Genomic DNA, 144179 nt, shown 5'->3' on the forward strand with positions numbered 1-144179 from the left:
TACGCTTTTTCCACTGTACATGTGTTTGCACAACAGTGGAAAAACCATGGAATGATAACATCTACTGGCAAACCTATAAATCATGCACAGCTTATTTTAGATCTCTTAGAATCCATTCAATTGCCTCGAAGGGTAGCTATTTGCAAATGTACAGCTCATACTAAACAACAGGACATAATTTCAAAAGGTAATGCGAGAGCTGATGCAGCTGCAAAACAGGCAGCTACAGAGGTATTCCTTCTAGATAAGGAATTATAACTCTCTGAAACCTTGAATTTGAACATGTTAAAAACAATGCAGACACTCACTACGCAAGCAGAAAAACAGCGATGGATAAGACAAGGAGCAATCCTCGAGAAGGGACTGTACATCTCTAAGGAGGGAAAACCAATACTACCCTCTAACTTGTTCCGCTATGTGGCATTGTTGAGCCATGGGCAGTGCCATGTCTCAACAGGTGGAATGGTACAGCTGGTGAACCGGGTGTTCACAACATACGGAATTACAAACTGTTCTAAAAAATGTTGTTTAATGTGTCAAATCTGTAACAAACACCATGCACAGGGGGCGATAAAGCCTAAACAAGGGAGTTTTCCCACACCACCATATCCGTTTCACACTATCTGTATGGATTTCATAGAACTAAACAAATGTGAAAACAAGAAGTACTGCCTTGTCAGTATAGATATGTTCTCCAGGTGGGTGGAAGCTTTTCCAACCAAAAATTCAGATGCAGCTACAGTAACAAAGGTATTTGTTAAGGAAATTATTCCTAGGTTTGGCATTTTGGAGAGAATATATAGTGACAACGGTACGCACTTTGTAAATCAAACCATACAGCAGCTGAGTAAGTTTTTTGGTATTTCTCTTAAAAATCATTGTGCATATCATCCGCAGTCTGCAGGGCTGGTTGAAAAGCATAATGGCATACTGAATAGCAAACTAAGGAAATTGATAGCTGAAACAGGAAAAACCTGGCTGTACTGTTTACCTTTGGCATTGTTGAGCATGAGAACTGTCCATACAGCAAAAGGACTGACTCCTTTTGAAAAGCGGTATGGAAGGGCTTATTACACACCCCAGTGGAAACCCCTCATGTCATCAGACCAGGAAGCTGATTTTACACTAGCTGAATATATGAAAAAGTTTTTGAGTTCTAAACATCTGTTGCAGTTTAATTCTGTTTCAGGTCAGAAGCAAGCTGAAACCTAAGAAGTGACAGTGACGCCAGGAGACTGGGTGTGGATTAAAATTGTGAAGAGAAAAAACTGGGCATCACCAAAGTGGGAAGGTCCCTACCAGGTACTTCTGTCAACACCAACTGCAGTTAAGATCGCAGAGCGGGCTTCATGGATCCATCTGACACACTGCAAACTAGTAAAAGACTTTGAGTTGGGTGAAGATCTAACCTCTCCACCGGGATCCTAAGCACAAAGTCTGGCTACAAAGGGGGGGGGTCAGATCAATACGAACTGGCTCGTCTCAATCCCAGTGAAGCAACCATCGGTGCTGAAGGTCCTCTTAGGGAAGAGAGTAAGATCGACGGAACCCAAAATAAAGACTGATTTCCATCCTTTGGGAAGAATGGAGAAGATAAGGGCAATATGGAGCAACCATTCCCGCTGAAATATTGCACAATCATCCTATTGGCCATCATGGTAACAGTAATCTTTTTGTTATGGCCGTTTCTCTTCTGTGCTACACAAGTAGAACTAAGTAAGCATGCAGAGTGGCACCCAAACTTCAATACTTACCAGGCAATCAAATATGTGTATGCTGAAACCTTCAGTGTTTCGAATTGCTGGATCTGCACAGCTTTACCAACAGCATATGGGGGATTACTGCTAACTTCAGTTCCCCTAGGGGCTAATAAGACCTGGGAAAACCTAATTCATGACACATTGAATGTTACATCAGAAGATAAAGTAGCATTACAATTGTCTATTCGTCAAAAGGGAACTGTGTGTTTTCATAAGAATGATACAGTCAGGGTAGGATGGAGCCATTGCAATGTAACAGTTCCTTATAGATGCTACACTAAACCTGATAACACTGGATCTTATTGCAATACAAACTATGATTTGTTTTTTGAATTGATGCATAAAACAATTGAAGTAAAACGTGATTCTGTTCTCTACAAACAACTGTCTATAATTGACAGAAAAATGTTTCACGCAGGACAAGTGTATGTTTATAGAAAAGCTACCACTAAAGTAGAAGATTGTTACTTTATATGCGGAAGAAAAGCATATAAATGGCTACCTGAAAACTGGTCCGGTAGCTGTTTTTTGGGGTACCTGGTTCCAGCCATACAATACATGGCAGTTTTACCTCAAGGAAAAATTTGGAATGTCTGAGAAATTAAGAAACCTGCTAATCCAGTGGGACAAATCAATGCACCTTGGAAATACCATCATGACTTAGGCCCTGGAAATAACAAAGGACTATCGCACATGGATCTGGGTGATGACATCATATCGTGGGCAGGCATATTACCAGCATATGGAACAACGAAATCGATTTGGGAGCTGAGAAAACTATCTAAACTTCTTGAAATAATGAATAATGCAACCTTTTCTGCCCTAGAATTGGTAACCGATGAACTAACTGCCATGAGAACAGTGGTACTTCAAAATCGCATGGCTCTTGACTTCACCCTATCGGCGAAAGGAGGTACGTGTGCTTTAATCCAGGAGGAGTGCTGTTCTTACATTCCTGACAACAAACACGAGATAGACAACCATCTTGAAGTAATTCAGCAGGTGTCGGCCATGACCAAACCAGGACCAAACCCATTGACGGACTTTTTCCAAAAATGGTTCAGGGGTTGGGGCAGCATCTTGATGAATATTCTGAGTGCCATCTGTGTAGGAATAGCCTTACTGATGGTGTGTGGATGCTGCTGCATCCCCTGTATAAAAGGACTAGTTAAGAAAATAGTAGACGTTTCAGTTTCAGAAACTTTATACCAAGATGCTGAATTCGAGGAATTACTTAAAACTGAAAAAAACAATGCTTTCACAGGCTTAAACTGAATGACTCTCTAACTGCAAATCCTAAGTAGGAAATGGTTATGAGAAGAAAAACTGTTTATGCTTGTTTTGAAGGAAGAATAAAATATTAAAAGGGGGGAAATGTTAAGAAAATGTATAACTGCAATGTGCAAGCTTAGATGCAATTAAGGTTAAAAAAGAAATTAATACGTTTATTCTGCTTGTTCTGTGTGAAATATGTGCAGCTGCAGAAAACCTTGATGAGAGAACATTTGGCGCTTAAAAGTCTACCATGGTCAGCAGAATGTGTATTGAGGCCAGGGTTGTATCCTGAACCTGGGCAAATGTATCATATCAAGAACTGAACAGCTGAAGAAATGTATGAAACAAAGGAGGGCTGAAATTAGCCCAAGGCCAGGTTGTTTTTTCTCAAACATGTTTTGCAAGACAGCAATGTTCTGACCATGTCAGCAGTCAATCTAACAATGTCTTCTTTTCTGACTATGTCAGCAGTAAATCTAACAATGTCTTCTCTTCTGACCATGCCAGCAGTTAAACTCACAATATTTTCTTGTGTACATGCAAAGAACTGTATAAGAATAGCACGCTGAACCATGGAAAACCAGACAAACCTTGTATCTACATGCTTTGTCTCCTTGCTGCAAGTAATAAAGGGTGCCTTACTTGAATCTTGCGTGCATTGATCTTTGTGTTTTCTTTAACAATTTGGCTATGGTGAAGCAAATATGGAATGATATCTCCTCACTTCATTACAAATTTGAAAAAAAAAATTGCCTGATATAGCCTTTTCTATGGGTTATACCACACACGGTGTTATCTTCCTTTTCTTGATTTAGTGACACACTCTTTAGAGCTTCCAAGACTCCTGACCCCTCCTTTCTCTGATATTTCAGCACCTTCCTCAGAATGCCATCTGCTCCCAAACTTCATTTGCTATAGTTTTGTGCAGATTTGAAGATGGATCTTTGATCAAGTAATTTTTCCTGTACACATCTTTGCTGTGCTTGTACAGTGTACGTAGCTTTCAGATATCTACTCTCCACAAGCCAAACTACATATCATTAAAAGAACAGCTGTTCTGATTCACTACAGCTGTTTGAAAAAAATCTTGAACTTCTGTTATTATACTGACATCATTAGCCTTTCAACCCCATGACTTCTGTTTCTCTCCTTAATAAGTAAATAATAATATGCTTACCACCTTACATTCAAACCCTTTAACCTTAAGGTATTTTCTGGAAAATATTACTCTCCATACCATATCTAGTTTTGTACTGTATGCTATAAATTCAGGACTTTTATTAATTCTGAGGGCTGGATTCAGAAAGAACTCAGATGTGAGTGTTAACTCCTGCGGTCATTAGCTTTTCAGCCCATGACTTTACTTTCTCTCTTTAATAAGTAAATACTGTGCTTACCACTTTACTTTCATAGCCTTTAAACTCCAAGGAGTGTGTGTTTTTGAGTGAGATTATAACTGGTGAAAGTGTGTGTGTGTGTGTGTGTGTGTGTGTGTGTGTGTGTGTGTGTGTGTGTGTGTGTGTGTGTGTGTGTGTGTGTGTGTACATCTGTCTGTCTGTGTGTCTGTGTATGTGTGTTTTGGGAGGATGCTTCCATACCTCTCAACTCCCATAAACTAACAAGCTAAATTTGTAATCCATTATCCTGTCCCATATATATATCTTGCTATACCATCCATGAATATGCACTCAAGTCTGAGGATAAAGACCTTCTTGGCTAGAGCAATTCTGGAGAATTTTATACTCCATGCTATAACTTGTCTAAATTCAGCACTCTTAGTAATTCTGAAGGCTGGATTCAGGAAAAAAATAACAGATGTGAGTGTTAACTGCTGTGGCAAAATGGACCAGTTAAAGTGATCACAAAAAAACATTGTTTCAGAGACACCTTAGATTAAATGAGGAAGTTCATGCATCACATTGGTAATCATCACAGGAAGTCCATGCATTGCATTGGTAACCATCACAGGAAGTCCATGCATCACATTGGTTATCATCATAGGAAGTCCATGCATTGCATTGGTGATTATCACAGGAAGCCCATGCATTGCATTGGCTCAGGCAGTCTTTCCTTCTCTTTCTTACACAAATGCATGCATTCAAACACTCACACACAGGAAATTGCACACAGACACATTTCAACTATCCCTGATTTTAGAGTATGTCCAAAGTTTTGTCTCTAAAATTTGTTGTCCCTCAAAGATTCATCAGTGTATACTAGGCTAATGCCAATCAGGGACTTAATAAGTCTGGCCACACAATCCAACCCAGCCCAATTGTGTCTCTTTGCAATATCGGTATCCATTTGGAGAGATGTGTTTGTTAGGAAGCTGCTAAAGGTTTTGTTGAGGGACAGCAAATTAGTCAGGGTATATTTACTGTTTGCCTCTATAAGATACACAAGAGTCAGACCAGGAGTATGTTTCCAATTACACTTCCAGTGGTCAAGATTACATTTGTATAGATCATCACAAGTCAGTCATTAATGACAGGCATTAGTTTTTCATACTTCTTATTGCTGGGGGACAGCTTTTTACTGCAAAATCTATTGCTTGATTGGTTTTCTAAGGTACACAGTGTCTAGTATCCCCCTGGTATTGTACCCTTTGACTGTTAGTCTATGGAAAGTTGAGAGGTATGGGAGCATCCTGTCTAAACCCCCACACTCACTGTACATCAGTCACACACACCCATTGCATTATCACACTCATGAACAATTTACCCACACACACACACACACACACACGCACACACACACACACACACGCACACACACATGCACACACACACACACACACACACACGCACACACACACACACACACACACACACACACACACACACACACACACACACACACACACGCACACACACACACACACCTATTCCACCTATCCCCTAACTATCTCCCCACATCCATTTGAGACAACTCATACCCCTAAAGGCATACAAACATACTGCTAAACACATAGAAACATACTCACACACAACAAACCCACTACCTCTCTCCTAAACTCTCCAGCACCTTTCCTCTAATCTGGTCTCTCCCATTGCAGACAATGGGTGAACACAGCCTTATGGCCATGTTAACTCATTCTGTTCAGAAAGTTTACACTGTAATTTCCAATGGGCGGAGCCAAAGCCTTTTGATAGAATCAAATTATGTCCTCACATTTAAAACAAATGTTCATATTTCTGAAACTGTAGTGGTTATGAAATAAGTTCAAATGGCAAACTATTCAGCATAAACTATTTTTATAATGGTAGTATTATTTAAGGTTCTATGTCTTAAACTGAATTTATAAGTCACAGTAAACACAGTAACTGTTATGTTTGTAATATTTTGTAAAAACTTACAATATCTCAGCAACCACTGAAATTACACACACTGTCATCTGCATTTTATTCAACCAGCTGGAAGCTTTCATATGAGGCTAAGGAGTTCTGTCTGTGTTACCTGGTTGTTGAGATATGTAGAAAAATGTGAAAATTATGTCCATATAAATTAATATCTTAAACACAACAGTTAATATATTTTTACCTACACTAGACATAGGTCAAAAATTATGCAGTTAATTTTGCCACTGCATACGCTTTAAGATGAAATCATGTAAAACCTTGTAAATAGCATGGTTTTGGGAATTATTGATGCAAATATGAACAAACAATATTTGAAATCTAATGGCATCAGTAGGAGTTAACTGCAGATGCACCTGGAGGTGTCACCCAGATGTAATGAGTTAATTAATGCAGCTGACTATGTTAATTTCCACAGCTGAGCATCTCTGTAAATTGCTTGGTTACATAAATCCCTTATTATATGGCATTTCTGGGGAGAACACATAACTAATTATCATGTACCTCTCACTCAAAGTGCCTCATTAACATTAAGGTAAGCTTTGGAGACAGCCCACTGCAGTGAGTGCACATTGCATAGTGTCACTGTGGTAGGGCTGTCTATTAAAACCCAGAATGCCATCACCTTCCTGTCAACAAAGAACATTGTCTGTGATACAGTGTACTCCTTGCCACAAGATCCCTGTCTCTACTTCCAGTAACATGACCCATACCCATCTTGTCATACCAGCCATGTGTCATTATGTCATTTCTCAGTTGTGCAAATAAGGATGATTGTGAACCACAGCACCCCCCCCCCCGTGTGGTATATGTGGAGATGTCTGAGATGTCTTTCCCACAGTGTAATTTGATCATGCTATTGTCAGTATAACCTTTCAGCAACACTGCATGCATCATGTTTGTTTTTTGTGACACTGCACTGCGACTCTGTTGCCATCATGGGCCCATAGCAATGGAATAGTGCTGGTGACTTTGGCTGTGCTGCTGTGTATTGTGCCCTTTTTCATTTGAGGAGTGTGATGAAGCTGCTGCTCACTGTCCCTTAGTCTGATGGTCATTGATGAATGATGTTGAAGTTCTGGCTGAGGCAGGGGCAGTGTAGTGAGTCTGGAGCTCCCCTAACAGATTTTTGCTTTGCATGCTTCTTGGTGACTGTGTTATAAAGCATTCAGAATGTTATGAATATTTTGCAAATGGTGTCCTGGTCATACTGCAGAGTTCTCAAGGATGTACTGACATAGCAGAATGATGTTTTCAGCTGGCTGAATATATAATAATGTTTCTCTTTTGTGCATGGATGGCATTATATCATCATTCAGTGATGCTGTATGAGTTTCTTATGGTCAACATGATCCGGAGTTCCAAAGGATATTCTGCGTCACCTATAACACAGAACATAGGAGCATATGCCTGTCTCTGTCCATAAAGCAAAAAAGCAATAAATAAATGACTAAATAATAAATATGTATGTTGTGTATGTATACTGTATATATAGGTCTACTTTGAAACATCTAAAACCCATAACATCTAATTTCATAACATTGAGACCAGAACTTCTAAAACCGAAAACATTTAAAACCCATAACATCGAATTTCATAACATCTAACACTACAAATCACAAGAAAATAACATCCCCTCCACATGTAACGACACCAAACTACCAAAGACACTTTTTACTTCTACCCCTGCACCCCCCACACCCCCAGTAAATTAAATATACCATCTCCAAGATCGCACTACAGTGGGTAAAAGTTAATTTCCTACACCCACTGTATCAAGCCCCCCTGCAGAAACATAGTAAAAAGTGTATTTGCTAGTTTGGTGTCATTATATGTGGAGGGGATGTTATTTTTCATGTGATTTGGACTGTTAGATGTTATGAAATTTAATGTTATGGGTTTTAGATGTTCTGGTCTCAATGTTATGAAATTAGATGTTATGGGATTGGATGTTTTGAAAGGGACCCATATATATAAATATATATATATATATATATATATAAATATATATATATATATATATATATATATATATATATATATATATATATATATATATATATATATATATATATATATACATATAGATATATATATATATACATATATATATATATATATATATATATATATATATATATATATAGTTACCTATCAAAACATTGAATGATTATAACATCTAAACTCAAAACATCAAGACCATAACATCTAAACCTGAACACATCTAAAACTCATAATATCAAATCTCAAAACACTGAAAACTGCAAAGCAACTATGAATATAAACCCTGCACTGTTTACTATATTTCTGCCCCCCTGCACCTCCCATGTGGGGGGCTCTGCCCCCCACATCCCCCTTACTTAAACATACCAACTCCAAGGTCACACTACAGTGGTGTTAGGAAATTAACCTTTTTCCTCACTGTAGTGAGATCTTGGAGTTGGTATATATAATTTACGAGGGGGGGGCTTGCCCCCCTGCAGAAACACAGTAAACAGTGTGCAGGGTTTATATTTATAGTTGCTTTGTAGTTTTCAATGTTTTGATATTCAATGTTATGACTTTTAAATGTGTTGTGGTTTAGATGTTATGGTCCTGATGTTTTGAGTTTAGTTTTATACACACACACACACACACACACACACACATATATATATATATATATATATATATATATATATATATATATATATATATATATATATATATATATATATATTATCTAGTCTTGGGCTCATTGAGAACTGGCAACTAGCCTAAATGCACTTATGTGGATAGTGATGTAGAATGGAAATCCCTTTGGTCCAGATTATATAGAAATCAGGAAAGTATCTTATATAATGGGGGGAATTGAGGTGGCCCTGTATAACAAGTAGTTTCTGAGTTAAAAACAGAGAACAAAGTAGGCAGAGGGAATGTCAGAAAGGGGAAATACTGACTATGGATGCTGACTGTTGGATTAAAGACAACAGAGGTGGATTGACCTACCTTGGAAGAGGTAGGCAGTTGAGCTGGACGTTATACTGGGCATATAATTTAAACAAATGCCAGTGATCAGCATGCACTCTTATGGACATCTATGGCTACTATAACAGGGTACACATAGAACCTAATTTTTTTCATGGTAGGATTTTCAGCATGAAGTAAAGAAATAGGATCTTGGGTCCTAGCTTGAAAGAATGGGCTCCCGGCAGAGGCAGTTGTACAGGTAAATGAGATACATAAAGGTATGCCTAAACCTCTCCTAAATCCAAATGCAAAGAAGATAATAGAGAATGCAGAAAATGAGGTGGAAGTGTAGGGAAGGAAAATAAGATCTAGATCAAAATCAGAATCTAGGTCAAGAAAGTTATACTTAGTTTAGATTGAGATTGTTTGTGAATAGTGTTGATAAAAAAGCAAAAAGCCTAAAATCAGTGTATGTAAAAGCAGAAATGATGGTTAAGAAAGAACAGAAAGGATGGTTCACAGGATCTTTATGATCATCTGTATGGTAGGAATTTAAAATGTTTCTACTGGGATTGTTACAAATTTGGAACCAGGAGAGTTCACAGCTATTCTTCAACTATTTTACCAAATGCAGGTTTAGTCATGTAATGGCTACCTCTCTGATGAGGACAAGAAGGTGTTTTCCTTTTCTATGAATGTGGTGACAATGCTAAAGGGTTGCATTGATCCATGTTTTATGAATGACAATATGAAGGCAGACAAACCATGCTGACAGATTTACCTTGATATGCACATGAGGAAGGGGTAAATTTAGCTAACAATAAATGGAGGCCTGCAAGGGACGTAGTATCAGTGGATTAGGTGCAATGTACTATAAACATGTAAATTAGCAAGGAATTTCTTGACAGAATACCTCTAATTACAAAACCTAACCACTATCACACTCTTCCAAATTTATATATTTCCTTCACAAATTCTTTCAGCTACAGTTTTTTTACCTACATAGCTCTCACCAACATCTCTTCAGCTGATATCCATAGAACTGTACATTTGTTGCTACTTAATGTACTGTTTGCACAACTGTCATATATACATTAAATATGTTATTTTTCCTTTATAATATGAAGCACTGTCTACACATTTTACATTCTGGTTCTGTTTGTACATCTTCCCTAGTATATTGCAATTTCTTTACCTGTGTTGAGACTGAAAAAGGTCACCTGTGATCAATGTACTATCCCATTTAGCAAATTCCAATAAGTAAATAAAATTATATAGTTTTACAGAGAACAGAAGGTAAGTAAAACAAATAACTAAGCATGCTTTGACTAGAAAATCTCTCTTATCAAAAACACATCAAGATTTTGTGCCATTCAGCATGCTGGCCAGTGTAGCATGTCACTTCCCACTTTCCCAACGAGATAGGGAACAAATGTAAACAATATATTGCATTGCGGACGGAGGAATGAAGATGACCCCCTGATAAGCCCATCTTCATGTGTGGCTGGCCCTATACATAACTGTCATTTCTCTGCCTACCACTTCACTTCATCTATATCTTATTTCTTACTTCTCCCGAATATTACATGAGTTTCTAAATGCAGTGCTGCAACATGCAAGGTATTGATATCCCAGTCGAATAAGACGCAGGACTGGATTCATGAATGCCTACACTTAGTGCTGCTATCGTGTGCACATTGAGCATACATTAGTGCACTATTTCATATTCATTAAACAGCTCTCCAATTAGGATAGAACCTCACAACAAAGGTAAACAACAGAATATACTAATGAAAAATAAGTAGTGGAATTACCTGCTAATTAACAAATTCAACATAGCAAAGCTATTCATGAAAGTATAAAGCAATTGTGTATACTCAGTGCCCTCTTTTGCCTTGAAATCTTAAAGTATTGGGGATAAAGCCACAATTAAACTTAGAAAAAAAAATTAGGGGTTGATGCTGCCATCCTTAACCTGTATGTGCAGCAGGATATAATTCAAGGTCCTGCTACTGTAGACCCCATTTGACTTATTATGGACTGCATGACACAGAAATTGTAAAACGATACCCGGTAGACAGGGAAGCACTACAGGAAATATGCAACCTCTCCTGCCATCACCTGATTCCCAGGGGAAATTGTGAATAGCTTATCCCATTGGAAACAAAGGTTTGTCTAGAATTGTGGCATTACTAGCTATGGGTACTTTCCAGAGATGCACAGGGGATATATTAGGAGTGTTTAAGGCCTCAAAGTCTAGAATATTACATACGTTTCTAAATACCATACTACAACATGTAAGAGATCATATCTGTTTCCCACTCACCCCACAGGAGACAGCAAGAACCATGCAGGAATTTTATGTGATGGCATACATCCTGAGGTTTTGAAAGCCATAATTGCATACACATAGAAATAAAACTCCACCTGGTGAACAAGGAATGAGATACATTAACAAGAAAGGATAGCCCTCTATAAACTGTCAGGTTGTCTGAAATGCCCAAGGGATCATCTACAATGTCTGTGCAGGTAACCCAGTTTTCTTGACTCATACATACAGCACACCTGTGAGCTGTACACAAGGCTTGCTAGGGGTAACTCTCCACAAGGGCATCTAGTGGGAATGCAGTTTACGTACCAGAACTTTCGTTCATGACACCCATAAGAAACCCACATAACCGCAATGAGCACGGATACAATGATGCATACGCTCAAACAAGGAATATCATAGAACATGTATTTGGCTTACTCAGATCAAGGTTCCATTGTCTAGACACATCAAGAGATGCCCTGCAGTATTACCCAGCCACCTCTGCCCAAATATTCACAGTCTGTGCCATACTGCATAATATAATTCTCAGGAATCAGGTTCAACATGGACAGCAGGGGGCAGGGCCATAGTTTCCAGGACCACAGACAGGGCCTGTACCTCCAGCAGATACTGATGAGGAGTCTGAGGGAAAACCACCATCTGCAGATGGTGCTGACAGATGTTGGTATGCATAATATGCTATAGCTTTGGCTAAGAGGTAAAGGATAGCACACACACTGACTAAGTGAAAACCTAAGATCCTAAGCACACAAAAATAATAAATCTGATGCCTAAAAAAAGTCCACCACCTTTACTTAACCATGTGATGGTTGTGTTCTGTTAGCATCAGAGAAAATTCCCAAACACACATTTTAGAGCTGCAGTATTAACAAAGAAAGGATAGATCCTGTAGGGAAAAAAAGGTATAACTGATTACTGTCCATACCTCTCAACCTCTTGGCACAAGAATTCTGTGGACAACGCCAAAAATAATGGGGGGAGAAAGGCCAAAAATAGGGGCAGATTTTAAATATTGTTCTTATAAACTTAGAAAGTTGTTAGACTAACAGGATTTATATTATTATATATTCTTAAAGGATATAAAGTAAGTCTGAAACTCAAATATTTGTCATTATTTAATGACCCAAATCCTCAGTGATTTGACAGAAAACCACAAATTTTATGAGGTACGGACCAAAAACATGAGGTAAAAATCTGGACATTCTGTAAAAGTCTCGACAGTTGAGAGATATGTCACTGTCATCTTCAAATACCTGTATGTCCCTAGCATGTCTGAGGTGTACAGTAATGCCAGTAAAAGCATATGGTTGATGTCTGCAATATACAGCTATGGATTTTGTCCAGTACTGTGCATCCAGCATTTTAGTTGACCACAGTATATAAGCCAGTGAGCAGGCCAATGGTAGCGTCATTTGTACAAGTATAACTGTAAGCAATAATTAAATATCTACTGTGACTGCATTATTAAAAATACTAACAGAAATACAATGAGGGTCAACAATTATATAACTAATCATTCTCAAATGAGTAGGAATGATAAATAAAAACATTTGTTCTGGAATACATTTACATTAAAGCAAGCTTCTGAATAAACAAGTATTAGCTATTGGCTCTGTGCATCAGACATATATGTAACCCTAAGTCACAAAGAAATGTGCACTTTAACAATGAGAGCTCCAAATGTCATTCATCCATACATATCTTGAGAAATACTAAGTGATTTACAGGAAAAGTATTAATGGTTTAGTTTTGTATAAGAAGCTTGTGTTATGGACTTTTGTAAATAATAATACAATTTTTATGTTTTTAAATGCTTGATTTTTTTTGTTTGCTATCTTTAAAAATCTAATAAAAAGTTAAAAAGAAAATAAAGAAATGTGCAAAGGGAAGGGCACATTCTTCATCACTTGCATGGGGTTGGGCGTGGGTAAAGTAAGGCAAGTCTGGCACCAAAGAAGTGAGTGTGTGGGAGTATCAAAAATTATATTTGTTAAGTATACAGCTGACAAAGTCAGTAGCAAGATATGTATATCACTCAACAGTAGTGTTTAGATAACTTGAATATGCATGCGTGTGTGTGTGTTTGTGTGTGTGTGTGTGTGTGTGTGTGTGTGTGTGTGTGTGTGTGTGTGTGTGTGTGTGTGTGTATGAGGTGGTATGGGCAAGGTTTTCAATGTGTGTGCATCTGCTTGAATACGCTAAAGCACTGTGCTAGCACTATATCCAGGTATCTCAGAGAGGTGTGAGCCATGCATGGTAGAGTAGCCAGTTCAGCTTTGTCACTCCTGACCATGGGAACTACCCCTGCCAGGAAATTCATTACTAGTTCCATGGCCCTGGCTGTTAGATGGAGTGCTACCTGAATGTCAGCGATGTATGTTGAATGAGTTCTCATCATGACTGTGTCCAGGACCATGCCCATATGGCTTAACATGTCTGAGTGTGGACACAGCAAATACTAACAGACCAGTGGAAGTAGTGTCTCTACAGGAGTGGGATCTTGCATAGCCATGTCAGCTAACACCAGACAATCTAATGTCTCCTCAGCCATGTGGATGCTGAGCCTTACCCAGCAGAGGTTCCATTACAGAAACTGCTTAATTCAGTGTATCATTCTTTCTGTCCAAGGAATTAGCCACATGGTTTGGGCAGTCCTGTACATCAGAATAAACAATGTTTAGTACTTGCACCATCTCTTCAGAGGCCTTGACGGAACATGCCTGAGCATCAACGATGGTTCTACACATACACTGTGTGGCACATACTGATACACAACTATCAGGAGGAATGTATACAGCAGGAATTTTCCAAGCACCTCTACCAATCCCCTATGTGGCACTTTGACCTCAAGATGGCAAAGATGAGAATCAATTAGCTCTGCAAATGGATTAACCACACTACCCTGATCAACTCTGTAATACTCAACCTGTTTTCTGTTTGCGGTCTCTGTTATGAGTATGCAGAGGCATACTATGTCCAAAATATGTTGGAGGCACAACCTGAGTGTCAGATGGATCCTCTGCACTCCTCAGACTGTGCTGCTTCATTGCCACCATCATCATTATCAGAGGCTACTGATACTTTGACATCAGGCAGTAGGAGTTCCACAGTGCCACTGTCAGGAACACCTATAATAACAAGTAATCAATAGAATAAAGAGAAAGAAACAGAATACTAACTGATCAAACTTGTGTTATTTAAAATGCATTTTAAGCAATAATAGATGCTAATACAGACATGACTTTCATGTATATATAAATCAACTTAATGAATAGTAATAACAATGAATAATGTGTGCTTCAAATGTTTAGGTTGTTATGCAAATTCAGAACCCAATGTGTCTACATATAAAAAGAGAAGAAACAAGGGTGGTAAGCACCACAATGCTAATAACGTAAGAAACAGAAAATAATCTCCTTTTCATCTTCAGAATAAGAAGCATCTCATACAAAACCTACTGCGCACTTTAATCCTTCCATCTTTCTCTCTCTTTCTCTTAGTGTCACTCCTTCCCCACCTTTCTTGTTGTCTCTCTCTCTCTCTCTCTCTCTCTATATATATATATATATATATATATATATATAAAATACATAATATATATATATATATATATATATATATATATATATGGGAACACTACTAAATCTCGAACGTTTGAAATCTCGAATTTCAAATGCTCGAGACCATGTAGCCGAAATCGCATATTACCGAAAGACCAGAAGCGCGAAATTCAAAATCCTGATGGTAAGGGATTTTGAGTTAGCGCTTCTGGTGTTGCAGTTCAGGTAAGTATGTGTGTGTAAGTGTGTTTGTGAGGGGCTTTAGTGTGTGCGTGTGTGTGTGTGTGTGTGTGTGTGTGTGTGTGTGTGTGTGTGTGTGTGTGTGTGTGTGTGTGTGTGTGTGTGTGTGTGTGTGTGTGTGTGTGTGTGTGAGGGGCTATAATGTGTGGGTGTGAGTTTGCCTTGTGTGTATGTCTTTGCGATCTTGGAGTTGGAATATTAAAGTCGGGGGTGTGGGGGGCATAGCCCCCCACATGGGTGGGGTGCAGGGGGGCTTATCTTTAGTGTAGGCTGGTTTGTTTGGTTATGGGGGGAGGCTGTGTATATGTTTGTGTGTGTGCTGTATGTATGTAGTATTTTCGCGATTTTGAATTTCGCGCTTTTAAAATGTCGGTAATGTGTGGTTTAGGGATTTTAGTCTCGGTATTGTGGGCTTCGGGAGTGTGTAGTTTCGGTATTACGTAGTGATTCCAAATACATAGATATGTATATATATATATATATGTATGAGTGTACCTATATATATATATATGTATGTATAAAAATGCAAATTATTTAATTATATTGCATACCTGGAAGTTCTGTAATAGACACACTTTTATTGTCTTCCATGTCAGCACCAATATCAACAATTATTTGTTAACTCTCTGCTGAGCTGTCTGCATCTCTGACAGTAGATAGGAGCACCACTGTTTCAATCAGTAGTGGTTCAGCAGGGCTTCCCACCCCTACAGCCATATGTTCTTGGCAATGCATCCACCCTATGTTTTGCTTGCATTGTCATGTCACTGGCCCTATGTCTGATTTTCTGGTAGGTATGGCTATAGCTTCCAACAGAATTTACATTACTGAACATGTGCTCCCAGGTACATCATTGGGAGAACTTGTCACCTCCGCCTCTGTCTAAGAGGAATGAGCCTTTTCAATGGAGTGCCTGGATGATAACTTCATTTTCTGCATCATTGTATGGTGGCTTATGGAGTGCAGATATCCTGGGCACCCTAGCCCTGTATGGGAATAAACATAAAAGAACAATAAATAAATAAATAAATAAATTAATAAAATTCAGTCACAACTGATCATTAAAAGTTGTAACTGAATTTTATTAATTAATTAATTGATACACTGTCACAATCTACTTTTTCTTCTTCTAAGTATATACCTGAGTCTGTGGCAAACAGTGATAATAATCTCAAGTGTGTGTTATTAATACCCTGGTTTGATTGTTCAAATCCAGACAAGGTCCTGTTTATGTAAATATAGTGATGTTAGAGGAGCATATATTTATCTTGCAAGATAACAAAGTTGAGGGAGCATCACAAATGTACATTGCAATTACTTGTTTTATAATGTTTCCTTTTATTTTTTCTTTTCATTTTTTTGTGCGCCATTTGGAATTGTGCACTCTTGACTGGCAGTTGTCTCTAGCAGCAAGCAAGAGTTCACTTCCTAAAGGAAAAAATGAAAAAAATAATTTAGAATGCCATCAGTATTGCAATTGAGACCAGCACTGGTGCGCTTTCATCAGCACTCTGGACAGGACTAAGTGAAGAAATTTCACCTGTCAGCTAACTATCTCTGTGAAACAAGGCATAAGTGAAGTGAGATTAAATAAAGAGGCTACATAATGCAGGCTTCAAATTAAGTTTACAGATATTTTTATGCCTGGATTCAGAATAAATATCGACACCCAATGCTGAATATGAAATGAACTAAAGTCTGTGATGAACACTAAAAATGTTATCTGTGGTCTATGTGAATTAATGTAACAAATGTGTTGCTGTTGTAAACTCATCTGTTATCATTATTAATGTGTTCTATGGAGGTCATAACATATAAAATATTGTAAAGTGTGATAATGCAAAAGCAGTAACATGAGCAATGTGGACACGTCATATATACTGGAGAACTTATCCATATCTCACAATTATTCATCATGGTAGTAATACATTTTATTGTAAACATTTATGTCATAGATAATTATATATATTGCATTAAGAGTAACTCCTGTCATTCTCTATGTGTTCCCTTTCTGAACAGTTGCCATTACATGAAATGCTGATGATGTGTAACCCAAATGCTAATTGTGATGTCTTAAGCAGATGCGAAAAGGATGAATGTGTCATGTTAATGGCATAAGTACTGTGTTCCTTGCTTGATATATCCTTTAATTGTGTTCATTTGCAATACAAGTTATTTATCTGTTTGTTTATTTATTTATTTATGTATTTATTTATTTATTATTGTTTTCCTTTTTCATTTGCTTGCTGCTTAGCAGTGAGCAAACATGGTTCACTGCCAAAGGAAAGAAATGAAAAATTTAATTTGGGCTGACAAACCAGTGCATAGCTCTCGGCACTCTGGATAGTACTGAGTGAATAAAATGGAACTGTCATCTAACCAGTGGTGGCTGGTGACTTCAAATCAAAGGGAGGCTGCAGGAGACAGCTGAATGGGTGGGGTCAAGGGGAAGGGGTGTGGTCAACTAGAAAGGGGAGGAGCTATGCTCAAAACCACAAAAACTAAATTTAATTAAATACGCTGCCCTGGGTGGCAAACCGTCATTATGAGAGTCCAATCAAGACAAAAATAAGTGTAGAAGAATAAAAATATTTCAATGCATTGGCTGCATGACAGCTTACTTAATATCTAGATGGAAACAAAAGGTTGTGAGGCATGAAAAATAAATTACTTTTAAATACATTACTGGAATGCCAGTCAAAATCAAGTATAAGAAAAACCAGAAGCACTCAACTCAAACCACTTCTCCTTGCACTGCAGTTCTAATTATAATTTATATTCAGCTTTATTAAAGTACCAAGTAACATGCTGAAAGTAGAAATTTCTGTGATGCCCCCACTTGTAAAAATGTTTCTTATCCAAAAAAGACCTGCTGCCTGACAACTATCTACTTGTTTCATGGGGAAAACATGAAAGTAAAAAATGAAAAGCAAACAAGAAACAAGCTCAAGATACATTGCTTAAAGGATTACTGTACAGGTTATGGACCACACATGATAGGCATTCTGTTTAGTTTACGGGTAAAGTCTGTAGAGATGACTGGAAGTCTCCAACAAGTGTAATGAGCTTTTTAAAATAATGGAATCCTGTCCTTTAATACCCAAGGCTTATACATTATCTAGTCAAGTATTCTCTGCATGGCAACAACAGAAAGGCTTTCAATGTTGACAATTCTTTAACAGTATGCTTATTAAAGCTTACTTGCATCTTATGATCTCAGACAAGCTTACCTTATGGTCATTAAAGCATTGTTACTTAAACACAGAGCAACAGGCACTTTGAGAAATAAGCATAAATCAACAGTACAAAAATATGACAGAAAGCAGACCGTTCTGCAAAATCAAGGACAGATGAACAGCCACTGTAGTACTTGTGTCTACCTTGGATGGGGGGGCACACTGCACATTTACACTGCATAACTACTCCTTGCCTTGCTTGGACACATCCAGAGTCACTACATGGTGGAGTGGGGTGCAACAGGTATGTCACAATTTGAAATGTTTCTGGCTGACTGTGATGGCCCTGACACATTTGTCATACCTCTCACCCTCAGAGCAAGAAATCTGGACAAAGCCATACACAAAAGTGGGACAAAGGCCCAAAAATACGGACAATTTTTAAATATTGCTCTAATAAACTTAGAAAGATAATAGAATAGGTCTTGCATTAGTATGACTTTTCTGAAGGGTATAAAATCTGAAACTCAAATGTCTGTCATTATTTTCTAACTTCAGTCTTTAGTGATTTGTCACTAATTTGCCAAAAAAACACAATTTTATGAAAAATGGACCAAATGTAATGCAAAAATATAAAATAGCCACACAATACAGCTGGGAACCTGTCAAAGAAGGGACACTTTAATATTAGTACTGCTAACTTGAGCAGCTGACAAAATAAAATAATCTACATGCATTTCAAGTAATCTATAACTTTGATTATTACAGTTATTTCTTAATTGTAAACCCTCCATGTTTTCTTCCAAAATTGTTATTTTGCGGAGGGTTTATTAGGGGGAAGAGCAACATTTTGAGCCAAAATCGGGGACAGTTGAGAGGTTGGCTATGCCTAATTCTATAAAGCAATTTATTTGCATGTACCTCTCAACCTGTTAATGCAGTAAATCTGAACAAGGCCAAATATATTGGGGGAACATATAAACAGTACTAAAAATTGCTCTTGTATAAATTGAGACAGTTGATAAAATAACAGTTCTTACATTAGCATGCATTTTTCTGAAGGCTATGAAGTCTGAAACTCAGTGTATTATTATTTAGTGACTTAATTTCTAAATGATTTGCCAGAAAACTACAAATTTTATGAATAACAAACCAAAAATAAGAAGCAAAAATCTATTCATTCTTTGAAAATCTGGACAGTTGGGGGGTATAGTTCAGCTGGGCCTGTCTGAGTTTGCTGCCCTTCCCCCCTGACAAAATCATGGTTGAATGGAGCCTCTGCAGCCATTCCAATGAACCATTATTTGGCTATTTCACTCCATTTACCATAAACACTAATGTCCATACTGCTTTACTTCTATGATGAGTTGGACTTCATTTGAAAGTTTTATTTTGTATTTTACAGCACAAACACTAAGTCATCTACTAAACAAAGCAATGCAGTCTCACAATGAAAACTTAGCATTAAAACTTCTCTGCCCTTGAAACGCACATTCATTGAAACAGCAATGAAACCCACATTCAAAGAAAATACATTTTGCCAGTGGCAGATAAAGATTAATTTTGGGCTGTTTTCAAATCATAGGCCCCTTGCATATGAAACATACATGTGCTCTTTGATACACCTTCCTCATTGTACTAAATTATATTCCTTGTACAATATATTACAGTTATTAGAGGGTGTTTTAAATTTGTTTTGAACATTTTTCCAGTAAGCAATGAAACAAAACGCATGCACCCATAATGGCAAAACTGCCCAGTTCAGAACATTTATCATAAAAGTCTACTCAGACTTCCACAGTCCACCATTATTAGTAAATATGCACAATTATACAGTCCACCCTTATCAGTAAATATGCATAATTCTACAGTCCACCATTATCAGTAAATATGCACAATTTTACAGTCCACCATTATCAGTAAATATGCACAATTCTACAGTCCATTATCAGTAAATATGCACTATCTCTGAAGAAGTAAAAGTCATCTAAATAATTCCACATTAAAGAAATCTGTAACTAATGAAGAGGTTCCTGCTAGCAAACACCTTTATATTTCATGGTTTCATCGAAAAATAAAGTGTCTGTTGCCCCTCAGGAATAAATTGCCTATATTACATTAAAAAAATGATAAGCTAGTAATATTGCCAGAGGAAATGGATGGCAAACTGATAACGGACTTATAGTTAGTATCTTTACCAAGGAGAACATTCTCAGTACGGCAGCATCCACCCCTTGTGGGAGTAGAACCCACAGCCTTCTGCATCAAAAGCAAGTACACAACCTATTGTGCTATTAACAAGGAAAACCGACTTCACTTAAGCAACACTAAACTTCTGTTCCCCTGCAGCTCTCAGCTCCTTGTAAAATCTACTCAATACTCAACTTCGCAGCACAAGAAAACTGGAAAAAGCCAAAATGTATTGGGGGGGGGGTCAAAAGCCCAAAAACCAGGGACACAAACATTGCTTGTATAATCTTGGAAAGTTGCTAGAACCATACATTTTACTGCCAAGGTCCCTGTGCAAAACAGTCAGAGCAACATACCACTACGCCAAATCAGCTGCTTTGTAAAAGAGGAAGACTGAAACTTAAATGGCTATCATTTAGTGAATTCAGTTCTCACCATAGCTGTCAACCTCTTAGTACAAAACATCTGGACAAACCCAGTAATGAGGGAATACAGCCCTCAAACTTATTCAGTGAATTCAGTTCTTGCCATAGCTGTCAACCTTAGCACAAAAAACCTGGATGAAGCCAATAATGGGGGAATACAGTCCCAAAAATAGGAACAAATTTCAAATATTCATCTTAGAAAATTGCTAGAATAAAAGGTTGTGTTACGGTTGTGTTACTATGTATTTTCTGAAGAACATGAAGTCTGAAATTCAAATGCCTGTCAATTTTACTGCTGACAGAACAAAAACAATTTTCAGCAGAGACCCAGGGAGAAATACTGCAGACACGTCTTTGTAAAATGACAGGGCACCAGAGCAAATCCACACAAACACAGGGAGGAGATACAAACTCCACAAAGAAGGAACCCCAGCCAAGAATCAAACAAGAAAACCTATAGCTGTGTGGCAACAATACTACCACTGCACCATCAAATATGTAAGGAATTAAACATTCAGAAACCTGAAGTCTGAAATTCAAATGCCTGTCAATTGTATTTAACATTTGTTAATCAGGACAGTCTGACTTGGAACAAAAAAACATTTTCAGCAGAGGCCCAGGAAGAAATAATGAAGACATGTCTTTGTAACATGGGAGGACACAAAAGCAAACCCACACAAACCCAGGGAGAAGATACAGACCCCACAAAGAAGGCATCCCAGCCAAGAAGCAAACCTGAGAACCTGCAGCTGTAAGGCAACAGTTCTACCACTGCACCATCAAATATCATGCATTGCAACATTTACAAACCACAGATATTATGAGGAACAGATCAGATCAAATATGAGGCAAAAATCTGCAATTTTTTTTTTTTACAATTGGTGGTGAGTAGGGAATTCAAGTCTTTAACACCTGCATACAAGGTACAGGGTTCAAGCCTGAGGTATTCCCTACCACACACACACACACACACACACACACACACACACACACACACACACACACACACACACACACACACACACACACACAACTGTAGTAGCAAACCACAAAAACTAAATATACTGCACTGAGTGCCAAACCGTCATTATGAGAGTCCAATCAAGACAAAATGAAGTGTAGAAGAATAAAAATATTTCAGTGCATTGGCTGCATGACAGCTTAATATCTAGATGGAAACAAAAAAGGTTGTGAGGCATGAAAAAATAAATTACTTTTTTTAAAATACATTAATGGAATGCCAGTCTAAAATCAAGTATAAGAAAAACAAGCAGCACTCAACTCAAACCACTTCTTGCACTGCAGTTCTAATTATAATTTATATTCAGCTTTATTAAAGTAACAAGTAACATGCTGAAAGTAGAAATCTCTGATGCCCCCACTTGTAAAAATGTTCCTTATCCAAAAAAAGACCTGCTGCCTGACATCTACTTGTTTCATGGGGAAAACATGATCAAAGTAAAAAATGAAAAGCAAACAAGAAATAAGCTCAAGATACATTGCTTAAAAGGACTACTGTACAGGTTATGGACCACGCAATTGGCATTCGGTTTACGGGTAAAGCCTGCAGAGATGACTGGAAGTCTCCAAGTGTAATGAGACTCTTAAAATAATGTAATTCTGTCCTTTATTACAAATACTGGCATATGCATTTCAATACCCAAGGCTTATACATTATCTTGTTAAGTATTCTCTACATGGCAACAGAAAGGCTTTCAATGTTGGCAGTTCTTTAACAGTATGCTTATTAAAGCTTACTTGTATCTTGCAATCTCAGCCAAGCTTACCTGATGGTCATTAAAGTATTGCTACTTAAACACAGAGCAACAAGCACTTTGAGTAATAAGCATAAATCAACAGTACAAAAAATATGACAGAAACCAGACCATTCTGTAAAAATCAAGGACAGATGAAAAGCCACTCTAGTACTTGTGCCTACCTTGGATGGGTGGGATTCTCTGCACATTTACACTGCATAAATACTCCTTGCCTTGCTTCGACACATCCAGAGTCACTACATGGTGGAGTGGGGTGCAACAAGTATGTCACAGTTTGAAATGTCTCTGGCTGACTTGTGATGACCCTGACACACTTGTCATACCTCTCAACCTCAGAGCAAGAAATCCGGACAAAGCCATACAAAGAAATGGGACAAAGGCCCAAAAATAAGGACATTTTTTAAAATATTGCTCTTATAAACTTAGAAAGCTAATAGAGGTCTTGCATTAGTATGAATTTTCTGAATGGTATGAAATCTGAAACTCAAATGTCTGTCATTATTTTCTAACTTCAGTCTTTGATTATTTGTCACTAATTTGCCAAAAAAAACAATTTTATGAAAAATGGACCAAAAATGTGATGTAAAAATATAAAATAGCAACACAATACAGCTGGGAACCTGTCAAAGAAGGGACACTTTAATATTAGCACTGCTAACTTGAGCAGCTGACAAAATAAAATAATCTACATGCATTTCTGAAATAAAAGTAATCTGATTATTACAGTTATTTCTTAATTATAAACCCTCCATGTTTTCCTCCAAAATTGCTATTTTGCGGAGGGATCATTAGGGGAAGAGCAACATTTTGAGCCAAAATCAGGGACAGTTCAGAGGTTTGGCTATGCCTAATTCTATAAAGCAATTTATTTGCATGTACCTCTCAACCTGTTAATGCAATAAATCTGGACAAGGCCAAATATATTGGGGGAACATATAAACAGTACTAAAATTGCTCTTGTATAAACTGGGACATAAATCTGGACAAGGCCAAATATATTGGGGGAACATATAAACAGTACTAAAAATTGCTCTTGTATAAACTGGGACAGTTGATGGAACAGGTCTTACTTTAGCATGCATTTTTCTGAAGGTTATGAAGTCTGAAACTAGTGTGTCATTATTTAGTGACTTAATTCCTAAATTATTTGCCAGAAAACCACAAACTTTATGAGGAACAAACCAAAAATAAGAAGCAAAAAATCTATTCATTCTTTGAAAATCTGGACAGTTGGGAGGTATAGTTCAGCTGGGGCTGTCTAAGTTTGCCGCCCTTCCCCCTCACAAAACCATGGTCGAATGGAGCCTCCCCCTACAGCCATTCCAATGATCCATTACTTTACTATTTCACTCCATTTACCATAAACACTAATGTGCGTACTGATTTACTTCTATGATGATTTGAACTTCATTTGAAAGTTTTATTTTGCATTTTACAGCACAAACTCTAAGACATCTGCTAAACAAACTTGGCATTAAAACTTCTCTGCCCTTGAAACTCACATTCATTGAAACAACATTAAAACCCACATTCAAAGAAAATACATTTTACCCGTGGCAGATAAAAATAAATTCTGGGCTGTTTTCAAATCATAGGCCCCTTGCATATGAAACATACATGTGCTCTTTGATACATTGCTTTGAACATTTTTCCAGTAAACAATGAAACAAAACTGCCCAATTCAGAACATTTCCATCATAAAAGTCTTCTCAAACTTCTACAGTCCACTATTATCAGTAAATATGCACAATTCTACAGTCCACCATTATCAGTAAATATGCACAATCTCTGAAGTAGTAAAAAAGTCATCTAAATAATTCCACGTTAAATAAATCTGTAATGAAGAGGTTGCTGCTAGCAATCACCTTTATATTTCATGGTTTCATCGAAAAATAAAGTGTCTGATGCCCCTGAGGAATAAATTGCCTAAATTACATTAAAAATAAGCTAGTAATATTGCAATAGGAAATGGATGGCAAACTGATAACTGGCTCATAGTTAGTATCTTAACTTTCAGTACGGCAGCATTCACCCCTAAAGGCAGTAGAACCAACAACCTTCTGCATCAAAAGCAAGTACACAACCTGTTGCGTTATTAGCAATGTGAGCTGACTTAGCATAATCAGCACTAAACTTCTCTTCACCTGCAGCTCTCAGCTCCTTGTAAAATCTACTCAATACTCAACTGCATCTCAAATTTGCAGCACAAGAAGTCTGGAAAAAGCCAAATTTATTGGGGTGGGTCAAAAGGGCAAAAACCAGGGACACATTAAACATTGTTTGTATAATCTTGGAAAGCTGCTAGAATAAAATGCTGTGTTACCACCATACATTTTACTGCCAAGGTCCCTGTGCAAAAGAGTCAGAACAACATACCACTATGCCAAATCACCTGCTTTGTGAAAGAAAAATGCTGTGTTACCACCGTACATTTTACTGCCAAGGTCCCTGTGCAAAACAGTCAAGAGCAACATACCACTACGCCAAATCAGCTGCTTTGTGAAAGAGAGGAAGACTGAAAATTAAATGGCTATCATTTAATGAATTCAGTTCTCACAACAGCTGTCAACCTCTTAGCACAAAACACCTGGACAAACCCAGTAATGAGGGAATACAGCCCTCAAACATATTCAGTGAATTCAGTTCTTGCCATAGCTGTCAACCTTAGCACAAAAAACCTGGACAAAGTCACTAACAGGGTATTACAGTCCCAAAAATAAGGACAAATTTCAAATAGCCATCTTATAAACTTAAAAAATTGCTATAATAAAAGGTTGTGTTACTATATATTTATTGCTAGAATAAAAAGTTGTTTTGCTATGTATTTTCTGAAGAATATGAAATCTGAAATTCAAATGCCTGTCAATTTTACTTCTGACGGAACAAAAACAATTTTCAGCAGAGGCCCAGGGAGAAATACTGTAGACACATGTCTTTGTAAAATGGCAGGACACCAGAGCAAATCCACACAAACACAGGGATAAGATGCAGACTCCACACAGAAGGCACCACAGCCAAGAATCAAACCAGAAAACCTATAGCTGTGAGGCAACAATACTGCCACTGCACCATCAAATATGTAAGGAAGTAAACACTCAGAAACCTGAAGTCTGAAATTCAAATGCCTGTCAATTTTATTTAACATTTGTTAATCAGGACAGTCTGACTTGGAACAAAAAAACAATTCTCAGCAGAGGCCCAGGAAGAAATAATGCAGACATGTCTTTGTAACATGGGAGGACACAAAAGCAAACCCACACAAACACAGGGAGAAGATACAGACCCCCCCCCCACAAAGAAGGCACCCCAGCCAAGAATCAAACCCAAAAACCTGCAGCTGTGAGGCAACAATGCTACCACTGCACCATCAAATACCAAGCATCACAATATTTACAAACCACAGATATTATGAGGAATAGATCAGATCAAATATGAGGCAAAAATCTGCATTTTTTTTACAAATGGTGGTGGGTAGGGAGTTCAGGTCTTTAACACCTGCATACAAGGTACAGGGTTCAAGCCTGTGGTATTCCCTACCACACCACCATGAGTCTAACCACTAGTATATTGCACCTGGGGCATTTACACACACACACACACACACACACACACACACACCTTGTACATCCACTTACCTGGTCCTGTAGTAAGTCCAAATCCCTGTCTGCAAAACCACCATGAATCCTAAATGCATCTTCCCCTGATGAGACTGCAGCTGAAAACCCACGCAAATCCGACCCTGCCCATTGCGAGATCTTCCCCTGCAGCAAACTCCAATCCAGACCTCAGATCCTTCCCCCGACTGACTGCTGATGTTGCAGTCCGACCCCGATGCATTTTCCCAGGCAGTCTAAAACTGCATAGACTTGTGGGAGTGCTCCTGTCCATGTTTCTCAATCAGGACTGCTGCTAAGACAATCTGCGCATGCTCCATGCTGTCTCAGCAGCAGTCCGGACTAGTGCACATGCGTGAAATTTTAAACTATTTTTTTCTATTTATTTCTTTTTATTTTTTTTTGTTTGAAGTTGAGGGGGGCTGCAGTCTGGCAGTCCAATAGCATGGGCCGCCCCTGCATCTAACTTTCTCTGGGGAACAAAGTGTAAGTGCAGTGAATTTTGAGAAAGAAGACAGGTGATGCAAGGTTCAAATCCAGTTTACAAATAACGTTACAAAAGGGAGTTTAAATGCAAACATCTTGTTATATGAATGTGCTTTGTTGGAAAATCAACTATTCTTATTATTGTTAAGAGCATGTCAGCTGTTGTCTGTCCACTTTCCCATTATTTGGCATTACCTATAATCCTGATAATGTGTGACAAAAATTAAAATTCTGTTGTGACAAGGAGATGTGAAAAGGATAGGTGTGTCAGTGTAATGTTTTTCTTGCAAAAAAAACTTCAAACGGGCACCTTTCCCACAACAAAAAACACTCCCCATATATAGCTCTCCACTTTGCCTGTTGTCTTGATACACTTGATTTGGAGCAATTGGCTATACAACATTATTCTGCTGTTGTCACCCATCTCTAGTGTTGTGACTTTAAAGTCATGTGTAAATTCTACATTTATGTTGTGAAGAAGGGATAGCAATAATGGTCTCCCGCCACAGTCCTGCAAATTCTTGTATTCATTCCCCTTGTCCTACTCTCTGCTTGCCCCCCCATTTTCATCACTTTCCTATCAACTCCTTTCTCATATGTTTAATTTGGTCAAAAGGTAGAATTGCGCACAACACACATAGCCAGAATAAGCCCATCAAAAAGTTTTTACTTTTTGTCCTCGGCATTTGCATGGAGATTGGCATCACACAATAGTGCTGAGTGATGGTGAAGCACATTTCACATCATATGCCAAAAATAGTGAGTTCAAATGTGCTTAAATCCTCTGTGTTTTAGGAATACAGAGTAGAGGCAGAATAAAGACATTACTTTGAAACAGTTACTCTAATAGTTCTTAGGCTGATGGATGTAATGTGGTGTGCTGAGGCAAATCTCATATATGTACACTGATGCTTTTGTGTAGTGTCAAGGGTTGGATTACAGCTGTATGTCAAATTATTATTTCATATCTTTTTATATACCTAACATATGTTTAACTCCAAATGTCTGTTTTTATCTCCATTTACAACATTCCATGAACATAACATTCAAATAGCGAAGCAAGAAAGCATTTGCAGAAAGATTCCATCCCAAACAGGGAGACTTAGTAAACCATCCCTAACATGCTTATGTCTTAATCTTGTTTCTACTGTCCAACCCCTTCTTGCTCTATATAGCAAATACTTTATTGTGCAGAGCATGATAGAACAATGATTAGGAAAACCTATGAGTAACACAACATAAAGATAGTCCTAAATGTCCCATAATAAAAAAAAAACACTTGGTGTTTTTCTCTCCATCTCTCTTTTTCTCTCTTTATCCCTTCTGCTTTAGTGAATTATTACTGTCCTTTCAAGTGAGCGATTTAAACTGTGAGAATTAAGAGTTCCTTTGTGTTGTACTGAAATAATGCTCAGATCTATAGACTGATTTTGGCTTACTTTCAATTATTCTAGTCCAGAAATATGTCCAACTGTTATTGATTGTTTTTATTAGGCTACTTCAGGCATAGCTATTGCCTACCTTTGTTTAGACCCGCCATTATCCTATTTCTGTCATAATACACTTGCTCTCTACCTCTATCCTTCCCTCTTTATGTGTCTTCCCCCTTCTGTGTCATGTAACTTAGGGGAAATAGGAGTGCACAGCTTATGGCAAAATCTTGTGAGTTTTTGCCTTTGTCCCCATTTGTGCTGCTGTACTTAGCCTCACTGCACTATGTACAGTTAGGCTAATCTTCCATTGAGCACAATGAAGAGTTGAATGTGCACCGTGTAGGATGTTCTTCTAGCAAATATTGTTATGAAGGATAATGCCTAAAAATTCATGGCTTCATGACAAATGTGTAAATCATGACACATAACACCTTAAGATAGCTCATCTCTGTCATCCATCAGATCATTTATTATATTGCTAGCTGTAATGCACACATTATAAAAAAATTACTGTGATGAAGGCTGATGCCTATATTCCCACTTACTTCATTGTTTTGTGATCGTCCATACAAACTAATAAAATTAAGGTTGTGAACTAACATTTCCTGGGTGGTGTGTTGACATAATTCACATGCCTATAAAATGTTTTTGGCATAGTGTCAAGGGTTCTAGTTCAGAAATATGTGAATGTCAGATTTCATGTTTTATTTTTATTACTATTATATGTGCAAGTGTTGCCTATACATCTAATGAACTCACCATTATCCTGCTTATGTCTTAATCATATTTTTACTTTTTGACTCTGCTTGCTCCCTATTGCAAACACTTGACTGTACGGGTCTATATTACCTTATCAAATGAGGAAATGAGCGAACACTCTTTCATCGATCTGATAAGGTCAAAACCCCTAAAAAGCGAAGACATGGAACAGCGATCTTTTTCCAGGAAAAAAAAATCACTGCTCCGCAAAAAAAAAGAAAAAAAACCCACAAAATTAAGAGGAGGGCTTCTTCCACCCCTCCCCCCAATGTGGGGGGCGGTGCACCCCACACACTCCTAGTTAAATATACCAACTCCGAGATTACACCATAGCAAATGAAATGGCAAAGTCCTGAAGACGGGCCACCATTTTTTTCCCCTGGGGAAAAAAAATCTATGGTCCTTGTTTTCGCTCTTTAGGGGTTTTGACCTTGTCGGATGGATGAAACAGCATTTGCTCTTTTCAGCATTCGACAAGGTGATAAAGACGCAACTGTACATAGCATGACAGCTTACTTATCAGGAAAATCTAACACTAACACACCACAAAGATGTTAAAAAATGGCCCTGAAAAATATAACATTCTTTGTTTTTCTCTCTTCCTGTCGCCATGCCTGTACCTGTTCCCACTTCTGTATCATCACTTTTTACTGTTGCATAATTATTATGTTACTGGATGTAACCTACACAGATATATGGATTTTACAATTGTCATGAATGCAATGAAGACTAATACATGCATTCCCCTTTGTTTCAGCCTGTTGTCAGATTTGAAATTGTAAGTTCTTCTGAAGCATGGTTAGATATTATGCAGGTCTATAGATCTGTTATGGAATGCTGTCAAGGTTTGAATCTAGATGTGTACCAAAGTGTTACTGAATGCGTTGTATGACTTTTTTGTGTGTAGATGTTGGCTACACATTTTATTAACACATTATCCTGCTGCTGTATTAATTGGCTCGTTCCCTATTGGGAACACTATCTTGCACAAATCATGACCAAATAATTATGATGACAAACTGATGATTAACACAACTCAAAGATGTGCAGAAATGGACCGTAAGTGAATCTCTTTCTGTCTCTAACCCTGTTTCACAATTTCTTTTCCCCATGTAGTATCCTCAGCTTTTGTGAAAAGCTTGGCATCACTCACTAATGGTAAGTGATGGTAAATGTCATTTCACATCTTATGGCAAAAGCTGAAGATTTTAATTTCAACCACACTAGCACAGTTCACTTCAAGCAAGTGTGCTTAGCCGCATTGCACTATAGAAATAAGGACTGATATTACTGTTGTGAGACAGTTAGTGTAACATATGTTTTAGGCTGATAGATGTCATAAACACCTTATGGAATGTTACACCTGTCCTTACTATGATGATAACTGAGGCCATCACTTTCCCTTTCTTCAGGTTGTTGTCAGTGTCCCTTCATATGTGTGAGTTAAACTTTAGAATTCTTGTGCTCCTATATATTGAGCTGAGATAATTCTCCTGGCTGTACACTTTTATTTTATCCTGTCTAGGGTTCAAATCCAGATGTATGGCATACATTTGTTTAATGTTTTCACATAATACTATGCGTGTAAGAGTGTGCTGCATATGTTATCAGCTAACAGCATTCTCCTTATTTCCTTACTTTTCCACTCTTGTACACTGTTTTTATCCATATTGGAAATGCCTTATTGTACACAGCAATACATCTGAAGTGTACAAGAGTTTTAAAGGATGTACACATTTTTGCATGTTAATGTTTATTGTTGCCATCCCTTCCCTTGAGAATATCTTGAGAACTATTGTCAATTAGTGGAGCTAAAAAAAGACACAGAATTGATATTGTGCGTTTCTATAGGTCAGAACATGTAGGATATCACAACACAACACAAATATGTACAGAAAATTAAACCATAAACTAAACTCTTAGTATTTCTGTATGTGCACCCTGTCAAAAATGCCCCCCTCTTCCAACTCCCTCCGTGCCATCAAATAAACCTTCCTGATTCAATACTGCTTGCAATAACATGCCTGTTCCTTCATGAGTTTCATAACACACCAGTAACCTAAATATAAGGAGTGAAGGATTGCAACTCTCATGACAAAATGCATAAGTCATGAAACATGACCATAACACATATCCGTTCTGTATTCCATCAGATGTAGACATGGTTGCATGTACATACGGCTTATTTGCATGAAGGTCAGTATGGAACACCATAGACTACTGTTGATTTCCATTCTAAAGACTCAGTATATGATACATGCACTAATACTTTGCCATCAGCCAGGCAATTGAGCTGGCCAGTGATGCATTTCAATGAAAGTTAAAAAAAATTGCAGCAAGAATTATGTAACATATACAACTTCCTTTATGTTAATGGAATTTTGAAACCAAGGTATTTGGATTTCACTGTGATGTTGACTCAAATAATTCAGTCTATTAATGCACATCTGCACTCCAACAATGAAACTTGCAGCTTTGTTACAATGGTGTGTAACCTTTTCACTCATAATCCATTAGTGTTATTCAACAGTCCACTGTCATATTTTGTATCTGTTTATATTGTCAATGCAAGCTATCCAGGCATAAGCCACTGCAACTAACAGTGATGCAATAAGTGGTTACTATTTACATAAAATCACCCTGGGATGAACTGTCGTGAATGCTTACTTGACAATCCACTGTGTTACAACTGTGATTGTCATCAAACCACCATACTGAGAAACAGGTGCATATCACTCACAGTAATGTAATATGAATGACAGTATATACATATTATCAGAACAGTATGTAACTAGATGCAACAAACACAGTGCTGTAATGTCAGCCTGCCCAGTCCCATGCATTTTCCACAAAACCTTTGATGTTCATAGATGATCTGATCTGTAATACGCTGATGTATTGATACAAATGTGCATTTTTACATTTTAAAGTCAGATTTCTACTGTGGCTATTGCAGTTCATACAGTGTCCTCTGGATTGTGTCATTAGTTAGGTAGGTGGTTTGACTCTGACAATGGTGAACTTGTGTGTGTGTGTGTGTGTGTGTGTGTGTGTGTGTGTGTGTGTGTGTGTGTGTGTGTGCGTGCGTGCGTGTGTGTGTGTGTTGTTCTAATGTCTGATAAATACAGTTTCAACAACAGATATGCTGTGTCCACTTCCACTCAGAACAAATCAACTTTGGAGACAGCTGCCTTTGCACATTATCCCACTTTTAATGCCAACATCTTCTCTGCAACACAATCATGAACTCATCTTATCAAAAGTACATGCTCTCCACTTATAAGTCAGACATAATAACATGCATGTAAGAGTGTGCTGCATATGTTGTCAACCAACAGTATCTGTAGTGTAGGTGTGCAGTACCTTTAAGAAGCATTTCAAGGTCAGTACGTGCATATATATAGCAAGCACGTGTTAGCTTCAGTAGCATTTTGAGAGTACAGCAAGAGAGTGAGCATGTATGAGTGTAATAGCTAGTCTGTTTATAAGTTTATCGAAGTTAAAGTTATTAAGCCTCAATCCTGATGTGTTTGTACATAATAAAGCTGCTTGAACAGAACCCACAGATGTTCTTCTATTTTATCCTGACTAGACGAACGACATGGTATCAGAACCGGGATTCCAGAGATTGCTTTTCAGAGCTACGAGGTGCAGAGATAGCAGTGAAGGTAAACTAAGACAAATGAGCACAAAAGGGCCAGAAACAAACCAAAGGTAATGAAAACTTGCACAAACATTTTTTTTTAATGAAAAAGATAAAATGGAGCATTACAAGGGCACAAACCACATTATTAAACAAGCTAGAGGCACAAAAAGTTCATAATTAAACAAGATGTTTAAAATTAAGATATTTGATAACATGATTATCAGAAAACAACATAATGGGTTTGGAATTATCTTAGAATTGCAAAACAGGCATGTTTAGAGTAAAACAAGCACAAGAAAAGTATAATGGGCATGGAAAAAGATTAAACGAGCAAAACCAATATAATAAGGGCAAAAAAGGGCATATTAAGCATAAATAAAACAAGGTGACTGCATGTTTTTTGGCAAAGTACTGTGTTTTGGCATAACTACTATTTTGTATTGTATTCAGGACATAACTAGAGTTAGTCGAAAGTATCTCAAAGTGTGTAAAAGTGCTTACAGTGTGTGCTTATTATTGTACATTTATTCTGGAGAGTTTGTTTGTATGCAAAGTGCAACTATTTCATGAAGTACAGTCATGATACAGCCATTTTGAAAAGTTTCTTGTGCTGGGTGTGTTGATTCGCATAGTGCCACCATTACAGAGTGTTTCTTGCACTTTAAAGATTTATTTAGCAAAGTACTGCCATTTTGGGAAAGTTTCAATGTGGTGTGTACTGTTTATTCCCGAAGTGCAATTACTTCAAAATGTTTTTTACTCTGAGTTTCTTCTGTTCAGTGTATTTGCACAGTGTAGTTATTTTGAAATGCTTCTTACACTGATAATAGGTGATTTCTTACAGTACAGTGATTTCAAGAGTATTAAAGTGCCCAAGAGACTTATTTCACAAAGTTCAATTATGCAGAGGCTTGTTCTGCTATTGGGCATAGTTACAAGAACTGGCATAAATTTCTGGCATATGTATATGTGTGTGGTTTACCATTAAAAATGTTGCCGTGCAATTGCATGGCTATGAAGTATTCGAACAACAGATGTTCGAATACTTCATATGTGGGCAGGTTACATGAGCAAACATCATAATTGCGAATGAACTGTGCATTCGCAATTATAACGTTCGCTCATGTAAAGGGATCATAGTATAGTGTGGTTAGGGAAATACATCCCTTTCCTCACTGTAGTGCAATCTCGTAATTTGAATATTAAGTTAGGGGGGGTGCATAAATGGAATGTTAGGTGTAGGGATTAGGGAGTTACAGTAAGGGTGGCATTGTTGTTAATGCCGTAAAATGTCGTTGTCGACATTTTCGGCATTAACAGCTGCTTTTCAACAATAGGCCATTCGGTTAGTTGCGATTTTGTTGCAACAGTTCGCTGTTCCGTACCATTTTTTTTTTGTAACTTTCGACATATTGATAGTAAACCAATGTGTGTGTGTTTATGCATACTTGCAAAAGCCTTTTCTGGTATGTGTTAATATGGCAGACAGATTTTGAAAACCAAAACCACTGGTATTTGATCAGAATATTGTAGAGAATTGGAGAATACTTGAGCAAGAGTACGATATTTTTATACAAGCAGCTTATTCTGATAAAGATGCATGCACCACGGCATTTATTTTGTTAAACCTAGCTGGGACAGAGGCAATCATTTGTGTATGCACCAGAAGTATATGAGGGAGAAGGTGGAAACCGTTATGTTGTTCTACAGATTGAATCAAGGGAAGACCCCGCGTGTTTAAAATGCAAGTTCAGGGAAATGTGTAATCCCCAGACACATTTTACATTACAGAGGCATTTGTTTTACACAAGAGATCAAAAGCTAGGGGAATCGTTTGCAGTTTATATAACTGACCTGAGAAACAGAGCTAAACATGTCGGTTTGGTGACTTAAAAGATGAGCTGATAAAGAGCAGGCTTGTATGTGATATTAATTGTGCTGCAGTAAGAAATATCTTGCTTTGCTCATAGGTTCATATATTCATAGGCTGATACTAGGCTATCAGCCCTAGGGCCTATACAAGCCTAGCCATAACAATTCCCTGGCTACTTCCCACACTATTTACTTCCCTGGACCCCTGTCTAGCAGGGCGACTGACGTGATCCCCAGGGTGAAATTTCTTTCTCCCATCCAATTGTCGAGGTTCCTTTTGAAGAGGGCCAAAGAGGCACTTTGCTTGACATGTATGGGCAATCTATTCCAGAGTCTGAGGAGTCTCTGGGTCAGGAACCTAACCCTCCAGCATGTTTTGTTTATTGTGATGACAAGCTTTAGATCCCTGGAGCATGTGGCTCTGACGGATTGGGATTTCTTTAAGTGTAGCATGTCCAACAGCTCTGGGTTTGACATGGCCTTGTATGTTAAGCAGAGATCACCTCTGAGTAGATGATATGTGACAGAGTATAGCTGGAGTTTTTTAAGGTGGTCAGCATAGGGCATCTGCTTTAGGCCTGTGATTCTTTTAGTGAGGTATTTCTGTGGCCTTTCCAGTTGTTGCAGATGTCTTGAGAGGTACATACCAAACAGGGCATTGTATTCTATAATGGGTCTAATGAGAGATGAGTACAGTGGGACAATGACCTCCTTTTATCTGGATGAAAAGCCCTTAGTGATGAAGTGTGCCACATAGAAGGATTTCCTGACTGTTGTGGAGATGTGGTTATCGAAGGTGAGACCACTGTCCACCTGTGTCCCTAAGTCTCTTATCACACTTTCGGTGTTTAGTGTACTGACACCTATATGGTAATTCATGGGTACATGTTTTTTTCCCAAAGGGGATAACTATACATTTCTTGGCATTGAGCTTGAGCCCATTGCTCTGGCATCAAGCATCTGTTTCTGTAAGGCCCTTTTGTAGAGTATCCACATCATTTGGGGATTCAGTAATGGCTCCCAGTTTGCTGTCATCTGTGAACTTTGTTAGCCAGAGTCCCTTAGTGTTGGCCTGTACTTCAGAGAAGTAGATGCCAAATATGAGTGGTCCCAAGACTGAACCCTGAGGTACTCCACTTGTCACTTGTCTGGAGCTGGATTTGGAGTTGGCTACTTTTACAGTGTGGGTTCTATCAGTAAGCCAGTTGGCAGTGATTTAATGCTGAGCAAAGCTACTAAGGTTTGTCAAATACATGAAGTTATAGAAAGCCACACAAGTATGCTTGCAAGTGATAAGAGCATGGTTACAACAGACTCCAGAGCAAATGGAGACAGCATGCAACACATGGCTAGCAGAAACAGGCCTAAGCACATGGGTGTAGCAATTCCTGCAAGTTTTCCTGGGAATCCCCATAGTTTTCCAGCAGGTTCTAGGAAAAGGACATGCTCAGTGCAGTACAAGCGTGAGTCAGCAAAACCCAAATCCAGCTTTATTGGTAACTGTCGCAGTTGTGGTGCCAATCAAAATTAAATTAATTAAAAGAGAAAAAAGCTTAGCATTTGGTCAGCAATGCCACAGGTGTAAAAAATGGAACCATTTTCAAAAGTTTTTTAAATCAAGTAAACCTCACACAGTTCCTCACACAGTTGTAAAGAAGAGTCCCTTAAAAAAGCAAGCTGATCATATAGAGAGCTGCAATTCTTTTTTCTATGTAGATGGTGTATCAGTAATTGGTGAAAAGGTTGATGCGCTAAATTTGTTGGCAGAGAACAAAGTGTTTTGTACTGTCCAGATTAATGCTAAAACCACCAAGCTTAAAGTCGACAATGGCTCAAAGTGTAATGTTATGTCAGCAGACACATTTGCTAAAGTGAGATCTAATTAACAACTCAATGTGCCTAGTTCTGCAAAACTTGTTGCTTATGAAGGTGAAGAAATTCAGACCAAAGGCTCAGTGGTGCTTTCTTGTTATTTGGCTAGGAACTGTTACAGCTTGTTATTCTATGTAGTCCAAAGACCTGTGCAAGCATTATTGGGTCTCAGAGACAGTTTGAAAATGAATTTACTTTCTTTTACCAAAGAAGTTCATCATATAAGCACATATCCTAGTTCCAATTTTACTGAAGCCATTTGCTCTGAGTATGCTGATGTTTTCAATGACAATTTGGGCAAACTTCCAGTTGTGTATTCTATGAAGTTAAACCAAGAGGTCAGTCCAATGGTCAGACCAGCAAGAAAAGTTCTGATAGCTATGCAGAATAGAGTTAAGGCTCAGTTGGATAAAATGGTGCAGCAAGATGTAATCTGTCCAGTTTCAGAACCAACTGAATGGGTATCGTCCTTGGTAGCAGCCTACAAAAAAGGTTCAGATGAAATTAGAATATGTATTGACCCAAGAGATTTGAACAAAGCATTAAAGAGGCTGCATCATTTAATGCATACAGTCAAGGAAGTTGCAGCCCTAATACCAAATGTCACTGTTTTTTCTGTGTTAGATGCAAAAAGTTAATTTTGGCAAGTGACGCTTGATTACAAATCCTCATTACTAACTACTTTCAGTACCCCGTTTGGAAGATATAGATTCCTCAAGATGCCATTTGGAATAAATTCTGCAAGTGAAGTCTTTCAGCGTGCAATGGAGAAAATTTTTTCAGGTTATCCTTTTGCCATAATAGTAGATGATTTATAGGTTGAAGGCAATGGTGAAGCAGAATATGACAGAAACCTTAAGAAAGTTCTAGACAGAGCATGTGAAGTGAACTTAAAGCTCGATCCTCTGAAGTGCAAATTCAGACAACTAGAGGTTACATATGTAGGTCATTTATTCACTAGCACTGGCTTACGACCAGACCCATCCAAGCAAGCAGCCATTCTGGAGATGCCAGCACCAGATATGTTCAGGCTCTACAACGTTTTCTTGGTATGGTCAACTATTTAGGCAAGTTTATACCAGACTTCAGTTAGTTCATAGGTTCATAGGTTCATAGGTTCATACTAGGCTATCTGCCCTAGGGCATTTATAAGCCTAGCCAGAATGTGTTTGGTTTTCGCCACCCATTTTAAATTAATTTTGCTATGCCCTTTTTTGAGGTTAGTATACTGTGCCTCTGTCTAACAGTGACACAGAAGTGATACCCGGGGTAAACCTATGATCTCCCATCCACTCATCAAGATTCCTCTTGAAGAGAGTCAATGAGGGACTCTGCCTAACCTGGACTGGGATTTTATTCCAGAGTGAAGGGAGCCTCAGGGTTATGAATTTGTCCCGCCGGCATGTCCTATTTATTACAGTGCTGAAGTTCAAGTCTCTCGAGCGCATAGCTCGATGAGATTTGGATTTTCTGAGGTGCAGCATGTCCATTAATTCCGGGTTGGACATGGCTTTATACGTCAGGCACAGATTGCCTCTGAGCAGACGATATGCCACTGAGTAGAGCTGGAGTTTCTTTAACCGGGCAGCATATGGCATCTGTTTGAGCACTTTGATCCTCTTGGTGAGGTACTATTGGGGTCATTCCAGTTGCTGCAGGTGTCTGGTAAGGTACATCCCAAAAGGAGCATTGTACTCAATTATGGGACTGATGAGGGATGAGTAAAGAGGCACGATGACCTCCCCTGATCTAGATGTGAATCCCTTCATGATTAGGTGGGCTATATAAAATGTTTTTCTAACCACTTTGGCCACTTGGTTGTCAAATGAGAGATTGCTATCAACTTGGGTCCCCAGGTACCTAATTACTTCTTCTGTACTTAATGGATTACCACCTATGTGGTAATTTGTGGGCACCTTGTTTTTGCCAAAGGGGATGACTATACACTTTTTGGCGTTTAGCTTGAGGCCATGGCCCTGGCACCAGTTGTCTGTTTCTATGAGGCCCTTTTGGAGGATGCTTGTGTCAGCTGGAGAGTCGATTATGGCATCCAGTTTGCAGTCATCTGTGAACTTTGTCAGCCACAGTCCTTCCGTGTTGGCCTGTACCTCAGAGAAATATATACCGAACAAGAGAGGTCCCAGGACTGAGCCTTGTGGAATGCCACTTGTAACTGGTTTGGAGTCTGACATCGCTCCAGCAATTCTAACCATGTGGGTTCTGTCCTTGAGCTAGTTTGCAACCCATCTAGTGACATATGGGTTTATATTTAATTTGGAGAGCTTATCTATAATGCCCGAGTGGGGTATTGTATCGAAGGCTTTTGTGAGGTCCAGGTAGGCTGTGTGGACCACCTTCACCTCGTTAATGGCCTTGGTGACTGTTTCAAAGAAATCGACCAGGTTTAAGAGGCAGGATCTACCCTTAACAAAGCCGAACATGGTAGGATCCAGTGTCTGTAGGTCCCCAATATCTTTATTTATGAGGTCCATGATGATCCTTTCCATAGCTGTGCAGACCAAGCTAGTCAGGCTTATGGGGCGATAGTTTCCAAGATCCATTGAGGCACCACCTTTGTGGAGAGGGACCACTGTTGCTGTACACCACTCTTTGGGTACATATCCTGTAGTAAGGCTGAGATTAAACAGTAGTTTTATGTTTGGGTTTAGCTCTTCTTGGAGTTCATGTAGGACGCAGCCCGGAACACCGTCTGGTCCCATTGATGCTGTGTTTTTTGCTTTGGAGAGGGTTGCTCTTACCTGAGCATCTGAGATGTCAGCGGGGCAGCACTCTGCTGGGATAGATATTTGCCCTTTTGGTGGGGGGGAGTTTGCTGAACCTGTCAGCTAGGATGTTGGCAATGTCTGTGGGTTCAGTGTATTTTTTGTCATTTTGGACTAATTCTGAGCATATCTGGGAATTCCCACCCAGGTTCCTAACATAACTAAAGAAAGCCTTGTGATTATCCTTAGTGTCCTGTGCAATTTTTCTCTCTAAGCTGGCCTTAGACGATTTTATGAGTGCCCGTAGTTTTTTGCTAATACTGATCAGAGATGCCTTCCCTTTTTGGGATTTTGCTCTATCATGTAGTAGCTTCCTCCTTCTTTTGTATAGTTTGTTTATGGCTGGGGTCCACCAGACAGGACGTCTGCCTTTGGAGGATTGGGTCTTGGTTTTATTTGGGATTGCATGATCCATGCATTCCTGAAGGTGTTCATAGAATGCATTTATAAAGGATTCTGCAGTCTGGGCCGTATTTTCCACAGGACCGGGGGCTTTGAAGCACTCCACCTTGGTTTTGAGGAGTGCGAAATTTGTTTTAGAGAAGTTTTTCACTGTGGTTTTATGGGCAGGGGATGGGGTCGGGATGTGAATATCCAGTGAGATTAGTTTATGGTCTGATCTTACCAGTGAGGGATACACTTCTGGTCTGGAGCATAGAGTCCCCATGTTGGTGATGATCAGGTCCAGTATGTTTTCCCCTCTTGTGGGAGTGGTAACAAGTTGTGCCATAGCATTTGAGTTTATAAATTCTAGGAACTTGTGGGCTAGGGTGTTGGAGCTAGAGTAATGCTCCCAGTCTATGTTTGCGTAGTTGAAGTCGCCCAATATAATGGTGTTTGGAGAGACCTTCATATTTTCCAGTGTTCTCAGGAAGGCCGAGTGGGGTTCCTGGGTTTGGAAGGATGGTCTGTAGCAGGCTATAAACTGGGAAGGCAGTTTTACCCACTTAGTTGCACATGGATAGTCTCTGATGCTTTGTGCTGTGCCACCAACCTGGAGGTGTGGGTATCTTTGACGAATATTGATACTCCCTCTCCATTTGTGGTTCGGTCCAAGTTTTGGGGCCGAAAAGCATGGTATGAGGTATAACCTGGTAGTGCTGGGATGCTCTCGGGAGCCTTGAGCCAGGTTTCTGTTACTGCACAGATATCGATGTTCTCCATGCTAAGGAGAGTTTCAAGTGCGTGCATCTTAAGGTTTAGACTTCTGGCATTGAGTAGCATTACTCTTAGTTTCTTATCCCTTGTGATACCTATGGAGGTGGGTTTGTCTTTTGAGCCTTGCCTAAAAAAGGCACTATGGGGGTAGCAAGAGCCTTTGCCAATATCCGAAAGCCCTGCGGTGACAGGTGCAAGCTGTCCCTAGCGAAGCATCGTGGCTTGTCGAGCATGTCATCCCAGGCTGACAAGCATTGGATCCCCTTTGAATGACACCAATACTTAAGCCAATTGTTGAAATTGATCATCTTGTCTTCATATTGTGGCATCATTCTTGGTGAGGGTAAGATGCTACTCAAGGTCAGGGTCATACCGGCTTGGGCTACATGCTTAGAGAGCTCCTCTATGTCTCTTTTCATGTAGTCCAGGGAGGTACGTCTCAGGTCATTCACACCAGCATGGACAATGACTGAGTCATATTTGTACTTGCCTTGGAGTGACCTGAGTGCTTGTGTTATGTGGCGGATCCTAGCACCCGACAGGCAGCTCACTGTGATCTTCTCCTTGTTCAGCCTGGTGAGCGGAACGTCAGTGTGCCTTGCGATAGAGTCACCTATTACAAGTGTATCAGGTGTGTTGTTTAGCCTTAAGGGCTGTGACTGTTCGGCACACTGGCTTTGTGAGCTATGTGTTGCACGTATTTTGTTTTGGGGTAGTGGTTGCTTGGTTGTCTGCTTTGGAGGTCTCTGCTGCTTAGGCAGATTTTTATTTAGAGCCTCCGAGTATGTTTTTGTGTGTTTATGTGTTTGGTTTGCTGTCGTGGTAGGTCTATGTGAGACTGGAATTGTAGTGAGTGTGGTTTCCTTCTCCTCCTGACTGTTATGCCAGTACTGAGTTGAGAGAGCTTAGCCTCCAGTTTGGTTATATGGTTGCATCTCTCACATGTGTTGGAATTTGTTGGGAGGAGGAGAGGGTTGTCTGTGTACATGAGGCAGTTGTAACATTGCCTCAAGATTCCCAGATTCACTAGCTGGACCAGAGAGGAGATTGACAACTGACCTTTGGACATGCTAGAATAGTATTGGGAATTCCTTTATAATTGAAAAATGGGCCAATGGGGAACAAGGTACTCAAGGGGAGTTTGTGAGGGTGTAGTGCTTTTAATTTTTTAGTGCTGACTTAGTGAGCAAGTGCCAGGTAACTTAAATGCAATGTGTTACAGGTAACTTAAATGCAAAAATGACAAACAGTAACTTTCTTTCAAGTGAAACAAGGAAATAAGTACAGTAAGCAATGCAGATATCACTAGGGATCCACAGAAGCGCGGAAAAGCCATGTTTTAGGTGGAATTAGCATTTCAGGGAAATAACAAGCAAACAAACAACAAGCATACAAACAAAGCTAGATTCAGCAGGCCTGGATCTAGTCTATGCTACAGCAAACAAGGTGTACCAATTTCAGTAAGAAGCAGTTCAAATATGCAGGCACTATAAGCTTTTAACCAGAAATTCCCAGCTCAGAAGGGCAGAGTCCAGCCTCTCCTCCCACAAGAGTGCAGACCACGAACCCTCTTAATGTAAAATAACTGGCCTGAAGCCCAAGTGCTTAAACCAGAATTAATACATTTTTAGAATAGCAGACACTGAGCCCTCACTCAGCAGTTCCCAACTTAGAAGGATGTAAGCTACCTGTTCTGTACTACAGTGCAGACCACAAAACTTCTTAATGTAAAACAACTGGTCTGAAGCCCAAGTGCTTAAACTAAAAGGCTTAGAATGAGTTTCACCAACCAGTAATAAATACAACTGAGTACTTTTAAGATGATACAAAAGCAAAATAAAGTAGGAAGAAACACAAATACAGTAAAAGCAGATACATTTTTTTAAGTGGAAAGAGAGAAAGGAAAGAGAGAAAGGAGTAGCAGAAACTAAGCTGATTGGCCTTCTCAAATGTTCTCCCTCTACTGGGTAGAATGAGGTAATGACACTAGACTGGGAGGAGGGTCCCAGATCAAATTTACACTAGGGGCGGGCAACTGCAAAGCCACCAACTATAAAAACACTATACCAACAGGGAGGGAGGGTGGTAAACAAACTGCAGAAATGTTTCTCACAGCTGAAAAGCAGCAGTGAGCCTTTAAATGAAAATTTTAAACAGCTAAAGGAGCCTCTAGAAAAAAGAGTTTAACTGCAACAAGTTATCAGAAACAAACAACCCAACAGATGCTTAATAAAAGTGGGCAATTTCCAGTTAATACCTCACACACAGTGAAACTAGCTAGAAAAATACACAGTACACAAAGTGCTATAAATAACAAAGAAATAAAGAACAAAATAAACAAAAAACAGGATACTTAATGTTATATATTATAGCTCCAAGTTTCCTCAGTGTCTTTCCTTCGATCAGCTCAGTGTGAAATAGTTGACAGCACCCTTGAGAGAGCTGACATGAAAACATGTTACATGGTCTTGACTGGAGCAGCACCAGAGAGTATTTGAAAACCTTAAGCAGAAAATTGCCACCCTACCTACATTAAGATACTATGATGTAAATAAACTGGTAACTCTTTCCTGTGGTGCTTCCAAAATTTGGTCTTGGCACAGTTAAGGCAGACCAGTAGCCTATGCATTCAGAACAATTACTCTAACTGAGATGCAATATGCTCAAATTGAGAAAGAACTTTTGGCAATAATATTTGCATGTTCAAAGTTTCATAATTTGAGCTATTCAGACTGAAGCTGATCTTTAACCTGTAGTTACTATTCTAAAGAAGCCTATGCATTCAGTTCCAGCAAGATTAGAAAGACTGATGCTCAAATTGCAAAAGTACAACTTCAAAATGGACTATACAAAAGACAAACTTCTTTATCTGGCTGATACCTTATCCAGATTGTCCAGAAACACAGTGTAACTGCTTCATGCAGAAAATTTTGACTTTGAAGTCATGAAAGTGTGTAATTTTTCTACCACAAGACTTGATGAGCTGAGAGATCATACAAAGACTGATCCAATTTTGCAAAAGCTCAACCACTACATTAATGAAGGATGGCCATCAAAGCAATCAAGTGTACCGCCTGAAGTGTAAACTTATTTTCCTTACAGAGATAAGATGTTGATGGAAGATGGTATTGTTTTCAAAGGTCCTAAAATTGTTCCTACAACATACATTTGCAACATGGTCACCCAGGTTCCCAATCTACCAAAAGAAGGGTGAGACAACTAGTATTTTGGTCTTCTCTAGTAAAATACATTTATAGAGTACTTTCTTCTTTTTCAGTATGCAATACTACTAAACCACATTTCCAAAAAAAAAAAAAACACTTCAGCTAAGTCAAGTTCCTGAACTACCTTGGTCAACAGTAGCCAGTGATATATTTGAGTGGAACAGTCAGCATTACTTAGTGTTGTAGACTCTTATTCAAACTGGTTTGAGATTGATTTGTTACCGAATCTAACATTTACTGCTGTTATCATCAAATTGAAACGTCATTTCTCAGTCCAGGGTAGGCCACACAAATTTGTTTCTGAAAATGGTACTCAATTTACTAATCAATTACTTTAGAAATTTGTAAAAGAATAGGAGTTTGTATATTTTACTAATAGTCCAGAATATCATCAGTCAAATGGACTAGCTGAATGTGCAGTACAGAGTGCAAAGAGATTACTTGAAAGGTCAAAGCATGATAATACTGATGTCTTTTTGAATCTACTCAATCTCAGAAACATACCCCATGATGATATACTTGGCTCAGAGACTTCTATACAGGCAAACCAGAACAACACTGCCTATTAGTTCCAGTTTATTGACGCCTAAAGCTAAGAACAACAGGACAATTAGAGCCCAATTATTCAGAAAACATTATTTCCAAAAAGTCCAGTTATGATAAATTCATCAGATTTGTTCATCTATTGAAAGAAGTAGAAACAGTGAAGCTACAAACAGTGAAAGGTTTTGATTGGATTGGTCAAGTAACAGGCATAGGTGCCAAGCCGAGATCCTACTTCGTAGAATCTGAGGGTGTGGAGTACAGGAGAAATCACAAACATCTCTTTTCTGCACTAGAATTGATATTGCAGCATTGTTCCTGTGATGCAGACTCTAAATCTCAGAGCAATTCAGGCAATGTTCTTGTTGCAGAACATGTCTTAACTTCTATTTCCATTCCTGATGATATTCCTGATGACCTTAAGGTTGAACATTCAGCAGAGATGGTTCCAGTTGCTAGACCTAATTCTAAATTCTGTCACACAATTTGGTCATATTTCCAGGCCTAGTGTGAAATACACAGCAATCTGGACATAATTGTTTATATGAATTTGTTCTGTAAAATTGCATGACAAAGAATTATTTGTATTGATTGCACGTCAATTAATGTCGTCAATATTGCATGACTGATTTCTCAAAGAAGGAGGATGTAAAATAGTGTATGTGCGCAGTACCTTTAAGAAGCATTTCAAGGTCAGCACGTGCATACAAATAGCAAACACATGTTAGCTTCAGTGGCATTTTGAGAGTGCAGCCAGAGAGTGAGCATGTATGAGTGTAATAGCTAGTCTGTTTATAAGTTTATCTAAGTTAAAGTTATTAAGCCTCAATCCTGATATGTTTGTACATAATAAAGCTGCCTGAAAAGAACCCACAAAGACTCGTCTATTTTATCCTGACTAGATGAGCGATAGTATCCTTCTTATATCCTCATATTTCTACACTCCTACATTGTTTTCATCCATATTGGAAACACTTAATTGTACACAGCAATGCATCTGCAGTGTACAAGAGTTTCAAAGGATGTACACATTCCTGCATGCAATTCATTCCGTGCACTCTAGATTGTGTAACAAGTGAGTTAGGTGGTTCAAGTCTGACAAGGATGAATGTGTGAGCGTGGTTCTAGTATCATATAAGTCCTATTGTATTCTGTGTACACTCTCCCCATTTAACTTCCCCTGCATCTTAATTATTTCAAACAACTTGCCTTTACTTTGTATATGCAGTCCACTCATACTCACATTCTAGGCTTGCCTTTTGTTTACATTGTGTGCTCGAGCTTCCCTGCATCTTTTCATGTCCACTATTACTTCTGCTGACAATAAAAAGGTATGATAAATGTGTAGGTTTGATGAGCAACATGCATATTCAATGAGCGCTGCTGCTCTTTATGCTAACAAGGTTACATTGTACAGTCTTAGTGCAGTGTTCTCAGTTGTTAATGAATCTCAGGGACAGTGTCCTGAACTATGCATTTAACACTTTCCAAAAAAATTACATCCAGGTATCCTAAAACATTCTCTTTTTGAGTGTCTTCTTTTTTTCTCTCTTCTCACTCATACCTTTGAAATTTTTTTTCTTTGTGTCTTGATTTCCTTTCCCATTGTTATGCTTTTTTTTTAAATATTCCCTCCAGCTCATTCTTTTCAGACTGTCATGTTAATATCTGCAGTATATTTCACTTTTATATTTGTCTTGCTTCAACAGTCTAATAGCTACCTAAGCATCTTAAAATTCAAACTGTTGTTTTATACTGACTCATAGCTATAAACAGTACAATCACACTACAGATATCACTATGACATTACACAGGAGAAGAAAATGTTACCAACGGATAGTAAGCACTATATCAAATTGTACCATAATAAATGCAAGCCGAGAAGACAAGAATAACTACACAGCCTTATGAAATGCTGCATTATATATTAACATCACCTAATTTTAGAATAGCACTTGCCACACTGAATTGTTTTTACTGTACTGGATCTTTAATAAATGTAACAGCCATTTTTCTATTGTACTTATTGACCTATGTAACACCTAGAAAATTTTGCCATGAGAAATGCAGATATATAGAGAATCTGGTAATTACCTGACCTCACTGAAAATGTCATTACCAGCCTATGTATCACAAGTCATTATTTGGAGTCTCTGTTGATACTCATATTTTTTATCCATATTTTTTGTTGTCTAACATGTTTAAAGTTACTTAATTGCAGCCAAATAGGCTGTTGTATGTCCTCACAGACAAGTTTAATTAGCAATCAATGGAGTCTGCAAAGTCTTTTAGTAAAGATAATCCATCAGCACATCTCTGACAATTTATAATTTAAGAAATAGTAAAACAATAGTATCATGCAGGGTTGGAGTATGCTGTATCGCCTGAACATGATTAATTGTAAAACAAGCATAGTATTCTAATTGGGTGCGTGAGATGTATTTTTAAAGTATTATACTCACAAAATATATCTAATCTTTATTGCCTTGGATCATGTGAGAAATCATTAAAAAGGGTATTTGCTGAATACAATATGATTGCCTGTTAACTTAGTTGGGTTATATCTCATGGGGATTGAATGCATTGCTGTATTTTAAAGTAACCAATAATTATATTAAACATGCTATTTCCACGCAGTCTCAACAAGACACTAAGACAGACACACAGCATGGAAAGATAATCCTGTGCTAAGATGAACATTTATCACAGCTTGTCTGAGGGGAATGTGCAAGATACAGATTAGGGTCTAGTATGCAGGCAGTGTATCCAAGGGAGTTCAGCATGCTGTACTAAAATGGCTGACTTATACTGTCACTTGTCTGATGCATTCAAAAGAGATGATGAAGTGGTGTATGGGTTCAAGATATTTACATCAGATAATCATGTCAAGAACTATAATTAGAACAAGTATTTAAGCTAACTGATTCACACATTATAAAACCAGAATAATAACAACCCTTAAAAAACAACTGGTAAGTGCTTTCATTCATATCAACAACAGTATTCTTTCCAATCCAAATCTATTTCTGCATCCCATCTAACTTTACAATTATATACATGATCTAAAACAGCAAAATTAAAACCTACTTTCTCACATGTATCTGCATGACACAGACTTACATGTTTCACTAAAGCATTTGTCAATTCATTTTTCTCTATCGCGCTTAGGTGTTCATATATTCTAAAACATAATTCTGTCACTGTTCTGCCAACATAAAAAGTGGGACATAATTTACAGAATGCAATATAAACTACATACTTTGACTTGCAATTATAAATATCTTGTAACATCACTACATAATTTCTACTGGATATCACTACTTTCTCACCTTCCAAAATATATTTACAATAATTGCAATGAAAAGGGGCAAGAATTTAAAAGGATATTTTTACAGTTATGGTAAAAAGAGAAGTGAGACAAAGGAGAGGTTTAAATGCAATAATTTGGATTGCAAAGAATACTGTTTAAGTTAAATGCATATGCAAGTCTAGGAATTAATAACAGAGAAAGTTTTAAAGTGGTTTTGAAAAGGAAAGGGCTAATGCATTGATTTTTAGAAGTCATGTGATGTTAAGGGATGATATAAATTGTAAGTTAAATGAAACAACTTGGTCTGATAAAGTTCGATATGAATGAAAGTGCTTACCAGTTGTTTTTTAAGTGTTGTTATTAAAGTGATCTGGTTTTATAGTGTTTGTTGTTTTGGCCGTTTATTTAAAAGAAATGATTCACCCATTACTTCAAACACACTCATACGTGCATCTACATCCATAACTATATTATTTCTGGCTGACCTTACAAAATGGCACTGTTCTTGCATGTGCTCAGGACTTACATGTATGTGCAATCTAGCTAGAGTGGCTGTACAGAAACAATACAATCAATGCTCTACATCCTCCCTCTTTGATTTGTTCGACATGCAATAGGAGAACAAGACAATCCATATGCTAGATAACATTTAAATATTAATAACAAATCAATAACTCAAGTCCAAATTGCTGTAAATTTTGAATTGGGTATGGAAATTCTACCCGATCTGGTTACATAAAATCTTTGACAGGGATTATCAGCAGAGACAGTCTTTGGGGAATTCTTGTCAATAGGGAAAAGTATATGTTTTTGATTCCTTCTGAAATCCATTCCTTCTGCTTGTACAGTATAAGATGTCAGTTCCTCACAAATATTTTTGATAATACCCTTTCGGTCATATCCTTTAGAAATTTGCATCCTTCCAATCTCTCCTTGTCTTAATGGTCTAAGGTTTGCTAGATTTATCAAAGCACAACTTTTGTGTCTGAAATTTTTTCAAAAGTTGAATTTTGACCAATTTGTTGTCCTTTACATTTGGAATCAGTAGTTGTTTATTGATCGGCAAGGTTGTTCTGGTCTGTCTAGACATTAATCTCTGAGTGGGTGAACCAAGCATGTTATCTCAGGGAATGTTTCTGAGATTGAGTAGGTTAAGAAAAACATTTTGCACTTTGGACTCCAAGCTCAGCTAATCCATTGGACTGTGGATACTCAAGACTACTAATAACTTAGGCAAAGTCCCACTACTCAGCAAAATTTCTTGAACTGCTGACTTGTAAACTGTGTACCTTTATCAAATATAACTTTGTGTGGACTACCATGCACAGAAAAAATGTCTCTTTAATTTTGTAATAACAGTGCTAGATGTTAGATTAGAAAGAATGTCAGTTTCAAACCAATTTGAGTAAAAGTCTACTAATGCTGAGTAAATTTGACCATTCCATTCAAAAATATCACTAGCAACCATCGACCATAGTAGCTCAGGAATCTGGTTTAGCTGAAGTGGCTCTTTTTGTTGATGTGATTTTAGTAGTATTGTAAACAGAACATGCTAGGGTTTCCTTCTCTATATCTTTAGACAAAGAAGGCCAAAATATTATGCCTCTTGCCCTTCTTTTGGTAGAATCGGTACCTGGGTGTCCATGATGTAAAATCTGGATATATTCCTGTTGTAACGTTGAGGGAATAAGTACTTTAGATGATTCCATCTTCCATCATGAGCTCATCTTGGTAAGAAAAATATTTCTGAATGTCAAATTGTAGACTGGTTTGTTGCACTGGCCATCCTTGATTGACTGTAACTATCTGTCATTGTTAACCCTTTCGGAGCTTTTCTCCCCGGGACTCCGCTGAAAATGGACATATATCCAGTCGGACTATCCCGGTCAACAAATGTAAAATAAATAAATAAAATAAAAATAAATAACAATGTGTCCACTTCTGAAGAACAGGGTCTAAAGCTGTCTAATGTCTCAGTTCATCAAAACATGATGAAGAAAAATTTTTGACTTGCATGATTTCAAGATCTGCTTTCTCGTTGCCATGCTGTTCTGTAGTTTGTCTGGGTGCTATTGACAAAACATCTGCAAGGTATAAATATTTACCTTTTGTGTAGACAATATTGAAATTATACTTTTGCAATTTTTACATCATGCATTGTAAGTGTGCTAGGGCTGTATGCATAGGCTTTTTTAGAATTGGCACTAGAGCTTGATGATCTGTCACTATTGAACAGGTTTGCCATAAATATAATGATTGAACTTCAAACATATAAACACTACTGCCAAAAGCTCTTTTTCAATTTGCATATACTGCATCTCAGTTTGGTTAAAGTTCTGGATGCATGGGGTACTGGTATGCCTTCTTGAAGACATCATCTACTATAACCATACTTTGATGCATCCCATGAAAGAGTTACTGGTTTATGAACATTTTAATACCTCAATGTGAGTAGACTGGCAATTTTCTGTTTCAGAACATCAAATGCTCTTTAGTGTTGTTCCAACCAGGACCAGTTTACATTTTTGTGTCTCAACTCATGTAATGGAGCTGAAAGCTCACTTAGGTCAGGAATGGATTTTCCTAAATAGTTGACCATACCAAGAAAACGTTGCAAGGATGTGACATTGTTGGAAATGGCATCTCAGGAATTGCAGCTTGTTTAGATGGATCTAGTTGTAAGCCAGAACTGGTAAGCAAATGACCCACACAAGTAACTTCTCACAGCCTGAATTTGTATTTTTGAGAACACAGTTTAAGATTGACTTCACGTTCATAGTCTAGCTTAAATTTGCATTTCTGAGGATTCAGTTTAACATGTCTAGAATTTTCTTGAGGTTTCTTTCATGTTCATCTTCATCATCATCCCATACAATAATGTCATCTACTATGATAGTACATGGATAACCTGAAAAAAAAATTGTTATGTCACATGTTGAAATACTTCACTGGCAAAAGTTATCCCAAATGGCATTCTCAAATTTGTACCTTCCAAACAGTGTACTGAAAGTAGTTAACAATGAAGATTTGTGATCCAGCAAAATATGCCAAGTGAACTTTTTGCATTTAAGACTGAAAAAATAGTGTTGCTTGGCATGAGAGCTGCTACTTCTACTGTATGCATCTGATGATGAAGAAATTTAAGCTCTTTGTTTAAATCTCTGGGACCAATACATGTTTGAATATCATCTGAGCTTTTCTTATGAGCTATGACCATGGAGGATACCCATTCAATTGATTCTTTTACTGGAGTTATCACACCTAAATTTACCATTTTGTCTAGTACTGTTTTACTTTCCTCTGTATTGCCACCATAACCTTCCTTGCTGGTCTGATGACTGGGTTTACTTCATAGTTTCACTTCATGGAATATGTGACTGGTGAACGTCCTTATTAAATGAAATCAGTCCCATTCTCAAAACTGTCTTTGAGGCCTAACCGTGAGTGCATGTGCCTTTTTACTATGTAAAACAACCATGGAGAATTACTGCACCAATCTGAATCTCTTCACCACCATAAGCAACTAGCTTTCCACACTTTGCTGAATCACATTTCTTACCAGCTTTCACTTCAGCATACATTTGTGCTGCTATAACATTGCACTTGCATCCAGTATCCACTTTAAGCTCTACAGGTTTTCATTAATCCAAAGAGTACAAAATATTTCACCCTTTTCTGCCAACTGATAGCCTACTGAATTAATAGTTTCATCAATCAAAGAGACACCATCAACATAGAAAGTTTCCTCACAGCTTTCTAACTGATCTACTTGCTTGTTTCAATGTTCTCTTTTATTAAAAAAATGTGGCTCTTTAGACTTACAAAGCCTTTTTGAAATGATTCCACTTTTTACATTTGTGACATTGCTGACCAAAAGCTAAGCACTTTTCTCATTTAGGTTCTTGGTTGCCTCACAATTGCAATAACCAACAATAAAATGTGGTGCTGTGGCCCCATTCTGTTTATGGTTGAAACTGGGTACTGCCCTGTTTGGTTTATTGTTAACAATGAGGTCAGACATGACAGTTTTCAGTTTACTTCTCTTTTTTATCTTAGCTTTCTGCTGCACACTATCAACATTCACATTGGTAAAAACTGTATGTATGCTTTTCTCATTCATAAACATATTCATGTGCTTCTCTGTAAGCTCATACATTTGAAAAATCTCTATGGCTTTGCTCAATGTTAAATCACTATCTTCAAGCAAAATCTTTCTTTTTTTTTAAACAACTTTATTGAATTGAAATAGATAAAAAACATTATCTTGAGTTATGTACAATTTTCAATATGTGTAATAATGACAATGAAGAAAAAAAAAACAAACACATTTAAACTATTTACAATGACACTTTCCACAAATACAGGTTAATAAATTGGAAATTCTTATAAATAATGCTCCATTACTATTTGTCTAACAAATCATATACTTTCTTGCACATGTTACAGACAATGGTAATCCTAGAGGATCTTGTTTTTTTTTTGGTCAATATTTCTAAATTAAATACTTCAAAATGCAATTTTTTTAATTCATTTACTGAGGGAGAAGATTTAGACTTACAGTTTCTTGTAATGGTTTTCCTGGCAACTGATAACATAGACCAGAGCAGAGGCTGATTAACTTCTGTAATACAGTTTGGAACAGGAGTGTTGAACAATATGAGTGATTTTGAGAGAAAAAAAAAATGTCTGTAAAAATTGCTTGTAAAAAGTGATTAATGTCTTTCCAGAATGTATTTAATTCTGAACAATCATATACCATATGGGCCCAATCAGCATTAACTTCTTTATTACACCTCCAACAGTTAACATTCTTCTTATTAAATTCACTTAAAGAAAGTGGAGTGATAAAATATCTATGCAAATACCTCCACGTGAAAATTTTCCATCTCAGTGAGGAAGTGGTTACACTAGCTGATTTTAATATATTTAATTTGTCTTTATCTATTGGGGGATGGTTATTAATTAAGGAAAAATAACTCCAATAATTATCTGATATTATATCTAGAAAGAGTTTAATTGCTTTATATAAATGAGATAAAATGTTCTTAGTTGGTGATTTATGATTTATAGACAACACCATATAATGAATTAATTTAGGTACTGAACTTTTAGTTGTTAAAGTCATAAAATCACATTTATTTGAAACATATTTCTTACTTTCATGTAGCTCCAACTAGGGCAATATGTCTAAATCATATTCATTTTCAATAAATTAATGGATTTCAGATCATTATTAGACATAATTTGGGACCAAAATAATAAATGTTTCTGTTGAAAGGAATATATTTTCATAAAGTCAGAAGAAAACATAGCACTTTGCATGTAAGCTATAGGAAATAGGAGAAATAAACAATCTTTGTATAAATTGAATTTATATATATAGTTTCTAAACAATCTCAAAAGAAGAATTATATAATTTGATCTAAAATTCTGAGCGGAATAAGAAGAAAAATAGTATTTTAAGAGCCAGATAAAAGAGTTATTAAACATAATTAATTTCTGTGATTTATTACACACACACACATATATATATATATATATATATATATATATATATATATATATAGATATAAATATGTATACATATAAATATGTATACATATATATATATATATATATATATATATATATAGTTAGAAAAATGTGTATTTGAATATATGAGAAATGCTAGTTTAAAAGCAAAGTAGTATATAATGCATTTTATTCTATTAATCATATAGCAGAGAGGATTAATTCATGTTTAAATGGAAGTAGTCTTGAAACTGCAGTGTGGCTTGAAGCAAGCTGACCATCGACCCTGGCAGATGCTAGCTTAGCAAGTTTTAATGTTTATGCTTTTCACAAGTGATTATCTGCTGGGTCAGGAAATTAAATGTGTGAAATAATGAAATCTTCTGCTGTTTCCTGCTGGGATGATTTGGCCTTGTATATGTATTACTGAGATAGCATGCAGCTGGTGGGAAAGTCTAACAGAGAACAAAGATGTGTATTAAAAGACTGAATCTGCTATTTTATTCAAACTAATATGAAACCTTGAAGAAGTAACTTTACAGAAAGACATTATGTTTGACCAGGTGTATAGCAAGGCCGAATTGTTACCAGAGGAAAACTTTTTAAAATATACAGCATCAGCAGTTTTTATGAATAGAGGACTGTAAGCTAAAGTGATGTAGATGCCTTGTGACATACCACATCAGCAAGGTGGGCACAGCTTGAATGTTAAACCTATATAAAATTGTGTGCTTCCTGTTTCATGTTAGACAAAATTCTGTACTTGTACGTTTTTTGCCTCCTGGTGTACACTAGTAAACTTTTGAATCTGAACCTCCTGTGTATTGAATTCTTGATTTTATTTAACAGTTTGGTCCTTCTTAGCTGGAATTCCCTTGGACAGCTGCAGAGCAGAGTCTACCGGTGGTCGAATACTGCGCAGAAGAAGTTACCCAAACGGTTCTTCTTGGGTGAAAAGACCTCCGACTGAATTGTCGTTTAAAGAGGCAGGCCACTTTCTGATCTGTGGCTGAAGAGCAGATATTGGACGATTCAATACCGAAGGCTCAGGGAGGAAGAATTTACCCTTTTTCTGTTTTAGATCAGGGACTAGGTTACAGTATATTGTTGTCAAGATTTGTTTTTGCAGATCAGGGACAAAAGGAAGCGCTGTATATTTGGTCATAGATCAGGGTAACAGAATAAGGTAGGCAGTTATTCTAGATAAACTGTGAACAGGAACTGAGAATTTGATATCACGTGATACAAAAGGGTTATGTAACATTTTCTTTACTATGGGAAATCAGTGCACTAAAACATTGCGAGATCCGCCCCTAACCGAAGACGCAAAATACATGCAACTGCAACGTTCTGATAACGTTAGGTATTATACGAAATGGGTTAACAAATATGAATTTGATGGTAAACTAGATAAAACTTCACTAGTTAAACTCCTTAAGCAGCTTAAATCTGATGCAGGAGGTCAGGCAAAAAAGCAATGCCAATTAGGCATTCCTTAGGCACACAGGTGGATTGAGGAAGCAAATTGTAGAGAACAGAAGCTGAAAAATTCAAAAACGTTATTTTTAGACAAAGAAGATATTAACTTGGTAGTAGCAACAGCTCCTCCTCCTCCTCCCTTGCCCCCTCCCTTACCCTTTTCAGGATATGAAGTGAGTGGACAGGCTGGTCCGCCTCTGCGTTATCCTGAAGTTTCAGCAAGACCACAACCATTTGTTAGAGATCCTATTGAAACTAGGTCCCGAACGCGTAAAACACATAGGGACACAGAATCATATCAAATAGAGAGAAACCTGCAGGATGAGAGTGAAGAAGAAGAAATATGCCCACTTGTAGAAGTTCCAAATCCTCAGGCAGGACAGGAAGGGCAAAACCCAACACTCTTAGTATATAGACCATGGACACCGGAAGATATCCGGAAAGCTACTGAGGGAATCCCCCATCCGAAAGTTAATTTTACGAAATTTTTAGAAGATTTACAAGGCATGAGGTTGAGTTACCACTTGAATGGGGAAGAAGTAGAAAAAGTAGTAAGACAAATTATAGGTCCAGATTGGCACATGATTTGTGGCACCTGGAATCCTCGTAATGCAGAGCTTAAACCACTCCCACATAGTGACGCAGAGTTAGACAACAGAGTGAAAGGTCTAACAGACCGAATCTCTGAGAAATGGAAACCTAGAGCAGACTGGACTTGCATTAACCAATGCATACAACAGGAAAATGAGACAATAGATGGGTACTATGCTAGATTATTAGAATGTTTTAATAATCATAGCGGTATGTCAGTTCCTGAGAACCAAACAAATGATTCCCCGTATGAACAACAATTGAAAAATGCATTTTTGAAAGGTTGCATTGCACCTATTAGTAGCTTCATTATGAAGCATATGATAGACCATCGAACAGGGAGGCTACAAGCCTTACATGAATACGCTAGACATGCTGAAAGACATTTTAATAGTAAAAAGAAAAAGAAGGCGCAAGTCTTCACTGCTGAAGACGGAGCTGAAGTATTTGTGTTACAGTCAGGTAAAAAGGGTAAGAAGAATGCCCAGGGAAACAAACAGTCTGACAAAGGATCAGAAGATTTTGAGGAGAGGAAAAAGAGAGGCGAGTGCTTCAAGTGCTGGAAAAAGGGACATCTAGCAAGGGATTGTAAGCAAAACAAAAAGGTAATTACAGAAGATAAGGGTGATGAGGACTGACTATATGATAGTGAAGATACATCATGTGAAAGTCAGAAATCATCAGGAAAAGTTAATAAGCAGAAAACAAATGTAAATGTGATAGAAGGAGTAGAGGAAGTGCAAGTAGATATGGAGAATGAAGAAAGTGAAATTTTGGACTTAGCATTATTGAGCTTAGAGCTCTACTTAGCAGATACGAAACCAGAAGTTACACTTCTGGTGGAGGGAAGGGAAGCCAAATTCATGTGTGACTCAGGAGCATCACAGACATTGATACATCCCTCCAAGTTACCAGAACATTCCGAATCCCCTGATTATATACTAGTAAAAGCAGCAAATGGACAGCTATACAGGGAACCACTTTCCCATGATACAGCAATAACTGATCCTGTTTCAGGTATGATCCATAGAAGTAAAATTGTTGTTTCTGTAAAGTGTCCAGTAAACCTATTGGGCAGGGACCTTATGCAGATATTTGACATAGCAGTAGTCCCAACTGTACAAGGTATGGAGGCACAGAGACAAATGGATACCTTTGTAGGCGGTCGGAGGGTGAAACTTTTTACTGGTACAGCCAGGACCTAGTCACGACTGGTCCAGGGGCAGTAACCGAGGAACTGATGAATGTAGCCATCAGTAAAGCCCCCTCCCTTGACACTGATCGACAGCATTTGTTACACTGTACTCTATACTACTGTACTACACCAGGAACTGAGAGAGAGTATGAGCAAGATTTGTTCAGAAATCGTGCAACTAGACTAGTATTGCGTACTTTGTACTGGGATACTGAGGGGAACAGTGTAGTTAGCTGTTCATTACTTCAAGAATTCCTTGCATTATATAGATCAAATCAATTACCATATGTCAGCTTGACAAAGAACAAAAATGTATAATGGGCAGACTTAGGAGAAAAAGTAACAAGATGGGAGAAACAGACTGATTTAGAACTGTCAGAACAAGGGATACAGAAACAGAAACTGAATTGGTTGACACAGACACATCCAGCTGTACACTTGCAATCTAGCTTGGACAGCTGATTAGCATTTTTATTAGAAGAAGAAGAAAAGGCCTTATGTGAAATTCCGACAACTCTTTGGTCAACAGTAAAGTCAGATGTAGGACTTATTTGAACAGCAGGACCGGTTACAATTACCCCAAAGTCAGCTTTTAGACCACAGAAAAGACAATACCCTTTGAGAAAGGATGCAGAAATAGGAATTAAGCCTATAATAGCAGCATTACTCAAAGAAGGAGTACTGGTAGAATCTCCTGATTCACCATGTAATACACCCCTATTTCCTGTTAAAAAAGCAAACGGGGAATGGCGGATGGTACAAGATTTACAAACTGTAAATAATGCAGTAATACCTAGAGCACCTACGGTGCCAGACCCACATACTTTGTTAAATGATTTAGAACCGCAACAGAAGTATGTTTCTGTGGTAGATATTAGCAAAGCTTTCTTCTCGATATCATACATCCTGATAGTCAATATTGGTTTGCATTTACATTTCAGGGTAAAAGGTATACATATACTCGACTACCACAGGGATATTGTGAAAGCCCAACAATATTTGCACAAGAAATGGCTAGCAACCTGGCAGGGTTTACCCCACCGGGAGGTAGTCAAATTCTACTTTATGTAGATGACATCTTGCTAGCAGCCCCCACCCAGCAACAATGCAGGGAGGATACTGTAGCATTATTGAAATTTTTAGCAACACAAGGACACAAAGTAAACAAAAGTAAGTTACAACTTTGGAGAAAACAAGTTAGATACCTAGGATATGTAATATCCAATGAAGGTAGAATATTAGACGAGGAAAGAAAAACAGCAATCTTGCAAGCACCCAAACAACAACCAAGAAGGAAATGATGTCTTTCTTGGGTACAACTAATTTCTGTCGGAGCTGTATACCAAATTATGCTTTGGAATCTGCTCCACTGACTGACTTGATATATAAGACACCAATGGCAGCACAAGATATTTTACAATGGACACCTGAAGCAGAAACAGCTTTCTGCAGGTTGAAGCAGTTGATAGCTTCTTCATTAGTTTTAGGACTTCCAAATTATCACAAATGGTTCTTTCAGACCATAGATTGCAAGCAAGGATATATGACATCAGTATTGACTCAACAACATGGGGACAAGCAACGCCCCATAGCCTAGTATTCATTGCAGTTAGACCCAGTGGTGCGATCTTTGCCTCACTGTGTTCAAGTAGAAGTTGCAGCTGCAATGGCAGTACAGGCTTCGGCCTCAATGGTGTTATTCCACCCTCTCACATTGAGAGTGCCTCATGCATTTGCAATAATTGTACTGCAAGAAAAAGTGGCATACCTTTCTCCTGCTAGACATCTTTCATGTATGACTATACTGCTGAGCCAACCTCATATGACAATTGAATGATGTACGACATTAAATCCATCAACATTACTTCCAACTCATGCAGATGGCACACCACACAATTGCCTGCAGGAAATTGAATAGTTAGCTAGCTTTACCTAGACAAGATCTCACAGATATGCCCTTGGATAATGCCGAGGTGACATATTACATGGACGGCTCATGCAGAAGGGGTCCAACAGGAAAGAATCTGGTAGGGTATGCAGTAGTTACAGACACTGAAATTTTAGAAGCCCAATCCTTACCACATAACTTATCTGCACAAGCAGCAGAATTGATAGCTTTGACGCGGGCTTGTACTTTAGCAAAAAACAAGTGTGTAAACATATATACTGATAGTCAGTATGCTTTTTCTACAGTACATGTATTTGCGCAACAATGGAAAAATAGAGGAATGTTAACATCTAGTGGAAAACCTATTAATCATGCACAATTTATTTTGGAATTATTAGAATCTATTCAGTTACCTACCAAAGTAGCTATTTGTAAATGTGTAGCTCATATGAAACAACAGGATAAGATTTCAAAAGGCAATGCACAAGCTGATGCGGCTGCAAAGCAAGCAGCCTCAGACTCAGAAACTTTACTTTTGAATTAGGAATTACAACCCTCTGAGATTTTAGATTTAGACATGTTAAAAACAATGCAGATGCTTACTACAAAAGCAGAAAAACAAAAATGGGTAAAACGAGGTGCAATTCTTGAGAATGGACTGTACATTTCCAAAGAGAGAAAACCGATATTGCCGTCTAATTTATTTAGATATGCAGCTTTGTTGAGCCATGGGCAGTGCCATGTCTCAAAAGCGGGGATGGTACAGTTAGTAAACCGAATATTCCAAACTTATGGATTCACAAATTATACACAAAAGTTTTGTGCAGCTTGTCATACTTGTAACAAGCACCATGCACAAGGGGCATTTAAAACCAAGCAAGGAAGTTTTCCTATACCACCATATCCATTCCATACTATTTGTATGGATTTCATAGAATTGAATAAGTGTGAAGGGAAAAAGTTTTGTTTAGTTATCGTAGATATGTTTTCCAAATGGGTAGAAGCTTTTCCAACCAAAAACCTGGATGCAGCAACAGTGGCAAAAGCCCTGATAAAAGAAGTAATCCCTAGATTTGGCATTCCGGAAAGGATTTATAGTGACAACGGCACTCATTTCGTAAACCAGACAATTCAGCAACTTGGGAGATTTTTTGGTATCTCCTTAAAGAACCATTGTGCCTACCACCCACAGTCAGCAGGACTGGTGGAAAGGTACAATGGTACCCTCAAAAGTAAACTTAGGAAGCTAGTTGAGGAAACCCAAAAGAATTGGCTATACTGTTTGCCTTTGGCTCTGCTGAGTATGAGAACGGTTCCAAATGTAAAGGGTTTGACTCCCTTTGAAATGTTTTTTTGGGAGAGCATATTATGTGCCTCAGTGGAAAGCTCTCATGCCTGCAGAGAAAGAGGCTGACAGTTCATTAGCTAGTTATATGAGGAAACTGTTAACAAATAAATCTGTTTTGCAGTTTTACTCTTTTTCAGATAAGGACCAGACCAGACCGGTGGAAGCAGTCTTGGCCCCAGGGACGTTTGTGTGGCTGAAAGTGACGAAAAGGAAGAATTGGGTGAGTCCAAAGTGGGAAGGACCGTACCAGGTTCTGTTGGAAACGCCTACTGCAGTCAGAGTGGCCGAGAGGACGTCCTGGGTTCATTTGACACACTGCAAACCTTTAAAGAACTTTCAACTTGATAAAAACTTTGTGACTGATACACAACCAGACCAAGATGGCCAAAAACAAAGCAAATAGAAATCTAGATCAACCCCAGAGATGTTGCATAATCATTTTGTTGAGTATACATTTATTGACTGTAATTGTAACAATTTTCCTCTTGTTGTGGTTTATCCTACACACAACCACACAAGTGAAAGTGGGAAGGCGTGACAAAACGTCTATAGACTGGCATCCAAATTTTAACACATACCTAGCCATGAAACGTGTATATGCAGAGACTATGAACATTTCAAATTGCTGGGTTTGTACAGCTATACCAACAGCATATGGAGGACTGATAATGTCCGCTGTCCCTTTGGGAATAAATGAGACTTGGGAGAATTTACTCTTCGATACAGGAACTGTGAGATCACAGGACAAAATATCTTTATTTTTACCTGTCACACAAAAAGGAATTGTATGTTTTTATAAAAATGATACCCTCCAGGTGGGCTGGAGCAATTGTAATTTAACCATATCTTACCAATGTTATATTAAGAATAGTAATGGCAATACTTTTTGCAATACTAATTATGATTCATATTTGAACTCATTGAAAACAACCATGAATGACATTCGCAAGAATCCAGTTTTGTTTAAACAATTGTCAGTTATAGATCAGAAAATGTTTCATGCAGGGCTGATGTGTATTAGTACTAAAGTAGAAAACTGTTATTTTATTTGTGGGAAAAAGGCATATAAATGGTTACCTGAGAATTGGTCTGGCAGTTGTTTTTTGGGTTATTTGGTTCCAGCAATAAGTCATACTGCAGAATTACCTTTGGGTAAGATACGAAACGTGAGAGAAGCAGCTCAAAAACCCGAAGGTCCAGTTGAAAAACCTGTGAATCCAGTCGGAAAGATCTAAGCTGGCTGGAAAGATCACAATTCCATGAAAGACAAAAGCAAATTGACTCATATGGACTTGAGTGACAGTGTTATATCTTGGGCAGGAATATTCCCAGCCTATGGAGCAGTCAAATCGATCTGGGAGCTAAGGAAGTTGTCAAAACTTCTCGAAGTAATGAGTAATGCAACTTTTTCTGCCCTAGAACTGGTGACTGATGAACTGAATGCAATAAGAACTGTTGTGCTACAAAATCGAATTGCTCTTGACTTCACCCTAGCGGCGAGAGGTGGCATGTGCGCGCTTATCAAAGATGAATGCTGTGCGTATATACCAGATAACAGGCATGAAATTAATAACAACCTAGAGGTAATTCAGCAAGTATCAGCCATGACTGAACCAGGCCCAAACCCACTGATGGACTTTTTCCAGAATCTATTTGGGGGGGTGGGGTTCCATCCTAATGAATATTCTGATTGACATTTGTGTGGGTATACTCCTAATAGGAGCATGTGTTTGCTGTGGAATTCCCTGCATAAAAAGATTAATCAAAGATTTTATTGATGTATCTGTTACTGAAACTTTGTATCAAGATATTGAGATTGAAAAATTTATCTCAGATGACATTTTTTTCTGAAGTATAGATTGAATGACTCACCTAGCTGAGAATCCTAAGTGGAAAAGGATAGGAGATGAAATGACATTATGCATACTTCAAAATAGAATAAAAAGTATTAATAGGGGGAAAATGTTAGAAAAATGTGTATTTGAATATATGAGAAATGCTAGTTTAAAAACAAAGTAGTATATAATGCATTTTATTCTATTAATCATATAGCAGAGAGGATTAATTCATGTTTAAATGTAAGTAGTTTTGAAACTGCAGTGTGGCTTGAAGCAAGCTGACCTTCGACCCTGGCAGAAGCTAGCTTATTAAGTTTTAATCTTTATGCTTTTCACAAGTGATTATCTGCTGGGTCAGGAAATTAAATGTGTGAAATAATGAAATCTTCTGCTGTTTCCTGCTGGGATGATTTGGCCTTGTATATGTATTACTGAGATAGCATGCAGCTGGTGGGAAAGTCTAACAGAGAACAAAGATGTGTATTAAAAGACTGAATCTGCTATTGTATTCAAACTGATATGAAACCTTGAAAAAGTAACTTTACAGAAAGACATTATGTCCGACCAGGTGGATAGCAAGGCTGTATTGTTACCAGAGGAAAACTTTTTTAAAATATACAGCATCAGCAGTTTTTATGAAAAGAGGACTGTAAGCTAAAGTGATGTAGATGCCCTGTGACATACCACGTCAGTAAGGCGGGCACAGCTTGAATGTTAAACCTATATAAAATAGTGTGCTTCCTGTTTCATGTTAGAAAAATTCTGTACTTGTACGTTTTTTGCCTCCTGGTGTACACTAGTAAACTTTTGAATCTGAACCTCCTGTGTATTGAATTCTTGATTTTATTTAACATATATATATATGGTTGCAGACATATGCATATACGTATATATATATATATATATATATATATATATATATATATATATATATATATATATATATATATATATATATATATATATATATATATATATATATATATATATATTTATATAAATATAGAACTACAGCTATGATAGGAAACAGCACAAAAGAATGACATATGTTCACACGCTATGCCAATGGAAGTAAGGAGCTCAAGCAAGAAACATGAAACACATAGCATGATCTTCCACCCCTCCCCAGCCAGACACGGGGAAACATACACACAAACAATGTAAAGAGTCCACTGCTCCCCAGACCACAGGCAGGATACAACTGGGGAGGTACACAGTGCACTCGTGAATTCTCCTCTTGGAACACAGACAGGAGCGTCCCTTGTGGGACACCCCAAAATTTGATAAGACCAAAAGAAGGTGATAGACCGACCATTCTGGCTGGGGTGTATACATACTCGGAATACAAGGGTGAGAAACCCTGATGACCCATGGGCCAAGACAACTGTATGAAATGGGTCCCCGTGAAGTGGAGAGTGGGCAGTGTGTAGTGGTGTGACTAGAATAGACCAGGACCCAGAGTAAGGATGGGTGCTGTTGAGGAGGTGCGGATGGGGGAACTATGGGTAGCTACTTATTGGTCTTGGTGTACAGGTGTTGGCTGATGTGGGCATATATGGACAGCCCTAGGGATGTAAGTGAATGTGTTCATTGGGCAGAGGCATCACCCAACGAGCAGCCACACTCACTATGAGTCCCACTGCAGCAAAGTGTAATCTATATGGTAAGGAACGGAATAACCAGATGTAGACATATATATGTAGAGGCATGTGTGTGTATATCTATCCACAGTGACATAGAGATAAGCCTCTCCCTCTCCGTAGTACAAATGTATACATACAGAGACAGAATACAGATACATACTCACATATTTATATATACATATGCAGACACCCATAGACCCATATGTTGTGAGGTATATCTATATATATATATATATATATATATATATATATATATATATATATATATATATATATAGGCAGCAAAATATAAATATACATCTATGCATACATATACAGATATATCTGTATATAGGATATATATATATATATATATATATATATATATATATAATCTATCTATCTATCTATCTATATATATATATATATATATGTGTGTGTGACTGTAAACATACACATGTATATAGCTAGGATATGATACAGCAGTTATGAGTAACATATGTTCACAGGCCATGCATATAGGGGTGAGGGGTCCAATAAGCAAATGTTTAACACGTAGCATCAATCCCCCCACCCCCCAGCTAGGCCAGTGAGACATACAGACACACAATAAAGGAAAACACACCACTGCTTTCCAGATCACCGGCAGGATACTACCAGTGGGAGAGACCTGCCACGTCTAATTTGAAACATTGACATCGATGTCCCTTGTGGGACACCAAAAATTAATGATCGGAGGCAGTCCCAGTAATGACTTATCAAACCAGTCTGTAGATGTACACGTACCAGTAGTTTGTGCAAGCCTGATAACCCATGGGTCAACACAATGTATGACATGTGTTTCGACATGGGGAGAGTGGGCAGTGTGTAGTGGTATGTTTATACTCCACCTGCACCCACAGTAAGGATGAGTGCTGCAGAGGAGTGGCAGGTGGGTGAACTATGGGTATGCAATTATGGGCCTAGGCGTGCAGGTGTTGGCTGGTGCAGTCATATTAGGACTGCCCCGGGGATGTAAGTAATATTCCGAAATGGACATAGCTGATGCCCATACCTCTCAACCCCTAAGAGCACATCCACTGGACAGGACATAAACCACTGGGGGAACAAATAGGGACCATACCTCTGAACTGTCCCCGATTTCAAGGGACGTCCCCTGACTTCAACTCAGTTTCTAACTCTGTCCCACTTAATCCCTCCTAAAACTAGTGACATTTGAAGGAAAGGTGGTGAGTTATACATAATGAATAACAACAACAATTAAGAGTTATAAACATCATTTACCTCAGAAAATGTTTATGAATTCATATGCTCTGAGTCTCTCAATGTGTCAGGTTAATAGCACCAATAATTTAAATGTGTCCCTGATGTTGTTATGCCGTGTCCCTGATTCAGTTTGTTTTTTTCCCCAATCGTATGAGAGGTCTGATAGGGACAGAAAGCACATATTCCGCTGACAACCTTAGAAAGATAATAGAATATTAGGTATGCAGTAGCATGACTCTACTGAAGGATGTGGGTTCCAAAACCCATTTACTTGTTTGTATTCAAGAGTGTCAGTTTCCATGTATTAGCCAGATGGGTGTAGATTGTAAGAGGAACACACCAATAATATGAATCAAACTCGGGACAGGCCACGGATTCCATACAGTAGAACGGCATGCTGTTGCCTAACGGGCAGCCATTCTTGATACTGTAGGCATGTAGTCCAATGTAATAGGTATCACAAGGTAATATCATAGTCCTCACTCCCACCCAGGGGAGTGAGTGTCAGATGCAAACACCAAATGCAGTGCATTTGCAAGTGCGGGAGCAAGCGGGTATAAGCCTGTTTGGCCGCCAGTATGCTAGTATTACACTGGTAAAGCAATGTAGAGGTGAACTGAGTGTAAGAAACTGTAACCAGAGGTTTGCATTGCTTAGCACCATGCAAACCCATGCACACCTGCTCACAACTGCTTTAATGTGCCTTAATCACACCGTTTCTAATGGCCTTGTTCTACCCAGCAACAAAATAAACAGCCTCGGCAAGGCTCGAAACCAGGACCCTGCACACAAAGCTATTGTGATTTACCACAAAGCCATGACAGATGTACAGACATCGGACCTTATCACAAACATATCATCCAGTGCAGTCATTCAACAGTATAGGAAATGTATTCCATCATGTAGATGTATGTGTGAGTGTTTTATGTCCAGCATATAGATATATACATATATATGGATATATCAGGAACATCCCATGTGACAACAAAGAATTACAAAGGAATGAAAAAGGAAACACCAGCAACACCTGCATTATGTAGTGGTGTTGTCCTATGTAATATCAAGACTCTCTCAGACAGACATCTATCATTCATACACTCAAACATTTGCACATTGGCCAAATACATTACTCTGTGCATGTGATTTACATTAACACAACAGTTCCTGCCAATCATTATGTGAGAACAGTACTCTTGCAAGGTGCTGTGTGTGACATCATCATCATAATAAAGGTAAATGGGGTAACCATAGAGGGACCGGTAGTGTTGTGTGTACAATGGGGTCAACAACAACACGTGTACCTGGAACATTTAGGAGTCATGTGCATACTAGGATTGTGCGCCTAAGAGACAGGGGTGAGGACAACTGGAGTATGTTCTGATGCATATTAAAAGGGTTACATGTGTCCAGTGGACATGTGTGTGAAATGGACAGCTATGTATGGGGCAAATGTTGTTCTAGGAGCCGACTGGTCTTTTGTTTCCGTAGGGTGAGAGTGGGATATGGGGAAGAAGTGTAGTTATGCTCATAGAGGATAGGTAGGGTAGGATGACAGACAAGACAGCTACAGGGTTGGTATATGACACATGTGGGGGGATACACCTCGGACAAGGTCATGAATCCCCAGATGGAAACAGTGGGATGGAGGTCCCCAGCCATGGGTAGCCAGCACTGCACCAAAACAGCTGCAAAGGTGACAGTGCTGGGGGCTGTCTAGGAGAGGCAGCCTCACCCTGTAAATGTGACTCTCTGCCCTTGAGCTGGTGTATCTGGCCTCAAAACCCCTTATTGAGCCCCCTACGCACCACATCCAGGACTGTATGACAGTGGACATGTTCCTGTCTGGACCTGTACCCCGGGGGAACAAGCCCCATCCTCAGTGGTGGTACCACCAAAAGGTGGTGCAGAGGCAACAGAGGTGGAGGTCCAAGGCTGGACCCCAGATTGGCTGGTGCCCGGTACCATGGCCAGCTGAAGTGGGACAGGAGGTTCTGCCGGGACCTCCAAACCCATACAGCCTATGGTGTTGCAGTTTAAACACAGATATGGCTTAGTAATAGTCAACAGCATCCAGGATTACTTACAACAGCATGCACAGATATGACCATCAACCTAACACAACAGATGGTATAAATTTGCAGAGGGAGCACAACACATGCATATATACTGCATGACATCTGTACAAAGTGTAGAAGATTTGTGAATGCAGCTATGAACAGTGGCCTGTTATTGGCATGTCACTGAGCACCCCAGACAGTGTCTGTCATACCACTGTTTTATGTGACATATGTCCAGTCAGGGATGCGTTGGCAGTAACTCATCACTATCACCATGTACTGGCTGCAATCCCCACACTATGCTCCTGCTGTTCACAGATGTGTGTTCAGTGAGTAACACCGGAAACAATTGGTTCCACACACTGACCAGTCCACAGATGGCCCTACAGATGGGGGTCCCTCACAAACAGAGCACTGACTTGTCAGTTTTAAAACATGCAGAATAGCCATTACCACACACAACTTGTTAAGTAGGCAGTAGTCTCAATGAAGCATAGCTACACTTACATGCTATAGTCATGTCTGGCACATCACCCTCCTGTCTTTAGGCTATTTCCCACTGTGTATGTTGTTTGAGGAACATCCAGATATCATCTGTGATGCAGTTTACCAAACACCAGATCCAGGTACCACTCACAGCGACTGTCATGGGCAAACACCAACATGATGTTCCTGTATATTGTACTGTGTTTTTCATGCAAACAGCTATGGGAACATCATCACAGCTGTTCCACATGCAATCAGCTAGAGGAGGACTGCAATAGGTGCAGATGCCATCACCAGATCATTACCATCACTTACAATACACAAGCTGCTGCTGAGCAGGTGTACACCTCCACATCCACCAGAGAGTGTGTGAGAGGGACAGACAGAGGCAAAGTACATCAGAGAAGGGTTTGAAGGCTAAAACCTAAGCATTGTCTGTCACACACCTACCAGTTCAGGGGTTCAAACCCCTGACTGACTAGTCATTACTATTAGTAGTGCATGCAGTTACTCCATGTGCTATGTTGGTATGCTGTAAGAACATATATGTGTGTTGGTGAGTGACATCTGCAACAGAGATATAGTAGATACATTAGGTGTAGCACATATGGCTGTCCACATGAACGGATGTCATTGTCAACACAACCACACTCTTTAAATGACTCACATTCACACTCTTTGCCAGGCCCACAAATACACTCCCAAACTACTTAGTTTTCCACACTGCAGTAATGCATAGGTACTACATGCACCACAGGGGATATCCGGAGTTTCTAAGGGCTAGGGCATGTGAATGTGTTTGACATCTGTCGGTATGCCAATGGGAGTTATACTGGGAGTGACTGTGGTTGGGAGCATCATACCCCACACGCAGACACAAGGTGCCAGTACTGACATGCATGTGCACATTGCTTCATGGGTGTGTAGTGGTTGGCTGTGCAAGATGGCTGTACAAGGCTGGGTGAGTGGTAATCCTTGGCATCACTCCACCTGACAATGGTGTGCAGTGTGGTACAGGGGTGTAGTGTCTGCAATGTCCCACACAGATGGGTATTGTATGAATTGTCCTGACATCCTGGTTACCATTGTGTATGGCCATAGCTTTGCAATGCATGCCATGTCTGTGTTTGATAGTCCTGGACATGGACATCACCTGGGATGTGCATGTCCCAGAATAATGAACAGTGACATGTACAGGTGCACCTGGTTTGGCTGGCACGTGTTGTGTACACAGACTGTTATCCTCTGATATGCCAATACTGGCCTGGTGTGGTAGAACTTGTTTATAGTCAGCAGGTTGACCCTGCACCTGCATTGATAGCATGATACAGGTATTCCCTGGTGTCAGTGGCATCGGTCCATACAGGGCACATGTGTAAGGCATTGTATGGCCTCTGTGGATCACATTTGATGGCAGGAATCCAGTGGGGAACATAGTGAAGGTACATTGTCCACAATTATGTGCCTATTGTACTGCTGTACAGGGTGCCATGCCCTCTACAGCCCACTGCAATCACACCATGCCTACTATCTGTCATCAATTTGCAGGGTACTAGCAAAATAGCAGGATATTCTAGGCCATTGTGTTTGTGTATGACACATGGGTTCAGGACATATGCCGGGTAATAGTAGGGTTGCATATTTTCTTCACCAGGCCTTTTGCCAGATGTAGGGGTATGGCTTGCCAACACAGTCCCTTGGTTGACTGACATCTGTACTCCTTGTGAGGTGGACATTGTGACATATAAGATGGACACCATATAGGAAAACTACAAAATTCACTCCCCAACATGTCCAGTGGTTAGACACTCACACCCACTGCCACACAGGCTCTGACAGTCAAGCGCACACATACACCTGCCATGTACTGGAATAAAACCCCTACCTAACTAGTGTATCACACTACAGCAATACACAGTTACAGCATGTGCTATGGAGAATACTGGATTACAACACTCCTAGAGGTGTATTCCTAGGTGGGTGACATCAGCAGGATTGCCAATGGGGGTCATGTGATTGTAAAGAGTGTGCATACTCTAAAAAGCATTGTTCTTGTCTCAGGCAGATAGAGACACACACACAGTTGGTCTCTCTTGGAATAGAGCCTTTGCCTAACTAGTTTATCACACTACAACAATACGCAGTTACAGCACATGCTATGGAAAATACTGGGTTACAGCAGTCCTAGAGGTGTATTCCTAGGTGGGGGATATCAGCAGGATTTCCAAAAGTGGTCATGTGAATTGAAAAGAGTACGCATACTCTATAAAGCATTGTTCTTGTCAAAGGCGGACAGAGACACACACAGTTGGTCTCTCTTGGAATAGAACCCCTGTCTAACTAGTTTATTATACTACAACAATATGCAATTACAGCATGCGCTACGGAGAACACTGGGTTACAATAGTCCTAGAGGTATATTCCTAGGTGAGTGACATCAGCAGGATTGCCAAATGTGGTCATGTGAATTGTAAAGAGTGTGCATACTCTAAAAGGCATTGTCCTTGTCTCAGGCAGACAGAGACACACACACAGAGTTGGTCTCTCTTGGAAAAAAAATCCCTATCTAACTAGTTTATCACATTACAGCAATACGCAGTTACAGCACGTGCTACAGAGAGTACTAGGTTATAGCAGTCCTAGAGGTGTATTCCTAGGTGGGTGACATCAGCAGGATTGCCAAATATGGTCATGTGAATTGTAAAGAGTGTGCATACTCGAAAAGGCATTGTTCCTGTCTCAGGCAGACAGAGACACACAGTTGGCCTCTCTTGGAATGGAACCCCTACCTAACTAGTTTATCACACTACAGCAGTACACAGTTACAGCATGTGCTATGGTGAATACTGGGTTACAGTAGTCATAGATGTTTATTTCTAGGTGGGTGACATCAGCAGGATTGCCAAAGGTGGTCAGTGGGTTGTAAAGAGTGTGCATACTCTAAAAGCTTTGTTTCCTTCACAGACAGGCAGACAGACACACACACACAATTGACCTGTCTGGTATTAGAACACCTACCAAACTAGTTTAACACACTACAGCATTACACAATTACAACACATGTCATGGTGATTACTGGGTTACAGCAGTCCCAGAGGTGTATTTGTAGGTGGGTGACATCAGCAGGATTGCAAAAGAAGGGCATTTCAAGTACTGTCGGTTGTAGATGTCTGTACCCACTGCTTACTGTCACAAAAACACATTTTCACCCCCTTACAAGTGCCTTATACAGTCCTAATTGACAGTATCAACAAAGCTTGCAGGTCTTGAACTCTGGACCATGCACACTGAGGTCATTGGACGCACCACTAAGCCATCTGGGTTGTACACGTGCTGCATGGAGTCTATAATGCACATGCTACTACAGCTCTTCCATGGAACTGAAAACAAATGGGACAGTCCCTTTGTGTACATATGTACAGTACCCTTGAATGTACTGTACTCTGTGAAACAACAAAGACGAGTATACATCTGTACTACTGTCATAACTGCATATATATATATATATATATATATATATATATATGTATATATATATATATATATATATATATATATATATATATATATATATATATATATATATATATATATATATATATATATATATATATATATATATATATATATATATATATATATATATATATATATATATATATATATATATATATATATATATATATATATATATATATATATATATATATATATATATATATGTTTGTGTGTGTGTGTGTGTGTGTGTGTGTGTGTGTGTATACATGTCTGAATGTCCTTTGTGACACAGAAGAGTTCCAAAGGAACTGACATGTACACAAAACAGAGGCATCTCTTGTGTTATAACATTTAAATCATAAGCAGTTCACCAGAGAAGAGATGGTTGTTGTGTATGTGGAGTTTGGGGTGGGGAATGATGGCTAATGTAATCTACCCTGGGGATTGAGGAGTTAAGGTGGGTGAATGATGGGTATGGACCTACACCCCTGCAAACACTTCTGTGTCACTGCTCGACAGTGGCACAGGAAAACAACATACCCAACTGTAGTCGTGCTTGACTGTGTATTCTTTACCATTCCTAACTATGTAATACTTTGTAGACACCGGTCACCACAGATGGCTACCATGGTGTGCTAAAAGACATTACACATGTGCATGTCTGGCTACAGGGTAGTCATACACACAAACATGCACACACTTGTCAGTATTGTGCGTACACATCTTGCCTATGTAAAGGAAACTAGTACAGTGGTATGCAGTTGGGTTATGTGCCACAGAACACATACAATTACACTTACATCTGAGCTGAGTGACATCACAGGACCGATTACGTGCAGTGGGGAGAGGGGGAAGAGAGAGGTTTAGTGGTTAACAAGGATAAAGGCCAGGGCAAAAGGAGGTACCGCTTTGGAATGCAGCAAAACCCGCTACCATGACAAGATGCAGACACAAATACACATACACAACCACACTCAGCCAATTGCTGACACACACACTCAGGCATTTACAGAGACATGCACACACACACACAAATACACACACACACAGTTGCCAGTGGTGGGATCAGAACTCCTGCCTATCTAAAGATCACTATTACAGTATTACACAGTTACGAAATGCACCACAGAGATTACACATTCCAAGGCAGACAGACTGCCCTTCTACAATTGAGGACAACAACAGGGAGACTGACAGTCACAAAGTACATAGCTGTAGACCTGTGTGTTTAAAGTAGGTGTCCATTACAACCTGTATGCACAAACAAGACACATCATCCGCAGGTAGGCCTGAGAGGTATAGTTGTAGCACAACAGTAACCTGACCTGGAGTATGGCCATCTGTGGAATAGACAACTACTATCACTATATAGGGTTACAGTGGGCATGCTCATATACTTATTAGCACAACTACTATCACTATGCAGGGTTACAGTGGGCATGCTCATACACTTAGTAACAAAGGGCTTGTTGGATGCACTGACTCAAATCACACTAGTTGGCAGTGGGTACGCTCATAAACTTAGTAGCACAGGGCTGTTTGGGGTGCACTCCGATTCTAACCACTGAAGGCCACAGTGTGCATGCTCAAACACTTACATGTACAGAACATGTTGTAATGGACTCCTATTGTAAATGCACAGGTTTACAACTATGTACATCTTACCCATCAGTATATATGCACATCATACTGGTTTATTACTTGATACCTGTATGTGGCCTGTAAATGGTATATTAATGTCTGTGCTGTGTGATACACATGCATACATGTACATGAAGTACTGACATATGTGTTACGTATACACATTCATGCATGTGTGGACGTGACAGACAAGAGGTTACCTGGGTCACACAGGCAGATACTACCTACAGCATGTGTCACACACCTTGCTGCTCTGAAAGGCATATATTGATAGCAGTTTGTGGACAGTGGCATTATACATGGAACAGTGGTATGTGCAAGCATAATGTGTGAGCCACATTGTGTAATGTTACTGAGGTGCAGGTGTCAAGGTGACCTCTCCCGGCTGTGTTAGTAGTTGTCATTATTAGCAAGACTGCTACCCTAAGTATATCTCACATTGGTCATATACACAAGTTCTGCCGCTGTCCGTCACCTTACATGGGGCATTTGCTACCAAGCACATTAATGCCACACACAGCGATGTCATGGTATGGGTGGCAACTACTAGACCAAAACAATGAGCCAATGTCCTGTTGTTATTATGAGGTTGTCCAGTGTCTGTCATTCCGGGCCTTCAACACAGAGCACATGCATTCATGTTACATGTGTGGGTGGATAATACCTAGGTCACATTTACCCAAATAGCCGCATTCAAAGGCAGTTGTCTTACACACAGAAGTAACACCCTGACACCTACATGACAATTGCATTGGATGCTTATGCTAACCCATGCTAGATGTGTGGCTTTAGTAATCCATTTGCTCAATGTAGAACCTACAATGGGGAATACTGACATCTGTGCAGTGAGGAACACCTGGCTGAAGGCTCTGTAGTGCAAAATTGCACTACCACCATATAACTCAGATCCAGACATGTGGGCCATAACAGTGGCATGGACCATTCCAGGTGGTGGTGTACACATATTCATAAATGCTACTCACATGTAAAAACCACTACTCTGACATAACGCATAACAGATGAGTCTGGTACAGGTGCAGAGGCAAATGCTGCATTCTAGGTTGTATCCTCATATACATCCACCACCTTGTTCCCAGACTACCAACGCACATCCATATGTGGTATGACATAGTATGGTAGACCACCAGATGACCCTCGATTGGTGGACTGTACCTAGGAAACATCAACTGTGCAAAGTACCCATGTACAGACACGGCTGCATAATGTGTTATGCAATGCAATAATACCACTTTTTGTAACCAGCTCAGTTGTACACATACCAGGGTCCCTCGGATGTTGTCAGCATTAACATGGTCGACTGTTGTTGTACACCAGTAAAATACACCCTCATGGTTGGATATAACCTAACCATACCTGCCCTGGATATGTACATACCACACTCATACAACATAAATTACATTACCATAGCTTTCATTTACCTTTCTACATACAGGTGGCTACAGTCATTACACACATGCACATGGCAGATAGCATGCTAACAGTAAATTAGGTTTGATATCTATGTTGACAGAGGGAATATCCCCTATCTACTACTCACCCATGACACCTATCATATCATACAACACCCCATGTGGCATGTATGTCTTTAGACATGTCCACCTAATGCAATGCCTACAAACATACCCAAATAACAGGACCATAGGCCTACACAAGGCCTGTATTGACAGACTCAGGGAAAACCAGCTCTGCTCCATATGGTCCTGAGTAGTCACAGGTGATATGTTCATGACATGTACAGCCATGTGTGGCCAAAGCTCCTACATATACCCAATGTCAACAATTGCAAGCCATACATGCTGTTGGCTGTCTGGACATTAGCCTTAGTACCACAATACCCAGTACATGCTGGGGTGAGATGTTTATAAGCCACAGACCTTGCGCATGCTTGACTGAGTGTACTGCCTAGCTGTAACAGAGCACATTGCTGGCACTGTGCAGGTGTGTGTGGCAAATATGATGGGCTCACTGTTGACCATTACAGTGCCCTGGCTTCACCAAGGCACTGTCAAAGTAACAGTTCATAGGAGCATGACATGGAATAATGCTGTGTGTGTCACTCTGATATGTGCTGTTGTAATATATGTATACTTGGCTACTTGGTGAAAGTGGTGGTGTCCTACCAATACATGAATACAACATCCATTATGGTGTAATGCTTGGCTATGTTTCACACAACGCGTGGGAAAGGTGTGGAATGTACCCTCTTGACCTGCTAGTGCACGTACTGATGTAGACCGCATATGTGTACGTGTATTGCTGTTTGTGTAGATTCCATGTGTGTGCGGTGTCTGATGTCTGAAGGTAACTGTTGTCTTAGTACATCATGCTGTTGTAATACAGCCTCAACATTGCCAACTGTATATGGTGATATGCTCTAAGTACTGTAAGCCATACATGAGGTATGGACAGATGTTTGGACATGACTACTAAGTGGTGGGGCTTCTTTGCAGATGAATGATTACTGAGAACAGCTCACTGGTGTGTTACAACCAGTCCTACATTAACCTGTGTACCTGCTAAGGTCAGTTTTTTTTTAATTGAAGTGGAAGACAGACAAAGTAGAATGCTATAAGGGTGACACTGAAGGCAAACCTCATGACACTTGTAACAGTAATACCTCCCCTGTGCATATATTGTGGATATATCAGCACAGTTGTCAAAGGAAAGAGTCAGTAAACATTGTACCGGATAAGATAATGCTGTACTTCTGTAGTACCTATCATGAGATAGGCAGGTGTTTGATTCACAGTACTGGCATGTGTGGGTGTGTGTCCATATATGTCAAGTATGGTTGGGAATACATCCCACATGTTATCACTCTCCTGAACACTGTTGTTGACACCAGTACAGAGTGAAGTGTAGAAAGAAAGGCATAGGCAGGTTGTTGAACCTTACACATGTAAAGTGTCTATATATGTGTGACATAGGTGTATATCGTTTTGAATGCCAGTGTGTGTGTGTGTGTGTGTGTGTGTGTGTGTGTGTGTGTGTGTGTGTGTGTGTGTGTGTGTGTGTGTGTGTGTGTGTATGTATGGCTGCCCGTGTGTATGGCTGTCCAGTTCCTGGAGTGAGGCTGTATTTTTACCATAGTGAAAAGTTAATGCCCCCTCCCCCATCCACTCAAAGCAATCTAGCATCCCTGTTAATATCATCAGTCATAGACAGGCATACTAACATAGGTTCATAGGTTCATAGGTTCATACTAGGCTATCTGCCCTGGGGCAATTATAAGCCTAGCCCAATTCTGTATGGCTTACGTCACCCCTTGATTTGAGTATACTGTGCCCTTTTTAAGGTTTAGTTTACTGTGCCTCTGTCTAATAGTGACTCGGGAGTAATCCCTGGGACTAACCTATGATCCCCCATCCACTTATCGAGATTCTTCTTGAAGAGATTCAGTGAGGTGCTTTGCCTCACATGAACTGGAATTCTATTCCAGAGCGAAGGGAGCCTCTGGGTTATGAACCTGTCCCTCCAGCAAGTTCTATTTATTTCTGTGCTGAGGTTCAAGTCCCTCGAGCATGTGGCTCTAAGGGATTTAGATTTACTGAGGTGGAGCATGTCCATTAATTCTGGATTTGACATAGCTTTGTATGTCAGGCATAGATCGCCTCGAAGTAGGCGGTATGCAACTGAGTAGAGCTGGAGTTTTTTTAACCAAGCAGCATATGACATCTGTTTGAGACCCTTGATCCTCTTGGTGAGATACTTTTGGGGTCTTTCTAATTGCTGCAGGTGTCAGGTAAGGTACATCCCAAAAGGGGCATTGTACTGTATGATGGGCCTGATGAGGGATGAATAAAGGGGCACGATTCCCTCTCTTGATCTAGATGTGAAACCCTTCGTGATGAGGTGGGCTATATAGAAGGTCTTTCTAACCACTTTGGCAATGTGGTTTTCAAAGGAGAGATTGCTATCAACTTGGGTCCCCAGGTCCCTAATAACTTTCTCTGTACTTAATGAGTTTCCGCCTATGTGGTAATTTGTGGGCACATTGTTTTTGCCAAAGGGTATGACTATACATTTTTTGGCATTTAGCTTTAAACCATGGCGCTGGCACCAGTTATCTGTCTCTGTGAGATCTTTTTGAAGGATGTTTGTGTCAGCTGGAGAGTTGATTATGGCGCCCAGTTTGCAGTCGTCTGTGAACTTGGTGAGCCATAGTCCTCCCACGCTTGCCTGTACCTCGGAAAAGTATATACCGAACAAGAGTGGTCCCAGGACAGAACCCTGTGGGATGCCACTTGTGACCAGTTTCGAGTCTGACATGGCTCCAGCAACTCTCACTCTGTGGTTTCTGTCTTTGAGCCAGTTTGCAACCCATCTTGTGACATAGGGGTTTATATTTAAGCTGTATAGCTTATCTATGATGCCCGAGTGGGGTATTGTGTCAAATGCCTTTGCAAGGTCCAGATAGGCTGTGTGGACTACCTTCCCTTCATCTATGGCTTTGGTGACTGTTTCAAAGAAGTCAACCAGGTTCAAAAGGCAGGATCTGCCCTTGACAAAGCCGAACTGGGTAGGATCTAGTGTCTGTAGGTCCCCAATGTCTTTGTTTAAGAGCTCCATGATGATCCTCCATAGCCTTGCAGACTAAGCTAGTCAGGCTTATGGGGCGATAGTTTCCAGGGTCCGTAGAGGCTCCACCTTTGTGGAATGGGACCACTGTTGCTGTACGCCATTCTGTGGGCACATATCATGTAGTGAGGCTGAGATTGTATAGCTGTTTTATTTGAGGGATTAGTTCCTCTTGTAGTTCATGTAGGACGCAACCTGGGACGCTATCTGGTCCCATGGAAGCAGTGTTTTTTGCTTTGGAGAGGGCAGCCTTCACCTGAGCATCTGAGATGTTTGGGAGGCAGCCCTCTGCTGGAATAGATACTTGCTCTTTTGGGGGGGAGGGGGTGTAGAAGTTTGCACTGAACCTGTCTGCCAGGATATTGGCGAATTCAGTGGGTTCAGTGTATTTTTTGTCGTTTAGAATCAACTCAGAACAAGTCTGGGAGTTGCATCCCAGGTTTCTAACATAACTAAAAAAGCCTTATGATTGTCTTTGGTGTCCTGTGCAATTTTTCTCTCGAAGATGGCCTTGGAGGATTTTATGAGGGATCATAATTTTTTGCTAGTACTGATCAGAGATACCTTCCCTATTAGGGATTTTGCTCTATCATGTAGTAGCTTCCTCCTTCTGTTGTACAGTTCATTTATGGCAGGGGTCCACCAGACTGGACGCCTGCCTTTGGATGATTGGGTCTTGGTTTTGTTTGGGATAGCATGATCCATGCATTCCTGGAGATGTCCGTAGAATGTATTTATATAGGATTCTGTAGTTTGGGCTGTAGTTTCCACTGGCCCTGGGGCCTTGAAGGATTCCACTTCCATTTTGAGAAGTGAGAAGTTTGCTTTTGAGAAGTTTTTTACTGTGGTTTTCTGGGCTGGGGGTGGGGTCGGGATGTGGACATCCAGTGAAATTAATTTATGGTCTGATCTTACCAATGAGGGATATACTTCTGGTGTGGATCATAGAGTCCCCATGTTGGTAATGATCAGGTCTAGTATGTTGTCCCCTCTTGTGGGAGTGGTGACTAGTTGTTCCATAGCATTTGAGTTTATAATTTCCAGGAATCTTTGGGCTAAGGTGATGGGGCTTGAGTAGTGCTTCCAGTCAATGTTTGGGTAGTTGAAGTCGCCCAATATAATGGTGTTCGGAGAGATCTTCATGTTCTCCAATGTTTTCAGGAAAGCCGAATGGGATTCCTGACTTTGAGAGGGTGGTCTGTAGGATGCTATAAACTGAAAAGCAGTCTTGCCCACTGTTAGTTGCACATGGAATGCCACTAACCTGGAGGTGTGGATATCCTTGATAAATATGGAAACTCCCCCTCCTTTTGTGGTTTGGTCAGGGTTTTGGGGCCGAAAAGCATGATATGAGGTATAGCCTGGTAGTGCTGGGGGTGCTCTCAGGATCCTTGAACCAGGTTTCTGTCACTGCACAGATATTGATGTTCTCCATACTGAGGAGAGCTTCGAGTGCATGCATCTTGAGGCTAAGACTTCTGGCGTTTAGCAGCATTACCCTTAGTTTCTTGTTCCTTGTGCTGTCTATGGGGGTGGGTTTGACTTTTGAGCCTTGCCTAAAAAAGTCACTATGGGGGTGGCAAGAGCCTTTGCCAATATCCGAAAGCCCAGTGGTGACAGGTGCAAGCCATCCCTAGCTAAGCAATGTGGCTTGTCGAGCATGTCATCCCAGGCTGACAGACACTGGATCCCCTTTGAATGACACCAAAATTTTAGCCAATTGTTAAAATCGATCATTTTGTCTTTGTACTGTGGCATCATTCTAGGTGAGGGTAAGATGCTGCTCAAGGTCAGGGTCATACCAGCCTGGGCTACATGATCAGAGAGCTAATCTATGTCTCTTTTCATGTAGTCCAAGGAGGTACGTCTCAGGTCATTCACACCAGCATGTACAATGACTGAGTCATATTTGTATTTGCTTTGGAGTGACCTGAGTGCTTGCGTTATGTGTCGGATCCTAGCACCCGACAGGCAGCTCACTGTGACCTTCTCTTTATTCAGCCTGGTGAGTGGGACGTCAGTGTGTCTGACAATAGAGTTACCTATAACAAGAGTATCAGGTGTGTTATTCAGCCTTAAGGGCTGTGGCTGCTTGGCACACTGACTTTGTGGGTTATGTGTTGTGTGTGTTTTGTTTTGAGGTAGCGTTTGCTTGGATGTCTGCTTTGGAGGTCTCTGTTGCTTAGGTAGATTTTTATTTAGAGCCTCCAAGTATGTTTTTGTGTATTTATGTGTTTGGTTCACTGATGTGGTGGGACTATGTGATACTGGAATTGTGTTGTGTGAGGTTACCTTCTCCTCCTGACTGGTTACACCAGTTTTGAGATGAGAGAGCTCAGCCTCCAGTTTGGCTAAATAGTTGCATCTCTCACATATATTTGAACCTGTTTGGAGGAGGAGAGGGTTGTCCGTGTACATCAGACAGTTGTAACATTGCCTCAAAATTCCCTGATTCACCAGCTGGACTGGAGAGGAAACCATTGACTGACCTTTGGACATACTAGAGTAATAGGGAAACTGAATTTAAGACGGACCAATAGAGGACAGGGTAATCGTACAGAGTATAAGAGTAAGTAGTGCTTATGGTTTAATAGTGCTAACTTGTAGGATTACTTAATTGGACCAGTGAAGGGCCTTAGAATGAGAATATGGTGTTTAAATTGAGAGATAGAGCAGTTCTAAGGGAAAAAGTGAAGAGCAGACATTGTGGAGCCAGGAATAGTTTAAACCCAATTAGGTGGCGCTGCCCACTGTTGCGCTATGCTCAAAAACGCGCAAAATTGCGCAAAAGAGGGTTTTAAGAGAGGAAGATGAAGGAGTTTTGGAATTGACCCAGAATGGCCAATAAAACTACAGTTTCAAGTCAGTAACCACTCCCACAGGGGCAGGCAGGCTGCTCAATGTTTTTCACTGCCACTGATAAACAGAGAGACTTTCCTTTAGCCCAAGCAAAAATGGCCTCACAGAAACTTGCAAACAGTTCAAGAACATCAAGCCTGTAACTGAACTTTTTTAAATCTCAGAAAAGTGGGAAAAAAGCAAGATTTTTTTCTGTTTTTTTGTTTTTTCAGAGATAGCAGATGTTAACAAGTATCAACAAGTTATAACAGTGCAGTAAATGACCCCACACAAGAGTGCTAGGCCAAAGACAGATAAAATGCAAGTTTTGAGAAAAAAACGATTTTAAAAATAAGTGCAAACAAGAAATTCAATAAACAGCTCTAGGTTGTGCTCTAAATATAGTTACTAATGCAGAAATCAAATTTAACAAGCCAGAAAATGCTCAAAATAGGTGGCTATGCAGAAAAACTTAGCAAATAAACAGAGGAAAAATGCTTAAAGTCTCAAAAGTGGCTCCTTTCTTTTCTCAGCATTTTCTCCTCTCGGTGGGTGCTTCACCAACAGCCAACAAGCCTGAAAAGATGCCAAAACCATGAGGCAACCGGGTTTTAAAAGAGGAAGATGAAGGAGTTTTCGAATTGACCCAGAATGGCCAATAAAACTACAGTTTCAAGTCAGTAACCACTCCCACAGGGGCAGGCAGGCTGCTCAATGTTTTTCACTGCCACTGATCAACAGAGAGACTTTCCTTTAGCCCAAGCAAAAATGGCCTCACAAAAACTTACAAACAGTTCAAGAACAGCAAGCCTGTAACTGAACTTTTTTAAATCTCAGAAAAGTGGGAAAAAAGCAAGATTTTTTTTGTTTATTTTTTTTTATTTTTTCACAGATAGCAGAGGATAACAAGTATCAACAAGTTATAACAGTGCAGTAAATGACCCCACACAAGAGTGCTAGGCCAAAGACAGATAAAATGCAAATTTTGAGAAAAAAACGATTTTAAAAATAAGTGCAAACAGGAAATTCAGTAAACAGCTCTAGGTTGTGCTCTAAATACAGTTACTAATGCAGAAATCAAATTTAACAAGCCAGAAAATGCTCAAAATAGGCAGCTATGCAGAAAAACTTAGCAAATAAACAGAGGAAAAATACTTAAAGTCTCAAAAGTGGCTCCTTTCTTCTCTCAGCATTTTCTCCTCTTGGTGGGTGCTTCACCAACAGCCAACAAGCCTGAAAAGATGCCAAAACCACGAGGCAACCAGGTTTTAAGAGAGGAAGATGAATGAGTCTTGGAATTGACCCAGAATGTCCAATAAAACTACAGTTTCAAGTCAGTAACCACTCCCACAGGGGCAGGCAGGCTGCTCAATGTTTTTCACTGCCACTGATCAACAGAGAGACTTTCCTTTAGCCCAAGCACCTGTTAACATGTACTCCCTGGGGTGTGACCTGTTGTTACATAGCCTACTGCTGGACCCCAGTCCCCACATACACTCACTGCACTGTACTATCCCTGTCGATGTCCTCAATCCTAGGCCATTCCAAATACCTGTACATGTGTAATCTCTGTGGTGCGTCTTGTAATTGCGTAGTACTATAACGATGATATGCTCATAGGCAGGGGTTCCCATCTGAAAACTGGCAACTGTGTGTGTGTGTGTGTGTGTGTGTGTGTGTGTGTGTGTGTGTGTGTGTGTTAGAGTGTGTGTTATTGTGTCTGTGAATCCCAGATTGTGTCGGTGTGTCTGTGTTTGCATGCCGTCATGGCAGTGGGTATTACTGCTTCCCAATGAGAAGCCACTATTTCCACTGGTCTTTACCCTTGTTATCTGGCATACCACTCTTTTACCCACTCCACGCTCCAGACAACTACTCCTGTAATGTAACCAACTATGGATGTGATGGCTCTGAACACAGTAGCTTACTACATAGCTATCATGCTCTTGGATCATTAGAACAGTTACCAAAATAGAAACATGGGAGAATATAACTGTGATGTGGAAGCTACAAAGTGCATGCAGGTATTGTCATACTGACCTGTGGGTAGCCAACATGTACATATGACACTCCTGCAAACACGAACATCCCCCGACACATGCAACTATATCTGAAAGAGGAAGGCAGAACGTCAGGATCAACATGCTGTTAGTGTTGTTACACATGATACATACTGTCAAACATACAAAATGCATTCTAAAACTGCAATACATGGCATGTCTGCTGTCTGTTAATACTACTCAACAATATTAATTTACAATGGTCTACCTAGTATGTTCAGCCTTGCATCAGACCATATGAACATGTCCCTGCACCGATGGTGTGGATGACAGGGATGCAGCACAGGCATCATCATATGCACAGGGTGACAATGTTTGCCAGAGGCCTAGGCTGTGCCATTGGATGACATTATGCCTGTGTTAGGGCCTGTGATATCATTGGGCATGTGTGGATGTTATGACTGTGTGTGCTGAGGTGCCCTACATTTGTTTCCAGTGTGTGTGTGTGTGCATGTATACAGGTCTGGCATGTGGCTGGCCTACACAAGGGTAATATTTACAACTGCAGACTGTACAAGGCAGGTTTCACAGTTCACGGTGTCTGGCCACAGCCACGTGACCTGCACCTGACATTGGTTGCACGGGCACTGCCAGGATTGGGTACTGTCTGATGACACATGTCCACTGGAATCGTGTCCCTGTTGGGACCATCCAGGACCACATGCATGTGGTTTGCTGTGTCCTGGTGTGGACTGCACAGCACCAGCAGCACTGCTGCTGCTACCACCACAATGGGAGCAGGCATGTGCAGTAGCATGTTCATATAGACCTTCAACATGTGATGTAGCTGGCCTACGTTCACGTGTCCGACGCCTCACTCCCACCAGATCTTCCAGCACAGACATTCCACACTCAAGGATTGACATGCCATGGTCAAGGACTCCCACCATGTCACCCAATCATCTATCCAAAACATCTGTAAGATGATGGTGAGCATTTGCAAGTGCCTGGATGTTGTCAGTTAATAAATAGACAGCAGCCCTCTGAAGCCTCAGACCTTCTCTATTGTGTCATTCAGCACGTGCCTGTGCCTCCATTACAGCCTGAAATATGCGTCTGGTGACTCCAGCTGATGTGCTTGGTCTCGCAGGGGCATGTTGGCCAGTGGTCCTCCTATGAGCAGCGCTGGGCATATGCCTGTGTGGGACATCACCAGTCTGTTGACTGGGATCATGGTGTACAGGCACACCTTCCATAGTCACCACACTTCCCTGTTCCATGCTACCACACACCAACTGTCCTTCCTCTATGGCCGTTGGTGATGGGGTATGTGCAGGCAGGGGAACTGTGTGCGAGAATGAGAGGGAGGCAGATGGAATGGCAACCAATGGCACAGATTCAGCCCCTGACAACCCTGCCTGTGCCTCAATCATACTATCATCATCACTGCAGGAGTCTGTGGGGGCACTAACATCAAGTGGACCACAGGAGGGCAAAACACCTACATCAACACCTGTGAGGGGAAGACAAGAACTGTACATTACAAGTTATACCAGGCACACACAGACAGACAGACAGAGACACAAACAGACAGACAGCACACACAGACAGACACAGACACACACACACACAGACAGACACAGACACACACAGACATACACACACAGACAGACAAACAGACAGTCACAGACAGGCAAACAAACACACACAGACACACACACACACACACACACACACACACACACACACACACACACACACAAACACAGACAGACACACAGATACACAATGACACACACAGACAGACACACAGACAGACAGAGACACACACAGACAGCCAGAGACACACAAAGACACACAGAGACACACAGAGACAGAGACACACACAGAGACACAAACACACACAGACAGAGAGAGACACACTGACACACACACTGACACACACACACTGACACACTGACACACAAAGATACACACAGACACACACGCTACATGCAGGTGATATTTATTTATTTATTTTTATTTATTTATTTAAACTTGTTGACCGGGAGTGTCCAACTGGATGTAGGTACATTTTCAGTGGAGGCCCGGGGAGAAAAGCTCCACAGTTAAAATAAAGAGACAGTAGTTACATTGGATTACATAGAGATTAACAATTTAACATAGCAATTACTTACAACATATTTACAGATGAAGAACATAGTACATCAGTAGACAACTAGAATCTTTATTTGTGAAGTACATAACAGACATTAACAAATGTTACAATGAGAACTTCCTGCTGTATAATAAGTACTAGGCTTATGAGCATCTGAGCTTGCTATAATCAAGGCAGTTAGTGGCATGGAAAGAAAGGTAGTGGTTGGATGGGGTGGATGATATTAGAGTGGGAGTTGCAAGGGCATAGCCAGCATGTTATTAGGTGCTCTTTTAGTAAAGTTTTGAAGTGGGTGCATGATGGCACGGAGGTAATTGTGGGTGGATGGGAGTTCCATAATTTGGCTATGGTGCAAGAGAATAGTGCTTCACCAGCAGAGTTATTGGCTTTAGTGATCTGCAAGTGATTTTTGTTGCTGGATCTTAGTGGTCTGGTGGTGCGATAGGGTTGGACTAGATTCTGGAGGGATGGGACATTTAGTGGATGGTTTACTAGTTTGTGGGCGAGTTAGAGTTGATACACTGAAGGAGGTGAGGGAGTTCAAGCCAGTCCAGTTCAGCAAGTGAGAGACAGTGATGACTATGGTAGGATGCCCCTGTGGCGAATTTGGCAATTTTGTTGTAGCAGGTCTCTAGCTTGTTTAGATCGCATTGCCTTAGGTTGGTATATATTGGAGAGGCACAAAGTAGGGTGGAGATAAGGTGGGAATTTGCTATTGAAATCTTTGCTGCTTTGGTGAGAAATTGTTTATTTCTGTGTAACGCTCCTAGTTTTTTGTGGACTTTTTTTATGGTCATGGATATGTGAATGTCAAATTTTAGTTTATTGTCTATTTCCACTCCTAGCAATTTTGTCTGTTCAATTGGGTATAAAGTGGTTTTGTCTTTTGCTGTGATGTTAAAGTGAGAGTTGTTTTGAGTATGTTTGGTGGGTTGGAAGATGAGTAGTTTAGTTTTGTTTGGGATGAGTATTAATTGGGCATTGGATAACCATGTTTCAACAGAGGAAAAGGCTTCCTGTGTGACTTTTTGTAGTTTTGGTAGGGACTGGGCTGAGCAGATGATGGTTGAGTCATCTGCGTATTGTATGCGTGTGGCATGTTTTTATTGGTGCAAACAGAGAAGAGTAGGGGGTCCAAGGATGGATCCTTGGGGAACCCCTATGGAGACAGATAGTTGGGGAGATATGTCATTCTGCCATACAATGGATTGTTGGTGGTCAGACAGGTAACTCTGAAACCAGTTGGTGACTGATTGTGAGAAGGATAGGTTATTGAGGACAGAGATAAGTTGTTTGTGTGGGACCATGTCAAATGCTTTAGATAGGTCTAGGAAAGTAGCAGAGAAGAGATAGCTATTGTTTTTATGCTGAATGCTGAAGGATAGTCTTAGTAAAGGAGAGTAAAGCAGTGGTGGTGCTATGGTTTGGTCGGAAACCATGCTGAGTACTGGAAAGGAGGTTGTTAGTAAGGAGGTAGTCTGAGACCTGAGAGTGTATGCATCTCTAGTATTTTGGAGAGTGGAGAGAGAATAGCTATAGGGCGGTAATTGGTTAGTTCTGTGGAGGGTCTGCCTTTGTGGAGGGGAATTATATGTGATACCTTCTACAGTGTGGGAACGTAACTTTCTGACAGAGATCGGTTAATCAAGATGGATACTGGGGAGGCCAGAGCATCAGCTGCGATTTGTAGGTATTCACTAGGGAGATTGTCTGCTGCTAATTTGGTGGGTTTAAGTTTAGTTAAGAGTTTTTTTTTTGTTGGCAGTAGGTACAGGAGAAAAAGAGAAGGCAGTGGGGAGATTACTAGTGGAAGGTGTGGGTTGGAGGGGAGGGGGGTTGTGTTGTTTAGCTAGTGATAGTATGGTTTGGGTGAAGTGTGTGTTGAATGAGGTAGCAATATTTTCGGAGGAGTGAGGGATGTTAGGATAAGGGGAACTTACTTTACCTGGGTGGAGGACGGAGTTTATGGAGGACCAAAATTGTTTGGGGTTGTGTTGTGAGGAGTCTAGGTCAGACTGGTAGTATTAGAATTTGTCCTGTTTTATTAGCTTTTTGACTCTATTGCATAGTTGTAGGAATTTCTGCTTAGTTGAGGGGGACTTGGTTTTGTGCCAGTGCTCCCAGGCTTTATCCCTGTTTTTCATTTCTGACTTAGTGGTTTTCTGTAGCCATGGGGAGGGTTGTGCATTGGTTCTGGAAAATCTTATGGGGGCATGGTAATTAAAGATGTTCAGGAAAGTAATATTAAAAAATTCAACTGCATTATCTAGACTGAGGTACTTTAGAGGATGCCAGTTACATTCTTTGAGGGATGGGATGAATGTGAGTGGGTTAAAATTTAGTTTTTTACGTATTTGAAGGTAGATGACAGGTTTAGCTTGGTATACATATTTTTTGAGTAGGAATGTTGGGGAGTGATCACTGAGGCTATCTGATAAGCAGCCTGTTATATATGACTGGGGGCTCTTACTGACTAGTATCCAATCCAGGGTAGTGTGCTTGCTGGAGTTTTTATTTAACCTGGTTGGCGAGTGGACTAGTTGCGGGAAGCCATGAAGGTTTACATGATGGGTTGGATGGTTGCCAGAACAGGATTGCCAGTCAATATTGAAATCACCTAAAATGATAGTTTCTTGGGGGAGATCGTGGGAAGACCAGCTGAGGAGGTTTTCTCGTGGAGGGATGTTTTGGCCAGGTGGGAAGTGGCATCCAATTATGTTGATGGTTTTGTTTTGATTTATTTTGAGGTTGGTATATATTATTTCTTCAGTGCCTATTTGTGGAGCTGATGATTTTAAGATCTTGATGTTTAGATGCTGTTTAAATATTATAGCTACACCACCTCCTTTTTTGTTTAGCTGATCTACTCTTAGTACGCTGTAACCTGTAGGGAGTATTTGCTCACTGGTAATGTGAGGTTTTAGCCAGGTTTCTGTCAGGATGACTATATCTGGGGAGTACAAGTCTATGGTGGCATGGAGTTCATGGACTTTGTTGGATATACTTCTAATATTTAGGCTTAGTAGAAGGAAGTCACTTGGCTTTCTGTTGGCTGTAATATGGGAGAAGTTGTGGATTCTAGTCTGATTATGAGGATTAGAGTTGGAGATGGTAGGGCCAGGGTTGGGGTGGATGTCTCCACTTAGGGCTAGTTTTGATATGAATGAGGTTATTAGTTTTCTCAGTTTTTGAATGTGTTTGTTTATAAGGGAAACTTTATGATTGTGCTCTGTGGGTAATAGGTATGGTGGGAGGGTTACTATGTTAAGTTGTAGGGATGCTTTATGTTTGAGTAATATAGCTGGTAGAATATGTGGGGGTGGATAGTGATGGTTCTTAAGTTGGTGGGAGGGGAGCTGAGTGAGGGTGAGAGATTAGTGGTGGTGTGAGTAGTAGTACATTGGTAGTGTTTGAGTGGGGGAATGATGGAGCTTTGGTAGGATGTAAGATATGCAAGGAGAGTGCATGCAGTGAGCAGAGGTAAGGTATGCTTGTACATGTTAGTTGAGGAGGTGCAATATTAGTGGGAAGATGGAGGAGGTAGTGTTAGGTTAGTGCTGTTGTTGGCAATTGGATAGATGGGAGGGGTTTGTGAGTGCAATAAATGTGGGACCACTGGGGGTGGTAGGGAATAGGGGGCAGGGTGGGGAGCAAAGTGGGTTGAGCCCCTGTTAGTTGCTCATATGAGGGGACTGGAAACAATCAGTTAACAGAGTTAACTGATAAATGAACATATGATAGTGACAAGGGTGGCTGTAGTTTTAAAAATGGTGCCTGCCACAGGTATTATTTATTAACTTTGGGATTGTCTTATGATAATAAACAGGGAAGGGGGAGAGGAGAACAAGGGTGTGAGCAGGCAGTTCTTTGTACTGCTGCTAATGAGCCAAAGCAAAGACAAGTTTGTGTTTAAGAAACAATCACAACTGACCAAGGACTGCTCTGAAACTATAAGTCATTTCTTAACCATTTCTCAGGTGGAAAAACAGGATAGCATTGTAGGCTACTGTGGTCTCAGTTTAAATTAACAAACACACAGTATTGATCAGTTATGGATACTATTTGCTAACAGAAGGGAATAAGAGAGAAAGTGGAATGTGTATGTGCTTGTGTGTGTGTGTGTGGTGGGTGGGGGGCTGCTTACAAGCCAAAGCAGAGTGCTCTCCAGGGGAAAATGAATATTGGCTCAAACAGGTAGACACATACTCAAAGTTAACTTTAGCTGTTTGCAGACAGTTTAGACCCGGACTGCGCTTTTCTTACAAGAATGATAAAGGTGGTACCGCAGTTGAATACTTAAGAGTGGTGTTAGGTCTAGAAAAGAAGATTACAGAGAGGAGTAAGCACTTTTAAGATGGTAAATATATATCAGAAAGATCACAAAAAACACACTGAGCAAAGAGCTACCGCAAGCAGGACAATGTCTTGAACCAACTACTTAGTATATGTAGATACTGAGCCAATTGATAGAGCATCTGTTAGAAAAAACCCTCAGACAGTTATGCAGTCACAGATAAAAATATAGCGAGCAGCAATCTGTCGTGGTTCTCTAATGTGATTCTATCCACCAGTAACAGCACAATTATATAGAAATAATTAGAGACCAGTATGAGCTGTCTACACACAACACAATTGCATGAATAACATTAGTGAACAAGGTGCAGCTATGCAAATAAACCATACATACTATTATACTAAAAACAACTTGGTGCAGACAAATGCTAGCATGCCATAGTAACTTCCAATAATAAATCATAAATCATATCAGATGACTAACACAATTCAACATAAACATATACAGTTGTAAAATGTCTAATACAATTTAACATAAATAGGCATTTACAGTTGTAAAACACTTACTGGAGAGACACTGAGCTCCTCATGGGGCCTGTAGCAGAGTGGATTGTAGTTTTAAAAATGGTGCCTGCCACAGGTAATATTTAACTTTGGGATTGTCTTAAAGTAATAAACTGAGAAGGGGGAGGGGAGAACAAGGGTGTGAGCTGGCAGTTCTTTATACTGCTGCTAATGAGCCAAAGCAAAGACAAGTTTGTGTTTAAGAAACAATCACAATTGACCAAGGGCTGCTCTGAAACTGTAAGTCATTTCTTAACCATTTCTCAGGTGGAAAAACAGGATAACCTTGTATCAGTAGGTTACTGTGGTCTCAGTTTAAATTAACAAACACACAGTATTGATCAGTACTGGATACTATTTGCTAACAGAAGGGAATAAGAGAGAAAGTGGAAAGTGTGTGTGTGTGTGTGTGTGTGTGTGTGTGTGTGTGTGTGTGTGTGTGTGTGTGGTGGGGGTGGGGCTGCTTACAAGCCAAAGCAGAGTGCTCTCCAGGGGAAATGAATATTGGCTCAAACAGGTAGACACATACTCAAAGTTAACTTTAGCTGTTTGCAGACAGTTCAGACCCGGACTGCGCTTTTCTTACAAGAATGATAAAGGTGGTATCACAGTTGAATACTTAAGAGTGGTGTTAGGTCTAGAAAAGAAGAGAAGAGTACAGAGAGGAGTAAGCACTTCTGAGATAGTAAATATATATATTATAAAGATCACAAAAAACACACTGAGCAAATAGCTACCACATGCAGGACAATGTCTTGAAGCAACTGCTTGGTATATGCAGATACTGAACCAATTGGAAGAACATCTGTTAGAAAAAACCTCAGACAGTTATGCAGTCACAGATAAAAATACAGCGAGAAGCAATCTATTGTGGTTCTCTAATGTGATTCTATCCACCAGTAACAGCACAATTATATAGAAATAATTAGACACCAGTATGAGCTGTCTACACACAACACAATTACATGAATAACATTAGTGAACAAGGTGCAGCTATGCAAATAGGCCATGCATACTATTATACTAAAAACAACTTGCTGCAGACAAATGCTAGCATGCCGTAGTAACTTCCAATAATAAATCATAAATCATATTAGATGTCTAACACAATTCAACATAAACATATACAGTTGTAAAATGTCTAATACAGTTCAACATAAATAGGCATTTACAGTTGTAAAACACTTACTGGAGAGACACTGAGCTCCTCATGGGGCCTGTAGCAGAGTGAATTGTAGTTTTAAAAATGGTACCTGCCACAGGTAATATTTAACTTTGGGATTGTCTTAAAGTAATAAACTGGGAAGGGGGAGGGGAGAACAAAGGTGTGAGCTGGCAGTTCTTTATGCTGCTGCTAATGAGCCAAAGCAAAGACAAGTTTGTGTTTAAGAAACAATCGCAATTGACCAAGGACTGCTCTGAAACTGTAAGTCATTTCTTAACCATTTTTCAGGTGGAAAAACAGGATAACCTTCTATCAGTAGGCTACTGTGGACTCAGCTTACATTAACAAACACACAGTATTGATCAGTAATGGATACTATTTGCTAACAAAAGGGAATAAGAGAGAAAGTGGAAAGTGTGTGTGTGTGTGTGTGTGTGTGTGTGTGTGTGTGTGTGTGTGTGTGTGTGTGTGTGTGTGTGTGTGTGTGTGTGTGTGTGGTGGGGGGTGGGACTGCTTACAAGCCAAAGCAGAGTGTTCTCCAGGGGAAAATGAATATTGACTCAAACAGGTAGACACATACTCAAAGTTAACTTTAGCTGTTTGCAGATAGATCAGACCCGGACTGCACTTTTCTTACAAGAATGATAAAGGTGGCACCGCAGTTGAATACTTAAGAGTGGTGTTAGGTTCAAAGTTAACTTTAGCTGTTTGCAGATTGTTCAGACCTGGACTGCACTTTTCTTACAAGAATGATAAAGGTTGTACTGCAGTTGAATACTTAAGAGTGGTGTTAGGTTCAAAGTTAACTTTAGCTGCTTTCAGACAGTTCAGACCCAGACTTCGCTTTTCTTACAAGAATGATTAAGGTGGTACCGCAGTTGAATAGTTAAGAGTGGTGTTAAGTTCAGAGTTAACTTTAGCTGTTTGCAGACAGTTCAAACCCGGACTGCGCTTTTCTTACAAGAATGATAAAGGTTATCATAGATATGGCAGATGGCATTCAGCTTAGACAATTATAGTTTCAGCTTAGGCAATTATAGTGGTAGTTATCATACATCCCTGAGTTACACACAACAGCTTGCATGTGTTATAGCAGATGGCATGCACCTTACATACTGAAAGTGGTGGTTAGCATACATACCTGTATTGCACCCTTTGTGTTAGTAGCCTATGCCCCATACCTGCAACACAATGCATGCACTTTGCACTGTTGCACTGGACTGCCATGGTGTGTGCAACATACACCACATGTTAACAGACCATCGCTGACCTTTATACATCTGCACTGATGCTTTGTGTTGGCCACCTCCCCATGTGTGAGGACATTAGCAGAAGGTTATGTCGACTGCATACTATGTTTGCCTGAGCCCTAGCTTGCGTATCTCCCCCAAAGCAGTGCATGTGTGTTCAACATTATTCCACCTACCCCTGAGCTAAGTGTAGACATTGTGCATGTGGCTGTACACCCATGTTTGACATGGCTGTCCCTACTTTGCAATGGTGCCCCAGACCAGAACAGGTTTACAGTACACCGGCCTGCTGTGTGGCGTATGACCTTGCCAATCACATGCAGTATGACATGTCATCTGCTGACATGTTGAATGACATGCATACATGTGTAACTCAATGGTTTCCTTTCCAATCTACAGTATGGTAATGGTGTCCCAGTGCAGGGACATGTTATAATAACATGGGCCTTCAGCTGATGTAATGTTGTCTGTCCACCCTAAAAATATGCAGGGACACACTGCACATTGAGCTCATGTGCATAGCCATTGCAGGGCATCATGTGGCTTCACAATTGCTATACAGTGTGAGCTACTGACACAGTTCACAGCCATGACTATGTTCACATACAATACATATCTAATATGGAATTTGACCCACGTCACCGATGTGTATACACAATAAACTCTAATGTGGAATGGGTGACACAGGTCACAGAAGGCTATACGGATGACACCCCTGCACATCTGCAACCATATTACTGATACCTGGCAACTATGCCCACACATGGCTAACTTATAAGTACTCTATGTCCCACATGCCATCTGTGTACCTCACACACATGATGACCAGGTATGACAGTGATATCTGACACCAGTAAGGTGAATGTACTGTATCTGTGGCTTGATGTGGATGTATGTGTATGTTGTGCAACACGTGCATGTATTTGGATACTGTATAGATGAATGCTTCCACGTTGTGACACACTCCAGATGTTCAAGACAAGTTATGTGGTGGTTTCATGTTACGCCTATGCAAGCTATGCACAGGCCTGTATGATGTTTAGTGTTTTACTTCTGCAATATCACCATTACACAAAGGCCATAGTTGTATTGTGTCGAGCCAATGTACAACAGGGTGTACACACATGTACATCACTTCTACTGTGTGTGTTGCTTCATGTCTCTGGCCATCCTCCATGGCCATGTGTACACATGTTCAGTCCAATGGCCGTGATGGCCATCTTATTTCACATGTCAGTGTTATCCCCTATAACATACACCCATAGATGTCATATGCTCCACTGAGGACAGGATTATGCAGACAAAGGGTGGTATGTATGGAATGTGAGACATGTTTTGCAGGATAGTTGAGCAGTGCTGCAATCAGCCCACTACATGTCATGGACATGTGTGATAGCACATGACATTGTGTGACATTCGTAGCAAGGGTATGCTCCACAAGGGTGTATTCTGTGGGCCGGGCAAACTCCAGCTCCAACACATTTAGTGTGTGTGCACACATATGCTCTCTGTACAGTACTGTTCATATTCCCAACATGTGTAATGCTGATATGTAGTACCTGTCCCTACAGTAGAACACACCTCCACCATTGTATTCACTGTTGTCCATACATCTAGCAATGACAGTTTGGAAGGTTTAGTGTAGGTGTTTCATATAGTCTTTAATTGTTTCACATAGGTAAACAGTGTGATGCATTGCAGGTCTGACCAGTGTCCATTAACAGGACCACCATACATTATGTGTACGTGTGTTATGGCAAATAGCATGCAATTAATATGTTCCGTGCATTATCAACCCTGGTAAATAATAACAATCTCACCTGAAACAGGCTGCTGTCTCTGCAAAACACCAGAGGTACCTAAACAAGAGTGTCACTGCAGTAAGATCATTATCCACACCTATGTGATAGCTACAGGGTGCAATGTCCATGTTAGCACATAAGCCAGTACAGTGCACTATACTATGAAGTATGCACAGATGTGCATACATAGAGTAGCAGACTATAGTATGTGGCATGTGTGCATACATGCCTTGCATATGATGTTACATTACATATTGTACAGTAACACATGTAACTATGTGATATATAGTTGTGTTTTATGTGCAGTAGTGACTTACCAGGCAACTCCTGGCTCGGTGGTTGAGAGACACCCACCTACACAATACCAGCTAAAGCTTGTGGATGGAGGTCTGCAGGTGTCCCTAGGTTGGCCAGTAGCTCCTTGGTACGTGCGAGTGGGGGCTGGGTGAGTGGCCCCCCACCTGTTGCACCTAGTTCCCTGGTGATTGCATTAGCACGCTGTTTTGCCGGCTTTATCAGGTCAGTGCAGTGTCGGCGCACCTGTTCATAGGTGCGATTGTGACTGCCAACATCATTTACCCTCCTGCAGAGTTCCTCCCATAGGGCATCCCGCTGCTGTGCATCCTGTGGCACATGGCAGAAGAGCGTTGTGTAGTTGTCGAAGAGGTATGGGATGAAGACATCCTCCAAGCGGCTGTACAGCGGCAGTCTGCTACGTGGCATACCTGGAAGACATAACGATGGAGACAGGTCACAGTAACTCACAGAGAAGTACAGCAGTACAGCTGAACATACGCGCGTATCACATTTAATAAGATTACAAATACGTCTTTGTAAATCTACATGACACTAACACCACTGAAATGTATAAGTCACACACATTTGACACCTACTGGTGATGTAATGTTATTGCCATATATGTGTGTCATGTGATGACATTGCTCATACACCATGTGGATGTTGTCTTGACATGGGCATGTCTGTTTGCCTGTAGTGGTGTCTTTACCTATCAGCACATGCCTGGATGTCTTCACATTAAGGCAATCGACCTTAATACTGTGTATATGCCACATATATAGTCATACATAGCCATTAGGGACATGACCTTTGACACTGCAGACTTTCAAGCATGTATGTGTTTTGCCATATACATCTACATGGCACTGTACAGCTGTGTAGCATCCTGCAATGTATTGCCTGTGTTGCACATGTGTAACACATGGGAAAATAGCTAGCCTGATGGTATTTGCAGGGTTAGATATCAACTATAGCATGCATGGTCACAGTGATCTAGTAGGCTACATGACCTGGGTCATTTATGAGCCTAGGCAAACAGGTTACCTAGCTGTAGGCAACAGACAGGTAAGTTTCAGTGGCCAGTTCAACCACAGAATGGATACACATGATTACTGACATATTTGGCATGCGGTCATCACACCATGTCACAAAACGGGGCGATGTGAAGCTTTGCTGGACAGGGATGCATAGTATGGCAAGAGTATGTTAAGTGTATGGGACAAGGATCTATCAGGCATGTTGTGATCCTTGTACTAGAAAGGTAGATGTCCATGATTTATGTGTTTATTTGGGATCAGGATTTGTTAAGTGTAGCATGTTCAACACCTCCGGGTTGGAAATTGCTTTATTAAGGGTAGGCTGCATGCTACATAGTGCAGCTAGGGATTGTGAAGGGCAGTGTAGGCCATCTACACATGGGCAATAACCCTTAAAGGAAATATGTGATCTATTATGGGCCACATGGGTGTTGAGTATGGCTGAGAAATTATCTCTATATTCCTGGATGGCACCCTGTCATGATTAGGGATGCCACATACGACTACCTGTCTTTTATGGTGACATAATTATCAAAGGGAAGTACTGTCCAACTCCATCCCATACACACAGTTGCCATTATGTTGACTGCTGCCTAGGTGGTAGTTAATTGGTACAGGGTTTGTAACATAAGGGATGACAATGCAATACTTAACTGTCAGATTGTGGACATACATCACACACCACACACCTGACACACTAAGGCCCTTCTGTATGTTGAATGCAGCACACAATGAGTCAACTATTGCTCTTAGTCCATAGTCATTTGCAAACATCAATAGGCTGATGCCTTCTGTGTTAGTCTATGTGGTATCGATAACTATGAGGGGGAGTACCAGAAATGACGACTGTATTACTGTCGGTGGCACTGGTATGATGTGCGTGTATTCATCAGACACCTTCTGTACTGTGGATTCTGCCAGCAGTCTAGTTGCCAACCACTACTGTGACATAGGAATATACACCTAGTCTACTGAGTGTAGCTGGAACACAGTATGGGTGATGGTGTCCTACGACCTGACAAGGTCATGATATGCAGTGTGAATCAACCCTACTGTCATCTACATCTGTACCGAGTACATCAATTATGTTGACCATGGTTCATGGTCGTATAGACCAGACTCAGCAGGGTAGTTGTACACTATGTTCCATTACCAATGGTGTCTCTCCCTTTGTGGGGCATGATAACTGTTGCTGTGCTCCATTCAGTGTGTACACAGCCTGACATGGAGCTATGATTGAACATGATGTGTATGTGGATAGCTGAATGTTCTTACACGTGTGTAGGATACACCCTGGGATGTTAACAGGTCCCATGAAAGCTGTATGTATTGCTGTAGAGAGTGCAGCTTGTACCTGCATAGTCGTTAGTACAGGGGCCTGTAGTGTACATGGATATATTACTAAGTGTACCTGTTGGGGGTGGGGGGAGGTGGGAGTGGGTTTAGGTTCTGCAAGACCCTATCTTGATGAACGGGAGCTATTTTTGTAGGTGCAGTACTTCCCATGCCATAGTGCTGTGCAGCATGGCAGGTCTTGTCATTGCCATTACGATTAATGACACAGCTATAGAATGCTGTGTGCTTGGCCTCATAATATGTGGCTGATTAGTTTCACAGTAGCTTTGCGTGGTTTTATATGGTGTATCTGCATCTTACCGAGGCTTTCCAGGGATCACCTACACTCATGTGTGTTCACTCTTGCAACAGTTACTACCTTCTGTGGCACAGTTTAAAGCATGGTACCACCAGTTTGCCTACTTTTTTGAGGTGGGTGACTCCTGGTTCTGTTTCAATGGCACAATCACTGCACATATGTGACTGCTTAAGGTTCATTTGTGCAGGATTCAGCATTTGCACATGCATTGTCCATCTGCATGGGTGCCATGACACTCACCACTTTTCTCTTAGGAAACATAACATTGGCATTGGAGACTAACTATGTGTAGCATACTGTTAGCACTGTTTGTGTGACTACTGTGGTCCAGGTCAGTGGGGTCGATGGAATCCAACATGCATTGAGCGCAGGTGTTGGTACATGAGGAGTCTTCCCAGTTCATAATGGCATAGTTGAGAGTAGCCATTATTATAGTTCTGTCTCAGACCTAATCTTCCCCATTACAGCACATGATGACAGTTGGGAAGTCTGTGGCCTGGTGGGTGATCTGTCTCAAGGTGCATTTTGAATTACACTTTGGCACAAAGCTAGTTGCTCAGCATAATTCATCTGATGTTATGCAAGTGCAATTAGCATGGGGGTGTACAAATCCTTCAGGAATATGGACACACCTGCAGCCCATGTGTTCCAATAAAGGATAATGGGCAAGAGGTGAGGTATGTGTTATAACATGGTCATGCAGGTGTGCTCTCTGGAGCACTGAAACATGTCTCAGCCACTGCACATATATGTTCTCCATGTTAGGGATTGACATATGCTTGTCTGTATAGTGTTTCTGGCATGTATCATTGTGTAGCGATACCCACAGTTTATTGCTTGGCTGTCCCTGTAACAGCAGTGGACCCTCACTTGAACTGTGCATGATGAAGGCACTATAGGGGAAGCATAAGCCCTAGGCAGTATCCAGATTCCCAGGGGTGTCAGGTGCAGGCCCTGTCTGGCAAAGCATCAAGGTCTGTCAACCATGTTATCCCAGGACGACAGATACTGGATATCCTGTGACATGCACCACTACACTAGACAATTGTGGATACAGTTCTTCTGTCCCTGTACTGCAGTATCATTCTGGCCAATGGCAAAATGCTGCCCGGGCCTTGGGACATACCTGCATGGGCTACAAGACCTAACAGTTCCTACATGTGTTTCCATGCAGTCCAAGCTACTGCATCACAGGTCCTGCACAACAACAGGGAATATGCCAGAGCCATGTGTATAGTTCAAAAGGTGGTCTGAGTGCATGTGTATGTGGCTAATCATGGCAGACAGGCAGCTGACAGTATGTATACCCTCGTATAGGTCAGTGTGTAACATAATGCTAGAGTTTGCATTCACAATAGAGTACTGCTGGGCATGTTTCCATGCATGTGTTCAGAGGTGTGGCACAATTATGCAAACTATGTCATACAGTTTGTGTATTTCAGTGTCAGTCTCTTCCTGCTTGGGGGGGGGGTCACTTGTTTGGCCAGATACTTAGACGCATCTGTGAATGTGTGTGATTTCCAGTAGTGTGTGTGGGTGTCCTTACTGTGTTTTGCTAAGGGTATGTGTTGGTTGTGTTGATGAGCTGCATGTGTTAACCTACACCTCATGACTGTCCAGTCATGACTGTAGACTGGGCTGCCTTTTAGCTTTACCCCTCTAGCTGCATCCCAAACAATGTGTGGGGTATGGTGTTAGGTGGGACTGGCAGTGTACATGGCATAGAGATTACATTCCCCAAGGATGGCCACATACACAAAGCTGACATTAGGAAACACCAGTAGCTGACTAGTGGACATGCCTGTATGAGCAGTCAGTGCTACAACTACCAAGTACTATATTTAGTTTACGTATTGCCTATGAAGATGTTTTTGATAGTGATGCTCACATGTAAATATTTGTGTTATGGACGTGACAACACTGGCTATTACAGAAACATTGTAGCTACCTTTAGCAGCAATCCTCCTCTGAGGAGCACATTACATCCTGTTAGTTGAGTACAGATGATGCAAGTGTCTACAGGTCTGTTTCCTTCTCTGGGTATATATTCACATATCCACCAGGACCATGAGCTCTGTTGGGCACAGACACCCACTCTCTAACAGAGTTATGTATCAATAGGCTCTGATGCCACTATCAACATTATCAGGATATAATCAGATAGTGTGAGCCATCACCTATGATGTGGCTATTACACATGGGCAGCTGTCTCCTACATCTTACACTCCTACTGCAGATGTTACACTGGAGTTGAAGATGATACGCAACCTGTTTCATTACCAGTGCTGTGCACTACCTTACATACAGTATGTGCAGGTGGCTGTTAGGTTGGCAATGAGAGGTTGGCCTACACAAACCTGGTAATTCAACCAGTGTGTCTGTACTCTCAATATCCACTCTATGTAGGTATGCACATAGCCATTTGGCACAGCCCAGTAACAAGGGCCACTACACCTTTGCATAACATGTACACATGCACAGCTGTTATTGCTGGCAAATGATAGTAGAGAGGTGGATATTATATGTGTTATGTGCATGGATAGTTACCTGACTCTTCCAATTATCTTTGCTATCATGCTGCTAACTTGTCAGGTGAATACTAATGCTATGTATCCTGTCATTGAGTATTGTAATTGCCAATATACATAACTACTGTTTGCATAACATAACAGAACTTCTATGTAGAATAGAATACAGATCTGCCTAGAATACTGTACATTACACGGTTACTGGCGCAATATCCCACAATGCACACCATATTTGCATGGTAAGCCCACCTTTAACATGTTCATCTTACTTATACATCCATACATATGTCGACTGTTACAATATATCGACATATACTATCCCCTGTTACAGAATATACTTGTTGGACCAATCCTGACACTGACAGTGGCTGGAAGTGAATTGGTGGGTTCCAAGCCCATATCATCCCTTGTGGTGTATGTAGAGTGTGCTGTTTGACCTACAGCAGTACACACATAGAATACTACAAGCATTACTACTGCTCAACAATACATCACTACAAGATAGCAATTTCTACTATATGCATTGATTACACTGTAATTCTTACAGTACAGTTACTACATACACAGACATCCTACATGTTATACATACCATCTTAGTAATTGGAGGCATTATTAACTAGTGTAATACTCGTTTTCGGTTCATCTTTCAGTGTTTTGTACTGTCCTACAGGTAGATACAGATGGTTTAAATGTGTGACATGGCAACCTTTTATAGTTACAGATCAGAAATAAGTGCTATCCCGATGATCAATTGGTGTTCCTAAGTAGCTAATTACATGCACATCAGCTGCGCTGCTACTGCCTTAGCCAATACCATGGCTACAGTGGAGTATACCTGAGTACTCCAATTGGGCATTGTCCCTTTGCCTTAATTGTGAGGAAGACAGCGTGTAAGTTTTGCTTGGAATCTATTGCAACAGCTGTATGGAGACGAACAATAATATATTGTGTGTAATGGATAGAGGAGTTGGTCTAAATGTGAGTACAGCTGTTATATTTCTGAACATTGCTACTTGTGTAGGGTTTGTCTGTACCTAATACTTCTGCATATGTTTCAGTCTGGCCAGGTTGTTTGACCAGCTCAAGGCTGCATAGCTATGTATATAATGTTAGGGGGTTTACAGTGTGCCTACCAGACATATTTAGTTTGGTGTTACTGTGTATCATACTGTGCTAATAATCAGTACTCGGTAAAACTTCTTGGTGTACGAACCTTTCAAACCTCTGAAAAAGGATTAGTTCATACAAACCCTGTTACATCAGCAGCTGTTCAATTGTATAATGGAAACTATTTCACATAGGGCCATGTTAGTGTGTCTGTGTCCAGGTATGTTAAGGTTTCAGCAGATGTTGTACAGTAGTTGAATAATTGGTTATGGTATGACAATATGTACTGATGTAATTATTTCGGTTGTGGGGGTAGATGTTGGTGGGTGTACATAGCACATGCAGATGTGTAGAAACCCATTTTATACAACGTCTATATGTGTGTGGGTGTTCTTTCCTTATGTGAACACCTATCCCTCAGTGGACTAATACTATGGTAATTACACTTTGATTCATTAAGGCACTATTAAATGATTTCTGTATAGCATGCAGGTACTGTTAGTCCTTGAATCCTTTAGGCAATACATCGGAATGTAATAAAAATTTGCAAAATGAAAACTGTCTGTGCAATTCTGTCATGGATATTTGCAGTCATTGCAGTTGTGTTGGTGACTGTGTCCATAGAACATATTTGTAAGTGTATTGGCATATACTCTTCATATGTTATGTTGATATTATTTGGGGAGGGGGGTGGAATGTGTGATTGCTATGGTCCATGTCATACTCAGATATGACCACTTCAGATGCTGTCTACAGACATGTATATATATATATATATATATATATATATATATATATATATATATATATATATATATATATATATATATATGTGTGTGTGTGTGTGTGTGTGTGTGTGTGTGTGCATGTGTGTGTGGACACATATATATATATATATATATATATATATATATATATATATATATATATATATATATATATGTGTGTGTGTGTGTGTGTGTGTGTGTGTGTGTGTGTGTGTGTGTGTGTGTGTGTGTTTGTGTGTAGCTATATACATTCTTGCATATGTTTCTCTGTACCTCCATAGATGTGTAGATGTTTCTAACCTATCTATATATCTACATATATATGCAAACCTGTATATATCGACATGTCTCTATGTCTCTCTCTCTCTCTCTCTCTCTATATATATATATATATATATATATATATATATATATAGATATATATCAGCATACACCTTTAATTGGGTACATGGCGGGTTGTCCTATTTCAACACTTTCCTCCCTTTTGTGTTTTAACCTGTCTGCATACACAACTGGGATATGTACAGCCCAGGTAGCTTAGTGTTAGGTTACTTGGAAGACTGAGTACATGGTTGCAGGTTATGCTCCAGGAAGGTGCAAATATTTTACCTCTCAGAGTAGGCACTGGTAGGGAAAGTGTGACTAACACACATTTACACGGTTGTGAGCAGGTTTGCCCGTGGTCTCTGCGACGTTAAGCAAAAGTCAAACATGTGAAGTGCTTCTTTGTGTTTCAGCACCGCTTACCATTGCGCAAACACGTGGAAACCCACTTACAACTGCTTAAGAGTGTTTTAATCCACCTGCATCCAAAAGCCCTTATTCTGGCCCTCAAAATAACCTAACAGCCCTTATAGGTCTTGAACCTGGGACCATGAACACCACAGTTACTGATTTTACCACTAAGGCATCTGAAATTCTGAAATATGTACAAATGTTATAGTGTTTAGAGTATACATTGCACTACAGACATTCCTCACTACTGAAAACAAATGTGACAGTCAATTGGTGTACATATGTCTGATACATGTTAATGTTCATATGTTTGTGAAAGTAGGTGTTGCAATGTGACATGACAGGGTGCATTATGAATGAGTAAAGTCCTTGCTTTGTGTCCTTTTTATATTGTCCCCATATTCCATGTGTGCCCCTCCAGTTCACTTATTGGACATCCGACCCATGCCCTCCTTGATGAAAGATTGCACTACCCTTCATTCCTCCCCCACCCCAATCCTCACATATACAACAAACACCCCTTCTATGGTGAATTAGGTTAATATTAATTGTTATAATACCAGAGCTGCATGTGTTTTGTGCACACTCCAACTCCTTTGGAGTGCTTCTGTGTCACAAAGTGTGTTCATAGATGTTTATATATATGGCTATTGATGTAACTGTATAATATATATATATATATATATATATATATGTGTGTGTGTGTGTGTGTGTGCATGTGCAGATATTACTGATATATATATATATATATATATATATATATATATATATATATATATATATATATATATATATATATATATATATATATATATATATATATATATATATATATATATATATATATATATATATATATATATATATATATATATATATATATATATATATATATCAATATATATACTTCTTCAACTATTGTATAGTGGATGAAATAAAACTGCAGACACTAAACAGTTCATTAAGCTTTAGCTCTTATTAGATGAAAGAGCTTCCTCAGAATACAGTAATATAACAATTATTATTGTATATATACTGTAATTGTTGTTATATTACTTATTCTGAGGAAGCTCTTTCACCTAATAAGAGCGAAAGCTTAATGAACTGTTTAGTGTTCAGTAGTTTTATTTCATCCACTATACAATAGTTGAAGAAGTTTTTATATTGATATTATTTAATCTTCTGTAGTACGGTTCTCTTTGTGTGTATATATATATATATATATATATATATATATATATATATATATTTCTGTACATAAGTACACAAAGCCACTGTCCCATTTGTTATCATTACAGTGAAATGCATATGGTATAAGGTGTAGTCTCAAGTCCATGAAGCATATATACACCTTGGATGGCTTAGTGGTACGTCCCATGACTATAGTGTGCATGGTCCAGGGCTCAATACCTGCGACGCTTCGCAAATGTGTTCTACTGCAGAATAAGGCTCATTTAAGCAGTTGTAAGCATGTTTAAAAGTGTTTGTGTGACATTATAGCAGCAGTTAAACACAGTTAAACAAACTTTGCCACATATAACCTGTGCGTGCAAACACGGCCACATGCGCTAACTACTCTGGATATATACATGTCAGTGACATCACATCTCACTATGTGCTGACAAAACATTACATTCTCTTTTGAATGTACTCTCCTGCACACATGGGTTTATATGGGTGATTTGAATGTTTATTATACAGACGATTACTAACTATATATGCAAGCTGTGGTTAAGGTATAATTTTGCACATGATAAACATCCCTGCCTTTATCAGGATTGTAACCTCGAATGCACAGATACTATGCGGATGCTATAACCATTACACTGTTGACATTAAGGTTGCTTCTGGCTATTTCCTATTTAGATGATTTCTATGTGTAAGCTAGGCTATGCAAAGAGCGGGAGCCCCCAAACTCACTGAGCTTCATGTACTCTTGAAATAACAACATAGAACAAATGTACTGTGAGACAATACATTACATTCCTAACTACATTAGACATAGCCCCTCATTGACACACTTCAAGGGAAACCTTGTTGTGTGAATGGGTAACAGACTATACACCCCTGGGATCATGTGCCACAGAACCATACAGACAGGGGGTGGGGGAGCCTGTCTAGTGTGATAGCTGCAAGACCTGTTTGGGGAATTTAATGGTGTTGAATTGCTACATTAACATACCCTCTTTAGATCACTAAGTGCCCCTATCACCCTCCACAACCCCAGTCTTCAACATCTTCCAGCAACTCTGCCTGGAATTGCTTCATTGGCTATTCTTGACAGAGGCTCAGTTACTTCACCAATGGTGCGGGGAAGGCCAACACACTGTTGCTATGCTTCTAATTGCCTTTGGGCAGATAGGTAGTAGGCCATCTGTGAACCTCTAATGTGCAGGCCATCACAGCCATAATATGTGAATAAACAGACCTTCAGATCACAATATACAGTGTGAACTCACCATGTAGTCAGGAAACAGCTGAGTACAGCAAGAACATACAGAACACTGATACTTAGTCACTCTAAAAGCCTATTTTGGAAGCTAGAAGACTTGTATAAGTTTAAGGCTTTCTATTGCTTACCAGTAGGTTACCTGCAGGGGAGATGAAAAACAAGCACAGATGGGGAACATGCATGCAATGATACCATACTGGCCTATGTGTCAGCCTTACACTTTGGAATACTGGCCAATGCTATTGGCACCCCCATGATGCCTTATTTAGGAGAGTCTCAAAGGTGAATACCAGCTCCATAAACAGCACAATAGTAGATTCAATGAGGATTATGCTACTCAATACCAGGGGTTGTGATCACAACATGCATGCACTCACAGCACTCCTCAGGATGGACAACATCAACATCTGTGCATTAACTGAAATATGTCTTAAGGCTCCTGAAAGCACACCAGCACTACCAGACTACAACCCATACCACACATTTCAGCCACAGAACATAGACTGACAGACATGGATGGGCTGTATCCATATTCATCAGGGATATCTGCACCTCTAGGTTAGTGGGACAGCATGATACCTCTGTGATTATCAATGTGCAGCTAACATCAGCCACAACTGCAATGTGGAATGTGGCCTGCTACAGATCACCCTCCATGACCCAGGACCCCCACTCCACCTACCTGGAGACAGTGGAGAACTTGACAGTACTAACGCATACCCTGGCATTGGTCGATGTCAACTAACATACCATTAACTGGGAAACATACTCCGGTACTCACTTCCAGGACCAGCGTTTCCTGGAATGTATCACCTCATATGCCCTGTATCAGGTGGTAACCTCCCTAACGTGGGGTGGAAACTACTAGATGTACTCATCACCAACATGGGCAACAGGTGCACCACAGCAGAGGTTAACCGGTCACTGGTTAGATCTGACCATGAACTATTCACTGTTTCCACACCCTAGCATCTCCCCCACCCAAGTATACCACAGTGTATACCTTTCCTACAGCTAAATTTACACTACTAGTGACAGGGTGGGGGGTTTCACAGCACCCATGCTAAGTGAAACACTGCTCAAGATACAGTCAGATTTATAAATGCAGTCTATAAGCACCTACATGGATGTATGGATCGTGCCGTCACTGGTAAACCAAGACTCACTCCTCCTAGACAAGGACACCGGTCTGGTGGACCTCTGAAATAAACAGGCTATACTACAGAAGGAGGACAGTGTTCCAGACACACAGCAAATCCCATAAAGGGAAGACATCTGTGACCACTATTAGTATGATACGTAGGTCCCTCATGACATCATCCAAGTCTAATGTCAGCAGGAGAATATGCAAGGATTTGAAAGATAATCACAAAGCCTTCTTTGGCTATGTCATGGATCTACATGGTGACACACAGATTTGCACTGTGCTTGTGAAATATAGCACAAAATATGCTGACCCTACTGATATCTCCAACATCCTTGCAGATACATTCAGTGCATACTTCACCCCCTAAAGAGCCCACAACACTACCCAAAAGGTACAGTATCCCAACCATCAGAGAAACACAGGTGGAAATGGCCCTCTCTAACAGCAGAACACAGCATCAATGGAGGCAGATGTTGACCCAGACTGCATCTTGCAAACTGTACAAGACAACCTGCCTCCCACATAATTAAGAATTCCTACCTCGGCCTCTCCACAGGCTACATGTCCATACAATGGCGCGTGGCAAGTTATTCCACTCCATCACAGTGAAATCACAACTGACCATGGTAACTACCACCCCATATGCCTGACTAGCCTGGTCTGCAATGGTACGGTTCACATCCTCATAGCACTCATTAACAATGACATTGGTATCCTTCGAACACGTGACCCAACCCAGGTCAGTTTGGTTGAGTGCAGTTCATCATACAGTCACCAAGACATTAGATGATGGGGGAGGTGGTTTACACATACTACCTGGACCTCATCAAGGCTTTTGACACCATGCCCCACTCAGGTATTATTGATAAACACACCAGCCTGTACATTCTCCCATACATCACAAGTTGGGTTGCCAATGGGTTTACACACAAAACCCAAATGGTACGACTAGCGGTCTCCAGGTTCAACTCTTGAACAGTCACGACTGCTGTCCCACAGGACTCAGTCCTGGGAGACCTACTGTTTAGCATATACATCTCAGATGTACAGGCAAACACAGGTCGACTATGGCAGACCATGTTTGTCAATGACTGCAAACTGGGAGCCATGATTGATAGTCTAGCTGACACGGACATCCCTCAAGTGGCCTCACAGAGAATGTCACAGGGTGCCAATGACATGGCCTCCAGTCAAGTGCCACTAACTGCATGGTCATTCCATTGTGGAATTGGCACCCACATATTAACACATAAGCAGCAGCCACTTTAATACAGACGAGGTAATGGGGTATCTGGGGAATAAGGTAGATAGTGATCTCCCCTGTGACAATCATATCTCCACAGTAGTTATGACATCCTTCTATGTAGGCCATCTGATTACTAAAGGATTCCCATCTAGACATACTGGGGATATAGTGCCCCTTTACTAATCACTCATCAGTCCCATCATATGGTATAATAACCCATGTGGGATGTACCTCAGAGGACATGTCCAACAGCTGGGGGGTCCACGAATGTACCTCACCAAGAGGAATACTGGCCTCCAACATATGGCCTATGCAGCCAGAGTGAATAAACTCCTGCTTTACTCAGTGGCATCTCGTTTACCTAGTGATGATCTCCACTGGCCAACACAGCCATGTCAAACTCAAGCTTGATGGATATGCTCCACCTATGGGAATCCATGTCACAGTGAGCCACACACTGTAGTGAGCTGACCTTGCCACAACAATAACCGGAAGATGCTGGAGGGACAGCTTCCTGTCACAGACACTCCCCATACTTTGGAACAAAATCTCTAACTACATTATACAGAGCCCCTCACTAACACTCTACAAGAGAAACCTTGAAGGGTGGATGGAGAACAGTAAATGCACCCTAGGGATCCCGCCATTGACTCTGCTCCACAGAGGGATGGTTAATGAATCAACGGGGTGGCAAAAGTTGACACATTCTGGCTGGCCTTATGAATGGCCTCTGGCAGTTGGCCAAGTACCATCTATACATACAGTATCTGCATATGCTGATATCTTAATTTACTGTTCAAGTGTTGACTTACCTTGTGCCAATGGATGCTGTGTGTGCAATAGCTGAGGGCTTCCTATGTTAGATGCACACAGTAGACTGCCTATACATGACAATTTATAGGTAGTCTTGTGTGTGTGCCATCCAGTTTTACTATGTGTGCAAGTGGAGAAAGGTGTCAGTCCCTAGGTGCCTACACTGCCAGTGTGTTTGCTATACATTCCCTCTTTGCCAAGGCATGGGCATATTGGGCACACCTCTGTCTGCTTACTGGTGTTGGTTCAGGGTGTTCATGGTCTGAGTATCTCTGTGCCTGTGGGGCCCTTGGCAATGGTGGTGGGCTGTGAGGGCCTTCACCATTCTGTCTCTGCTGCAGCTGTTTCCGCAGGGCCATATTGTGCAGCATGGCACACACTATGAAGATGTGGGCACATGTGCCTGGACAGTACTGCAATGCTTCACCAGATATGTCCAAGCAACGGAACCATGATTTCAACATCCCAAACACACACTCTATGATGATTCTGGTTTGTGCATGTGCCTCATTATGGCATTCCTGCATGGGTGTGTGTGTATTTCTGATGGGCATCATCATCCACGGTTCCAGTGCATAGCCAGCATCCCCCACCAGGTGGCCATTTGGGATGTCCCCCTGGCAAATAATCGATAAAGCTGTGAGGCCTGCCAGATGTGGGAGTTGTGATAGCTTCCAGGGCTGCCAACACACACATCCATGATAATGCCCTGGGCATTGTACATGACCTGGCAGTTGAAGGAGGGGTATCCTTTGCAGTTGATGTAGTGCCTACCTTGCTCACCGGGTGGTGACTTGATGTGTATTTACGTGCAGTTTATTGCACCCAGTACCTCTGGGTATTCTGCCACACGGTGGAAGAAGCGCATCTTGCTGGCCAACTCCACCTGCATTCGGGGGAGGTATATGTGCTCATTAGCATGTAGTAACATGCATCCAGGAACTGGTGTAGTACCCTGGATTCTGATGCCTGTGAAATACCCATGATATCCCCAGTTGGTCTTTGAAAGGTACCTGTAGCTAGTATTCTCAGGCTTACACATACCTTCGTATACACTGGGATGGGTTCCCCTCTGTTTGTTCTGGCTCTGTGGCGTGGCTGACACAACTCCACAAGTTGCTGTAGGGTGTCCCTGTCCACCCTGTAATGCTACACTATCTCCATATCATGTAGCACCTGGTAGGTTACCCTGAGTCTGAACACTTTCCTCCTCCTCTGGTGCCTGAGGTGGTCATGTGCATCATCCTCCATACCACCTCCAGTCTCCAACACTTGCTGGTGGATCAAAGCTATGGCAGCCCCTAACATGTACATAATAAAAGTTCACTGTCTGTATACACCACTGATGCAGAGTGTTTAGGAATACACAAATGTGTGTGAGGTGCTTTCACACTTTATAGTATTGTGCTATGGATGCTGCTGATGTAAGTGGGTGTGTATGAGCTATTCCATCTGCTGTGTGTCTTAATTATGGGTTTTGCAAAGAGTACTGCAAGTGTGGGGCCTTTTCTGTGGAGATCTGCTTGCCTGCCTTGATTAATCTGTTGCGCTTTAATTCACTTTTAGACCTGGATCCCCTCCCATTATCAGGCATGCATCCACCTGCCGTCTTTCTTGTTTTGTACTTTCCCTATCCAGTCATGGCAAAATGTGCCTTGTAGCTGATATACTGCATATCGCCTTTGTTCTGCTTTGACACTTTGCTGTTTTCTTTGCAGTACAGCCCCTTCCCTTCCCTGTTCTACATGTAGCTGCTTGCAACCTTATTAGCTGTTGTCAATGGCCCACTGTAGGCTCCTAGGTGCTAATTAGTTATTTGTACTCCAATTTCACTGCTGCAGCATTTCCTTATTTCTTTCCTATATCCTCCCTGTTTCAGCTGCAGTGCGCACCGCACATACCCATTTACCAGGTTTACGTGCATTTTTATCTCTGTTCACATGCATACTCGGTTACCTTGTGTACTCTCAGCTAAGCATAGCTATGGGCAATTCAACACACCCCTATCCTACAGCTTTGCCTAGCTAGGGGCAGACCAGTTTAGCAATGCTCCAATGTGCTTACAGCAATGGTGACACACACCTCTCTTGATGTCATCTTTATCTCAAGGGCTCACCTCGGTATTATAATGCTATGCTGTGAGGTGCATCCTTACACCAGCAGGAAATCTGCGATTCACTATTACTCCTCTCATTTGCATGGCATTGCCTACTAATTCCTAGCTACTCTGCATAACACTGTCATTGCCCCTTAGCAACCCTTGAGCCATGAGTATGGTGTAGCATGCCTGCCATTGACTAATATGGGGAAATCGTGATATGTGTTTCTTTGTGGTTTTATTCTATATTTTTATATATTCCTTGCAATCCCCTTTGTGCACCTCTGCTCTGCACTTCGATGTTGTGATAGTGTGACTATATATATTAAATGTTAATTTTATATTTTGTACATGTTATTTTATGCCAATGGCTATATATTTAGCCATTGGCATATATTAACACTACAATACATGTGTTTGGTTGGCTGTCATGGCTCTGATTTTATGTTTGCAAAAATGTAAACCGTTTTCTACGGTTTACATTTCTGCATGCTTACACTATGCCTGCACCACTTCCTGAATTGCTACATACCTTCATTTGCATGCTACACTGCTGCATATAGGGTAATTAGCATACAAGGCTCAGGAGTTGTGTGGGTGTAGCATACACAGGTAGTGCACGTGGAAACAGCTCGTACCTGAATCGCTCAGCGGCCATATTTGGTGTTAGAATGCCGGCGCTATGCCTGCACCTGGCGCAAGCTTCATGAAACCCAGGGAAAATCTTTATCACCGCATCATTAACACCACACACAAGGTCTGTCCTTTATCAACGCATCTCACAAGTCACCAAATCTGCACATTTTTGCTTTATTTCTCAAGTCAGTAATATATAATGCTATAGTTTCACCAGGCTTTAATTTCTTGTGTCTTTCTATTAAGATTGAGGGTTACACATTTCTGTAAATTTACTTTTCAAGCATTCAGGGTCTTCCTGCATTTCAGCCTGTGTCACAATATGATGATTCTTTGCCTCCCCTGCATACACAAATGAGTGTTCCTTCTCAATGGCTTCTGAGCCACCTAAATTAAGAAGTATAAATGCTCTGGTATGCATGTATTTATCAGAAAAGCAGCCTGCATGAAAATATTATGTTCATGTTCAAGCACTCACCAATTCTCAGTAATTTAATTATCAAACACCGGTGAGTCAGGTCTGAAAAATCCATCTGCCATATCAACAAAATATGGTTAAACATAAGCATACACCAGGTACTTTTAATTATGTTCAGATGCACAAACAATCTCTTTGAAAAGGCTTCAGTTTGACACTGCAAACATTGCGAGTATTCCAGAAAATTCATATACTTCTAATAATTTGCATTTATATCACGTTATTAAAAGATGAAAATAGCGAATGCTATTTCATCTATATATCTAAAACACATAATATTGAACATTCAAAACAGTGAATTTTTTCCTTGGGTAACATTCGCTATTCCGAAACACATACACACAACACAAGTACACCTAAAAAACATCAATACACATACATAAAATAAAATAAAATGCACCAAGTTAACACACAAACATACGTTTATTCAAACCAAAAATAGAAAAAAATAAAAATGGTTAGTGCTTTCACAACTACACTAGTTGCTTCATCAGACACAGTAGTTTAACATAATAAAGCTTATATAGAAGATGCAATAAAGTCAGCTGACAGTCCAATAGTCACATGTTCCAATGCTAATAAATGTGTAACAATAAATATATGTAATTGTAAATATGCATAAAAACATAAAGAAATATGCATTAATACACTAATAAATAGTTAAAACATTACTATAAATATAAAAGACTAAGTTAAAACACTTAAAAAATATAATAATATAATAATTCTAGTGCTTCAATGGTCTGGCTTTTAAAAAAGGTTTTAAGGAACTATTTCCATTCAAGCCAGGATATTTCTCAGCATTCAACTTAAGAATCCATTTTTGTTCTATGCTTTCTGTAGTATTTTCTAAGTCACCTCCCCGTATATTTGAGAGGACATGTCGAATAACAAAAAAATTAAAAGTATGAGACGAATCAATTTTTCTAACATGATTTGCCAGTGCACTTGTTTCTTTACAATTATTTATATCTCTAACATGCTCAAGGATCATGTCTTTCAGGACCCTATTAGTTTTTCCTACATAATATGCAAAACATTTTTGACAGAAACAAAAATACACAACATTAGCAGTCCTACAATCAGCATAGCTATAACTAGTTATAATAAATTTACGTAGAGGATGAATAAATGTCTTGTTGCTATGAATATATTTACATGCAGTACAACGTCTGCATGGAAAAGTACCAACACGTGTAGAAAAATCAAATCTATTAGGTTCTGTTCTATAACATAAATGTTGCTTTAAAGACTTGTTATTCCTGAAAGAAAATAATGGAGTTTCACTGAATATATTAGTCAACTCTGGTACTTCTTGAAGTAAATGACAATTTCTCTTTATAATCTTTGTGTATTCATTAACATTGCTAGAGTATTGAAAAACTGCTCAAAAATGATTAGTGTCTGAAGTATGAGTATTTCTGTCTTCTCTATCTGTCATAGTTGTATAATGAGGTCTGTATATGCTATTTCTTAATTGCCATGCTTCAGTGATAGTCTTGTCTATCTCTCCTGTTGCATAGACCCTATCTAAAAACTCTAACTTCAAATTTGCAAAGGCTGCTTTAGCATCATCATCATTATGTAGGCGCAAAACTATGATATACCTGCCCTTTCAGTGTATTTCTAGGAATATGCCTAGGATGCATACTTGTTTTGTGTAATAATGCATTCTTCCTAGTAGGTTTTTGGTAAATGCTACTAATAATTTCATTACAATCAGATTTTCTGACTTTAACATCAAGAAAGTCAATTTCTAAATCTGAGCTATTAAAAGTAAATCTTAAAAACTCAGTAGTGCTCTGTAAATAATCTATGAAATTCTTGGGTTCATTGTCATTTCCATTCCATAACATAAAAACATCATCAACAAAACGGACGTACCACAACACTTGTGCAAAAAAGGGGTTACTATCAGTAAATATCGAAAGTTGTTCCCAGCACATCAATACCAGGTTGTTGTAGCTATTTGCACATGCAGTGCCCATAGCTACACCAACCTTTTGCAAATAAAATTAATTCTCAAATACACATACATTGTTTTCTAAAATAATCTCCAAATGGCTACATATTAATTCAATTTTCTTATTGTCACAACATCTATTCACTGTTAAAAATTCTCTAACTTTGTCTATTCCCCATAAATTAGGTATACAAGTAAACAACGATTCTATGTCTGTGGTAACAAAAATGAAATGATCTCCCAGTCCCAGAGTTATTATTCTGTTATGTAGACATTCTAGAAACATCTTAGTATCTCGAAGAATAGTGTAGCATTCATCTAAAAAAACATGTAACGTTCCTTCTACAAAAATGGACAATGGCTCAGTGCACCAGCCAGTTCCAGATACAATAGGTCTCATGGGTGGAATAACAGCATTTTTATGCATTTTCGGTAGACCATGTATTTTTGGTATAACAGGGTTCTCAGTAGTAAAATATTTAAATAATGATTCATCAATCAAATTAGTAATTAAAAAATCAAAAATTAAAAAAACACCCTATCTATAATCCCATTGACCATCGTTCTGTTAATACATTTATATACTTGTGTATTTAATAACAAATTTCTCATTTGAGACATATAAAGGTCTTTGTCCAGTAATACAATGCCCCCACCCTTGTCAACTTGTTTAACCTCTACAGAACGCATATTCTTTAGTTGCTGCAAAGCTCTATATTCATCATTAGACAAATTACAAAACCTGTTTTTAGTTGTCTGCATATCCAATTCCCTAAAGCCAGTCTCACAAACATCTATGAAAGTTTGTATCCCTGGTGGGAACACAGGAACGAAAGTACTAGGTCTTTTATAAATGGTAACAATGTCACTTGTTTGAACCAAAAACATAGTTTTTAAAGTAAGGCTTCTGCCCAATAGTCTTAAATCTTTCAACATTTCTGCTGAATCTGCTTTCTTAGCAGGAATAAATGTTAATCCCTTATTTAAAAGGGCAATTTGTTCTTTACTTAAAACAATGGAGGAAATATTTGTTACCAAACCTGTATTCATGTTCGTCTCCGTTTCATTAACTGCATGTTCTCTTCCTGGTGTTGATTCCTTACCTGTTTCCTTGACTATGACATACTCCTCGACCGTATTTTGTAAGGTTGGGGATTTTTCAAAGCAAAATTCCCTTTCATATTCTTGTCCAAAAACACGTTATTTACTTCCTCATGTTGATGTAAAACAGCATTCTGCGGACTGCTAACATTTCCAGAACCCGCGGAAGGACTTGTAGTTTGTATATTGTTACTGACAATAGCTGCAGCTTGATTTTCACTTAAACAGTGCAACTGTGAAGCTGCTCTGTTGTTTGCAGAGCTATGCTGTTCACAGTCAGATAAAGTAATAACACTGCTGTTCGCTGATGTTTTAATACACTCTGCGACAACTTCATTTGATATTGTTCTGCTTACTGACATAGAAAGACTGCCAGCAGGCTGATTATGTTGAGAGCTTGCTGCATTTGATTCAATATTAGTTTCAGGTAGCATAAACTTTCTTCCTTGAGGAGCAAGGTGTTCAAGGCAAGGCATTGGTGTGCTGGGAACAACTTTCTAAATTTACTGATAGTAGTCCCTTTTTTGCACAAGTGTTGTGGTACGTCCGTTTTGTTGATGATGTTTTTATGTTATGGAATGGGACCGGCAATGAACTCAGGAATTTCATAGATTATTTTTTAATTCTAAATCAGACTTTCTCAATAGCCTGACTCTGACTTGATCATTTTTATATGGGTCATATAGACTGACATCACTTATAAGAGAATCATGCATCATGGTTAAGGTGTTTGCCTTACAAACAAAAGGTGCAGGGTTTGATTCTCACATGGGGTAAGTGGCTAGGCTTATAAATGGCCTGCAAAGGTAGTTAGCCTAGTAATAGCCTATGAACCTATTTCAACAGTCTCTAGCTCTGTTTTTGAGCTCCTTTACATATTTTTTTTATGTCCATTGTTTTCTGATTAAAAAAAAAATTCCTTACATTTGGAAGACTTTTCCTTAGCCTGGTCTTGCCTTGCTCACGTCTTGATTTTTTTTTAATTACTACCTTGTGGTGAAATGTGCTATATTCTTTGTGCCGGTCCTAAGCCCTGATAAATGGGGAGGGTTGCATCAGGAAGTGTATCTGGTGTAAAATTTTGCCAAATCATACATGCGGACAACAGTACAGATATACAAACTGGATTGCTCGAGGCCTGGGTTAACAACGACCGCCACCAGTACTGTTGTCCAACAGGGTGCTGGCAGAAATTGGGCTACTGTTGGCCAAAGGAGGAAAAGAGGGGGAAGGCATGCCCAAAGGCAGGTAAAGGCTAGGACTGTGGTAGTGAGGGTCAGAACTTTGAATGTTGGCAGTATGACTGGTATAGGGTGAGAGCTAGCTGATATGTTGGACAGAAGGAAGGTTGGTATATTGTGTGTGCAAGAGACCAGATGGAAGAGGAGCAAGGCTAGGTGTATCAGAGGCAGATTCAAATTATTTTATCATGGTGTGGATAGGAGGAGAAATGGCATAGGGGTTATCCTGAAGGAACAGTATGCTAAGAGTGTTTTGGAGGTGAAAAGAGTGTCAGATAGAGTGATGTTTATGAAGCTGGATATTGATGGTGCAATGATGAATGTTGTTAGTACATATGCTCCACAAGTTGTGTGTGCGATGGATGAGAAAGAAAAATTTTGGAGTGAGTTGGATGAAGTGGTGATGACTGTACTCAAGGGTGAGAGAGTGGTGATTGGAGCAGATTTCAATGGGCATGTTGGTGAAGGGAACAGAGGGGATGAGGAAGTGATGGGTAGGTATGGTTTGATGCAAAGGAATGCAGAAGGTCAGATGGTAGTGGATTTTGTGAAAAGGATGGCCATGGCTGTGGTGAATGCATATTATAATAAGAGGGAGAAGCATAGTGTGACATACAAGAGTGGAGGAAGATGCACACATGTGGATTATATCCTATGTGATAGGGGCAGTTTGAAGGAGATTGGAGACTATAAAGTGTTGACTGGGGAAAGTGTAGTTAGGCAGCATTGAATGGTGGTTTGTAGGATGACATTGGTGATCAAGAAGAGGAGGAGGAGTGTGAGGGCAGCACCAAGGATCAAATGGTGGAAACTGAAAAAAGGTAATTGTGAGGTGGAATTCAGAGAAGAGTTAAGACAGGCACTGAGTGGCAGTGAAGAGTTACCTAATAGCCTGGTAACTACATCAGAGATAGTAAGGGAGATGGCTAGAAAGGTACTTGGTGTGACATCTGGAAAGCTGAAGGAGGACAAGGAGACCTAGTGGTGGAATGAGGAAGCACAGGAGAGTATACAGAGAAAGAGGTTGGTGAAGAAGTGGAATTGTCAGAGAGATGAAGAAAGTAGACAGGAGTATAAGGAGATGAGGTGCATGGCAAAGAGAGAGGTGGTGAAGGCTAAGGATAAGGTGTATGAAGAGTTGTATGAAAGGTTGGACACTAAGGAGGGAGAAAAGGACCTGTACCAATTGGCTAGACAGAGGGACCGAGCTAGTAAAGATATGCAGCAGGTAAGGGTGATAAAGGATAATGAGGGAAATGTACTCACAAGTGAAGAGAGTGTGTTGAGTAGATGGAATGAGTACTTTGAGGATCTGATGAATGAAGAGAATGAGAGGGAGAGAAGGATGGATGATGTGCAGATAGTGAGTCATGAAGTGCAGTGGATTAACAAGGAGGAGGTAAAAACAGCTATGAAGAGGATGAAGAATGGAAAGACTGTTGGTCCAGATGACATACCTGTGGAAGCATGGAGGTTTTTAGGTGAAATAGCAGTGGAGTTTTTAACTAGATTGTTTAATGAAATCTTGGAAAGTGTGAGGATGCCTGATGAATGGAGAAAAAGTGTTCTGTTACCTATTTTTAAGAATAACAGTGATGTGCAGAGCTGTAGTAATTACAGCAGGATTCAATTGATCAGTCACAGCATGAAGTTATGGGAAAGAGTAGTGGAAGCTAGGTTAAGAAGAGAGGTTATGATTAATGATCAGCAGTATGGTTTCATGCCAGGAAAGAGAACTACAGATGCGATGTTTGCTCTGAGAGTGTTGATGGAGAAGTACAGAGAAGGTCAGAAGGAGTTGCATTGTGTCTTTGTGGACTTAGAGAAAGTATATGACAGGGTGACTAGAGAGGAGTTGTGGTATTGTATGAGGAAGTCGGGAGTGTCAGAGAAGTATGTAAGAGTGGTACAGGATATGTACGAGGGTAGTGTGACAGTGGTGAGGTCTGTGGTGGGAGTGACGGATGCGTTTAAGGTGGAGGTGCGATTACATCAAGGATCAGCTCTAAGCCCTTTCTTATTTGCAATGGTGATGGACAGGTTGACAGATGACATCAGACAAGAGTCCCCGTGGACTATGATGTTTGCTGATGACATTGTGATCTGTAGTGAGAGTAGGTAACAGGTGGAGGAGACCCTGGAGAGGTGGAGATATGCTCTAGAAAGAAGAGGAATGAAGGTCAGCAGGACTAAGGCAGAATATATGTCTGTGAATGAGACATAGAATAGGGGAATGGTGAGGATGCAGGGAGCAGAGGTGGCAAAGGTGGATGAGTTTAAATATTTGGGATCAACAGTTCAGAGTAATGGTGAGCATGGAAGTGAGGTAAAGAAGAGAGTACAGGCAGGATGGAGTGTATGGAGAAGAGTGTCAGGAGTGATTTGTCACAGACGAGTACCAGTAAGAGTGAAAGGGAAGGTCTGCAAGAGAGTAGTGAGGCTAGCTATGTTATATGAGTTGGAGACAGTGGCAAGGCAGGAGTCAGAGCTGGATGTGGCATAGTTAAAGATGTTAAGATTTGCACTGGGTGTGACAAGGGTGGACAGGATTAGAATAAGTATATTAGAGGGTCAGCCCAGGTTGGAAGGTTTGGAAACAAAGCCAGAGAGGCAAGATTACTTTGGTTTGGACATGTACTGAGGGAGGATGGAGAGTATATTGGGAAAAAGATGCTAAGGATGAAGCTGCCAGGTAACAGGAAAAGAGGAAGGCCTAAGATAAGGTTTATGAATGTGGTGAGAGAGGACATGCAGGTGGTTGGTGTGACAGAGCAAGATGCAGAGGACAGGAAGAAATGGAAAAAGATGATCCTCTGTGGCGACCCCTAACGGGAGCAGCTGAAAGAATATCTTTACTGTTTTCTTGCCTGTAAGAACACAGTACATTGAAATGTATCTGATTTTGATGCAATTCCACATGCAACAAGCTACAGTTCAGACTTCTGCATACAAAGCTTTGACTTTTTAGACATGCTACCATGCGGTCTGATAGACATTGGTTAATAAAGTACAGATGTTCTGATCTAAAACAAAGAGTTTCAGGAAGGTAAAATATATAGATACTAGAAGATCAATGTTTTTTTTTCTGTATGGGATGTGAAAAATGTGATTACTGTATTAAAGTGATACAGAAAATGTGAAAACTGTTCAAACCTTCAAGCATAATACTAAAGGCAATATCTCTTCTGCTGTAAAATGAAAAAGAGACACTTGCTGTTCTTTCTATCAAAATAAAAAGAAAGGAATACTTTGTCAAGATTCTCAGGTTTTCCACTGAATTTGATGCCTGCATGCCATTAGTCATAGTTCACAGTAAAAATGATTCAGTTTTTTATCTCCTTCAAAGTTATGAACATTACTGGACAAATGCTCAGCAGTAAGGGAGAAGTAACTGCTGTTATCAACTTAGTTTTGATTCTGATACCATGCAGTAGTGTAATATGTCCTCCTTTTATAGCACAGTAAGAAATGGTCACAACAATGAAAAGACAGATGCAAGAGACGCAGAGACAATGTCAGCTTTACTTAACAGAACTGGAAGACAGAGATCACATGGCACATATGACTATAGGGTTACATACTGTTAAAATTATACTCTATATTATACTTATAATTTGGTGTGATAAGGTCATTCGCTGCATCAAATCAGCTACTTGTCAACAGAGAAGTACTGTAAGACAGGGTTGAGGGTACCAGGCATCAAACATTTAACATTTCAGATGAATAAATCATCAACTGCACATGGCTAATGCAACTGTGGATTTGGGAAACTAATACTGAAACCCTCAGATATTCTGAAAGTTTTCAAATTAAGCAATAGGAGGGTTTTTGCAAGTGTGCACGTATTAGGGTTAGATAAGGGTTCAGTGACAGCATAGATTTAGTCTAAGTGCATGTTTGTTGGTGTGTGTGTGTGTGTGTGTGTGTGTGTGTGTGTGTGTGTGTGTGTGTATGTGTGTGTGTGTGTGTGTGTGTGTGTGTGTGTGTGTCTAAGATGTCTTCATTAGTGGTAATATTACAGAAAGGGTTTTTCAAAGGTAAAATGAAAGGGTTAGGTACACCATTGTTATGTTAAGGTTATCAAATATTAGTAAAGTGGGTGTGGGAATACTTTTTGTTTTAGATGTTCTGAGTTTTGTAATATGTTGATTTTCAAAATGCTGACACAGATCACTTCAGTGTTGATGGTTTTGCATTTCAGTAATTCATGCACTTATTGTTATACCTACAGCTGGTTATAGATGATGATAGCTGACCTTAAAATACATTAATTTCCCATGCAAGAAATATTCTTTTCATAACATGAGAACATAGTTAGGATTTATTCAGTGCTTATTCTTGTTAAATTTGAAAATCTTCAGTTCTCATGATAGAATTATTTAATTATTTTTCAGTTAATAATTAAATCTACTAATTATATATATAAATGGTTGCAGTTTATGAGTGAATACTCAGAAGACTGAGTACTGTTTTTCACTAGTTTTTCAGCCTGATGGTTGTTTTCAACATGATATCATGTTGAAGAGGGGTCTGGGAATTTGCCCTTCTCCAGCTGTTGTGTAATCTCACAGTTAGTATGTATGTGTGTGTGTGTGTGTGTGTGTGTGTGTGTGTGTGTGTGTGTGTGTCTCCCTCTCTATGTGTGTGTATATGTATATATATATATATATATATATATATATATATATATATATCTATATCTATATGTGTGTGTGTGTGTATGCACACACATATATATGGATCTTGTACTACTGAGCGAAAGCGCAAACAACCAAAACCACATCGGTCAAACACACTTTAGTGAAAGTGCTTTTCACCGAAAAAGCACTTTCACTAAAGTGTGTTAAAAAAACTAGAAAATAACAAAATAAAAAAAAAAAAAAAACACAGTACTCACATTTACACGGGGGAAAGCCCCCCGCACCCCCTATATGGGGGGGCTGCACCCCCCACACCCCCCTACTTTTATATTCTTACTCCGAGATCACACTACAGTGGGGAAAAGGGAATATTCCCATTTCCCCACTGTGCTACAGTCTCAACAACATCAACCTCCCCACATTTTTATCCTTATTTAAGCACACTTTCGCGAAAGTGCTTTTTCGGTGATAAGCATTTTCTCAAAAGTGTGCTCGGCCATTTCACTTTTGGTGAAACGGCAGTTCAATAAAGAGTATGGATCCCATAAATATATATATATATATATATATATATATATATATATATATATATATATATATATATACACACATATATTTAGATATAGACAAATAGATATGTGTAAAAAATTAACTGGAGGTGTAGGGGTTGAATTTTTTTGTACAATTTGATCATTTTAAATTTGCTCAAAAATGATTAGACTCTTTTTTGTTGGCTCTTTGGTGCATTCAGTATATGATGATAATATTTTATAACATATATATATATATATATATATATATATATATATATATATATATATATATATATATATATATATATATATAGGGTATATAGTAGAACACCGAACTTTCAAAATTTTGAGTGTTCTAATATCGAACCCTATTAATCGAAAATTTAAAACATCGAACATACAGAACAGCAAATTTTTTCCTAGGGAAAAAAGTTGCTGTTCCAAAACACATACACACAACACAAGCACACCAAAAAAAACAGCAATCCACACACATACACCTAAACTCTTACACCTAACCCTACACTAAACTATACATACACCACTAACTATCCACTCACCTTAACCCAAACCCTAACCCTTAGGTCCCTCACTATCGCACAGTCACCTCATCCACGCCCTAACCTTAACTCACCTACCCCGCCCTAACCCTCACATCCACACAATCGCACAGTTACCTTTACCCGACCTGTAACTTTCTACCACAGCACTGAAAATACCAAAGCAACAGAAATGGACAACCAAATTCTTTCCCTAGGAAAAAAATAGGTTTTCTGTTTCTTCGATATTTTCATCATTCACTGAAAATGGGTCGATATTAGAACACTTGACATTTTGAAAGTTAAGTGTTCTAATATAGACCCTACATATATATATATATATATATATATATATATATATATATATTTTTTTTTTTTTGCCAGGAATTCAAACAGCCATCTAATTTCATGCTTGGATCTCTTATAACCAACCAGACATTATTGGCACCACTGAGACCTGGGTAAAATCCTACATTAAAGATTTAGAATTCCTTCCTCCAGGATTTAAACAATAAGATCTGACATAATTGCCCCCCAAAAAGGTGGCAGTGTAGCACTAATTTTCCCTAGCACCTTTAAAACAGTTCCTTACACAAATCCTGTTCTCCAATTTGCCTATGCCAAAATCCTTATTTCTTTTCTAAAAATAAACAGCTGTAAAAAAATGTGTATCATAGTTGTCTACTTACCCCCTGGCAACAATATGCCCTTATCAGAAGAAATCCTTGCCTGAATTTCTACTAATATCAGAAATGAAACTGTCATCCTAGGTGATGTAAATATCAACTGGCTAATCCTCAGCTCCGACATGCCCAACTCTAATCTCAATCTGTTCAACATAAACACTCCAACCAGACCAAATAAAGACAACATCACAGGATTCACCCTAGATTGGATTTTTATATCCAACCCCAATAAAATATCTGAAGCCAGTACACATCCAGACTCTATTACTGACCACCTCCCTGGCTATATCCCTTGTTCCCCCTCCTCCTACTAAATTCAACACCAATGCAAACAAACAAGGAATCTAACTGCTTTCAATTCTTAAACCTATGTCTATACCCTGAAAAAGATGAACTGGCACAAGCTAAAAACTCTCCCACTTAACGCTGTTGCCTACTTTATTTAATACTATATTCCTGAATACACTAAATATTTTAGCATCCCTTCACTTGAAAAGAGTTAAAATAAAATATGCGCCATGGCTCACCAAACCAACTAAAGATCTGATGCACTCCAGACACAAATTATGGAAATGGTATCAAACTAATAAAAACCAACATGACCTGATAAATTTTAAATATCTTCAAAATTGGATAAAAAACCTAATTTACAAAGATAAAAAAGCATACTATTCAAAACTGCAGTATAACCATAAAAAAAAAAAAAATGTCCGGAGCTCTGTCACGTCACTCTGGATCCCTGGCATAAAAAATAACCCACGTCCACATCCTGATAAACCTTGTCTAGAAATAGCCTCTCTCTAACCGTTTCATAATAACTTCTATAGCAAATATTGCTGGTAACATTCCCCATACTAGAGGCAACACAAGCTATGGTATTCCACCAAAAAATTCCACTACCTTCCCCACCTCTACAAGCAGCCCTCACACCCATGAGCCCAATGCCCCACTTCTCCCAATTTCACTCTTAATCCCATTTCTATCACAACTATAAAAAGGCTACTGTTGAAGTTCAAACCCTGTTCCAATGCACCTGACAATTTACCCCCTGAATTTCTAAAGCTTGCTGCTGAAGCCATTGTATTCCCTGTAAGTATCCTTATTAATAGATTCATGAATCCCACATACCCAAATTATAGAAAAAAGCCTTTATTCTCCCTCTTCATAAAGGTGGCAAAATCACAGATACCACTAACTTTTGTCCTGTCACCATTCTTTCTTCTATCTCTAAGGTTATAAAAAAGTGCATTCACATTCAGCTGATGCACTCCATTACCATCTCCTATCTCCCACACAACATGGATTCAGACCTGGCTACAGCACTACAACTGCCCTCATATCTTTCTTGGAAACTATTAGCACAGCTTGTGATGCTGAGAAAATAGTATCCACCCTCTTCTTATATTTATCAAAGGCTTTTGACAGTGTTTCCCACCCTTTACTACTGTCACAACTCTCTAACCTTGGCCTATCCTCCACCACTCTCTAGTGGTTCTCCAGCTATTTAAAAGACAAATAAGAGGCTGTCAAAAGGGAAAACACTATCTCTACTTACGTTAACACCTCTACTGGAGTTCCTCAAGGCTCCAAACTTGGTCCCCTCTTATTCAACATCTACATTAATAATTTCCACTCAACTATGACCCATGGATCTCTTATTAAATATGCAGATGACTCAACTATTGTCTGTTCAGCTATTTCTGATCTCCAACTGAAAACTCAAAAAGCCTTCTCCAACACTGAATCTTGGATGTACAATAACCACCTAGCTCTTAACCCAAATAAAACCAAGATAATTCTATTCACCCCAAATAAATCAACCCTGTTAGATAAAACCAAGTTCAATATCTGTTCTCAAAGTAAAGCATAAATAGAAATTGTCACTGATGCAAAACCTCTAGGAGGCACCGTAGACAAACACCTAAAATTTGCTATTCACTTACAACACAACATCCAAAAGCTCACCAGAAACTAGGAATTCTCTATAGACACTATCACTTCCTCAACCCCTACACTAAACACACCCTTGCCTCCACTTACCTACTACCTTCCCTCATGTATGGCATCCCACTACTTACCAACCTTCATTCTACACTAAGGGCCAGACTCAAGACTTATTACAATAAAGTAGCCAAATCTACTACAAATTCCAGAAACACAACCCATCACTGTACTGCTCTACACTCCCTAAAATGGTTGGAACTACCAAACAATCTCTCCTGTCTGCAACTACCTATAGCACACAAACTAATCTTTAACCCTTCTGATTGTTCTGCCCTTAGCTCAATATTCTCATACTACCTCCCAAACAGGCCCTTTAGATCTAAGAATCAGCAACTTCTGCAGGTTTACAAACAAATCTTCCTCCTGGCCAGCTTCTTTGCTCCTAATCTTTAGCCAAAAGTTGGAATGGTCTACATTTAGCCATTACCAAATACTTCCACTATCTTCCCTACCTCTACAAGTAGCCCTCAAATCTTGCCAAATTCAAAGCTTCTCTGCTTGAATATCTATCTTCTATTTGGAACTGCACTCGATCTCGGCCTCCTTAGAATTTCTATATGCTCTAACCACCTCAAATATGTTGCAATTGTCACTGGTATTTGCCTTCTATCTGAATTTGTAGCTGTGATTTTAACATTGTAAACTAATTATTTGTTACTTGTATATTACCAATGTATAAAATCATACTTTTATTATTGTACTGAGGAGTATTTCTCCTCATACCTCCACTAAAAACAAGCTCTGAATGACACAGTGGACTTTCCTGGTTAACAAACTGCAAATAAATCAATCAATAAATAATAACAGACATGCTGACAAAGGATGTGATAGGGACATAAAGTTGCAGTGAAATAAAGGGGAGTGAAAAAGTGATGCTTATTAAATGCTGACTTTGTTAGCAAGGAAGGAAGATACATTATAGGATGAATACAGTTATTGCATATAAGGAAGTTTGTACAGGAAATTGATGTGAGAGAGCTGACAGCACTGCTGTATTATCCATCTCACCATGTATACACAAAAAAAAAACATTTTAATGGTTGCAAAAGCACCAAGAAAACATCAGTTTGGGACAAGAATGTGATATAAAAAGAACTTGAGCAAAAGGGAGTGTAGAAATATTTTGGAACTAATGTAGGATAATCAATGAAACATGAACAGATGCAAATAAAACTTAGTAAGAAATACTTTAGAAGACTTAAGTTAATCCTGAAAACAGCTTTGACATCTCGGAACAAAATTCCAGACTATAAACTAATTTGCTCTTCCTGTCCTAACTTACAGTTTTGGAATGATTGACTGACCCTAAAATGTGTTGCATAGATTAGATAGGAAAACAAGAAGGATGCTTCATGCTCACCAAATGATTTATAAAAATCAGTGCATACCAAGATTATATATTCCCCGTTCTGAAGGAGGGATGGGCTACCTTAAAACTGATTACATGTATAGATCTGCAATTGTGGGACTCCACACGTATCTGCTGACCTCACAAGACCCAAATGTAGTGAAAGTTTTGAAACATGAGGAGAATAAATCTAAGATGACTTCCTTGCTTAGTCTACCAGAAGTATGTCAGTGTCAAGCAGGAATGGAAGTCAAACCACAAGTAGATTAAAATCAGGCAGCAACTGAATGTGCCAAAAAACAAAGGAAAGAATATAAGGTGAAGGACCAGATGAGAAGACAAGAAATGTGGAAATGCATAAATATAGTTGCAAGTATAGAAAACTTCTGGAAGAACCTCATGTTGATCAGGAACAAAGGCAGGAATGGTTAAGGAAAGGCAAATTTAAACTAAGAGATGAAAGGTTAATATCGGCAGCACAAGATAGTGGGTTATGTACACATTGGTTTGCAAAGTCCATTGAACATGTAGGAGAAACAGACAAATGTAAGTTTTGTAAAACAGATTTGGAAACAGTCGCATATCCTGTTGCTGGTTGTGACATACTAATGGCAGAAGGACTGTATATGGAAAGGCATAATAATGTGGCAAGACTGTTGCACTGGGGATTGTGCAAACAGTATGGTATTGAAGTGGCTGAAAAAAACAGTGGAAACATAAGCCACAAAGCATCATAGAAAATGATGAAGTCTACATTACAGGGGAACACTCATTACCAGCAGTGCAAAAGATAGATGCTAGAAAACGGCTATAGTGGTCCATGAAAAGAAGACAAAAGAAGCATTGATCATTGAAATCGCCTCACCTAGTGACTACAATGTTTTGTGTACAGAGAGACACAAAGTCATAAACTATCAGAATTTGCAGGCAGAAACAAGAGCAATGTGGAAGAAAGATACCTTGACAGTTCCAACAGGAGTAGGAGCAATGGATCTTATAAAAAAGAATCACCAATTGTATTTAGATATGTTACCAATACATGTAACTCCATACGAATTGCAGAAGGAGTCATTACTGGACACATTGCAGGTGCTGTGAAGAACATTTCTGGTTGACATCAAAGATTGCAACAATACTAATTTCATGAACTTTAATTTTATTTTGACTTAAGAATGAGGTCCATTCCCATCATGGGAGGGTGGCCTAATTGTTAAGGTGTTTACCTTATAAACACAAGGTGCAGGGTTTAAGTCTCACAAGGGATAATTGGCTAGGCTTAAAATGGCTTGCAAGGGCAGTTAGCTTAGTACTAATCTATGAACCTATGGTATTAGAAACCCCAAAGACTTGGAAAAATTAAAAAAAAAAAAAAATGAACCTCACTGCTATAATGTCAGCTAAGTCAGAAATGGACATGTTTTTGCAAAGAAATGACAGTGGCACTGATACGAAAGGAGTTTATTACCTATGAACACGCAACAGACAGGCAAGTGTTGTATGGTTATGTAAATGATATAAAGTAATCTAATAACAAACAACATGCATAAGTGACCAATGGCAGACTGAGCGGATGGCGTGTCTATAGTCCAGTTTTGCCATTGCTGATTTGCAACATGTCTGAAATACTAATATTGGGCATGATCACATACAATTACAGGAAACAGTAACAGAACAGCAACTGAACAGCAGCAACACAATCAAAAGTGTTATACAACTGAAAGACATTTCTTTTTTTTAAAACAGTTTTATTGATTTTAAAGAAATAAATATAAACAATTACATGTTCTTTTAACATAAGGATATTTACAATTCAAAAAGTGTTCACATAAGCATGCACATAACAATGTTTAACAAATAAAATGAAATTACTAAAACTATATACAAAGACATCCATTGAATATCATTACGTTGCCTAGTATTTGATTATTCCATATATATAACACATAGAGAGGTAGAAATTTGATTTATATTATATCGTTGTCAATCTCTTTTCAACAAATTCTGTAGATTAACCCATATATGATAGTTATAAGTTTTTCTAGATGTTCTGGATATCATAGATGCAATCTGCAATTGACAAACTTCCATTAGAAGTTTTTTTAAATCATTATAGGAAGGAGGGAATTCAGATATCCAGTTTCTTGTTATAGTTTCCTGGCTACTGCCAGTATTGCCCAAAGTAAGGAATGTTTGACTTTTTTTACACAACCAGGTATGGGTGTACTGAAGAGTACTAATGATTTGGTCAAAAAAAAATTATCTGCGAATATTGCTTGTAGGAGTTCTTTAATGTTTTCCCAAAATATACTTAAAGCAGGGCAGTCATAAAACATATGTTCCAGTCAATGTTTGTGTTAGACTTACATTTGTTGCAAATATTTAGTTTACCATTAATTTTGTTCATTAGTTGAGGAGTGTAGACAGATCTATATAAAAATCTCCAGGAATATATTTTCCATTTAAGTGAAAGTGTTGTTTTCCCTGCAGATTCTAATACATTTGTTTTATCTAGATCCCTTAGAAGTGCATTATTAACTGTATAAAAATGGTTCCAGAAAATAGCAGGACAACAATATGTTTCTTCTCTGATAAGTCTGTATATAAATCCCATGTTGTCTGAATAAGTTTGTTTATGTTGAATAACTGAATTAAAAAAATCGTGCAGTACACTAGTGACCTGTTTATTAGCAGAAGTGATCGGGTCCATCTTATTTTGTAAGAATAGTCTGGGGGATTGTATGTTAAGCCATAGGGAGTTGTCTAACTGATATTCACTTATTATCTGATCTACATCCTTCACTCTATCATCTGTAATAAGTTGAAACCAATACAAAATACCTTTTTGTTTAAGCAAGATAATTTTATCTATATCTGAGGATTGTAAGGATTCTTGAGTAAAGGCTATCGGGAAAATTGTAAAAACAAGTTCCTTGTACTTAGTGTGTTTATAAATAAAGTGTCTAAAATGTATTAGTATGTTGTGTAAGTAGCTAAATGAATGTTTGGGTATGCTGTGTAACATGAAACAATCTTTAAGTATCCATAATATTGGGTTATTTATTAATTCTAATTTGTATGGCTATGGTTTTGATATTAATAGCTTAGCTGAGGATTCCCAGAATATTTTCCATTTGGCCTGATATGGCGTATCTAAAAGTTATGCTATGGATCTAATAATAGCTGCATTAGAATAAAGGTTCAAATCAGGAAAGGCTATGCCCCCTTTGTTCCAACTATGAAGGTGATGTTTAAGTGCTATTCTAGGTTTCCTGGGAAACCAAAAAAAAAACTTTAATAACAGAGAATTGATCTTATTAATGAAAATTTTACTGAGAAGTATTAAAATAGATTGTATAATATAGAGAATTTTAGGAAGGATTATCATTTTAATGATAGTTAACCTTTCCTCAGTTGTAAATATAATTGTATTCCATTTTGTTAATAGAGTTTGAATATTTACATAACATCTATTATAATTTAGTTTTGTGATTAATTTAATATCTTTAGCAAGAATGATGCCTAAATATGTAATTTGATCTGTGATGTATTTGTTAGTGTCTTTGTTAATGTTTCTCTTATTATAGTTTGAATAGATAGGTAGGATTTTAGTTTTATTATCAGTGAATGTCAGTCCAGATATAAATTGAAATGTGTTAACAGCTTCAAATAAGGCTGTTATGGAGGAATTATCTCCTTTAGTAGTGATGAGCACATCATCAGCAAATAACTGAATTTTAGAAGTTGTTTCGTCACTAACTTCCAAACCTTCTATGTTTTTATTTCCTCATATATCATTAGCCCATGGTTCCATTATGAGAGTAAACAATAAGGGAAATAAGGGACAGCCTTGTTTTGTTCCTTTAGTGATGGGTATTTGAGTCGATGTGTATGATGCAATTTTGATATAACCCAGAGTGCCTTTATAAAGGTGTAATAGTAAAGTAATAAAATTATCTGAAAAGTTTAAACATTGTAATAATGTGAATAGATAACCCCAATGTATTGAATTGAATGCTGAGTTAATGTCAAGACTAACCAGAGAAACGTTTTTTTTCTTTCTGTGTGAATAATCAATTAAAATAAGAGACCGTTTGATGTTATCATATGTACTTCTATTAGTTACGAAACCTGTTTGGTCATCATTAATTAACTGGGGTAAGAATCTTTTTAGTCTATCAGCATAGATGTTCATAAACATTTTGTAATCAATATTTAAAAGCGTTATGGGTCTATATGATGTGCATACTTTAGGGCCCTTACTAGATTTAAGAATGGGCAAAATAAGATCATTCTGGGCTTTATGGAATACATTATGTAGTAAAGAAATAGCTGTTTTAGGCATGATTTTATACAATTCAGGTATGATGCCATCATTGCCTGGTGCTTTGTTCTGTTTAAGTTTGTTAATTTCAGTTTGTATGTCTGGTAAATATATCTGTTTATCTATGATTTCTGACTGTTGTTTATTGAGTGTGACATACAGGTTTTTTTTTAATGTATTGTTTTATCTTATCTAATGGTTGAATGATCTGTGATGTTTGATTTATCATGTGAAAATGATGTCTAAATTCATCGATTATGTCATGTATATTATAAACCTTTTTCTTTTTTCTAGACAAATATATTTCTTTAATATGATTCTTTTTGTTTTATTTGCAAGATTAGTTCAATGTTTCGGGTTTAATGAATAGGCTAGGAATTTAAATTTCTGTAAGGAAATCATAGTCTTATGATGTAAGATTGCACTATATTCTTCCTTAGTTTTATTTATTTCATCTCTAATAGTTATAGATGTGGACTTGTCATTAATTTTAAGATGTAATCTATCTAATTTGTCTTGTATTTTTTTTTAAGTCTTCGTCCCAGGACGTCCTTTTGTTATAATACCATTCATTTATTTGTCCATATAAGTAAGCTTTTAATGCATCCCATACATAAATGTCATGAGAGTTGGATGTTTGATTGAATTTTATAAAATTTTGTGTTTCTTCTTTAAAAATGTTTGAAATTCTTTTAATTGAGTTATATATGCAGGTAAATAAAGCTCAAATATAATTGCATTATGATCTGAAATAGAGCAAGACACAATCTTGGTGTTTTTTAAATCATTTATTATTTGTGTGGATATGATTACCCTATCTATTCTAGAGTATGATTTGAATCTATTAGAAGAAAATGTAAATTGAGGTGAGCTCAGGTCTGTGTAGTCATGAATATCATTTAGATGATATGTATCCATGAATTGTATAAGTTGTTTAGCTTGTGATGATAGTTTCCTTTTTGCTGAAGTGCTAGAGTCCTTTTTATTTAAAACACAGTTAATATCCCCTGCCATAATAATATTACCCTCAGATTAAGATACAATTTGGTTCAGCTGTTGTTTAATAGTACTGGTTCCTATACCCGGTAACCAATAATTGTTTACTAAAGTGAACATTTTTGTATTTATTTTAATTGTCACCAAGCACAACATCCCTTTATCATCTTGATAAGATTTAATAATTCTAGGTAAAGGGAGAGGTTTAATCCAGAAAATTGCTACTCCTCTTTTGTTTTTAGAATGTTCAGAACTGGCAAACTCTATATATTTATTAATATTTAAAATGTTGATATTTTCTTTTAAAATATGTGTTTCTTGTAGAAATATTATGTTTGGTTTGTGTATATTTAAGTATTTAAGCAAACTTCCTCTTTTAATAGGGTTATTCAGACCATTTATGTTGATTGATAAACCTTTTAGTGAATTCATAATATCTCTATAAATAAGTAAGAAATTCTTGTGATTTGTGTGTTATCTTGATTGTTTTATATAATCCTCTCCAAATATTTGTTATGTAAATTATAGTCTTTGTCTGTTACCATATGATATACTGTATGTGTTATACAATTCTTGCAAATTATAATTATATGCATTTGAATTAAGATGGATGTCAAGAACTTATTAAGAAAATTGAATGTAGTGTAAATGTGATAAAAAATGGGGTAGCTACCCACCTGGAGTTATAAACTCCTTGTCCCAGTGACATCTGTCACTCGGATCAAACCCCTACCCAGCAGCAGCAAAAAACAGTCTCTACTGTATATAAATGTGAAATAGGTAAAATAATAACTCTATATATATTTACATATTCATTAAAACAAGTCTAACAGATCTGTAATCAGTGTAACTCATCTGAAATTACTTGTAACAAAATGTCATTTGGAATAAACCTCTAACTGTAGCAACTAAACATTACCTTCACTATATATGAATGTTAAACATACAAAATATTAACTCTATATATGATTGCATATTCATTAACACAGGTAAGGCATAATTATAATCAGTGTAACTCATGAAGTATTGCTTAAACCATTTTGTCATTCAGAACTGACCTTTAAACAACAGCAACAGAACATATCTTCTTTGTATATAAAAATTAAACAGATTAAATAATAACTTCATATGTGATTATATGTACCTTAAAACTGGGCTGAAATCTATGAAAGCAGCATTCTAATATAAAAGTCTGTCAACTGAAGTTACTACTAGCCATTTAACACATATGTTATATGTTGGTGTAATACTTAAAACAAATCAATATGAGTATCATTAGAGTGAAAGGTCAGGTGACACCTTAAGCACTTGTGATAGAAAATGCCATCATGCATTAAGTGAGCTTATTTTAACCCATATTATTTTCTATCTAGCTATCAGCCTCTGAATGGAAAATCAATTGTAATTTGTATAAAGATTAGTTTATCCTGTTAAGTAAGGCACAACAATATAAATAACATGGGATACATTAATTTAAAAGAAAAAAATGCACACTTACTTTTCCCTTTTTTCCTTCCCCTTCAGTTTACCATAAACATAAATAAAAATAAGATAATTGAAGATTTCTTTCTTGAGAATCCGACTGAGTAGAAATGGTGTAGTCAGCAAGTTTAAAATACATTTTTAAAGTAAATACAACCTTTCCTAGCATTTCTGATGCTTTTACAATGAAATTACATGTACTGACTTCCTGGATGAGCAGGTCCACTAGCTCTGACATCATCAAAATGCATTGCAAAGTTGTGGAGTTCATTCGAGAATGCAGAGAAGATTTTTAGTGAAAATAAGGTGGTTCATGAAGAAATAAGCTTGTGGACATCAAGCTTGAGCTTCACAAAGTCTCTGTAAGATTTTTTTTCATCATTTTGAGTGAAAAAAACACCAAACATAACAAGTATGTAACTGTATTTAAAATGTATAGGGAAAGATCATATGATTAACATCTGCAAGCTTCCCATAGCCTGCTCACACATGCACAGCTAGTTTGAACTGTTCTTTACAAATTAACAGCACCACAGAACTCCAAATGTAGCAGAAACTATTTTAAATAAATCACATAGCCATATTAATCCATTTTGTATTCACATGACAGAAGAGAAAAAAAAGTGTATTTAAAAGTATATTTATACCTGTAAAGGAGTTCACTTATGAATCATATAAAAATGTTGAGACTGTCAAATCATATTATCCCCACATGAAGTCAACATATATACAAGTTTTTAATTAACCCCCAGGGCATAAACTATATATATATGGTTCTAGGTTATAACATCGACAGCACATAACATCGACAACGACATCACCGACACCACATCATCAACAGTTCACAAACACGACACCGCACACATTCAACACATCATCACAACAACCAATAAACAAAACAAATTCCCTGACCAAAAACCACACACACAACACAAGCACACCTAAATCCTAACAAACAAACACTAAACCTTACATATACAACTATCCACAACCCTAACCGAAACCCTAACCCTAAGGTCCGTCACTATCGCACACTAACCTAACCCGCGCCCTAACCCTAACTCACTTAACCCGCCCCTAACCCAAAAAAATTCACTACTGCACCCTTACCTAACCCGCGCCCTAACCCTAACTCACTTAACCCACCCCTAACCCAAAAAAATTCACTACTGCACCCTTACCTAACCCACGCCCTAACCCTAACTCACTTAACCCACCCCTACCCCTACAGACCGTCAACATCGCACACTTACCTTACTCACACCCTAACGTCCGTCACTACTGCATACTTACACATCCTTTCCCCATGTCGGTGTTCTCCGCGTCGGTGTTTTCATCCGTCGATCCTCTGGCGTCGGTGATTTCTCTGTCGGTCTTGTCATCTGTCGATGTTGTAACCCAGACCCATATACCCATATACATATATGTATATATATATATATATATATATATATATATATATATATATATATATATATATATATATATAAAGTGTTCAGTATGAATTACAGAGAATGAAAATTGAATGTGTGGTGAGCTCTTATTTGGTACTAACTATGTATGTTTAATTGATCTGACTGTAAATAGTTCAAACAAAATGGAGATTATAAAGGGAATCTAGAATGTTTATATATGGGAAGTATGTATTTTACTGTCACAATGGCACCATTTGTTTACCCTTCACTCTTAAGATATCTTTATAACAATACCCATAACTATATATTCACCATTAGTATACACTTTTACCTCAGTATAAGTACAAATGAAATTATGAAATTATGTGTATACTTAAGGTCATGTGTGAATTGCATAAAAAAAGGAAAAAGCAGACTTACCTTGTAAGAGAAAAAATCAACATATAATTAACACAGTGACAGTATTTCCAGAAACATAACAAATTGCAAACATAGATATTTAAGTCACTTTTTTCTTAGTCTTTTTTGTTTCTCCAAAGTCTTCCAAGTGGGATTAGAAGCCATTCTCTTAAGCGTGGGATTAGCCCATTCCATCTCTTCTATTTTTTCCAAGATCTTATGGACTTTTGCATAGTTCAGAGCTGATTCTAAGTCATCAAGCATTTTGGAAACTTCCGATGAGAATATCTTCAGCTTTGCACGGTACAAAAGGTGTGTTTTCACCTGTGCTTTCTTCAATTCTTTTATCAAAGGTAAGAATATTTTTCTTTTTGCTATAACTGCTGATGAATAATTATTGTCAAAACATATTGTAGCTTCATTTAATTTAATTGGTGACTTGGACCAGGCAGTTTTTAACACTAATTCCTTGTCTGAGGATGAGAGAAATTTGACAATGATAGATCTAGGTTGCTTTTTGTTAGCAGTATTCACTGTGGCAAGGGAACAATGTGCCCTCTCAATATCAAAGAACGTAGCTTCAGTAAGATCAAGAGTCTTAGGTAACCAAGTATTGAGAAAGTTAGTCATGTTGTTCTCTTCTGTGCCTTCTGGTAGTCCAAATATTCTTAGGTTGTTGCGTCTGGATTTGTTTTCTAGATCATCTAACTTATTTTGTAGAGAAGTATTTTGTTTGAGTAAGAATTCTACATTGTTTTCATTTTCAGTAATTCTCCCATCCATATCGGTCAGAGCTTCTTCAATACCTGTTATCTGTGATTTTTGTTGTAACAAGTCTTGATAAAGTAAATCCATTTGTTTGGTAGTTTTTTTCCTTGAAATAATCTATTTTCATATCCAGCTTATTCATTTTTTTAGTAAGATCATGTATATTTGTTATCAAAGTCTGAATCTCTCTTTCGAGGCTGGAATCTTGGTTGCTGGATTTAGTGAAGCTCATGATGAATTCTTTCAGATGAGGAGAAATTATCTAGGAATAACTTGACTAGAAAATCTGCCTTTTTTTTTGTTTTTAACTAGATTTTATTGTAGATGAAGTTAAGTTCTTTCAAATCATATATAAAAGTATTTTCAGTTTTTAGTTTGAAGGCAGAATTCCTGTCAGAATAATATTTCTTTAGTGGAGCTGTTGAAATCTGCTGCTACTCAGAGCCCATCTTGGCCATGCCCCCGGAAGACATTTCTTGATGGTCTCACTGAATGCCATACAGTAAGAAACATTTATGGAATCACATACTTGCCATTAAGCTGTATATTGTAGCAAAAACAATTGCAGTATTAAACACAAACACATGTGGAGGAAGACATGCAATGCAGAGCACAATTATCTTTTGAATGGGTAATGCATGTGAGTAATAAATGACCCAAGAAACATTTGCTACACATCATTTTAGAACACACATCTTAATGGATATAAGAGAAATCCATAACAATCATGGATGCCATAGACCTACGCATATCAGTCACATAAGGAAGAACACCCTCGAAGGGCATACAGCCTTATCATACCATATAAGGTGTACTGATAAACTACCTGATATGAAAATGTGGCTCTGTGGGTATGTGTAAGCCACTGTAGTCTGACACATTTGTCTGATAGACAGGTGTTACCAGAGTCAAACCCCTGCTTATTATTGAAGGCTGTCTCCTGACCCTTGCTTTGACTGCATGTGCCACATCAGAAAGCAAAGGAGGCTGTCACAAGTAACTGAATTCAATGTGTATAAACACAAGAGGTATTGAAATAATATGAATAACCAGATTTAGTTAGAATGATGGAAATTAGCTGCACATGTTACTGTCAACACAATGCTGTGGACAATATGGCTGATTTTCTGACAAGGAAGCTGTTTCGATCATGTAAAACACACATTGTCCCAGAACTGAACACCAGTATATCTGTGTCCATATGCTATACAAGTTAGTAATCAGTCTACATGCCACAAGAGCACTCATAGCATGACACCGCTGAATAAATATCTCAGTGCCATGCAATCTCAATTATGTTATGATATATCATTGTTCACCATTAACATGTATATGAATGACTACAATAAAATGATGCTTATCTAACATCACTCCATCCATCCATCTACAACCCCCTTTTCTTATTTTGCACATGGGATCTATCACTCGTCTGTCTGTCTCTCACACATAGATGACAAGCAGGTGGGGTATAGATGCTTTTAATAAATAGAAACACATCAGGATGGATAGCAGCATCATAAAATACTAACAAATTAGTTAACAGACAGACCTTATACGCATACATACTTACATCTCAACTGCTTACTACAAAATGGCAATCTATCTTGCACATGATCAGTATTTATAGATTTGTGCAAGCCCTTGGATAGCTTCTTAAAGGCACCTCCACATACACTGATCTACATCCTCCCTCTTAAAATGATTGCCCTTTGTAAAAACAATATCAAAGTTAAACATGCATTACTATATACATCAGAAACAAAGCACAATGTTTGTGTCCAAGTTGCTTCATGTATGTTACAGAGTTTAGAGATGCGACCATATCTCGCAACATAACAGTTAGGACTAAATTTAGCAATAGGGACAGACTGCGGTGCACAACATGTATCAGGAACTTCTAAATTCATCACAGGAATGGGAATTTCTTCTGAAACTTCCTCTGGAATTAGAACACTGGACAATTCACTCTGAGATAGTCTTTCTCACAGGCTATGTGCTGTGGTATAGGCTTGGACACCTGTCTCAAATGCTTTCGATTTCACCTAAAGACTGCTCCCTGTGATTCTATAATGTATGATCTCAGCCCGGGACAAATATTCTTCATGACAACAATCCAATCATAACCTTTGGACATTTGCATTCTTACCACTTCTTCTCGTAATAGATGGAGCAGTTTGCTGATTTTATCGTAGGAGGACTTCTGGGTTAAGAGCTTCTTCAACAAATTGACTTTCACTGACCTGTTGTTCTTGACACATGGAACCAACAATTGACTACTGATTGGTAATGTGGTTCTGGTTTGTCTCTACAAAAATCTCTGAGCAGATGAACCAAGATGTTTATCACAAGGAACATTTCTGAGATTCAAGAGATTAAGGAAAACATCACTATTATCTCGTTTTGACTTCTCAAGTAACTGTTTTGCACTTTGAACTGCACATTCTGCCAAACCATTTAACTTGAAGTCATCAGGGCTACTCATGACATAAGTAAAGTCCCATTCTTCAGCAAATTTTTTGAACTGTTGGCTTGTAAACTGTGTGCTATTGTCAGAAATAACTTTGTGCGGATTCCCATGAACTGCAAAATGATGTTTCATATTAGTAATGACAGTACTGGATGCTAGATTAGGAAGTAAGTCAACCTCGAACAAACTGGAGTAAGAGTCTACTAACACCAAATAATGTTTACCATTCCACTCAAAAATGTCTGTGGCTACTGTCGACCAAGATAGTTCCAGTTTAGCTGAATCCTTCTGTTGCTGTGGCTTTATACTATTACACATGGAACAAGACAAAAGTGCTCTCTCAATGTCTTGTGACATAGTAGGCCCAAATACTAGCCCTCTCACCCTTCTTTTCGTAGAATCAGCTCCTGGGTGACCACGATGCAAAATAGTAATGTACTCTTGTTGTAAGGACTTGGAACATTTACTTTTGGATCTTTCATAATGATAACATTGTCAGTCAAAATCTCATCTCTGTATGGAAAATATTTATTTATTTATTTATTTATTTGATTTTTATTTTATTTTAATAAGGTTGCATTTCTTGTGGTAAACAAGACTGCTTTGACGGCCATCCTTGATTGATAAAGTGGTTGAGCCTTTGTAAAACTAGATCTGTGACTGTGTGATTTCTTAACTCATCAAGACATGTGGAAGAAAAATTTCTCATTTCCATGACTTCAAAGTCAAGATTCTCATTCTCATGCTGTTCTGTGCTGTTTCTGGGTGATCTGGACTTTCTTGAGATAGTGACTAGGGATTGTTGGTCTGTTTTGAACTGGATGGATCTACCATAAACATAATCATAGAACTTTGAACATGCAAACACAATTGCTAAATGCTCTTTCTTGATCTGGGCATACTGCATTTCGGTTTGGGTAAGAGTTCTCAATGCGTAGGTAACAGGTTGATCCTCTGGTAGAATGACTGCACCAAGAACAAATTTTGAAGCATCTCAGGAAGAAGTAACTAGCTTGTGAATATTATATTATCTGAGAGTTGGTGGACTGGCGATTCTCTGTTTCAGGACTTCAAATGCTCTTTGGTGTTGCTCTTACCAAGACCAGGATACATCTTTACATGTCAGCTGTCTGAGTTGTACTGATATTTGGCTCAAGTATGGAAAGAACTTGCCTATATAGTTGACCATGCCAAGAAAACTTTGCAGGGGTTTTACATTGTCGGGAGCTGGCATCTCGAGAATGGCTGTTTGTTTTTAAGGGTCTGGTTGTAAACCTGTATGTGTAAATAAATGACCAACATAAGTAACCTCTTGTAGCTTGAATTTGCATTTCTGTAGATTGAGCTTAAGTTACACTTGATGTGCCCTTTCTAGAACTTTTCTGAGGTTTCAGTCATGCTGTGTTTCATCATAACCTCCTACTAGTATGTCATTTACTGTAATAGCATAAGGATATCTAGAACAAAATTGCTCCATTACACATTGAAAATCTTCACTTGCAGAATTTATCCCAAATGGCATTCTCAAAAACCTGTACATTCCAAATGGAGTACTGAATGTAGTGAGCAATGACGATTTTTTTGTCAAGCTGTATTTGCCAAAATGAACTCTTTGCATCTAAGACATAAAAAATAGTGGCATTTGGCATAAAGGCCATGATTTATTTGACAATGCACATTGGATGATCAGGTCTTTTTAGAGCTTTGTTCAAATCTCATGGATCAATACATATTATGATGTCATTGAGCTTTTCATGTGAGCTACCACTATGGAAGATATCCATTCAGTTGGAGTTTCAACTGGACAAATCACACCTTGTTGTACCATTTTATCTAGCTCAGCTTTGACTCTGTCCTGCATGACTATTGGAACTTTACATGCTGGTCTGATAACTGAACTGACCTGTGGCACCAACTTCATGAAGTACACAACTGGAAGCTTGCTTAGTTTGTTTGCAAAAAGATCTGCATAGGTAGAAAAAATGTACTGGGCAAAATTAGACGTGATCTTTAAAGCTAACTTGGTGGAGTTCCTTATTAAATGAAACAGAACCATTTTCAAACTGTTTCTGAGCTCTCTTAATGACTGGACATGCCTCTTGACCACATAAAATAACAAGTTGTAGCTTCTTCCAGCTGAATATCATGAAATCAACACTGAGCCTTTGGTTTGAATTTCTTCACCTCCATAAGCAACAAGATCTGCACACCTTGCCAAATCAAGCCTTTGACCATGACACACTCTTGCAAATACTTTTGCTGACATAACATTACACTTAGAATCCGTATCAACCTTGAGCTCGATGGATTTGCCATTCATCTGAATAGTACACAATACTTCATTCATTGCCCTTAAATCTACTGCATTGACTGTTTTATGAAGCACTGACACACCATCAACACAAATAGTAGGGTTGTAGCTCTCTAATTGATCAACTCATTTCTTAAAATGTTCCCTTTTAATAAAAGAATGTGGGCATTTTGATTTACAAAACCTTTTGAAATTATTCAATTTATTGCATTTGTGGCATTGCTGACTAAAAGCTAAACATTTTTCCCTTTTAGATTCATAACTTCCACCATAATTATGACAGTTGGCAACAAAACTAGGTTGGGGCCAAGGCTTTGAGTTTGCTGACTCACTCTTTACTGATACTGTGCGAACTCTGGAAGTTGCCAGAACATTCTGGGGTTTACCAGTGAGTGCTGCAGGGGCTACAGTTGCTGCCATGTGCTTGGGCATGTTTCTTTTAATAATGTGCTACATACTATCAACATGAGCTTTATCACTGTGCCTTCTACAGCAGTTCTCATTTGTAAGCATATTTGTGTGCTTTTCTGTGAGCTTGTATATCTGACAAATCTCAATGGGCTTATTCAAAGTTAATCACTGTCACAAAGCAAAAACTTTATCACAGTATCATCTTAAATACCAAACAGAAGTCTGTCCTTTATCAACTCATCCCTTAAGGCTCCAAATCTGCACGTTTTAACTTTATTTCTCAAGTCAGTTATATATGCTGCAAAAGTTTCACCAGGCTTTTTATCCCTTGTATAAAATAAACGCCTTTCCATTGTAAAACTTGTCTGGGGGTTACATATTTCTCTTAATGTATGTTTTAAGCACTCAGAGTCCTCCCTTGACTCAGCTTGCACAACAATATGATGGTTTATGCTTCATTTGGCTGTTAGCATGCATATTATGCTCAGCTCAGCTAGGGGCACTCATTTTACACATGTTAAACCACTGCTCACCTACGGGCACTCATTTTACACCTGTTAAACCACTGCTCACCTACGGGCAGATGCACTCACCTTGTTAAACTGTAGCTCAGCTATAGGCACATCTCACATTTTTTATTGTTTTGTTATCTCACATTTCTTCAAAATAAATGGACTATTTTATTACATTTTACATAAACTATGATTTTATATGTGTACATGTTTGTCAGGGACTTGTTTCATGCTTATTTTACTAAAAATAAAAATTGATGTTAGGGCTCGAACCATGAATGCCTGCTCTTCAGCCGATGTCTCTACCACTACGCTATTACTTCTTGGTTTACTTTGCATATTTAGTTCTTATATCCTTTTCCACTGACTGCTAACTGTGGCTAAGCTACGGGCACGCCCGCACAAACGAGCGCACTCACGGGCAAACATCTTTACGATTTAAAAAATATATAACATGTTCATTTATATATTTTATGTTCATAGTCTGTGGGGGCATGTGTTGTGTTGTGTTTATCCACATTTCCATGACCTCTGTCGTGGGTGTTTACTTTGGGCAATTTTACTCTTCTGGGGGCATGTCCGCTTGCAGGGCTCGGCCTACGGACATGCCCCCTACTGTCTTCCATGGACCGTGTTAGCCTTAGGTGTGATTCAGCATGCCCTCATGCATATGCATGACATGCTGACATCACACCGTTTAACAGCAGCCTCCATGTAAGCCATGTATCTCTTACACGGAGGCTTCGTGAATCCTGCCCAATGTATAATGTAATCTTTGGGTAGCTTTTTGTAACTATTTTAATCAGACAGTAGCAAATTTACTGCTTCAACATAATCCTTTTCTTCCATGATTACAAGCCCATTGGCAGTGTCAGCTCACATAAATCTAAGACCAGTGTATTGCCTTAACTGTTTCAAGGCTAAAAATTCTATATTTAATTTATAACATTTATTGAAAGATTTATTTTCATTATATAAAAGCATATATAACTCTGTTTCATAGACTTTTGTTCCTAGAGAAGCTAAAAAAGGTTTTGATAGGGATTCCCACAAAGACCTGACATGTGATTATGGAAATTATTAACAATAATTGAAACATTATAATGGGAAATCAGGATTTATCAAATATTTTAGGGTTTAGCCCATACTTTATTTTTAAGAAAGCTAAAATGTTAAAAGAAATTTTGGAAATATCTTCCTCTGGTGTCCCTAAAATGGGATTTCCAAAGTCTGTGGCACATACAGCTGTCAAAATTGTTCCTGCTGTAGGTTTATTTTATCTGTTAAAAGCTTTCATTTTAAACAGCTTAATTTTGTTTGGACAGCGCATGTGGATATAGTTGCCAAAGTAATGGAGTAGTTTATCTTGTTGCTGCTCAAATTGTGATAGTTTTTATATAGGTAAAACTATAAGAAGGTTAATAGAATTAAGGAACACAATTTAGCTATTAAGAAGAAAGACAGGATTAATGTTTTAGCTAGGCGTGCCCAAAGTTGTAATGACTTTAGGAAATTCCAGTTCTTAGTTATAGAAAGGGTAGATAAGAAGAAATTTGTAGGGCAATTTAATTCTTTCTTAGAGTTTATCAACGTAAAAGGCAAGTTTTTTTTAAGGGCTGATATAGCCCCAGCCATTACTGAATGTCTTTCAATTAAAAGCCTTTTAAAATACAAAAGTTTATAATGTGTAAGATTTAACGTGTGTAAAAAGGGATTGGTGTTTTAAGAAATGAACACGTGCTATGGTATCAAACAAAAGGAGAGTAGAATAGGACAATTAAATGGCATTTGTAAATCCTATATAACTGGCAGTTTGTTTGAGTATTGTAATCTGAAGAAAAGTACAATACTTTGATCTCCTCTATCTCCTCTTTTTTGTTCTTGTACTCTGAGTGCAGCACTGCTAAGATGATTTATGCTGTTGGTGGCAAACTCTTAATGGACGCATAATCATATCTCAAAGTACTGAGCTTACAATAGTAAGTAGTATGTTGCTTTGTGCCAACTTCCACACGAATATTTTAACAAGACAGCCTTCACAATAGGTACCTGGCAGATTACTGTAGCAGCAGAAGTATGTCTGAAGTAAAGGTTTAGACATTTTCAGACACAGTAGTCAGACCACACCTCATGAAACATGGTGTCATCTATATGTATTCAAACATTTTCAGCATGCCAAGAAATAAAATAGACATGAGTATTATCTTAGTACAACATTTAGACATTCTTATTTGTGAAGGTTAATATTTGACAGCAGGTTTCAGCAAGTGTGAATGCATGTAATCATCTTTATTGACATAGCCATGTAATCCATGTATCCAACTCTGTCTTGCTTAAAATTACATTAAACTGCTTCTGTTTTGCTCCTAGTGAGAGAAGGAGCATAAGGACATTATTTCCTGGAGACTGCTGATAACCAGAATGCCCAATAACTGCTTCATAGGTGACAGCTAGGTATTTGTGCTTATATTTTGCTCCTTTTTGAGAGAATGAGCAGAGTGCATAGATTCCTGACTCTTTCTGGTTGGGACATGAGCATCTGTGCTTGACCATTCTGATTGGTCTGGTTGATATTCAAAGCATCTACTAAGAAAAGGCTACAACAAGCCTACAGACCCTTACATCATCTGGGACAAAACTGTGGTAACCTACAGATCCTTACATCATCTGGAATAAGAAGATGTATCATCAAACAGGCTGTGGCTTGCTTCTCATATTGGGATTGGTGCTACTGTTTTGCTTCTGTAGAGAGAAGAAGCAAGGGACCATTGTATCCCAGCAGAGTGAAGTTGTGGTGAGACCAACACTAGTAGTAGTAGTCAGGCAGTATCCATTCAAGTGACTCACCTCTTATCATCATTCTTGACAGTTGACAAGCTAATTCTTTCTTTGCCAGTAAATACTGCTTGATTTGCTTCTTACTTCAGAATATCTGCCTAAATACTTAATCCATAAATCATCAGACTCAACTTATTAATTTCACCTCAAGTGTTTGGTAGTGCCCTATATAGACACCTTGAGTGACATTTTTCTTGTAAAAGTACAAATGATATTTAACAGTACCTAACTGCACACAGGACAACTAGTTTGCAGTGGCAAGCACTGACCCCAGAGTTTCAAGCTGGATACTCCTGACATTGCTTTATATTCTCACTTCAACTGTCTAATCAATAAAAAGGGTATGTTGCCATGAATATGAACTTTCTCACTATCCCTGTTACCAGCTTGGTGGATATGGGCATCCTGAGACAATGTAGAAATTGCTTCATGTTTACTGACAACAAATTAATTCTCAAACAAACTGATATGTTATATTAGAGATGTATTTACACATTGTCACTAAAGGCAATGCTCTCTCATGAAAGCACTTGTAATGTCAATAAGGTTGTCAGTAGTATACACACTGCACCCATCATACACAATTCAAAGCAGACATATAGACCCACATATGTTGAGGTACTTAAATGTAACCTTCTTAAACCCAAAATATCTCCTAGATGAAGTAAACATAATAAACACCCTCAGTAGTCCCAAATGCACTCATTCAAAACAACAGCCACATCTCACCGACCCCATACTGTAAGTTACCACACAATCCAACATTCTGGTCATTGGAGATTCCATTGTAAAACACACTGATGTCCCTCTCACCAGGCTGAGTAGGGAGAAAGTCACAATCAGTTACTTATCAGGGTCCAGGATCCACCACATTATGCATGCACTAAGGTCATTTTACCACAAGTACCAGTATGACTCGGTCATAGTCCATGTGGATGTAAATGGCCTGAGACGTACCTCCCTGGACTATATGAAGAGAAACGTCATGGAGCTCTTGGGATAGGTGTCACAGGCTGGTATAAGCCTAGCACTGAGCAGCATTTTACCTTCTTCAAGGATGATGCCACAATATGAACAAAAGATGATTGACTTTAATAATTGGCTTAGTTTCTGGTGTCATTTTAAGGGGGCACAATATTTGTCAGCATTGAAGAAGATGGTCAACAGACCACGCTGCTTTGCCAGTCATTGTCTGCACCTCTCCCCTCTAGACTTTTGAATATTATCTAAAACATTGTCCTCCCCCATAGTACCTTTGTTAGGGAATGCCAAACTCAAAGTACTTCCAACATAGTAAATCAAAACCAAGAAAATCTAAAGGAGTTACTGCTCAATGCTAGGAGTTTAAACAAAAAAAAAACACACTCTTTAGAGGCTCTCTTCACCTTAGAAAATGCTGACATCTGTGCAGTCACTGAGACATTCTTTAAAGTCATGGAAAGCATAATAGTTCCTTCCACATATTTAGACCAGCTACTACACAGACATAGACTAAAGGTGGAGGTGTCTCAATTTACATAAAAAAATAGGTATACTTCAAGGCTGTTCAAGCAGGACAATGCACTTGAGCATCTCCACATCCAAATCATCATAGGCAAAATCCAATACCATTTCCTTGCAAGCTATAGGTCACCCTCTATGACCCAGAAACCCATACCATGTATTTAAACATATTGGAAACACTCAACATCTGAACCAATACCACATTCATGGGTGACTTTAATTACCCCACTATTAAATGGTAATCATATGTAACACTAAATGTACAGGCACAAATATCCCTGGATTTTATAAACACAAATTCCCTGGACCAGATTGTCAATACACCAGGTAGGGCTGCAGCCATACTGGATGTGGTCCTCACACATATGGGAGAGTGCTGCACCCCCCCCCCCGGGTATAATATTTTCTTTGGTAAGGTCAGGCCACAAAATGTTGTAATTTGAAATAAGAATAAACCCAGAATCCCAGCTAACCCTGGAACATTCAGGAACTACTCTTAGGCTAACTTCTTACAATTAAGTGAAAACCTTGCAAAATTCCAAGCCCCCATAAACCCTAAAAACACTTCTGACTATGCAGAACTGTTCACAGAAACCCTATACAAGCATGTTAGTCACAGAGGCAGCTGTACCCACCAGGAAAAAGTACAGAACTACCTCAAAAAAGCAAGCCACCATGGTGGGATCACAGTATCAAAAGGCTGTATAATAAAAGGAAGAAAATCACAATAAATATTAGGAGGTGCAGCATCTAGCAGGATAAAATCACTCTTATTAAACTAAACAAATAACTCTGAGAACAAATAAAGTCTAGTAAAGCCGAATTTGAGGTAAATTTGGCCTCCTTGCCAAAGGACAACCAAAAAGCATTCTTTAG

This window comes from Protopterus annectens, chromosome 9.part0, assembly GCF_019279795.1.
Source record: "Protopterus annectens isolate FY-2018-M chromosome 9.part0, PAN1.0, whole genome shotgun sequence".
Classification (NCBI taxonomy): Eukaryota; Metazoa; Chordata; order Ceratodontiformes; family Protopteridae; genus Protopterus; species Protopterus annectens.